Source organism: Halichoeres trimaculatus, unplaced genomic scaffold (genome assembly GCF_033239565.1).
Source record: "Halichoeres trimaculatus isolate MK-OKI-2021-1 unplaced genomic scaffold, fHalTri1.1 fHalTri1_scaffold_4, whole genome shotgun sequence".
NCBI classification, from domain to species: Eukaryota; Metazoa; Chordata; class Actinopteri; order Labriformes; family Labridae; genus Halichoeres; species Halichoeres trimaculatus.
Genome location: NW_027437182.1, coordinates 30,981,533 through 31,124,010, shown reverse-complemented (window position 1 = coordinate 31,124,010; position 142,478 = coordinate 30,981,533). Strand labels below are relative to the sequence as shown.

At 39.5% G+C, this 142,478-nt stretch overlaps 7 protein-coding genes across 11 annotated transcripts in view; 3 read left to right on the top strand and 4 right to left on the bottom strand.

The window, feature by feature from the left end:
• The window catches only part of tmem131 (transmembrane protein 131), a 50,620-nt gene extending 7,887 nt beyond the window's left edge, over window positions 1–42,733 (bottom strand). Inside the window, exons 1-31 of one of the 2 annotated variants that reach the window (XM_074668009.1) lie at window positions 42,439–42,733; window positions 34,275–34,336; window positions 34,036–34,076; window positions 29,029–29,097; window positions 23,922–24,042; window positions 20,312–20,428; window positions 19,818–19,940; window positions 19,402–19,482; window positions 18,592–18,742; window positions 18,455–18,511; window positions 18,291–18,352; window positions 18,097–18,205; window positions 15,847–15,955; window positions 15,600–15,753; window positions 15,347–15,517; window positions 14,666–14,776; window positions 14,365–14,499; window positions 13,571–13,675; window positions 13,393–13,479; window positions 13,093–13,245; window positions 12,933–13,008; window positions 12,729–12,843; window positions 9,852–9,990; window positions 9,647–9,756; window positions 9,491–9,563; window positions 9,187–9,338; window positions 8,957–9,099; window positions 7,183–7,369; window positions 3,005–3,190; window positions 2,748–2,903; window positions 15–439 (exon numbers count right to left, since the gene is read on the bottom strand). In XM_074668009.1, coding sequence (XP_074524110.1) covers window positions 15–439; window positions 2,748–2,903; window positions 3,005–3,190; window positions 7,183–7,369; window positions 8,957–9,099; window positions 9,187–9,338; window positions 9,491–9,563; window positions 9,647–9,756; window positions 9,852–9,990; window positions 12,729–12,843; window positions 12,933–13,008; window positions 13,093–13,245; window positions 13,393–13,479; window positions 13,571–13,675; window positions 14,365–14,499; window positions 14,666–14,776; window positions 15,347–15,517; window positions 15,600–15,753; window positions 15,847–15,955; window positions 18,097–18,205; window positions 18,291–18,352; window positions 18,455–18,511; window positions 18,592–18,742; window positions 19,402–19,482; window positions 19,818–19,940; window positions 20,312–20,428; window positions 23,922–24,042; window positions 29,029–29,097; window positions 34,036–34,076; window positions 34,275–34,336; window positions 42,439–42,592 — 3,934 coding nt within the window. In that variant the 5' untranslated portion in view covers window positions 42,593–42,733. The remainder of the gene's footprint in view (window positions 1–14; window positions 440–2,747; window positions 2,904–3,004; window positions 3,191–7,182; window positions 7,370–8,956; window positions 9,100–9,186; window positions 9,339–9,490; window positions 9,564–9,646; window positions 9,757–9,851; window positions 9,991–12,728; window positions 12,844–12,932; window positions 13,009–13,092; window positions 13,246–13,392; window positions 13,480–13,570; window positions 13,676–14,364; window positions 14,500–14,665; window positions 14,777–15,346; window positions 15,518–15,599; window positions 15,754–15,846; window positions 15,956–18,096; window positions 18,206–18,290; window positions 18,353–18,454; window positions 18,512–18,591; window positions 18,743–19,401; window positions 19,483–19,817; window positions 19,941–20,311; window positions 20,429–23,921; window positions 24,043–29,028; window positions 29,098–34,035; window positions 34,077–34,274; window positions 34,337–42,438) is intronic. The other variant, XM_074668008.1, reaches the window with a different exon arrangement.
• Window positions 42,734–53,374: 10,641 nt separating this feature from the next.
• LOC141789638 (cyclic nucleotide-gated channel cone photoreceptor subunit alpha-like) lies at window positions 53,375–62,734 on the top strand. Of its 2 annotated transcripts, XM_074669164.1 has the most exons (9): window positions 53,375–53,552; window positions 55,671–55,795; window positions 55,984–56,073; window positions 56,872–57,042; window positions 59,881–59,940; window positions 60,399–60,599; window positions 60,703–60,804; window positions 60,898–61,004; window positions 61,105–62,734. In XM_074669164.1, the coding sequence occupies exons 2-9, from the start codon at window positions 55,695–55,697 to the stop codon at window positions 62,499–62,501; spliced, it is 2,229 nt and encodes a 742-aa protein (XP_074525265.1). In that variant the 5' UTR covers window positions 53,375–53,552; window positions 55,671–55,694; the 3' UTR covers window positions 62,502–62,734. The 2 variants fall into 2 exon arrangements, with proteins under 2 accessions (XP_074525265.1, XP_074525264.1); XM_074669163.1 differs by lacking the exons at window positions 59,881–59,940; window positions 60,399–60,599.
• Window positions 62,735–64,364: 1,630 nt separating this feature from the next.
• LOC141789639 (inosine-uridine preferring nucleoside hydrolase) lies at window positions 64,365–71,405 on the bottom strand. Its single transcript, XM_074669165.1, has 6 exons — window positions 71,337–71,405; window positions 69,737–69,925; window positions 68,075–68,257; window positions 67,896–68,007; window positions 67,687–67,823; window positions 64,365–65,105 (listed from the first exon to the last, which is right to left on the bottom strand). The coding sequence occupies exons 2-6, from the start codon at window positions 69,923–69,925 to the stop codon at window positions 64,740–64,742; spliced, it is 987 nt and encodes a 328-aa protein (XP_074525266.1). The 5' UTR covers window positions 71,337–71,405; the 3' UTR covers window positions 64,365–64,739.
• Window positions 71,406–72,307: 902 nt separating this feature from the next.
• On the top strand, window positions 72,308–80,611 carry LOC141789435 (basic immunoglobulin-like variable motif-containing protein). The gene is made up of 10 exons (XM_074668832.1): window positions 72,308–72,524; window positions 74,137–74,686; window positions 76,695–76,824; window positions 76,917–77,012; window positions 77,096–77,200; window positions 77,282–77,376; window positions 77,840–77,972; window positions 79,282–79,365; window positions 79,440–79,536; window positions 79,632–80,611. The coding sequence occupies exons 2-10, from the start codon at window positions 74,200–74,202 to the stop codon at window positions 79,926–79,928; spliced, it is 1,524 nt and encodes a 507-aa protein (XP_074524933.1). The 5' UTR covers window positions 72,308–72,524; window positions 74,137–74,199; the 3' UTR covers window positions 79,929–80,611.
• LOC141789436 (betaine-homocysteine S-methyltransferase) lies at window positions 80,609–85,546 on the bottom strand. Its single transcript, XM_074668833.1, has 8 exons — window positions 85,285–85,546; window positions 84,084–84,151; window positions 83,643–83,815; window positions 83,438–83,541; window positions 82,990–83,151; window positions 82,700–82,905; window positions 80,819–80,898; window positions 80,609–80,742 (listed from the first exon to the last, which is right to left on the bottom strand). The coding sequence occupies exons 1-8, from the start codon at window positions 85,387–85,389 to the stop codon at window positions 80,654–80,656; spliced, it is 987 nt and encodes a 328-aa protein (XP_074524934.1). The 5' UTR covers window positions 85,390–85,546; the 3' UTR covers window positions 80,609–80,653.
• A 448-nt stretch (window positions 85,547–85,994) lies between these two features.
• nme7 (NME/NM23 family member 7) lies at window positions 85,995–120,863 on the top strand. Of its 3 annotated transcripts, none has more exons than XM_074667754.1 (12): window positions 85,995–86,121; window positions 88,741–88,839; window positions 90,281–90,447; window positions 91,079–91,189; window positions 93,291–93,341; window positions 93,535–93,742; window positions 93,850–93,955; window positions 103,083–103,147; window positions 103,661–103,729; window positions 103,941–104,042; window positions 120,049–120,156; window positions 120,702–120,863. In XM_074667754.1, exons 1-12 carry the CDS (start codon window positions 86,110–86,112, stop codon window positions 120,732–120,734), a joined length of 1,131 nt encoding a protein of 376 aa, XP_074523855.1. In that variant the 5' UTR covers window positions 85,995–86,109; the 3' UTR covers window positions 120,735–120,863. The 3 variants fall into 3 exon arrangements, with proteins under 3 accessions (XP_074523855.1, XP_074523854.1, XP_074523856.1); XM_074667753.1 differs by having other exon boundaries at window positions 85,996–86,121; window positions 88,738–88,839; XM_074667755.1 differs by lacking the exon at window positions 85,995–86,121 and adding an exon at window positions 86,366–86,396.
• Window positions 120,777–130,707, bottom strand: atp1b1a (ATPase Na+/K+ transporting subunit beta 1a). Its single transcript, XM_074667756.1, has 6 exons — window positions 130,416–130,707; window positions 125,677–125,805; window positions 124,273–124,428; window positions 123,874–124,058; window positions 122,248–122,331; window positions 120,777–122,147 (listed from the first exon to the last, which is right to left on the bottom strand). Exons 1-6 carry the CDS (start codon window positions 130,507–130,509, stop codon window positions 121,890–121,892), a joined length of 906 nt encoding a protein of 301 aa, XP_074523857.1. The 5' UTR covers window positions 130,510–130,707; the 3' UTR covers window positions 120,777–121,889.
• Between the last annotated feature and the right edge of the window lie 11,771 nt (window positions 130,708–142,478).

The window sequence follows — 142,478 nt, the reverse complement described above, 5'->3', positions numbered from 1 at the left end:
ATAAATGTGTTTACCTTTGTTTTGTATAGACTGAGCGCCCTGCTCCTGAAGATTCTCTACACTGACTGACTCTGGACGGTCGAGGTCGTTGTCCATGGCTCCGATCAGCTTGGCATATTCTGTATCTTCAGAACTGAAGCCCCTGGGGCCTAAACTTTGGCTCTGGAGGTCCAGCTGTTTGGTGCTGCGAGCTTTGCGGTTGGTGAGCTGGCAGGCAGCAGTGGGGCCTTCCTGTCCTGAGGCTGTGCTTCCTTTGCTCAGCTGGGAGGAGGAAGCTTGCATAGATGAGCGGCTGAAGCTGATCCTGGACCTCTTATCCTGGCTGTCTGAGTCGGAGAAAGTGCGGCCATTGCCCTGTCTGCCTCCACCTCGAGCTGCTCCGTTACTGGACGCGTAACTTCCTCTGGAGTTCTGGGCTGAGTCCCCATAATCATTAAACCTAAAAGAGGAAAGAAAAATTAAAGGACGGGACCCATGCTGCATCTGAAGTTTCATTTTCTGTCACCCTGACTGAAAAAGTCTGAATCACTTCACAGTTTTAAAGGGAAGCTTGGTTTTTCTGTTGAAGTCTTCCTCTAAAATTTAAAGAAGTGAAACTCCTGACGGATTCTACGAGGTTTAGTTTCATAGTTTTTTTTTGTAGTTTTCACAACATCACATCAGTGTCTGATACAGAAGACATCATGCTTCAAAGTGAGATTTTTTTTTTAAACAATCTTTCATTTCTTTTCTAGCAAACGCATGTTTGGTCAAACACGTGTCCACTGTATCAGAGAGAATAATTTAGAGTTCTTAAACATGGCTTTAAGGAAATCAAATATTCCTGATGAGATCAAACCACCTCCATGGTTTTTAACTCAAAGCACATCAGCAGATGTTTCATGGGAGAAAAAAGATTCAGATTTCATTAATAAATTACTGGTTGTTATGAAAAACCACAAGTCAACGTTTGATGAAATACATCCACTGATATAAAGAAAAGAAAGTTTCTCCACAGCAATTTTTTTTATTTAATTCGACATATATTGGATGATTCTTTTTAATTTCCTCCAGATCAAAAACACAGTCTTTAAAATGTTAACAGTAATGCTACTCCTCAGTTGTTATAAAAAAAATTCACCAAAATAAAGAAATTTTCACATTATTCCTTATCTGCAGAGGACTTGTGACCTTTGGTCTCTACTTAGATAAACTTCTGATTCTCTTACAACTTTTGGCCACTAGGGGCAGGGTACTGCATGGCTGAGCAATCACTGATCCAGCTGACTGAGGGTGACTCGAACTTCTTAAAAGGCTTGAGGGATAACATCGGATGGTTTGAGCCTCATTTCTTTTTCCTCTCTGACATTAAACTGTTGATCACTAAGTATTGGACTGTAGCACAAAACATATGCCTGTTCGATCTTTTCAGGGTCATTTCAAGATGTTTCTGGTTTGTCTTTAAGCTTAAATCACTTTACTTTTCAAAAAGAAAAGTGAATCCTGACATTTGTCTTTTAACCAGAAAAGTTTCAATTTAGCCAAAAAAGGCCAAAAAAGATAAAATTCATCCGAAATAGTTTGAATTGAGTTTTTTGTTTACTGACAAACTGCTAAAAGTTCAGGACTTAAGGAAATGGTTAAAGTTTTTCACTGAACTTAACAGAGCAGTCATCACAACAGGATGAAAACAGATAATGATTTGGGAATAATTGAAAAAACTTAATTTTATGCCTTTGTTCACTTTTTTTTCATAACGTTTAACCATGAGAGGAAACATTTGTATCTTGGTGAAATCACAAATTCACCTAGCTGACCAGGCAATCAGAGCATGCCTATTGAATCAGGTTTAAAATGCAAAAATGACCGAACAGACAGAGATAAGAGCCAACTAGTGGTTACACAGCCAGACAATGCAAAAACAACAGGCAGCTGGTCAGCCGCAGATCCCTCACCACTGTGGATCATCTTTCTTTGTCTTTTTGTTCAGTCTTTTAAATAGTGGGTTGTTGGAGTTATGGGACAACGACTGAGAAGCTTTTAGATCAGTAAAAGGGAAATCTGGAGCACTGTGTTGATGTTTACCTCCGCCAAGAAGGTTATGTTTTTGGGAGAGTTTTTCTGTCTGTGAACAACATAACTCAAAAAGTAACGAACAGATCTGGATGAAATTTTCAGGTAATGTTCAAAATGTGATAAAGAAGAAGTGATTAAATTTTGGAGGTGATCCGGATCACCGTCAGGATCCAGGACTTTTTTTAAAGGATTTTTAGTCATTGTGAGATAGGGCTGTTTTCACCATATGTGTATATAACTCCAAGATAAATGGTCAGATTGCTTTGTAAAACAACACAAGACAAGGTCACCATAATTTCTGACAGATGTTAAAGTACGATCCAGATCCTGGCAACATTCTGGATACTAAGATCTTGAATATGAAAAATGTACTGGGTCATCCTCATTTTCAACACTGTCAGGAAACAAATTATCATACAAATCTGCAACTAACACCAAACTGTAGCAGACAGTCTGCTGAAAGGGAGTATAACATTAAAGTAGGACTGAAGTGTTGGTGACAATTACAATATGCTTGGTGGAGGTCTGCGCTCTCTGAGTGCTTTTCTAGTTAGCAATGTGATCTACACAGTATGATGTTTAAGAGTTGGGATGACAACATGTACCATTCTGAAACTCAATCTCACCTCTTATACATATACTTCTTTTCTTTGACCTGAGCTAAGACTCTGCCTTTTCCTCGTCACACTTACTTTGAATCACTGTGGATCTGAACGATTTCCCTGAGATTGAACGGTCTCCCAGTCTCTAACGTGGAGTTGGACTCCACTGATACTCGTCTCTTGAAGGGCTCCCATATGCTCTGAGCCTCCAGGTAAGCTGAGGCGATCACCAACAGAAACATGGAGCTGAAGACACAGAAACAAAACAGACATAAATTAATGTAACATTAGTTTTACAAAATGTTGAGGATTTATGTTTGAACGCCTGTTTCAGGAGCAATCATCACCTCATAATGAGCGACACAATGATGTAGAGCTCAAGCTCCCAGCTGGGTCTGGGCAGCGTCTCTGCACATGCGGCTAACATGTGGTAGGGTAAGGATGCGTTCAGGACAAACACAAACTCAGAGCCTCCACATGTCACCAACTTCAGCTCCCGGATCACTCGAGACGAAGTGAAGTCGGGTGTAAACCTGTAAGAAGAGGAAACAAAATGTTGAAAGTCAAACTGCAGCCGCAAAACATCTTTACTCTGCCCTTGAAATCAACCTGTGGGTTGTTGATGAAGCTTCAAAGTCAGACTTATTGATTTAACAAGTGGCTTAAGGACGTGTGTGGGACAGTGGTAGTTCACTTGACCTTCAGGTGAAAAAGCTAACCTGTGACAAAGAATGTGAGGTTGTTTCAAAGCCAGCTGTTCAGACTAAAACAGAAAACTCTGAGCTAAGTAACAAACTCTTTGAGATGAAACATTCCTGAGGTGAGCCATGCTCCAAGAAAGTTCAAAACTGTGTCACATTTTCCTCTTCTATCATTTAAAAACTTGCATGAGTCACAAACTGAAGCAAATAAAGAGGGAGGAGCATCCACCTCAAGTCTTAAAACAAAATCAAGTCCAAGTCCCTGAGGAACTTCAGTTACAGTGATCATTAAATCAGGTGTACGTTTTACTCTGTCAGTTGCACAATCTGCTCTTAAGTAACAGAAGTCATCATGCTGATAGTACTTGAGGAGCTTCTCAGAAAAAAAGTTTAATCAGTGAGGCAGGGTGTGTTTTTTTGATAAATCTGCACGTGTTGATGATAAGACCTCCACTGGTTTTAATCTTCCTTAGGATGATAAGACGTCTGCTCAGGGTGAAGTCAGCTCCTTGACGTTTGATTCACGCATTCATTCTTAGGTCTCAACAGTACAGGCGACTTTTTGATTGTTAGTGTGGCAGTGTTTTTACTGTTTATCATCACAAATATGGACGACACACCTCGTCACACTATGCAAACATGAAACCAAAACACCCACAGTGATAGGCGCTAAAATGTTGCCTTGGAGGAGCATACACAGAAGAGATCGGGCTGTCGGGGTTTCTAAATGACACCACACCCTTTCTGCGAACCAAAACATACATTTAACTCACATCTGTGCTGATCTGAAGCAGAAACCTAAAGCACGTAACTCTTTGTCCAGTATTCATCACTTTCCTCTCAGTGTTCCTTCTCTACTGGCAGATCAGGTAAAGAATGCTGCAGAAGCTGCATTTGTCAAAGTAACATAGGTTTTTCTTACTGAGCTTCCTGCAAGATGCAGACTGATCACACATCAAATCAAACCACAGAAAAGAGTTCAGAGAGTGACAGACTGTGAGGTAAAGTCAAACTGTTGGCTTCATACTGGTAAAAATATGGCCAAAACACAAGTGTCTGTTGGCATGCTAATTCAGCAGGCTAAACAACATAGATTGTTCCATACTGGATCCTGTCCAGCAATACAACCAACAGTGATGAAAAAAACACAAAATGGTTGCGTGCAGAAACACACTTGTTGTCCTCTTGTTTGGTTGCAGTTCGGTTGATAACCCCACTTGTGTGGGAGGATTGATTGAGGTTTCAAAGTAGATATTTTTTTCTCTGACAGGCCTCTGACAGTTCAGGATGTGACTCTCTGAACCTCAAAATCTTTGTGTTGTGGTGACACATCAGAGTATATTCTTTTGCAACAGCAACTGTTTGGTTGGTTGAGGCATACAGGTGCAGCATTTCAAAAAGTCAGCACTATAAATACATACTGCAGTGTCCCACAAAACAGACTTTGAGACTAAGGCTCCATTTGATGTTGCAACGTTTATTAGGGACTAAGCACACGTTACTGTGAGCTGTAACCAACAGCAAAAATAATAAACTTAGCTCTCCATAGCGTCTGAATAAATGTGTCAAAACTGTATGAATAGAAATCAGACAAGAAAATGAACACACTTCTTGCTCTTGAACCCACTACCAAACACAACTTAGACCCATCCAATCAGCTAACCCCATCCCCACACAAGCCAGACACTGGCTGTTGAACTGTGATGCATTAACTCGAGCTGTAAATCTCAATGCTCACTAAAACACATCTTAAAAGTAAAACACATCACCCATATCTAACATCAGCAACCGTCACAATACTTATCAGTCTGTTCTTCATTAAAGCTGCTCTTTTCTTATCAACTTCCTGCTTAAGGCTCTTTAAGAGTGACATTTTCTGAGCTTCAAGAATGTTCAGAAAGCATTTCTCTTACTGCTGTTCTCCTGAACCTACGATGCTGCAATATTTTAGGTAGCAAACTGTCCATCACTGTCAGATGCAATCACCCCTCAGTGGCTTGCTGTAGTACAGGTAATATGAGTCTTTTAACACCGACGAATGCAAAAACAATAACATCATCTAATACTACCTTGAATACAAAATGAGTTTATTTATTTCAACAGAGAATCTTATCCTTAGAGTGTCTGAGAGTCTGCTGAAAAAAAATGTTGACCCTTGGACAAATGTAGTTGATGACCCCTGGTTTAGAATCAATTAATGACGTTTTGGCCAATATGTTTCTATCTGAAGTTGGTAGCTGGATAATAAGCTTTCATCCTAGTCAAGGCTCTAATCAAGTAAAGAAAACTCAGAAAACAAACACTTACACATAGACCAGAGTGATAAGAGCTAATAATGATGACAGGAACTTCATGTCCCAGAAGAGGCAGGCTTCGTGACCTTTACTGCAGCTAGTCAGTAGAGGGGACTAAAAGTTTTGGTTTCTTCCTTTCATATTTTCCAAACAGCCTCTGGTTAGTGTGCACAAATCCAGGATTGTCCAAGCGAAGCTGCTAAATGTAATCCAGCCAAAATGCCAAATACTAAAGAAGGTAAAACAGGTGGCAGCTATTCAGCACAAACATAAGAGGGTCTTGTTTGTCAGCATAAACACAAGGTTCCAATTTGAAGTCATGGGACATTACCCAGTGAGGGTCCGTGGTTCAGGTGGACAGACTGGCCTGCGTCAAACCCTCAACCAGTTCCCCTCCTGACTAACACTGACAGTGCTCTGTTAGATACAGGACACCTTGGTGAGCAGACTACTTACCAGACATCATGCTGTAGTATGAAAATTAATTTACCCCATGGTCATTTGATTTTGAGTAATCGCTGTTTTCAAGTCTGTGTCGATTTAAGGGGGTTAAGTTGAACTTTAGGTGAAAATAAAACCTGAGGGTGCAGGAGAGGCAGCAGAGAGACAGAGAGCCGATTCATCCTCTTACCAAAGGCTTACTCAGCCAGAGAGGCTGAAGAGTATTAATAGAGCTTGTGGCTGATGGGGAGAGAACACACACACTTACACACACATGCAGTGTACTTTTTTCTAACGCAGACCCCAGGCCTCATTAAAGGAACTGTAGAGTTTGCAAATCTTTTCTTCATTGTTTGTTAAAAACAAGAATAAAAGTTTGGGCCTCATTTGAAAAAGAAAAAAAACAACTTTCCGATGAAGAATTCTTAAGTTAGGGTACATCTCCGAATTCAGAATAAGAAAAGTGTGTAGCACCAACATCTTGACTCCCTGTAGTTGCTAATGAAAAGTCCATACCAAAACTGAACTGCAGCTGAAAACCCATTCGCTAACATGTGATATAGTTTAGCCTCTGGGATAGATGTGCAATGATCTGTCAACAACAAATTGACGATGAAATGAGCTGCTAATGAATTTAAATGTTGATAATTGATTGGTTATATCTTTGCATGTGCTTTCCATGCTATAATCAGACACAACATCATTTTCCAGAGCAGAGCTGTGAAAGACAGAGCCATCTCACATATTAAGTATCTCTGCTGAGGGCTGCCTGTGCAAAACCACATCCCAGAAATGAAGGAAGACAGAAAATATCAACATCTCATCTGATGCAACACCTTCATGTCCTTCAGTCTCCAAACACTGAGAGCAGTTTCTCTCTACATCACCTGTGACACCCAACCAAGCAGCCATTTGAGCTGAGATGAGAATCCTGAACTCGTGGGGGTTTACTTCTCTAACACAGGACAGGAAACTGACTCACTTCCTGTCTGAGGACTGAAGTGAAGTCAGGAAGTGTCTGTGGTCTGCTGGTCCAAAAGAGACGCAGTAAAACACTCAAAAAGAGAAACAGCTCGCTGGTGAACTTACAGAATTATGAGGTCTTTTGAAGCGTTTGGCTTCAGTGCAAACTCTTGACAGTTGAGAACTTTAAATCCGTATCCTTCACACGCCTGCCCGTTGATTTCTGCTGATTTGATGGTGATGGGGAGCAGGCCGGTGTTCTCCACTCTGAAGGTCCTCCTCAGGGTGAAGTTTGGCTCCTTGGCTTTAGTCTCTGAAACACACAAGGAGAAGATTTAACACACATTCATTACTTGTTCACCTTTTTGTCAGTTCTAATAGCTTGGTTCAGGTGATATCAGAAATCATTGCAGACAGGTGCAGCCTCGTTACAAACACCTGTGCAGTGGATTGTTTAGCAAACCTAATAAAGCTATGAGCAAGGTGTAAAAATGAGATTTAATTAATAGGTTTATGAGTTTGTTGTCAACTCTATTCACTAATTCACACATTTACTTTGAAAGGGACATATTACGCAAAATCCATTTCCATATGGTTTACTGACAGAAATATGTGTAACTGGCGTGTCTACAACACCGCCTAATATGAAAAAGATCCACCAAATGATTGTCATTTTGGGCTACGCACATCTCTAAATGATGCTTTGAGGTCTGGCAGTTTGTTTGTTCTTGGTAAAGTTACCATGGTAACAGAAAGCTTGGGCTGCAGGTTACTTCCTGAAGGGGCAGGGCAAACTCAAGCTCATTTGCATATTCTGTTCCAGAGAATGAGGCCGAGAAATGCAGTGAAATAGAGCAATTTTCAGCACGAGTTGATGACCTTCTGTTCTTTTAGGGGGAAAAAGGTCACATACATAATTTGGAGACAATTTTTAAATCACTTGAAGTTTTTTTTAAAAGATATAATATTTCATCTTTAAATTTCAGTCTGTATATGTATATGTATATGTATATGTATATGTATATGTATATGTATATGTATATGTATATGTATATGTATGTATAGTACAATTAATGACTGTGCAAAGCTGCTGTAAGCTAGTTGGATATGATATAAGAACAGATATGATCATGATAATCAGTTTTACCTGCAACGTTTGGGCTGAAACTCTTTTATTGTTTGTTTATTTGCAGAATTTCCTTCAAGAACTTTTCGGAGCAGCAGAAGCCTGAACATCTTTCTCCAGTTCTGAATCTCAACTGCTTTATAAGCAACTGGAACAAAAGCGTTCTCATGTTTTTTGGAACATTTTGATGTTGTTATGAAAATTTTTGTCATTTAATGGCAAAACTACCATCTGGTGGTTATCTCACACTTGTAAAAATATTTTAAGATGTGATAAAAGTCTTGTGATCTATTTCAATTCACTATCATCATGAAATGATTATTAAAAAATCACAACTCATCCCAATAACTCATTTGCTATTATGGGTTTAAGATTTCCATCTTCCCTCCAGGGTTTCATTATTATGAAATCATAACAGCATTTCCTGTTTTTATTGAGTCCTGTGTTTGTCTTGAACCGTGCACCTCCCTTTGGGTTTTCTGTCTGTGGGAAGCTGTTGTGTAACATTCTGTTGCATGATAAAGCCTGTTGTGATGGCTGAAGATTGGATCCATAAAAACGTTTAAATGCTTTAACGGTTATAAAATGAAACTTCAGGTGTTGATGCTGCTGTTATTCTCATTGAAGATCAGGAAAAATAAAACAGGAATCTAGATCAAATGTATCATTTGTGATCTAGTGAAAAGAGGAACTATACTGTCAGGATATTATCCAGATAAGACACTGTGGGCGGAAACAGTCACACCAATTTTAACCACAGCGCTGGAAACTCACTGTCTGTGCAGTCTTTCAGCAAAGCCTCAGTCATCTTGAACCTCAGCGAGCTGCCTTGTCCTGGAGGCTTCCCTGCAACTTTCAGACTCTCTGTGGTTCCTCGGCCTTGAAGCAAGATGGTGTCGATCACGGTCAGGTTATTCCTGAAAGCATTCACAATAAAGGTCACATGTTTAGAAGGAAACCATGTTTAAGTGAAGGAGCTGTTGAAGTCTAGGAGCTAACAGTACCTGACTATGAGGAGCGAGGTGACACTGTGGTTGCTGATAGGAGTGAACCTCACGTTGAACGTTTTGACCTCTCCGGGCAGCAGGAGGAGGTTGTACACAAAGGGTCTGGTTGATCCCTCTACGAAGCCCGCACTGCTCTTCATTAAGGACGTCTGCCAAACAGATAGAGAGCCTGTTAGAGACAAACAGCTTCCACATGCTGCTGCAGCTGCACAGTACTGCTTTGAGATTAGTGATGCAGTTATCTGCTGACACACTGATTCTGTGGATTCCTGAATAATGGTGAATAACTCAGAGCACTCACTTGATTTCTATGAACCTGAAACTCCAAGGTGTTTGTGTCGATGTTGATGTTGGACAGATTCCCTAAAGGAAACCTGGAAAACACAATGAAATCCCTGCCTGAGTAAAACAAAGGGACAAAGGAGTAGAGTTGGCTGCAGGTGTGCAGATTTCTCACCTGTCGGCTAACTTTCCAGTAAACACTGAGGGGTTAGGTAAAAGGGCCAGAGGGAGGACCTGGACATACACGAGGACGTCTGCAGGATTCTGCAGAATCACCTCCTCCTCCTGTAGAGATACACAAAGATTTTCGAACATCTATAAACATCTCTGTGTCTGTTTTTTTCCACATAGAAAACAAGAGTCAGATTGTTTGTACTCACAGAGGAGCTGTTTGTGTTGGTCAGGGGGAACGTAATACGCTGCGAGGAGTTGACCAGCGAGGGCCAGGACAAGTGCGCTGTTATTTTAGCCTGAACGTTCTTCTGAAGGTCTGTGTTGACTTCAAAGACCGCCTCAACCCTGTAAAACAGCAAATGTCTTGTGATGGTCTGCAAATAGCTCATTGGTGTTGAATCTAATTTGACAGTGAAATTGAATAACCACAGCTGAAAGAACACTGAATCCTAACTACGAACAAATCTGCTAAAGAGTGAAGAGCAGAGAGTTGAGATGGGTCTTCTCAGGAGGAAACAGAGGCTTTAAAGATGAGAGGAGAAAGTTCCAGATAAGAGATAGTTCCCAATATTAAATTCAAAATTCTGTTTTTGAGATATTATTCTGATAGTCACTTCACTAAATTTGCCATGACATCAAAAAAGTGTCTTTCAAATGAGGACTTGAGATTTGTATCATGTAATATGTTCAGATATTTGAATCATTTGTAAGAGCCTCATCATGTTAGTTTGTAGAGTCTAGGAATAAAATCTGGACACAGTTTAGGAAATACTTTGACGGGTAAAGGTTTGAATCTCAGAAAAGGATCCTAAACATGCTGCTTTTATTTGAGTCTGTCAAGAAAGCTAACAAAAAAAATAATAATTTAATGTAAATTTTAATTCCTATTTGACCTGAAAGGAGACTTTTATTCATTATGACTGTTGTTGTGCACGCCAACTACAAGAGATGTTTTTCTAAAAGGTACATCATTTTTTTAATCAATGAAATCAACAATGCTTGGTGTCAACCTGTTAGCATCTTTAGTTGTTAGCCCCTACTACTTTGCTGTAAGGATTGTGTTTTACGCAACCTGTCCTTCTCTCAAACATTATCCCTCAGGTGTGTGAGTGTTTAGAGCCGTCTCACGGTCACATCATCAGGCTGGAGAGCTCACATACCACTTTGACATCAAGTCAGGTAAAGAGCTAGATCAGAGGTAGTGCCTAATCGGGCCCCGTTTTTTGTGTTTGGACCACTGAGGAACTGACCCTTAACTAAAACAGCTCTAGATGTGCAAAAAACCTTTCACTGAGCTAGAAGAAATAACCGCTTCCATTAGAGCCAAAGGACAGGGTTAGCCCAGTCAAAATCACAGGACTACCAACTCAAAAATGAAATCAAAGTGTTTCTAGACAGGAAGTGTTATGGAGCTGTCGAAAAAAATCCATCATAGGTTTTAATCCTGCAAGTGACAGAGAAAAGATTTTGATTCATAACTGGTTTTAAATGTTAATTTCCATATTTTAAGCCAACAGACACTGGTTTGTTCTCATTATTCCTCTGGTAAATGAAAAATTCTCTACACTTTATCCTGATCAGTTTAAGACTAATCGCAGCCCATGGATTCACTTGCTCATATTATGATCTGCTGATTGTTAATACTCATCCTCCCGTCAGGAGGAGTGTCACCTACTAACCTTTTTCTGTCAATCTTATAAAACCTATACAGAAGTGTTTTGCTGCTACATTTGATAAGGACACTTAAGTCTGATATTCTTCCTCTGTGGATCAACAAATAAAATGTGATGTGTGGTGTTAAGGTAAAAGTACAAAAACTCAGGTACTTTAACATCATTTTAATGTCTGTTGGCATTTAAAAAAGTACAGCCTTAATATCAAATCCAGTTTTCACTTGAATGTTAATGAAAAGATTAATCTTTTTCAAGATCAATGTGTTTATTTATATTTGTAAACTATGCTCATGTTTTCCTAACGCTTTGGAGACATATTAAGTAGTGCTGTCAAGTGATTAAAATAATTAATCAAGTCAATCACGTCTATTCTGTGATCAATCATGCTTAATCATACCTTTCCCTAAGGCTTGATAAAGTCTATAGGTATAATCTATCTATTGAAATACTACAATTGACCTGAATTTGTGTTGAGTTGTGCTGTCAAATGATTAAAATAATAAATCAGATTAATCACAGGGTTGCTGTGGATATTAATCATTTTTTCATTTTGCATGCGCAAACAGACTCAAGAAAGGAGAAAATATTTTTGCACTTCATGTGTTCATTGAACATCTTTAACAAGTCATGTTAACTAAAAAACATGCTTCTTAATGGAGCCTTGTACAATACATCTTGAGAAGCCTTTGTGAAAACTGTGTCCTCCTCAATGATACCAATGGGTCTTGAGTTTGTTGCAATCAACTTTGCAATTGTGTCAATTTGTCTGAAGTAGACTTACTGAGGCCCCGAAGCAGAACAGAAAACTCATTCCTGCAAAGTGTGCTTCATACTTTATGCTGGTCGACCATTCTTTTTTTTATTTACTTATCAATTTTTTGTACTCAAATCTACGTGGACAAACTGCCCAAAATGTGTTGCCAGAAACATTTAAGGGCTTTTGAGTCATTCTGCACAGCAGATGAGTTAATTGGGTTAAAATTTTAATCAGATTAATTGTGATGATGGGATTAATCTGATTAATGCTTTAATTTTGACAGCCTAAATACTAAGTGATGTAAAGATGCTCATCTGCAACTCTTGCCTGTGGAAAGCAAGCTTTTTCTTTGACGGTTCTCAAGTTGAGTCAACTTTAACCAGCACCAGCCTGGGGCTAGCACCAGAGTCTTAAACTTAGAGCACAGACAGACATTCATTGAATCTATTTCATGGCTCATCTTGTCATTTGAAGTCAGGACAGAATGTACCAAGGTTTCACTCCATCCTAAGGTCATAATAGTTACAGATTGCTCACTGCGAAAAAAAAAAAAAAGGTTGAAGTTTGAAATTGGACTAGACAAAGACGGGAACAGAAAAGCCAGAAGAGAATGGCCCCTAAAATGAGCAGAAAGTTCCTGAAACATTTCGTACTTGTGTCCTGACTGCTCCTTCAGCTCTCTCCATCGTCTGAGGAGTTTCTGGTGCAGATCAACGTCAGCGTCCCAGATATCTTCCTGTAACACCAGCCCGTGAGGCTTTGACTCAGCTGTGAAGAAAACGATTGTGTTAAATTTCTGCCTCCTGTTTGTGAGATTTTGATAATTACACTGATTCAAAAATAAAAATAAAACTTACATTTGAGCACAAACGGCAACCCCACATAACAGTGATCACCACACTGCAAGCCGGCGTCAAAATAAATATTTGCCACCTAAAAGAATTAAAAAATAAAGTTAGTGTGGTGCTTTAAGAAGCTGTGTTGTTTCAGTGCACTTTCGGGTGGCAGAGGAGCTACCTTAGATTTACGTCTGGGCTCCAGCTCGTCTTTGTTGTTTCGGAGCCGTTTGTAATAAAAACGTAGATCTTCTGTCAGGGAGCGGATCTGCTGGAGCCTCACTTTCTGTGTGAAAGAGCTCTGTATGCTGAAGCTCTGATGAACTACTTTCCCCTACAGAGAAAAACAAAAAAAATACATATATACAGAAACGTGTCAGGAGCGGTAACACCTCAGGTCATCAACAGGAAAGTACACTCCTCTGCATACAACACTCTGTCTCATTTCAGCAGGTGTGAAACCTCCACACACGACACTCACTGGAAATGAAGGTGGCAGAACGATGTGTTTTGGAGAGCTGTTTAACGTGCCCACTGCGATGAGAGCTTTAACTGGGATGGTTAATATCTGAGGGGAAAAGAAAGCAAACAAATTTAACTCCATTGAACTGAATCCTGATGGTGCATATTTTAAATAACAGCACAGACAGATAGCTTACCTCATAATCTGTGGTGATGTGTACAGCTCCATCATATGTGCCCTCCAACGCCTTCGCAACAAGTGTGACTCTGAATGCTGCGTAATAGCCGGATGCTAATATCACCTTTGAGGAGACAAAAATAAACGTGTTAATTTAAAGGCTGTCAAAATGACGTCTGAGTATTTGAACTCTGGTCTTATGGCTCTGCTCTCAGACATAAAACCAGATTAGTTTTGGAAAATTCATATTTACAGGTGCTACAAAGACTATAATACAGTTCAAGTTCTTTGCTGGACCTCTATCCTTGGAGAGGGGGTTCTGCTTTTATTTTGAAGGCTTCATTCTGTCCTGTACCCCTCTATTAGCTTTAAATGATCAAAACATCCCTATTTTACTCTTACTGATGTTAAAAGCCCTATTTCCAGCATGCAATTTGTGGCATTTCCAGTCTAACTCTGGGACAGATCCTAAAATAAAAGAGAGAAGCTGTCCCACTTTTTGGGACCAAACTCAACTGATCTGATGTTGATCCCAACAGATGGAGTTGCAACACTGCAGATCATTGATTGGTGGAAAAAATCGTCAACCGTTCAAATAAAAAGACTCAAAGAAACTCTGGATTAATTTATCAGGTTGATAACTGACTTTATGAGGCTGCTTATTGATGATCACTTAACTGTACAGGCCTCAAATTAAACATGAGATTAAAGTTTTTTCTAAGTGGCTAAATGAAACATGAAACCGTTAATTCAGAGTCATGATGGTCACATGAAGCAAAAAGCAGCTGCTGAAAGACGTCGTGAAGGTCATACTGTTTTGTGTTGTGAGGCCGAGGTGTTCTGCAGCTCTTTCATTCGACTCAGAGCCACTGTTGTGTTTCCTTTCTCTGTCTTTAGCAGCTCCATGGACAGACTGTCTCCTGTGACCAGCCAGGACTTGATCTCCAGCTAGAGAAGAAAGTGAAGTTCAGTAAGGACAGAGCTCACAAAGCAGCGTAAAATCTGATTGAAAGAGAAGCCAGTGTTCAAAATATAAACAGCAGGCTTAGGAATATCCAGGAAATATGACTTTTACTACAGTATTAACATGCAGCAGTGTACCCTGTGATCTCACCTCTATTGGGTTACTGTTAACCACCACAAATATGATGCTGCTGGTGTCTGTTGCACTGCGAACACCAAAGTCTAGTAGGTTGTCCTTCAGACTGGGTGGCAGGACCAGAGGCTGTTTCACAAAGAGGGAAGAAAGATCACACCACATTACACCTACTCAGTATCATGATATTCATAGTTGCATTTCAAAAGCGGGAGGTTTCATTTTTTGTGGCCAGAGCAGAAAAAAGTTGTTAGACTGCTTTGACTGTTCATGTTAACTATTCATCATAGAACGACTGTGAAGTCTGCAACTGTTGAGAAAGTCTGTGCTGTGTTTCCTAAAGTGAGTGGATACAGCGGTTCATCTATGCAACATTACAACACAAAGCTTCTTCTGAGGTAATTGGTCAGCTGGTTGCAGCACAATGTGACAATGTGAGTCACCCAACCTCAAACAGGAAATCTTAAAACAGAGGAAACTGTGAAATTAAAGGATGAAAGGCTTTTACTCTTAGTGTAAAAACTTTATACTCTTGCTGCTTTACAAGTTGATGCTCTATTTCTTTGTAGCGCAGAACCAAAATAAGTCTGCAGACAGTGAAAGCATCGATTCATTTGCTCTTTGTTTGTGCAGCACCTGCTCTGAGATAAACAGATGGCCTATAAATAAAGTGAAGTTAAGGTGCATTGATTTCTGTACCTCCAGGAAGCCCGTGTAGGCTCTGACCGGCAGGTGAAACTTTGATGCGTTTGTGATGAGCAAGATGTTGCTGTCTATGTGGATGGAGGGTCGAACTGGCCGGAAGAGGAGGGAGAAGACGTATCGTGACTCGTGTGGGGGGATGACGATGGGTGCGCTGAAGTTCTGCCCCTGAAACAGAAACAGTGACGTCAAAATGAGGAACATTTTGTGATCATTAAGACTGCTCACGGATCACTCCGCTGACACTCACACTGAACATGGTTTTGGCCTCTTCTGGCAGCGACACATTGTGTATGCAGATAGCAAAGCTGAAGGCGTTTGTGAGGAAGATGGGTCTGTCCACGGGGTCGACTGGGCTGTCCCTGATGTGGAACAACGTCGCTGTGTGGTCAAAGCCCAGGTAGCTGCAACATGACAGAACAATTGTTTATTGCACCACTCTCCTCTTATATAAAACATTACTCCCCCACTCTCCATGTAGACCCAGAGTCACTCACCCTTCTAAAACCTCTGCCTGGTATGGGATTTCAAGCTTGGAGTAAGTCTTCTCTTTCGCTTTGACTGTTATTTTTCCAGAGAACTGATACGGTCTTCTTGCTTTTGAGGCTGTAATAAAAACACAGATGAAATAGCAGATAAGTGCCCTGAAAACTCATACAGGGCCTCACGGCAGGAAGTTGTGCAACACTTTACTCTACAGGGTGAGAAACCACTAGAGCATAGACATGGCAAAAACTCCTAAAGCTATCATCAATATCAAGAGAACATCAATGTTTATCACAAGAAAAGGAATAAAATATTATCTTTTAGTTTCTTAGGTCTAACTTTCGTCAAAACACGTTCATAAAGTCAGAATAAAGTGAATTCTTAAAGTAGGCTGATGCTCAAAATGCTGTTTTTTGTTGGTGAAGCCTGAGCAGGAAGCTCTGTGGTCAAAATTTTCTAACCGTTTCCCTGTTTGGAGGCTTGTCTCATGATGTTTTTAAATGCTCCATCTCAAACTGCTCAATGATGCAAGAGTGTGTTTCTGTTTCTTAATTCTATCTTTTGCAAACTGTCTCTGCATTATGCAGTGAATTCATAGCAGCGCTGCTGTTTAACCCTGACAAATGACCGTTTTCTTCCCATATTTAAAGAACGATACTATTAAATAAAACTGTGTAAACCTCTTGTCAGAGACTTCTTGTTTGTGTTGATGAGTTGTACATCCCATCACTTTGCTGACCTCATCCTGTGCTTGTCGAGGTAGCATCTTCAGACAAAGACTCTCATCCTGCCAAGTCTAATTTGTCGCTCATGGTGGATATTTCTTGTTGAAAACAAAGACAGGAAGTTTCTTCACCTTGCTGTCATTCATGGGGTCTGACACCTACCCCACTGAACTGGTTTTAGGTTTAAAAGTTACAACATGGAAAGTGCAGATCTTGTTCCTATTGGTCTTCGTTAAATTTTTTGGAGGCATAGAGACATCAGTATGATTTTTCATCCGATTCATAACCAGTTTAAAACTCCTCACAGGAACTTTAAGACAAAAGGAGGCGTATAAAGATCATGGCGTAAGTAAAGGGTAAAAAAATAAAATAAAAATGGCGTCCTAAAGAGTTAACTGCATTAAAATTTCATGGCTGCAAAAAAAGAGCTTGACTGAACGGCAAAAATAATTTCACAAAATAAAAAAATGTTTCATTGATAGAGGAAACATTTCAGTAGACAAAAAAACGGAATGAATATAGTCAGTTGTTGTCCGTGGTCATAAAATGTTTGTGCAGTTTAACTTCAGGGTGGGTTTGTATTTCCTGCACAGCTGCCGCATCGTGTTATCTCTTTAACTTCAACAGGATTCAGAGATTTACTGATGATTTAACTGTCATGATTATTCGAATAACTTTGAGAAGGATTCATCTTTGCATCTTTTTACAGAAATATTATAAAAGTAAAAAACAAACTAAAGTAAAACTTTGTTAAGAAGTGGACTGAAGCTTTGACAGAAAAAAAGAACAGCAGTGTTTCACAACATCAGTAAGCACCTAAAATGATACAGAGGAGTTAAAAACAGTAGTAATCTGACGACAGAAAGAGGAGTCCTGTAGTGCTCAGCCTCATCAGATGTACCCTCTAGGGTCATGTTCCTTCAAGCAGACTTTCTGTTTGTCCTGTTAGTTTAAAGAAGGTCCTGTCTGGCTACACGTGATTTTTGAATCATTATTCTCTGGCTTAACCTCAAGAGCTGACTTACAGTGTTTACCTAAACATAATCTTGCTTCATGTAAGAATAAAAGCCACATTCTGTTATACTGTTGAATATTTTAATGACAAGTAGAAGAACAAAAACTTAAGTGTGTATTCTAGTTTGTACATCAAGTCTTGTTCTTCAGCTATGACTCAATACCTGTTTTTTTTATGAAATTTTATTCATACTTTATGCTGATTGAAAACATCTATTTCAACCACTTATTTACCACCAGTAATCTGAGGGTAGCTGAATGTTGTTTGAGCGTGAGCATCACGGTGGAGCAAACAATCCAAAAGTGAAAATTGCTCGCCAGCATCAAAACACTTTACTTCTTTATCAAGTTAAACTCAGACTTTGGTGATGTGTTGGTCACAAATGCTCAAAGTGCGGCAGAAATAAAATGTGTTTTTTAGAGTGTTTTTCCCTGTCAGAGGGATAAACACTTCTTAGTGAGACAGTTCCCAGCAAAGGACATGACTCTGGCATTAAGTGTGAAATATTTCCACATACTCACCATCAAAGCTAATACTTGCAACTTTGGTATATCTGCTCTCTCCTGCTTTCAACGTGACTGCTTTGAAATCTATTGTGACGGCTTCATTTGATGGCGTTGTTCGCACACTCTGTGGAGCACAGACACATGATGATGTCACATTAAAGGTTGACTCAGCAGTTTGAGGGTTTCAACTGCCTGTGAGGGACACTTACTGTTATTGGAACATCTTTTGTTCCTGAGTTTAAAAGGTGTAGGTTCAGGAGTTTTGGACGATCTGTAACACAAAGAGAAAAAAAAAAAAAGAGTGTGAGCAAAGACGCATTCGAGAGGAAGAAAAAAAACTGCATGATGAAGCTTTTTTTGTAGGACAGGATACCTTGTGACCGCAGTGTACCAAAGTCAAGCATTTCTGTGGAGGAGTAAATACCAGGGGCTGCAGAGGAAACAGAAATGTTAACCAGACAAAAAATACCCCAAACTGATCGAATGAGTGTGAAAGGTTCAGTAGCACACCTGATGTGACCTCCACCTCCACAGGCAGGATGATGAACTGGTCCTCGTTGGGAGCGTTGGTTTTGATTCTGATGAAAGCCGTGTGGTTGTCGACATCTCTTGAGGAGAAGCTGGCTCTCATCACCCCCTTCGTCTCGAATGGAGGGATCTCCTGCAGGGAGGAGGTAAAGATGAGTGAAAGGGACACCGCTATAACTGTGTATCGTTCATTTACATGAGACTTAAAACAAAAACATGAGCCCCTTTCTATTGGGAAATAAAATCCCCAAAAATGCATAAGCTTCAAGCTTCATTTTTTCTTTTTGCTCATCTGTTTCTTTTTTTTTTGTTTTACATATTCCAAAATACATATTTTCCATCAGTCAAACAATCAAAGATATTCAGGAGCTGCACATGTGAATGCATGGTGATGCAGTTTATTTCAAGGATGACACACACAGGACAGATAAAAACAGCCAAGGTTGCAGGAGGAGGATCATTTATAAGACAGCAGCAGGGAACATGTCTGCACATTGGAGAGTTAAACAGATTTAGGACGTTCATGCTGCAAGGGCAGACACCTAAATTGTTCTCCGGTTGCTGGAACAGCAAGGGGCTAAATTGCCTCTGACCAAATCATAATTCAATTAAACTGTTGTTTAGTGACTTCCACTGCTCCTAACATCATGTCCTGCCTTTCCTGTATTGATCTCCTGCCCCTCTCCAGAGGAAATCAGCTGCTGTGAGCGTCATGTGTGAAAGTGAGACTTTGGACAGTCCTGATTATCAGGAGTGTATGTGTGAAAGGAGCCTCTGTGGAAGTAAACTTACCCATAATTTTCCAGTGCCTCCTTGTTGACCTGTGGGTAGCTCTAGATGCAGATCCCCACCACTGGAGTACATCTCCACAACCTGAAAGAGGACAGCGTGAGAAAATAAGACGAGGAAAAGTAACACAAAAATGAACTGATACTTATTTCTCTTGCTTTTTTTAATATGTTGACTTTTTGTAACTAACACAGAATGACTGGGTGGGCTAAAGACAGACAGGCTCATTATAGGTGTCATTAAATTCCTGAAAGCTTCCAAAGGACTGAAAAAATATAAGGTAACAGGTTCTCTCCATCTTAAAAAAAAAACCGAATGCATGCATTTTAGTTAGTCTACCAACATGATTTAGTTGTTCCTGTGCTCGAAAGAGAAAATAATTATATGGAACCATTGGTACAAAGAACACCTTAAATTACCTGCAGTGGTTCACTGTACGGGTTGTGGATGTGTATTAAAGGTGAGAAGCTGCTGTTTACTGGCACTCGAGCCCCAATGAAGGGCCGCAGTCTGTAGGGGTTTGGGATACCGACCCCAAAAACCTTCAAGACAGAAACACAAAGGCAATATTACTCACATTTCTCCATGAACTTATCAGTAAATTTGTGTTTTTTCTTAGATTATTTCTTTGTTGTAACAATGCTACTTAGTAACAAATCTTATACCTTTGTGAAGTCTGTTTATATCACTTTTAAATAGTGTAACATTTGGAAGGAACATAATTTGTGGGATAAGCAGCAAAGCTGAGTGTGTGGGTTGTGTCCATTAAAACTGTTTTCAAATCTTCTCTGCCAATGCCAAACAGATTAAAAGAGTCTTATTATCAAGAAGTCTTGTTACAACCAATAAATAATCCACCAAAACCCAATTATTTTATGTTTCATGCTCAGTTTATGTAATGTTTATGTGTTACCTGGTATGTAAACACTCCATGATGTGATGTGTTAATAAATAAAGTGTTTTCTACATTCCCAACTACTCGAGCGAGAAACACGACGTCAAACGATGTGTTCCCTCCAGGTGGAATTATCTGTTGAGAGAAGATGGGGGAAAAAAAACACAACAAACATGATTTTCAGCGCAGAAAGACACTTTGTCAAAGCCTCTTCAAAGTTGTGAACACATGGACACACAAACAGCTGAGCTAATAAACCTTTAAGACCCCAACGCTCACTTCTACAACCAGTGACCTCAAAGGTTCACCGCAAGGAAAACATTACAGCTACATGCTAGCTTTAGCATTTTGGTGGTGAGGCTTTTTTGGCCCACTGACTTTTCCTGTTTGAAGCGACATAATTTGTACTTTTTTTTTTCGTAACTGGTGAAAAATACAAGTCCCATTTTCTCCTCTACTCAAAGAAAACCCTCTTACCTTTTTAAGTTATCTTCATGACTCAACCGTTTCTCATAAAGCTGAAAAGTTTTGTTTTGTATATCTGACGTTAAAAACATTTTAGTCCTTAAATTTGAAGGGAAATTTGAAGAAAACATAACTCTTCAGAATATTTTAGAACTTCATCTTTAGGAGCAGCTCTTTGATTTTTTAGTTCATTAAACTTCCTCATTTAAAGTTGTCCATGTTTTTTTCTTTTATAGCTTAAGTTAATGTTTGTTTTATGTTACTGTAACAGGACAGAACATATCTTTTTGTGTCTTTGCTGCAGAACGTTCAGAGCGTCCAAACATGCAGATAAAGAGAGGAGCAAAAGAAAACATGAGAGCAACATCTACATGACTGTGAGAAATTCAGCGCTCACCAGAAACAGAGATGAGGATATAAACGGGGTGATGCACTCTAATCCATGCATTAATTATTCACAGAGGCAGTTTTTTTTTATCTGGAAACATCTTCAAACAGGAAACAATAAACAAGCTGTGGCTTTTTTTGAGCTCCATTAGGTTTCAGAAGTGAATATATCCTGCTACACTCAGAAACACTTCACTTCCTCTTTTTTCAAATCTCTCAACAGTTGGGGAAAATCATAGCAGAACAAAAATAAGAGCTTTTACAACAAAATTAAAGCTCAGCTAGTCTTTTCCGTGTTGTTTATCCTGTAAGCTGACTTAAACTCTTTGTTTCACTCTTCTGAGTAAAACATTTGCATCTATTTCAGAGGAGCTCTGTGCTCTTCTTTGACTGACGCAACATCAAGCTTCTTCTTTTGTCAGGGGACTTTTCAGGTCAACAACTTTCAACAACGAGAAGTCTGGCTTCAAAGTTATTTTGGTACACATTTGCATTCACTTTTAAACACCGCTTTAAAGACAAATCACACAGTGCCTGCTACATTAAAGCTAGGATACAGGATATTGAGCGTCAAAGAACATTAACGTTCTGTCTTTCATACAGTTTATATAGTCAGTGTCTCAGGGCGATACATTTTCCAAAATGACACTGTGTTCTCTCTCCTCGGTCAGAGCGTTTATGTTTGAGTGTGCAGTCATGTGCCCACGGCGATAAAACAGGTCTTTCCTGAAGTGATAGTCTCCTCGCGCAGTAAAGAGAAAATGATTTATCTAAGAAGTTGTCAACGTGACACACGGAAAAAGTTTCACATTACAGGTCAGAACAAATCTGTAGATCACACAGGCTCTTTATTCAGTTTACTATATGCGTTACAGAAACAAAAGAAGAGTGTGAGCAGGAGTCTGCTTACACTTAATTTTCACTTTTAGCCTTGAGAAGTAGCAGTGTGCTAAACAGTGGAGGTAGGCTTTATGAAAATGATCTGTAGGCATAAGAAACAGGCATGACTCTGTAGTGGAAGTCTCTCCATGGGCTCAAAATCACGTCCAAAAACCACAGAATCCAAATGCAGGGTAAGGTTGTCCCATACAAAGAGGAAAATAAACATGATTCAGAAACATCAAGGACTTTACTGGACCAAAGACCATTTCAGATGGACTGAGGTGAAGGGCTAAACTGTCCAGTGATAAGTTCAAAATTGACTCTTTTTTGGAAATCATGGACACAGGATCTTGAGCTCTAAAGTGGGAGGGACCATGCAGCACACGGTTCAAAACCCAGTTATAATGATAGCATACTGTACATGCCCACAGCAGTAGTAGCCTTCGCACTTGACTTTCCAGACTAGACTTAAAATATTACAGTAAGAAAATGTCAAAACACCTGCTGTAAAGAGGAGTCAGGCAGCTAAACTGGCCTGCCTGCAGTCCTGACTTCTCAGCCATTGAAAACAAAACAAACTCTGAACTGTGGAGCAGCTGAAATCCTCTGTCAGACCAGAATGACACAACATTTCACTCTCCAAACACCAGAAACCGGCCTCTGTGGTCCCCAAACATTTACTGTGTCGTTGATAAAAAGAGGTGATGCAACTCGATGGTAAACGTGCCACTGTTCAAACTTTTTAGAAGAATGTTGTAGGTATCAAAGATATTTGAAATTAACAAATATACTTATCAGTTTCAATATTTGATAATTTTCTTTGCACTATTTTCTGTTGGGGAATGAATGACCTGCAAACCATTCAAACTTCTTTTTATCCACATTTCACTCAGCATTCAGCCTGTTTTAGGGTTGAGGTGACAGAACAATGATTCATATGTTGCATGGTCTAAAACAAAACTCAGAGTAAAGTCACATGAGGGTATTTGAACCTTAGTCTTCTGACAGTACAGGCTTTTTGTTGTTAAAAAAAAAAAACAATATTCCAGATCTTGAGAAGAAATGATATTACATTGTGACTAAGTTTTTTGAAGACCATGTTTAAAGCTTCCAGAGTGGCAATGTTTGTCTAATGTTGATGTAATCCAACATCCTTTTGGCAATAAAATAAAGATTTCCAGTTTGGATGATCACTTTGCATGTCCTAACTGTTAAAAGTTGGGGTTTAAGATACAAACTCAATGGCTGAGCTCTTAAAGTTTTGGCTTCACTTTCTGGAGCCATAATTCCTGTCCATCTTTTTATTTGGTCAGTGATCAAAACTAACTTGGATCTGTTTGATACCATCAGTGAAAGCCAATCACAGGTAAGCTCAGTTGGACTGTCTCTGAACAGTAGAAACTCAAATATTTGAAAGACATTTTATTATTTACACCACAGCTTCCCACAGTCATCAGCCACTACATGCTGGAAAGGAAGCAAACACTGCTGAGATGACAGATGGAAGATACACAACATTTCTCCTATCCAATAATAAATCATGCTGTTTGATTGTCACTCTAATTTATGACTGTTTGTTTCATCAGGCAGAGTTTTCAAATAATGTTAAACCAAGTGTCTGCAGACAGAGCAGCATCTCAAATAACCAGATTATCTGCATTCTCAAAGTCCTGTCAAACAGTGTTTGGATTTATAGCTCCAGGAAATTTCGCTAGGGAATAATACTGATGCCACTTTATGACCCACAAAGGCAAGAGAGTCCATCAACTGCACCCTGCAAGAAGGGGTCTCACTATTTCAGGGGAATGGTTAAAAATGATCCATTTAAATCAAAGAGCTTTGAGGGGAATGTTTTAGTATGTTAAACAATGCGTTCAGAGTGATAAGTACTTACCCTATTCTGGAAAAATGACGCGTGAAAGTGTGCTGTTGTTGCTGATATTGATATCAAACTAATTTCTTCTGAGCTAGGATTGTGTAAATAAACTTTTTCCATTTTTGGCATCCCAACAGGCCTGTGAAGGAGAAGAGAAGACACTGTAAGAGTAAGTAAACATCAGAAAAGATACAACTGGGACATGAAAGTTGATTCGTTTGTGACTGATTTGGAGGATGACAGAGTATGACAAACAACAATGCTCTAAAAAGTGTCAAAGTGCCAACAAGTTTTGAGAAGAATTCAGCTGTAAAAACAGACAAACTTATGTCACAGAGTTTTAAAGATGAGAAGACAGACAAGAAACCTGAAAATGGGTCAGCGGGTTTGGAGTCGTACAAGTTCCTTTAGAGAAAAAATGGGTGACATAACCCGCCTGTGTCAACATCCAGACAGGTGATTACCTGTGCTCTCTACTCTGGCTCACCATCATCATTTATCATAAAAATATGACACCAGTGGCTTTGCACGTTATATTTAATCAATGATTCATACAGTGCTTTATATTACTGCCAATCAACATTCACAGCGTGACATACACTGCTCTGATTTTCTTCAATCAGGTCACCTGTGGTTTCAGTCATTGTGATAAGGAATGAGAGCAGGCTTTAACAGACTTCAGACTCAAAGAAACTTCATAACAATGTGAAATTATGCAGAGCAGCTTTGACTGCACTGCAGAGGAAAAGGTATTACATGAAACTACTGCGTAGGAATCATAACTTCTCAGCAATCAGTCTACATTTTTTTAAGATGAGGAGCTTCTTTGAAACTTGTCAGGCTAAGTAGCAGCTGACCATTGACCAGAAATGCAAGTAAAGATAAGATAAATGTATTTTTAGTAGCAGGAGTGAGAAGTCTTTGCCCTGGTTGTAGCAAATATTCACATTCTACTCCTCAGAAAGCAGATGCATGAAATGCTGACAGGGTGTGAGAAAAGCTGCGAGAGTAGGAGCTTCACATCTTTTCTGTCAACTTAAAAAAAAATCATTTTAACTTAACACTGCATTGTAAGCCTAATTTGTGCCCTGCACAGCATCACATGCCCACCCAGCTTCCTGCTTTAGGTATTATATAGAAATAAATAAAAATATACAGAAATAATATCCATTACTGTATTTAAAGGCTCTGATTTAAGCTTCATTTCTATTTCTCTCCTTTTGATATATCGCTACAAATTAAAAGTCATAATTTGGGCCTCCTCACAGAAAATGTGAGGAGCAGGGAGGGGCTATGTATAAAATCACTCCCTGTTTACTATATTAGTGCACTATAACAAGGATACATCATTTTGTAGTGCTGACTGAATTCTGGGTGAACATGGTCATAACCTAGTCAATGTATCCCACAATGCATTTTGAAAAGATGTTCACTATGTAAGCAAAATATACCATCATGCATGTGGATCAAACAGAAGAATTGGCTGATTACCAATAACATGACACAAAATTATATACTGTAATTCCATGTTCTCTAATATATAGCATCTACAAAAGAGACCCTGAGACCTGATCCAGGTTTGATGTCAATGGTTTATTGAATCACCCCAAAGAGTAACACATTTAGCTCTCTGTTTAACTATTAGATGAGTGCGTCCCATGACTCTGAGCAGAGAAACACAGGAGCTGTTGGCCACTTAACTGCCCATTGAGGTGATGCATTCACTGGACCTTGTAATTCTCAAATACAAATTGATTTGTGGCACAAATATATGTCTGGTATTCAATTATTATTATCTTTTTAAAGTTACATACATTTATTTATTATATTTGATTACTGTGGAAAAATACTAAGTAAATATTAGTTATCACTGAAGTTTGTGCCGTTTTGCAGCATTTGAATAAAATAATAACTGTAAATCCCCACCCGTTTGTGAGCATTGCAATTTGTGATTTTGTCACTGTCAGCGGCTGGCGAATTAGCAAGTAGTGTCCAAAAATGTTTTAATTTTGCTGAGTGAGTGGACAATGTAGTTGAATACATCTAATTCATAGTGAGTGGGGAGTAAAGAATGAGTGAGTGATTACGACACACCCAGTGAGAATAGACGTGTAGCAAATGGTCGAGGACTAAAGCCTCTGGAAAACCTGCTTAAACATTCTTTGGCATCCCTGCTCCAAAGTCAGACCTTTAAACTAGAGCCCAACTGATCAATCGGGCGGGCCGATCAATCGGGCGGGCCGATCAATCGGGCGGGCCGATCAATCGGGCGGGCCGATCAATCGGGCGGGCCGATCAATCGGGCGGGCCGATTATAGCCTTTCACCAATTAATCAATTTCGGCCAAAATGTAGCAGATTACAAAAATTTTTGCTCCGCTGAGATTCTGTGTGTTAATATAAGGCTACTACACAGCGTCTCACTTCATAATGCCATGCAGGATTAACCTGGGCTTATAAGTTCACAAGTTATTGTCTTCGTTGAAATATTTTTTGAAAATGTTTCAATGTATTTTGTTGTAATTGTATTTATTGCATGTTTTGAAAGCAGCTACATTGTTACTTAAAATCTAGTTTAGGCCAATGCATTAAATGGAAGATTGAACTTTTAAAAAGCAAGTCATAATTTGTGTTCATATACAGTATTTATCCTGTGTATATCATTGAATTTACTTTATTTCAGCCGATATATTGGATATCAGTCGATATATCGGATATCAGCTTCTTTTTTGCCCCCAGTATCGGTATCGGCCCCAAAAATCCCATATTGGTCGGGGTCTACTCTAAACTAAAACTCAGTCTCCAGCCTCAGTTACACATAACCCTGAGAGTGAGTATATTTGTTAGGACAATGCAAAGTTAAACTTAGTTTGGTCTGCATTTAAAGTGCGTTCAACTAATCTTAAATTGAATTTTTAAAGGTTTATCAGATTAAAAATTTTGACCAAGAAGTATCTTTTAAATCAGCATCTAAAGTTCTTCCTAGAGTGCTTCAGAGTTTTCCTGTGAGTATCACCACACTTCGGGATGGAGCTGTTGGAGGGTCATGCATGGCTCTTCAAACACACGTGAGCTGAAGGCAAACATGCCCCTCATCTCATACAGCTCTCCTTTAGAGCTGCTCCTCTGTCTTTGTGTTGATTTATTGGAACCTCTAATCCAATCCTGCCTTTGTATCCAGTCTATTAGAGACAGGGTAAGAACTTCTCAAGGTCTCATTTTCGCGCCCTCCAAGCTTTCACAGCTGATAAGTGGATTGTTTATTGAGGCAGCGGGAAGGGGAGAGGACAGGCTGAGACAGCTGCGTCTCTAGCTGTGAGCTGGTGCAGACAGTGAGCTCCTGAATCACTCTGCTCCCTGGTGAGGTGAGCTCTGCTTGAAGCTGGGTCATACAACTTGGGTGTGCACCCGCCGTCAGGGAGGAATGTGATCTATTTAGTCGGGCCTGGGTGAAGCTGAGCGCTGGCGCTGGCACAGGCCATGAAGAATGTGGTTTTGTTAAGAGCATTGAATCCTTCCTCAGCAGTTTAGTCATTGTTGACAGGCTGGGCTGTGACTCAGAAGTTTGATTTTGCATATTTTAGAGATCTCTGGGACACATGGACAAAAACAGAACCATTTAATAATCACTGGGCCAAAAAAGTGGCCCACAGTGTAACCATAAAAATGGATTAGCCTGGAGGTTCTTGGAACTTGACCATATTTGGGTTCATGGAGTTCCAAGTTTTCCCCAAATATTTTCAACTTCTAAGAATGAAACAAAGTTGTGGTTTGTTTCATGACTATTGATGCAGTTGAACTAAATGGGGAAGTAGTAGACTGCCATCATTGTCTAATTTATTGATTTGTATTAAATTTTGATTATACTTTTATGGTTTAAAGTTAAATTAGACATTTACAGATTTTCCAATGATTATCTGTGCTTTTGTGTCCACTGAATGCATTTCTAGCGCCTGCAGCAACTAATTTCTATCCAGTTCAGCTTTTACGAAAACACTGCAAGAGTTAATGTCACGTCCTCATCTCTGAACAATCAAAGTCAGACATGGGTGGGACAAAGGCAGGGACTAACCACAGTCATATTTTTAAGGGTATAATTAATTGATTGAAAGAAGCTGTTTGTGCTACAACACCGCTTGTATCGTTTTTCCAGTGTTAGTACATTTTCCTTGCGAACTTTACTTAAATAACAGCAAGGACAAAACAGAAAGAGGAATTTAAAACAGGCTAACAGAAGCAGAAGTTATGAGGCTTTTTTGACTTGGTCAAAATAACAAGCGGTGAGAAGTTTGTGGGCCCTGCCAGCTCACAAAACACCAATGAAAAAAATACAGAACTCAGAAAAAAAATACAACTTAAAATAACTTAAATTAGGTTGTGATATTTATTTAATACATCACTCAGTTGACATTTTTTAACAATTTTCATGTGAATATGTGCGACAGTGGTTAAGTCTGTACTTGTTTTTCTTTTTCTTTTTCTTTTTTTTTTTTTTTACTCGCAAACATCAGATTACATCTACATTCAGCTATGTGACCCGTTCACTCTAAGGTAACAATGTAAGCTGGCAGCTTTGAAGGGCGTTAGCGTATGGTGGTGCAACCCGTGACACACAGTTTATCAAAGTTAATCATCACCTCCTATTATAATAATAATGGCAGAGTCTGACTGAGGCACAGGTGTTGAAAGCTTCCAAAAGTTTGAATAGGTTGATGAACGTATTAAAAGGTTAAAGAAATATTTAGGGTAACAACTTTGGAATGTCATCCCTGTTCTTTAGGTTTTTTTTTTTCACTGACCTTAAGTTACTTTTTAGATAGTCAATCAAATATCCTCATCCAGGGATCATTCAAGGTTTGTAAATAAAAACAACAATCCAGTTAGGCTCCTCAGAGTTAAGGGTACAGTCCACTGACACATTTATTGTCTTTGCCAGACACAAAGAAACATTCAGCCACTTTCCTCTGCACTATGACAAATTTCAAAGCATTGTTTTTGTTAAAGTTGTAGTTAATTTCCTTTGTCTTTAACTCAGAAAGAACAAAGAGGGATCCCAAGTGGAGCAAAACAACAGGTAACACAGGAACAACACAGAAAACGAGTGTAGGAATGCATCAAACACTCACTGTTCGTGAAAGTCCAACATTGGAGGTTCGAATCGTATAGGTCGGCAGTTCCCACGGTGCGGGGACGTGCTGTGAGAGACAGGAAAATATGACAGCAGCAGAAACAGCACGACAGGAACAATTGTGTCCATGTTTGTGTGTATTTTAAACAAATTAGAGGCTAAACACACAAACACAGACACCACAGTTAGTGTCCAGGATGTCCATTATGAGGGGCACAGGAGCTCTTCCATCTGCAGTGCTGGGCATAATAATTCCAGGAACAGCCATAGACTCATCAGGCAGGTAAAAAGAAGATGACTCTCTTATTGTCACACTCAGAGTGAGGTGTTCTACCTCCCATGAGGGCAACACCTTCACTCGTCTGCTGTGAGTACACAGGTGTAACTCACCAAACCTGTTGAGCCACAGGTGGATCTTAACAATAGACAAGCCAGTCCCTAAAAGAGAAGCTGCCCTTTTTCTGGTTGGGCTGATCTGCAGCAGAAATATGTAATGAGAGCCTTTATGTAAATCACCTGGAGAGAGATGTTTATCATTTACACAGGTGTGGTGTGTGACAAAGCTTTGACACCTACATGTACAGAATCCCACAAGAGCCAGCGCCATTCTCCTGTTTGTGTCCACTAGAAAAGAAAACTCACTCACTTTTTAATCACTCTAATGTCACCCTGGAGTCAGACAATTTACCAGAGATCAATTTCACCTATTTACTACCAGGCTCGCACATACAGGAGCAGACAATGGCTGCAGCAGTGTAGCAGAGCTGCTACAGCCGGATGGATTTCCATCCCCTGAGGCTGGCAGTAATCCACTCAGAGCCCCGACCAAGCAGTGAGTTCCTCCTGGATAATCTCTCATCTGCAGCCTGTGGACACTTCTCTCATTAATATAACAACTACTGACAAAATTCTTGTGGGATTAAGGATTCGAACGGATCCTGGCTGTGAATTCTGTGTGGTGCCTTCACTCAGAGCTAATGTGTTGAATGTCAGTGGTGTAATTGGAGTCGCTGCAGAGATCATAAGGAGAGCTGCTGCCTCCAGGCCCAAGATCTGCATGTGTCCACTGACATGCTGTGCTCAAGACAAATTCATTTCAACTGAAAATGTGTCAAAGGCTTTTGCTTCCTCTTGAAGGGACTGGCTTTCCTCCCAAAGCTGCAAAAACAAACTCTAAAACCCCCCTTTGTTGAATATTATTTCCTCTTCTTTTACTCTAATGCTTCACACAGACTCAAAGAGAAAAGAGGAAGTTTAACTTTCCAAAAAAAAAAATGAATCAACACATTTGCACAGCAGAGCACCCCTCCCCCAGCGTAAAGGGAGTGGTCATGCTATGCCTGTGCAAGATAACCCTTTTATGGACGAGAACACACAGTACAAACCTTGAAGGCTTGCTGCATGCTGCAGCCAGACAAAACACACACATGTGTGTGAAGTAAGAAAAGGAGGGAGCTGATGTTGTGTGGTCACTACACAAGAACTGAGTGAACCTGGTCACTGAAACCACCCTGTACTTTAATGTTTGTACACGTTGGACACACAGCCTTTTTCAGCACTGAGCCTTATCTTTACACATTTTAGGGTCTTAGTGACTAAATGGAGACCGTTTGAAACTGGTAGTGTCAATTAAATCAAGTCAGTAACCAGAAAAATATGCTAAAGGAAGAAAAAAAAACCCCAATTGCTTGATTTTTAAAGCTAGTAGGATGTTTTCCAGTTTTCTGAAACTCAACTTGAATAGACAGCTACAAAAAAAACAATACTGTTGATATACACTCGCCTTTCTTTTGACAAATTTCAATGATATATTATTTTCTGTGGATGTCATTGTTCTCAATGTATCAATGAACTGATCTGTTTATCTGTTTTGCTTTAACTAGCTTCTACTTGTCATAAATCTCCACGAATTGGCTGATTATGTGCTTGAACTCTTCCTGGTGAGTAAATCTTCAATCGCTGCATACAAAGTATACCTGACAGTATTGTAGCTAGAGTCGCTGCACAAACCACTGAAAGCACCAAGTAGCATAGCATGATTAGCTTTTGGTCCAGATACAAGAAAATGCAAAAACAAAACCATCTACTTGACTGATGTGTTTACTATGAAGAATCGAATGAAAAATTAGATCTGTTGATTTTAAAGTTTTACAGATGTTCAGAGTCACAAGTCTGGGTGGATAGCTCATCATGCTAACTCACTTAATAAAGCTAACCTGGAGGGTTGGATCCAGGTCATGTTACAGCTTACAACAGGCTGAAAAAATGTCGTCCTTCCAGTTATGATTATCTGACTATGATCTCAATAGAAAGTTTTGATCCTCAACCAAGAAATTAAAAAAAAAAAAAATACTATTGAGAAACATCTGAAGCAGCCACCTAGCAAAGTTTCACAGCATCAGTAACATAAACTGTATGCACCACATCACATTACAGAGCCTAAACATTTGACATTATCCCATTTCTTCAATCATATAAAACACAGAGAAGAACATTTCTGGCTTTGAAAGGAAAAGTTTTCATGTTTGGGGTTTGGTCAGCTACTGTGGAGCTCTCTATTGAGCAACCTGAGGACTGTGGTGTGTTTCGTGACTCGGTGAGCGGAATGATTCTGCTAAACTGGAAACATAAAAACCCTCTGGTTTATCCAGCTTTAATGAATCATGGAATGAAGCATTTGCCGTAAGAATAAAAATCAGGATGGATATATTTCACAGAATTTGGCAGAGATTCAAGGGCTTGTGTGACATAAACAACCCCAACAAAGAAATATCAATTCAATAAAATACAGTCCACCTGACGTTTTCCAATTTTTACAATTGTTTTCATGTCTCTATTTTAGTATTAATATTATCTCATTTTTTTCTGTTTATATTATTTCCTCTCATTCAACTTTCTGTCAAGTATTTGAGGTATGTATAAAAATCTGATTCTTGTATTTGGAAAAAAAAATAAGTTTAAAAAAAAAGAAAGAAAACAGCTTTTATCTGTTAAAAACATTCTCTAACAGTAACAAATAAGAATGGATTACCAAAAATTACACTGACTCAGGATTTTTATTTTTAACTGACAGGACTTGCTGACTACAAAGGGCTGGTGCGCTCACACAGCTGTTTTGGGTGGAGGAGGAGGATGACTGTCTCACAGCAACAGGTTTGTGACCTGACGAGGGCCAAAGGTTGAACATTTTGGTTTCATCTGATGCTGAAGTACTCTGTCATGAAGGCTGTTGCATTACATAAACTGCTTTTGCTTCTTCCTTTTACTTTGGTCAATGCGGCCAAACTTCAGACCTCTTTGCACATTCAGCCATCTGTGCAGCTATCTGGCCCCTGAGTAGTTTTTGAGGGTGGGAGAAAAAATTTAAAATCACCATATTGGGATTTTGTTTTTTGACAATATCAAAATCGAGATTCTTTGTCAAAAAATATGTTTTTTTTCTACTTCAAATTCTACATTTCAGTCTTTCTTTGTACACTGGATTGGAATAAAGTTTTCACTTTTCCCCAGCAGAGGGTGAAATGTTTCTCTCTGACTCATCTGATGTGCATTTTATGGAAAAATATGGCTCAGAATATAGTCTGTAGATAATATTATCATCATTTAACTTATTCCCATGGTCTGGTGTTAAATAGGAAACTAAAAATCTCAAAAATCATAAATATAAAAGAATCACAATTCAAATCCTCCAAAAAGGTAATAAAATTCAATTGTGAGAATAGTATATCGTCCCAGCTATAGTGTTTAACACCTGTTGGCTGGGGATTCAATGTAGTTCAAGAACTTAATTTAACACAACTCTGACAGGGTGTGGAGACACACCACTGACTTGACTTGACTGACTTTGCTCAGACTTTCAATTCTCGTTAGAAAAATCAATAAAAGCACACATTATAGATTTTCAGGTCTGTATTAATAGTAGAAAGCTTCCTTTTAAAGTCTGAATCATTTAACAGCAGCTACTGGCAAAATTTCTTCCAACCATTTGTCCGTAAGAGCCCAAACTATGCAAAAACACCACATCTCTGAGATATCGGAACACTTATTCTGTATCCAGAGTCATAGCGTAACTAGTTTTAAAGCTCTTGCACAGTTAGCAAATCTTTCCCCAATCTTTGCCAAGACATGAGAGTCTGATTGATACTAGAAAGCAGACTAGACTTTTTCTGAACCCCACCCTCCTGCAGCTCACACTCACAGCCCTAAAGTGGAGGCGGTGCAGCCTAACAGGGACACTTGTGTTGCTCTGCTGATTGAAGCGCTCCTAAAACACCACAACCATGTGCCGGCCTGTTTGTCTGTCTGCTACCCTCCCAGCCCCAGGCTACAAACTGTCAGAGCCACATTAGCTGCCTCTGCGCTCTGACCCTGCTAAACTCTCATGTTGAGGGAGGGAGAAGGGGTCTGGTTGAGCGCCAGGTGACACCAACACACACTGAGGACTCATGTCACTACCAGCACATGTTTGAGAGCGCTGACGGGGGTCAGGTGTGATCTCTAGAAGAAAAACAGGAAGCTGCTCTTTGCAGCTCTTTCTACAATATATGTCACCAGGCATGTTGGTTAGCTTGTGCCACTTGAAGCGGTTGTTGTCTCATCTTGTAAGCTCTGGCAGCTTGTGATCTTGATGCTCAAGCTTTTATTTGTGGTTGCTAACTGATACTTTGAAGCCACATGCACACGCAATAAAACTCAAGCTCTTTGGCCTCTCTGAGAAAAAGTCTGCTGCTTCATGCAACAACAGCGCCTGATAATGCATTTTCCAATTTGTTAGAGAGGAATTGCAGCGGCATCTTTGTTGTTTTCCACTTTGTTAAAGTCATAGGCACTACAAATGGTTCAACAACTCCTTAGGCTATACCCACTCTTCCTCTTTGTGCAGCACTTCAAAGATGCCTCCCAAAATGAGAACACCAACTCTACAATTACAGCTTTAACTACAAATACATGGTTGTTTGGAGTTCAAAAGGCAGTATAATGAAGAGTAATTGTGAAGTTAACTTACCTTTGTTGATGATATAAACTAAAATCAATGTCAGACTCAGCCTGCAAAGAGAGAAGAAAAATGAGCAGATATTTTAATTTGATTTAAATAAGGATTACATGATTGTGGGGTGAGGGAGCAGGTTATTTGCATCCCAAGTTAATGGTTTTATTTCAACCCTCTGTGCTTGTCTTTTGTGTATTTGTGAGGGAAGTCAAACAAATACTGGGAAAAAAAGATGATAAATCTCTCACACTCACCTGTAAAAGGCCTCCTTCACCAAAATGTAAAACTTCTAGAATTGTGTCTGACTGAATGAAAGCTGTAAGAGACAAAAAAACAGAAGTGTTAGATTTTCACCTTCTCCAAAAAAAGTAATTTCAGCAGAATCCTGAAAATGTTGCACTTTTGAGTTATAGAGGAGGAAACTCCAGCAGCTCTGAGCAGCTCTAAAAATAGCCTCCTCAGGGTAACTCCTCCCAATCCTCCAAAGCCAAAGTCATCCTCCAGCTTTCCACACATCTTCATGACCCACAGGAGTTCACAAGTTATATTACTCTTACAGATAACTCCATGAATGAACTTTAATCTCTTGCACTATCAGAGAAGACACGGGGCAGATCAAACCTGAGATCTGAGCTCATGTTCTGCTCTGCTTGTTGTTTAAGTTTGGCATCTCAAACAGAAGAAGAAGTAAATCTGCAGATTTAAACCTGGCAAACACACCTGTAAAGAACTAAACTTGTATCATCAGTCATACTGGACCTGGCAGTCCAATAAAAAGCTTTTTTTGTCGGTTAACAGCCACACCAAAGTCCTTTAGAAGTCCAAAGCAGCCTTGTTTTAAACCTGTCGGACACACCCTGGCTCTGGCCTACATTTTCCCCATTAAAATGACGTCATCGTATTCTTTCTTAATATATGATTCGACTTTAGGTCAGAGAAATACAGGAAGAAGCTGAGCTGGAGTTAAGGAAGTCTTCATTAAAAAGCCAGACGTACTTTTAAACCTGAGCAGATAATTTGATAAATCTTGATAAAGTGGCTGTGAGCTAAGCACCTGTGGCAGCTCATCTCACAGCTCCTTTCCACATCCTGTGTCATCTCTATTTATGGATTCTTGCATGTAATGTGTTCTTGTTTTCTTCTGAAGTCTATTTACAGAATGACTAAATGACCAATCAAGCAAGAAATGTTGAGAGTAATAGCATGAGTAACTGTAAAAACGAAAGCCTAGCTTCTGTCAGAGGTAACTTGATGGCACTTTGTTCATGTCAAATAGATATCTGAGAGAAAGTGCAGCCAACAAACTGATTCTGACAACTCAATACTGGACACAATCACACTGTTGTTGCTTCAGGAAATTGAAGACCAGTTTTGAGGAAACTGGTGGGAAAAAACGGCGTCCTATTCAGGCTTCTAACACAACAATGAACTAATGAACAGCGGTACCCTGAGGGATTTTATAGATTAACATGATCATAAGACAACATTAGACGACGACTGTCAATTGGTTCAGGACAATGTGTCCCATGCAGTGCTGATGTAGTTGAATTAAGACATTAAAACTTTATCAACGATCCACTTTACCCCCATGAAGTCGGAGTCAACAAGGCGATAACGAGGAGAAAATGTTTGTGGTGGACTGTCTGCTATTTAAAATCCATGATATTTACCCCACTTTGTGTCCAAGCAATGCAAACTGTTCCTGTGATCTGTTAGACACATTCAGTACGACTGTCCAACGTGTTCCTGTCACTGCAGGAGAATTTAATGAACCACTTTAAAAATGCAATACAGTCCTTCCTGTGAGTCCATATCGCTTTCATTTGAAGCTAGAGATTTAAAAAAGGAGCCATAGTGTCCACAGAAAGAGTGTTTTCTTTTACTTTTACTTGAGCACCACTTTTATCTGTGTGTAATGACCTTTCCTTACTCTGTAGACCAGCAGGGACAGCACAGCCGATTTACATTGGGAGAAGAGTCCAGTCTAAATTGTTACACAAAGATATTATTCAAGCTTAAGTGTTAGCAGAGAGAAATGTTGCCGTTACAAAAACTTGGTACAACCCAAGCAGCAACTTCCAGTCTGGGAATATGAGACAATGTTGAAGTGCTAAAATCTGCTGTTTCTCGAGTGTTTGCTTGAGGCTGGCTCTGGAAGTAGCAGAAGTCACAGACACACCAAGCCAAAAAAAGTTGTTTTCAAAGCAGAAATTAACCAATTTACAGCCTGGTTCAAAAAACATCTCCTGTCTGAGTCGCTAATTTTACTACCGGCTCCCACTGTACGGGGGTGAATTTTTTTCTAACACAGCCGTTCAGAGGATATCAGGATCCCGAGCTCCCCCCAATAAGAGGCACAGCTGAGGGTCACGTGACAGCTGGCGCCCTATGGCTGTAGGCGAAGCCCTTGCCACTACCAATATGGCCGCTATGTCCAATGTGCTTCATTTTCCGTTTCAGTAACAGACGGGTGACGTTGGCAAGACTACGTCCATGTTTTATACAGTCTCTGGTACAACCCTGATAACAATTTCTAGACTTTACATGAATCAGTTTAAAGAGATAATGTTTCACAGAATATAGTCCAAAAGACCCTGTGATTTTTGATTAACCTTTTATTGTTGTCAACCCTTTTTTCTTTATTATTTTAAGGGGTGAGGGTGTAATTGTTTGTACATGTGTGATTTTTTTGTTGGTTAAATAGACAACAAATACTGTATGGATATGTCTTAATTGAACTGTAATTAATATGTAAAAGCAATAAAGAGATTGTGGGGGAAAAAAAAGAAAGGGAAAATGTTTCAACTAAAATGTAATTTGGCTCAAACTGGACTAAATTTTTGTTTACTAAAATTCCATAAATAAAATAGGACTAAAACTATAAGCTACATTTTTATCAAAAGACTATGTCTAACAGTTGCCAAAATCAACACTGATCTTGTGTCTGCCGGGTGTTTGTTGAAACTGACTTCCAGGGTAAAATATTTCTTCAGTGTTTTAGTTGAAAGCTCCAGATTTTTCTATGTTTCTGTTGGTTTTCTGAAAGCCTTTACAGTCTTGCCCATGTCGCTGTTCCTCCTGCACTCTCTGTGCAGATGGACACGTCTACACAACATATAGCTCACAGATTTGACCGATAAATATGCAAATCCACACGGTCTTTCCAAATGATCATTCAAATTCTCGGCAGGGAACAACCCCAGTTTGTCTGTTACACAATGTTACAGAAGTGGAAGATCACTGAACATTTCTTTGTATCACTCTTTACAGACTTAAAACAAAACGGTTTATCTTCATTTTCACGTGTCAAAAATGACAAGCTTGTGCTGGGTACCCCAAAATCAACAAGCGTTTTCTCTTGGAATAAGTGTTTGACCTTTTAAAAGTATGAACCTACAAGTTAAATTCACTGCAATCCTCAGCATTTATTATGCTTTCATTATACAGAGAAGCTTCTCACCTGACACCTGTAACCTCCAACAGCCTGAGCCACGAGATCATGTTCTCAGCACAACCTGCAGCTTGGGACGCTAATAAGTTTGACATGTATTGGGCTTGTGCCATTGAGAGCAGAATTTAGATTAAATTTCAACAATATCAATGGGTGCTCATGACAGCAAAGTCTCAACAGCCATGATAAACTCAGGGTGCTAACAGACCAACACATACCGAGAGTAAACGAAACAAGAGTCTGTCATCCACATTTTCACACATTTAAAGCCTCTCGCTGTGCAGTTACACACAACATGTGAGTTCTCTGTAGCTTTATCACTGAATTTAATATATTCATCTAAACTTGTAATTGAAACAATAAAGAATTTTATTCGCCCCAAGTTTTGAGAGAAAACAGCCAAACTAGCACTGTCACTCAGGATAGCTGCTCTGTTCAGTTTGTTCAGTTTGTTTAAATGATGAAGACTGTACTGTTTTGCAGAAGATGAGACTTCTGTGGATAATTTGTTAAAAAAAATTAAAAGCCCAACATTACAAGAAGTTGAGCTTAAATTAGCATCAGCTTGGCTACCCCTCATCCTGTATGCCAAAAAGAGTTTGAAACTGACTGAGTGTTGACCATAAACTGCATTATTTTGTGGTTTTTATGTGTGATTGAAACATCAAGACTTATAAATGGACTAGATTCTTATTTAAAATTAACTTTAAGGTTTCTTTAGGCCTCTAAAAGTACCAGGCCAGACACCAATTCATAGTCGACATCATCAAAAATGTGTGTGCACATTTTGGCAACAGAAGCAGGATTAAGCCCCATCAATTCAGACAAGTTAGCATTCTTTAAAGACTTTAAATTAGAGCTGTAGGCAGAATAAAGTTGTCCAGTTGTTCTGTGGTTAGTTGTCAGAAACAAACCAATATCACAGATTCAACTTCTATCAAGTCTTGACCGTTACAGAGCTACCAGTGTTTTGGAGCAAAAAGTGACAGTGCTAACTTTGACTCTCAGCCAAACGTATCAGTTATCAAGGGCTAATAAGTCACCAGTTAACAGGGTCACACTTTACACTACAACACCAGTGAGGTCAGCAGCTGTTGTTAAATGTGTCTTTTTTATCCAACCTCAGGGAACAAGGTTTGACTGCAAAGAAATAACTTTTACTGCCGATTTTCTAAATCCAGTTTTTACTTAGTGTACTTAATGAAAAAGTTGCTTTTGGGCTGAGGTTCTAACATGAACTCACTATGGAGGAAAATTAACAAATATAATTTAACCTATATATCAAAGAGTGAAAATATAGTATATTATTTAAATTTTAAACAGTACTGTTAGAAATCTTGTAATACAATTCATTAAGTTTCTTATAAATTTGGTGCAGCTCTCTGTCTTAACAGTTTTTTAGCTCCTTCCTTTATTTATTATAACTCAGGTCTCAGATTCAGCAGTCTGTGTGCTCTTTTAGATCTGGGAGGGTTTCTGGGTTATTGACATAAGTTCATGTCTTTATATTTCACAGTCTGGTCAGTGTCAATGGATAATGTGGTAATAAGCATCAAGTGACAGATGTGTGTTGAAACTCTTTTCTGGGGTACATGCTGCATTTCTCCACTGCACCGGCTGTCCATTTGTTGATGTCTCTTTCATTCACTCACAGACCTGTGAGTCATTTACCTCCCGTCAATTGGTGTTTTTAGATTAAAAAAAAGGTTTTTTTGGTGGTTAACACCCTCATGTCACTTGACAGGCCATCATGCTTCGCAGTACTCCTGATGCCAAAATGCATAACTGTTTACAAACCTTAAAATGGTCTATACTTTAAACTGGAAGCTAAATCAATTTATAGATCTTTGTAAACACGTATGTCATTCATTATAAACCTATTTCAATGTTTTTGTACAACCCCCATGTCTAAAAAGAAAAACCTGCCAAACCTCACACAGAAGATCTAATTGCCTGATGGTACACCTCATGGTTTAATTTCCCTTCAGATTTCACAAGCCTATCACAGGCAGCCAACAGTGAAGGTTTTTTTTTTTTTTTTAAACACGGGTAGGTTTCGTTTTTAGAGTAGAGGTCATGTCCTGTTTTTTTCCTGAGTACACACTGAGCAGAATTCAGTTTTCTTACTGTACACCAGTGAAACATGAAAGTCTACATAAAGAGAAGCTGCAGGTAAGTTACATCGAACAGAAGCAAAAACTGAAAGTTTACACAAAGTGAAACTTAACCATCTTCACCGACTTTCACTCTCTCCTCGTTCAGCAATCCAAACAATAAGAACAGAAATAAATAAGGCGTATTTGTAGCAGCAGCAGCGGCAGCTGCCAAACTCTAGAAAGAGGAAGTTGAATCCTTTCTCTACACTAAATCTCACTTCTTCTGGCACAGACCTAAAATCTGTACCGATGGCTTAACAGTGAAGTGCACAACAGTGATGTCATTCAGTCTGATAAGCTTCCAGCCGTGTCTTTAGTTGAAGCATGGCAAAGTGACTTCACAATGCTGGACAACAACCCATGCAATGTTCCTCAATCACTCGAGAGCATTTTTTTAAGATAAATGTCTGAATTGTGGAACCAGTGTAAACAGTTTATCAGCCCCAGACACGTTTCGAAGTTGGCACAGCTTATCTTAGACGTGGTCTGCAGCTGTCCACTCAGAACTGGTAGACTTATCACTGTGACCTGACACGAGCAGTGAGATTTGACAGCTGGACACTTTACTCAGCTGGATAAATAACATGCGGCTGTCATTTGGCCCTGCTGGTGGATCGGTGCCAAGCTGGAATCGACCCAGGGTCAAAATCAAAACCTTCAGACACGTTTACAAATAAAGTCACCTGACTGTTTCAACATGTTGTCCCCCCCCCCCCCCCCCCCCCCCCCCCCCCCCCCGAGTCTGAAACAGGGAAGTCAAGTTAACCATCCAGTGATTACAAAGGTTGATCCAGACTCTTTTTTTCAATCTGGGGTAGACTGATGCTGAAACATGGGCGTTCAAACAAACACAGACCTTCTTTCTTAATGGACTTAAGTAGCACAAAATATCAAATTAAAGTAGTTATAAAAGCAAACCAACTCCTGCATGCCATCAAACTGTCAAAAACATCACACAAATATTTGTTGGATGTTTGATTTCTCTACAACATTCCTGTTTTATACTATAAATGTAAAAAATATCAGATTCTTGGGATTAGATTTTAGTTGGTATTTGATTTTTTTCTACCCAATTTTGGCCAACATCAACAAGCACCTTTAGTTATTGTAAAAGAACACCAAGTCTCTGAGGGACAAGAATTGCCCTGCCAGTCGATTATAAAGCCAATATCTGCCAAATGGTATCACCATGATGATATTGTGCATCTTTACAGTAAATTTTATACAATTTTTAAAATAAATTAGCAACAACAGACCTCTTTACTGTTTTTAAAGAATTACAGCTGCATGTGCATTTTGGTAACCGTAGTACTGCAGAGGACCATGGTTTGTCAAGCTAAGTGAGGGAGTTTACCACCCAAAAACGCATTTTTCACCTAAAAAATCATCACCTTGAGTTATGGTTAACAACTCCCAGCTTCATGAGAAATCAGTGGAAGACATGGAAGTGGACATGCATTCAGGGGAAAAATGTTTTTTTAACAGAAAAAAATAGGGAGGGGTTTAAACACACGACTTAGTTGATTCTTATCACCAAATTATCCATGGACATCTATGGCCTGTGAAATATCAAGATATAAACCTGTGTCAATAAGCCAGAAAACCTCCAAATCTAATGAGCACACACGCCACTTAGTATAAGACTGTGAACATGAATTCTTTTTTCATTAATTGTTATTTAAAGTTGGCTTTATTATTTGTTCTCTATATTAAAGCCCAAGTGTGGAATTTGGTCATAACCTTGGCTCAAAAACAACTTTTTTATTAAGTACACAAAGCAAAAAACTAAAGGTAATCTTACTTATTTACAGTCAAACCTGGCTAAGTGAAGTTGCACACAGAAAAATATCTGATAACTCTTAGCCACAGACATCACTGGTGTTCCAGTGCGACCCTGTTGAATGGTGACTATCAGCCCTTTACACATCCAGCTAAAGCCTGTCAGCTAACATGGTCACTCTAAGCTACAAAATACTGGTTTGTCTGTATTGATTTTAATTCAGTCTGTTGGTATTTGATCGTTTTTGACAACAACTGCAGCACAACCAGACATTTTTATACTGCTTGAAGCTAATCACTGCTTCCATTGCCAATATTAATGTGTATTATTACAACAAAGGCAGTAAAGTGGTCTGTTAAATGCAAAGAAAGCTACTTGCACAATGTTTCAACACAGTCCAAGCATTTGATTTTAACACAAGTCCTGCCTCAACAGGGCAAATAGCCAACCATGATTTAGGAATGTTTGTAAGCAGCTAAATTAGCCAATTAGGTCATGATAGGGGGTTTAGTCACCTCTGGCCACCCCTTTAGCCGACCCCTGACTGACAGTGAAACAGAGTAATCATTTATATGACCAATGTGTCATCTCTGAAGTCAAATACATGACATCAGCTCATGAGAGCCAAAGCCAATTCTAGAAATGGTGCTAACGGCTTTCTCTTTCTGTTTCCGCTTTGTATTATTTGAATATTTAAGTAGGTTTGAGTGTTAGCTGCTTTTAGCCTTATATGGGAGGAATGACAACATGACAACATGCTACAAATGATGCTAATGTTAAAGGTAACGTTACAGGCTACGTGAAGCTAAACGCAGGTAGCTCTTTCATTCTAAACTTAAGCCAATTATTTTACTGTCAAACAGCTTTACTTTAAATTCAGTCGTTGGTAAATAAAGCAGGGTAGCCGTTGGAAAAATATAAATATTAGCAGGTTAGCTGTGTTTAGGTTAGCCCGCAGAGGTAACCTCAACCCCACACTTCGTAGAAATGTCCACGGAAGTTAGCGTTAGCACGCCAGCTAAGTTACAAACCTTGTTTATTGGCCCGCGTCGTGTGAATAAAAGCAATAAATAAAATCCTCAACAAGCCGATACATGGTGTTCTGGATCCTGTGTGGGCTCTTTCTGGACTCGCCATGCTGCAGGTCTGTCTGTTACGATAACAACCGAGCGACTGAGCGGACATGCCCGTGTAAACCTCTGCTGACTCTGTCAATCATAGCCGTGAGGAGAAAACTCCACAGAGCAGAGGATCAGATCAGCTAACTACTGAACAGGACGTTGGCCTCTCTTCTTCTTCTGCTTCTTCTTCTTCGGCTCTTCCTCTTCCTCTTCAGGGTGCCGCGTCACGAGCTGACACGTACAGCGGTGTGCTGCTGCCTGCTGCCGCGGAGTGACATACCACAGGCACAAACATTTACTTTGATGAGGTTTTGTGGTGGTTTTTGTAATATACTTACTTTTACAGTCTAAGAATTAAGTTTTATGCTCAGTAACTTCTATTATGACACAGTGATAACCATGAGTGCCCACTGACGTACCTGCCAACATCAAACATAGGGATATTTTCTGGGGTTTCGGAAAATGGGTTCATTAGGAATCCCTTCCACATATGACTCTTAACAACTGACTAGCAGTGGTGTGCACCAAGGAGGGAGTCAACACATGCAAAAATGTACCTTTGGAAGCCTAAACGCACGCTTAGTGTCCTCATGGGAGTCAAAACATGTGCTAGGCCCTTTTGGGAGGCAAAATTCACACTAAAATTCCTTCTTAGGAGCCAAAATGGGCTTTAGTGCCCATGAATACATGTGGAATTTAAGTGCCGGGAAAGCACTGTATGTACCTTATTTTCCTTTTCACCCTGCTGTGCAAATAGTCGGTTTATGCCAAGTACCATGACTAGTGAATGAAATAAACAAATTTGTACAAAACTATTTTACTTTCTGTGATTCAGTGATGAAATCTAACATTTTATTCTGTAACATTTTAGAAACTACTACTGTTATTAACCACATCATTATGATCACAATGTTGTAATCACCAACATATTTACATGTACCCCTAGCATCTGCCTGATGATCATCACCTTCACTCCCCTTCCTGCACATAATAAAATAGAACTTTTAAACAGCATTACGCACAGTCTGGATGAAAATATCACTTAGTTCCTGAATGTGCATCATATCCCTCTGCTTCTCTAGGGGGGGAAGTAATGATACTGCTAATACAAATATTTGGATTCGTATTGAAGTAAATTATTAAAGTAAAATGTGAAATGATCTGTGTGGAATATTTATAAGCCACTCTTTAAATTACTGAAACTGGCACCATTCTACCAACCTGAAACACTTCAGTGATAAACACACTGTTCCTTCAGAAAAATCAACTATTTAAAGACAAAAAATCTAGGCTCTGTTGTTAGCTATTTAACAGGTGCCTGTCACTTAAATCACGCTGTGCATCCCAGGTGACACTCAGATATCCTGAAGTAGCTCTTTTTATATACTGGGGATAATTAGGGGTATTCCTGATTAAGAAAGGAAAAATAAAAGGGAAATTCAAAATGACACATTTTTTTAACCCCTAACTTAAGCCTTCAATGAAAATTATTAGATTATTCAAAGCTCCTATAGGGACATTTTAGCTAGTTTTAAAAAAAGATTTAATCTAATACTGTTGTCTCTTAGCTATTTTTATTTAGTCATTTTTAACATCTGAAACCATGAATGTGGGTGGATGTCAGACCATGTGACTCAGAGCAATTTTTTAATTTTCACTCTTTTCATGACTTGAATTACCAAAAATTAAACACTTGACTGTTGCAGGGCAACAAGAAGAGGATTTTATCAAGAAACCCTAATTACTCATGGCCTGGACACAATGGGCAAATATTTCTCTGTCCACAGGGAGCAACAAAATCAACACAGATCAAAAGTTTCTCACAGGAGCTTTAACCCTAAAAAATGGTTAATTCAAAAACACTGTTGCTACTGCTGCTACTGTTTATTGTCTACAACTGAAAGTTTGAACTTTATTTCCATCCCATTTTTTTCTTACTTTTTTAAATTTAAATTTTCTGTTTTATAAATGTACAATTGTGTTCTTGTGGATTTACAACTTTGGTTTCGTATTTATTCTCCAGACAGCTTGGTAGGACTTCATTCTCATAACTTTATACAACCTTTATCCTCAAAATCTGGCATGATCTGGTAATTTGACCATTTTGCCAATTTAATGCAGCAGTTTAACCTTCTGTCTTAAAGGAATCAATTCTCCCACCGCTCTGCTGGCAAAGGATTTTGTAACAGGGCTGAGATCATCCTGAAACATGGAAGCCTTCCTGACAACACAGCTGTGTGTTTGTGTGTATTTGTGTGTGTGTGTGTGTGTGTGTGTGTGTGTGTGTGTGTGTGTGTGTGTGTGTGTGTGTGTGTGTGTGTGTGTGTGTGTGTGTGTTTGTGTGTGTGTGTGTGTGTGTGTGTGAGTGTGTGTGTATGTGTGTGTGTGTGTGTGTGTGTGTGTGTGTGTGTGTGTGTGTGTGTGTGTGTGTGTGTTTCCTAAATTATGCCTTTCATCTTGCAGCAACACCCTATCACTCTGTAAAGTCACAAACAGAGTTGTTAGCTCCATATAAATGTATATAGAGAGAAAGTGCAGGAGTCTGTGGCACAGTTTGTTGTGCCTCAAGTGCAAGGCTGCGGTTCGATCCCAGATCCTTAAATCCACATGTCAAAGTGTCTTTTGGTGAGACACTGAACCCTGAACTACTCCCAGTGTAGTGTGTTACTGCATGTGAATGATTCTAATGGGCACTTAGTGTAGCAGCCTCTGCCATCAGTGTGTGAATGTGATGGGAATGGGTGAATGAGATTTGTGGTGTAAAAGCACTTAAAGAGGTCAGGAAGCCCTGTATGAGTGAAAGTCCTTAATTCTCTGTGCCACTTTATGAAATAAGATATAAAAAGAGCACATGATTGGCTTCTTTCCTCAGAAGAAGTCAATTAAAAATCCTGCCCTCTGTAGTAAAACATAAAGTTAGATCATTTAAGCCCATTTTGAAGGTGTTGTGTCAGCCTCATACAAGTTCTTTTGAGAAACTTTGGCTTTGCTTGAGGCATTTAAGGTTTTTGTAATATACAGGTTTAAAAGGAGAAAATTTCAGGAGTTCACAGGATTGCCCCAGAGGACAACCTTCAACTGAGAAACAAGGGAAACTTCAGCAAAATAAAACAGATCAAGGAAATCAAATCAAAGCCATGCCAAATAAAACAGCAGGTGGCAGGTGCAGGAAAATGAAAGTAGGGTAATGGTTAATGTTTGACGTACATGTCACCAGATAAACCCTGATAGCGGAAATTTATGGATTAAAGAGAGAGAAACACTGATAACACAGGAAGAGGGAGGCTATAGCAGAAGGTACGTTGTGTTGTTTTTAAGGACTTTTAAGTTGTCCCTTAAAGCTGATTGGGTTTGATTGCTGCAGTATTAGGACTAATATGAGTGTTTGGCAGTATTAGTACAATTTTAACTATAAAGCAATGTTTTGTTCTTAATGACATCTGCCATCATCAGACTATCTCTGCTCGAAGAAGATAACACAGGAAAAACACAACTTATTTTTTTATCAACAGGAGTGGCAAAGGTTGGCTAACGCCTCTTCACATTATCACCCCAGAACAAAGCTTTTTATAGTTCAGAAAGTCCTGATTATGTTTTTTCTGTAAGCAAAATTGATGCAAAAACAAACAATGAAGATAAAGTTTAAGCTTGTCAAGCTAAAGATTAAACCATGGGAGGGCGGTTCCAGCCCACGCCCCATATTCAGAGGCTATGGTCCTACTTTGTGGTGGTTCCTCTGCAGTGCTTCTACCCCCTCTTCATATTTCTTGTCTCTCTTCAGCTGCCACTTCAAATAAAAGCAAAAATGTAGGAGAAATTACTTCATATTGAAAAGGTCTTACATAACTACAAATAAAACACCTGGAGTAACATCTCAGAAGTAATGGTGGGAAAAGGATCAACTATTTACTTTTCAACTGTAGGAACCAGTGTGTATTTTTGCTCTGGGGTAATTTATTTACCTCTGAAAATGGCTCTGTTTGGACGGCAGTAGTTGTCCAAGAACTGAGGGATGCAGGTCCTGCAAGCTGAACGTTTCTAACTGGTCATTCACTATGTGTTTTTTCATTGGATCCACCATGTTTATAAGACTGCAAATGCATGTTGTGTTTGAGGCATAAGACATGGACTGACAACAAGCTGCAACAAGGCTCTATTGATAGTGCAATGCACAAATGTTTGGTGCAGGGGAGTCCAAACTATTTTTTCCAAGTTATTTCTTTTAGTGATTTCAATAAAAAATCAGTCACTAAACATACAAACAGTTATAAAAAACCATAATAGTGCCATCTTTACAGCCTTATCGACGGTTGCTAGGCGCTACCCAAGTAGCTGCCTGTTGCAGCAGCTCTCTCGTCTTTGTCCGTTTCTTGTAATTTTTTCGTCTCTTTTTCGTCATCTTTGTATTTGGAGTGGATCATTACTTTGTATGATTCATTGTCGGTCACGGACACCAAACTTTTTGTGGCTTCGGCGGTATTTTTTACTACTTTTCTCCTGTGTTTGTCTGGAGATCCTACATGTAACCATGGCTGCATTGTTTACATGCGAAATTAGCTGTTAGCAGCCTGTAGCATGTCAATGCTAACTAGTGTAGGGCTTGATGATTTCCCTCGAGCTGCGGAGGAGGCGGTGAGGACGACGTGCTGGTTCTTGGATGTGAGCTGGGAGGTGACGACGTGGACCTGTCCTTCCATCCATCGTTGTTGGGAACGTGGGATCTCGCTCTGGGGGATGGACGAGCTAGCCGTGCTAACCCAGTGGCATCGTGCTGTTCACGGACGTGGCTGACGGAGCTGACATCGGACGCCGTGACACATCGGAGGAGCTTCGCCTGCTGTGAGCAGACAGGATCCAGGAGACAGAGACTGAACAGACTGCTGGGGAGCTCAGTCCTGGACCCTGTGGAGGTGGAGACTGGCTGGGCTGGAAAGTGGTGGACGAGTGGTGGACGGGATGTCGTCATCTAATTTCTTATGGACATTTTTGCACTTTCTATACTCTTTCTCACTTTTGTTTTCTTAAATGCTGCGGTGACTCCTGAATTTCCCCTCGGGGATAAATAAAGTATTTTCTATTCTATTCTATTCTATTATGAAATCAAACTTCACCTGTCCCTCATGTGTCTCTTGAACCCATGTGATTAGTGGTCAGTATTCTGCAGTGTTGGGCGCTGAGTGAACATCAACAAACTCTGCTTCTGACGAGGGAACATGTTCTCCATTAGGGGGTGATATGGAGAAAATGTGAAACGATTTTTTTTTTTCATGGCAGGATCAGGATCTGGATTTTGTCAGGTTTGTTTTTCATAAACCTGAAAACAGCATTTTTAGCCCAAAACACCTCTGACCACACATTCTGAACTACTGTTTATTTCTATGCACCATTTTTGTCTTCTCTGCACCATTTAATAACTCTTATCTAGTCTTGTGTCCTCTAATGAGTTTTTTAAACTCTGGATGTTTATTAAGCAAACATCATGATGGATATATTCATTTAAAGATGTTAGCTGTAAGAGTTCTTGAAGTTTTAGCAGAATGTACAGAACTTTAGCTTTACATAGGTAGCCTATGCACAGCTTAGTAAGATGTCACTAGATACATTAATTTATTTCATTACCGTAATTAATGTGCCATCAATGTATCATAAGATGAATTTGAAAAATGAACCTTGTCACGACTGGACCCTGGGCCTGACTTTGGACATGCCTGATTTAGAGCAACACATGCTGACATCAGAGAGGAGTTTGTTTACAGCAGAAAGACAAACCACAGTCTGGGTGTAGTTAAGAGTCCAGGTGCAAAACTGGTCTGCTGGCAGGTCTGACTAGTCACTTGTTGAAAAGAAACAAATTCAGTGTACCATAAAACAAAGGACACCCTTCTCTGTTGAGCAGCTACAATTCTTTGTAAGGCAAGACTGGGCCATCAGTACTTACAGAACCCCAGAAATGAGTTTCTTGGTTTGACGTTCCCAACTCATATGTTACAGAACAAACACAACAACAACAAAATTAATTTTTGACATTTGACATGTAATCTGAACACGTTTAACTGAAGTTTTGACATGATTTCAAACCATCAAATGCAGTTTTTATTAACATTTCACACCAAATCCAGCTCTTCTAGAATGAGTAATGAATTTAAAAGAATTCATTGCTGAACTTCCTTTTATTTTTAAGATGGGAGTCAAATGTCAGAATGATAAAACAAAGAACACCGATTGATGAGTAGTGTGCAACCTTCTGCTCACGTGCTGATTTAGTGTCTTCAGAAAAGGAAATTTCCAGCTTCATTTCAACCACCAGAAGGAAAAATCAGATCTTAAACTATCACTGTAATAAAGAGATGAATGTAAACAAAACAAAAGTCATTAAAATTTAGCAAGTGATTATTTTTATGTGCTGACATTTTGACTCATTCATCAGGTATTCCTCATGAAACGATTTGTTTAACCATTCCTTGCCACACCTACAGGGCGCTGACTTATTGTTTGGGTTATTAATTGCACTGGGGATTTTCCAGTCGATGACAGGGCGAAAAGCCTCAATGAGAAAGTAAGATAGCTCAGGATAAGGAAGTCTTCAAGTAGGCCACTGAGAGCAGTTACATGAGCTGCCTGCAGAGGGCAGAGCTGCAGCACGTGAGAAACAGGTGGAGCAGATGAGTTTTGTTTCTCTTAGCTCTTTGTTTTTTACTGTCATACTCATGCAATCATCCAGGCAACAAATCTGTTGGAATCAAGGTGTTTAAAACTTCCCATGCAAACAGCATCAAGTTTTCCAGCAGTTTGAGCTCCACTTGCTCTGACTTTGGACCAGACTTATCTAATAAAAGCAAAAATGTCCAAAATAATAACATAGTTATTGCAGGTGTTGTGCATATTTATGAACTTGCTCATTAAAGACTGGTTAGTTTAGATTTTCATTCTTCTTTGTAGCATTTTTAAGAGGTTTCCCAAGAGCTAATCAAACCCTCCCTTAAACACACGCTGTAAACATGACTTTAAAATCAAGAATGTAAAGAAATACTTGTCCTGTTGACTGATTGCAGGAGGGAACAAAAAGGTACAAGTGTGCTTAATGACAGCCCAGTGAAATCATGGGAGTATTATGAAACAAGCAAAAGAACAAATCAGTGAAGATCTCAGACGTGTGGCGACTGCAGACGGAGACTTTCTGATTTCTTTCATTTCTGGCATGTTTTGTTGGACGTCTCTGCGCAGTCGTCCTTGAGGTTGTTATGGCAGCTGAGCTGACTACGAGTGTTTGGCAGAGGATAAATCATCCTCTCTGATTGGAATAAAACAATGAAGAGGAACAAGTAGTCGTCCTCTGTGTCTGATGAGCAGGGTCCTACTCATCAGCACAAGAGGATTCACAGCGGGGCCGTGGCCACTTAAAGTGAAGCTGGCTGCCAAGACACAGCTGAGGGTCTGATTATCATTAAGTCTAATTTCACATCTCAGGCATGCATGGTACATGTTGTCCTTTTTTTTAAGAAGGAACATTTTTTCCCCTCAAATTATATTACTGCTTTTGTCCTGCTCTAAATCATCCTTTTCTCCTTTTCTTTTCTCAATCACACACCCCTCAGAATTCAGCAACACTCAAAATTAATTGAGGGCCTTTTTGTTTATTATGCATTTTACTGAAAGCAGCTGCACGTTGTGCATCAACTCCTGCAAACCTCCGAATGTATAAGAGTATAATCATTTCAAAGAAAGAAGAAACAAAACACTGCACAAGCATTTTGAAGCTGTTTCCCTCAGCTGAGTTTAAAGGGTTTAGACCAAGTAGGCGTCCCCTTGCAGCATTCTTCTGATTGGAATTCTCAGAGTAAAAGTCATGAAGTTCATTTTGTTCTATTAATTTGATTCCTAAACCAAGAAAGCCACAAGATTAGCTTTAAATTATTAAAATGGCCTCAAAAACTTGAATTATCAGCTTGTGAATAAAGTATGATTAATCATATTAAACTGCTGAAATCCTTTGTTTGAAAGCTTAGTTTTTGTGAAACCAATAACAACTTAACTCTTACTTTTATTAGACAAACATTATGTTTTCAAATGGGAAAGGCAAAGTAAAACTAAAAGCCTTACTGGGGACAGGCTACGCACAGCGCTAGCTATCATCTCTATGAAGAATCAGTTACGACAGGTAGTTTTTAACAGACAGAAGTTGTGGTTGCATTGCCCCACACACATAATCACATAATCTTTCTTGATAAGGGATAAATGAAGTAATATATTATGTACATGCTTAAATGAAATACATTTTAATGTATATGTAATATAACATAATATCAATAATTGGGATAGTTAGCACAGACTGAGGCATCATAATGTTTCACTTCATAGCTGATCCTCCCCTGTGAGGCCCCGCCACCTCCAAACCACCTGAAGGCATAAGGTTAAAAGAGAAATCCCTTGGCAATATACGGAGCTCCACTGCTAATCCCAGCTTAGACCTGGGAACCTATTTCAGCCAGCTAATGCCCCCCTAGGGGACGTGGTCACATAAAGATATGTCACTTGCATGGTACATTTCCCCTTTTTGTGTTAATATTGTGCTTTATTCTTACTCAGCTAAACACCAGCTGATCTAGGCACACTATAGTATTTATTTGGGTTTATTTGGTGACTACTGTCACACATATACTCATTTTTTGATCAATCATCCGTTGAAACTTTTGAATTTGTACAATGTTTTCAACGGAATCTGAAAACATGTGTCTTTTGTGCGCCTGTGGTGATCTGAAACTGCAGGGAATTAGCGCTGTAATAGACTTTAGGATTGTCCTCAGTGCGAGTGGGTTTAGGGCAATCCATTAATAGAAACCGTGTAATACTGGATACACAGAAAAGGTGCTTACATACAGAGTCTATGGACACAGAGGGACAGAAATAACACGTCTCTAAGTTGCCTCTGACATAAATAAAATTCTAAACTTGCTTTAGGGCCATCATGTCAAAGCATTAGTAGGAGCCAAAGTCCTTGTTTAAACCAAGTGTCATAAGTAATACCCAAAGCACTCAGATCTGTGAGCCATGAAGACGTGGAAGACCAAAAACATATTCATGTGAATGCTACTGAGGTAGAAGACCAAAAATAGTAGAACAATCACTCTCGCCTTCTCCAAACCTCATTAGGTTTAGGACTGCCTCCAGGTGCATAGAGCTCTATTGAAAGCCTCTTTACATCTCTGCCAGAAGGCAGAAGGTAATTACTGCATCCTAAACCCTTGCTTCCCAAGTGCACCATGACACAGTGCAACCATTGTCTCCTGTATGCTAGCTTCCCTGTGCATTTCCAAGATAATCAGATAGTACAACCCCCCTTTAGAAATTAGGTAATGAGTTGAAATAGACCTAATGGATCTCTGTTGATCAATTCTAGTCTCCCACTTATCTCAACTAACTTATTGTACAAGCTATAGTTATTAAGTTATTAATGCCTTAACTTGTACAGCATTTAGTTCAACCCTGCTCTCCTTTTGTAGTGTCTCGTATAACCTAAAGTGATTTCAGTAAATGAATGCAGAAAAGATAGATCCGCTAAGACCACAAAACAGATATTCGAGGTATTTTGAAGCACGATTTAACTAGTGAGCTGGTATTTGTGGGATAAGATACTTAATTCAACACCATCAGTGAACCTTAAAAATTTGATTTGATTCTTTCACTAAAAATCCATGTGCCACATTTGTTCAGAAGACCTAATCAAAGCTATCACATTCTAAGGCCATACCAGCCATGCCCAGGCAATACAAAGGCTAAAAGCCAAATGCTAACACAGTCTTGGCTCATTATATTTAAGTCGTTCAAGTTTAGTAATTCTGTGAAGAAGAGGCTAATGAGCAATGAGTTTTGTTCAGTCGTGCTAACTTTTTTAGCTGTCAAATGCTTAAGTAAATCTCCACAAGATACAGATTGTACAATAACTTATATCGCCTAGCTAACTGCTAACACTAGTGAGATATAAAGTTTTATTTTATGTGACTGTGATCTGCCAAGGTACTGTAGTTGAAGATTAGCGTAGAGCTAACTCTGGTACAAGGCATTAAATGGCAATATTTATGTTTACATATTAATTAATTAAATTACACTGTGGCCCACAAGCCACATCTAGCTGAAGCTTTCAAACACTAATCTAATCAGAAAAAAAAAATACTTACATTGCATGATTTGGCAAGGCCTACCATTACCTCAAACTCTACATGCTAACATTGCTTTAACAGTCTAATATTGCAGTGAAAGTGGCCAAAGCATTGATTAAGAGAGTGCTTGTGTTTTGCTGGCTAATGCTAACTTCACTAGAGTAGACAAGCCGTTATGGCTAATGCACAAAAACACTGCCTGAAGAATAAAATTTTTGGCTAAATAATACAATCAAAAGGTTGTAATTTTTTTCATGGTGATGTAGTAAAATAAGACATTTAACAAAATACTGAATGACCCACCACTGGGTGTAATTATTTTTTGTCCTGCTAGATGATAATTATAGGAAGTAAGTTTATGTTATGTTTTGCTTGCTAACTGTATTTTCTATGCTAAAGCAGACGCATAATAGCGTCAAGCTAGCTAACGTAGCTAGCTATAGTATGGTAATAATGCTTTAAAGAAACACTTGGCATCTCAAATATCATAATTTTCACTGTGCAACATTATTTTTAATTTAATGTAGAGCGAAAATGTGTCAGTGTGGCTAGTCTGTCTATGAAGAGCTGTGGACGGTGATGGCAGGTACAGGGATGAGCAGGTCCCCCCTCCTCCTCCTCCGCTCTGGTCTGATCTGATCTGGGACCTGTGAGCTCTCCACACCGTCTTCTTCATCCAGCAGAGCCGCAGGGACTAATGAGCGATATTTTTGGCGACGCTTCGTTCGGACACACGGAAATTGGAAATATTCCCCTGGATTACTGTACAATATTTGTTTTTTGAAGATGGGATTACACAAAAGCAATCACAGGAAAATCTTCTCTTCGGTCGGGTTACAAAAGTCAGTGTGAAGAGGCTTCAAACAGGTGAGTTACCTGCTAAATACGGTTATCCACAGACGTTGCTTGTTACTTAGTCTTCTCATGTGACTGTTTCAAGACAGTATCCTAATTGTTCCCCTAAACGTGTTGTCACTGTTTTATAAAAGTTTTCTGCATTCGTTTTTCTGTTCTGTTTTAACATTTGGACTCTCACTCTCATTCTGTAGCAGCAACATTTCCCCCCAGATGCTTACCTTAACAGTGGACATTTTTAGTTCTTTAACATCACTTGAAAAACAACTCGTCACTGCTAGAATCACTGTTTTTACAACCTTTGCATGTTCAAAGAGGACACACGTTTGTATATCCTGCAGTAAATGAGCCAACATTGTTTGGATATCCCCTTTCAGTACATTAATGCAGCTTTGAAGGCCTGACCAGGCAAAAGACATGATAAAAAATAACACAAGACCAACTTTACATAGCAAATGACCTGAAAAAAATATAAACATCTCACAAAAACTACGAGAAATGATGTACTTCTAAATTAGGTCCTATCTATTCTACATGATCTGCAGGGATTGCAGGCCTACAACTTTATTAAATGTGCTTACATTTTGAGATTTTGATACAACAGTCAGTCAAAGACCAACACGTGAATTTTCAGCTAAAACATGGTTAACTTGCACTCATGTCTTCTACATAATGGGAAAATGGGAAAACAAATCAATGAGTAAAGGAGATGTACCTGTAGAGGTACACAATCTCCATTCTGCAGGGTAGTATTGACACATGGAGAGAGGTGTAATAATACAAAAAAATATAATCAATTTAACTTTTAAGCATTTTTATTTTGTCGCAATTTTTATCATCACATGAAGATGCAGGCTTCTGTCGATCACCGTTACTCCATGTTGGTAGTTGGACATCAGGGCCTTTTATTGCTTTTTGTTGTCATTTATAACTTCCAGTTTATTCCTTTAGTTGGAGATGGCACTGATTTTTCCCCCATGAAGTAGGGGCTAGTGTGTGTTTTGATATTTTTCTTCAAATTTCCCTCAATCTTATGCAGTCTGTGGCTTATGGTTGCACCAAAAAAAGAAATATCAAAGAACATATAATCTTAAGTCCCTTCTAGCCAAATTCAAATCATTACAGATTTGCTGAGTGTCCACAAAAATGATTATGTAACTCAGGTTTGTACAGACAAACTGTTGATTTCACCATTTGTCATCCTTGGAGTGCTCAGCGTCTTGGTGCTTGCCAGTGTGATTTAATTTAGTGGGGGTTGGTTAACTCCCTGGAATTAGCACTAATCTACATGCGTGCACGTGTTACAACCACTGGTGTTCCCCAGAGATCAGTGAGTCAGTATTTACCATGAGCAGGTAAAAAAAACATATAAATATATTTGAATGAATAATCAAAAATAAATAAAAAATCTGGCTTTACATGTTGCGTTATTATAGGAGCAACATGATTGTTTTATAAAGGATATGAGCTCTGTCTCAGTGAAAATATAAGATAGATTTTACACACATTTTCAAGACACGCTACAGGACAATATGGCTGACTTGGCTGTTTCTCCAGACTTTGTCCAACGCTAGAAAGAGTCGTTGTCCTCAGTCTCATACACTTTGGCTTGTGCTTTAAGTGGTGCCCTAATAGAATTAACCTCCTGTACACACAACTGAACATAGCAACCACAGTCTACCTGTAAGCCATAGCTTAGTTATTTTAAAAACCAGCTGAGCGTTCACAGAGGGCACTGATCCTGTTTAGGGTTCAGGACGTAATGAGGGTGTATTTTTAGGTGCTACTCTCAGACAAACTGTGAAAAGTTGCTTTCACTGAACACGTCAACAAAAGCAACAAAAGGGTTTTGATTGGGAGTTTAGCTACTTGGTATTTCATGTTGAATCTGACGTCTGTCCTGTAACACTGCAGCCAGCTTTGGTTTTAACGTCTGTAAAAGACATGTAAATTAACAACAAACAGATGAACACCAAGAAAGGAAAATAAATAAAAAAGAGTAAATTCAATCTGCAAACACATTATTTAATTTGTATGTGCAGAAAAAAGAATAAACTTGTTTTACTCCCACCTCTTTACCTACTTTCTCACAGTATAACAGTGTTATTTTTCTTTATCTGTGTGTTTCAGGCCAGCAGAGCCAAAAACAACAACATGGCAAATATCGGGAGTGAAAAATCCTTTCTTTCAAGACAGCGGTTGTCAAACAGAACGCCTGATGAGGAGCTTGCTGTCATTGAAAATGGAGACAGCAGGTTTGATGTCATTATTAGAATCTTTGGAGTCATGTTATTCTTAAAATATGCACAAGAGCTTTTTGCAACAGTACAACTAACCCATACAGTGTATCAGTGACATCCAGATGTACCTTATACAACGTTGTTGTCATGATCATTTGTGATGTGTCATGTGATGGTCATTTTCCCTCCATATTTTCTTCCAGGACTCACTCTCTTTGTGAAGAAAACACAGAGACAGCACTGTCCTCGGAGTCCCACAGAGACTTATTTACAGGTGCAGGGGCCATGGCCAGGTAAACACTCATAATGCTACTTTTAAGCTCTTAGTTTAAATTGAATTTTAGTATTTCTAATTTTTTTGTGTCCCTTATGTCCCGCTTTGGTCTGGGTGCAGCTATAATGCTATTACTATAGTTGTATTCTATAGTTGTAAACATTATACAGACATGTAAAACAGCATAATGAAAAAGTAAACCAGTGGTTACCAGACTTTTAGCTTGTAAACTTTTTGAAACACATGGTTTTACTTTAATGACTTTATGAAGCCCTAAATGTAAAAAAATGAAAGAAAATGTTCCCAATTAAAAAGTAGGAACCATCATCTTATTGACTGTAATTTGGGTTTAGATGAAGAAACTGACAACACTTGTATACTTTTTTTCTCAGAGTTTATTTTATTACTTTAGTGTGTGTTTATTTGGTCCATTGTTAGTATGTACGAGCTGTTTTTGATAATTGATTCCCAAACTGTGGTAGGTGTAGCATTAATACATTTCAAAAGCCCTCCAAGTTGCCCAAGTCCTTCACTTCAAACACAATAACTGTCATTTAAGGAGACAGACTCACAGACCTCTTAAGATAAGTTGGAAATGAGTGAACCATGCAACATCCATGATGTTATGTTACATACTAGGTGCCTCTGTAATCACCACATTGTTTATGTCTGTGGAAGGGAAAGGTAATTGGAAAATTTGGTTGGCTTTATAGAAGTAGATACACTGAATAGTTTTGTTAGTCTGTTTTACATTAGTTGACCAATAGTCCTAGACGGATGTCACTTTGTTCTGTTTTTCATCTTGCTAACTCTATAGGCTCTCTTACATCTTCTTCATGCTGCGAAACTGGGCATCTCACAGAATAAACCCTGAAACAGAGAGGCACGACTCTTTTCTGGAGCGCTTCAGAGGCCCTGAGCTCAAAGACACGTCCAGTCGAGATAGCAATGCTCACTCTGTGGGCCACGACACAACCCGCAAGAGAAAGTAAGTGGTGTGGTTGTGCTTCTAAAGATAACCAGTGCTACAGAATTTAATAGAAATTAGAAATCACAATGACAATGTTTCTTTCAGGAAAACTTAAACTACTACACAAAAAAAGGAAAAGCTGGCTCCTCAAAGCTTTGCAGAGTCAAACTGAGCAGAAATGAGACAGAAATTATACACCAGCTGAATATTGTGCAACTCCAGGGTCAGGGCTGTGACATATCTGTGAATCAGAATATTCAGCCTTTGAAGAGCCTGAAAGAGCAACATCTCTAAACTTCTGTTTAGAGATATGGAACTTGGAAGGTTTACAGGGGTTTTCAATTTAGGAAATGCATAAAGCTGGAGTGAATTGATATTATTTTTTCAGTATTTTTTGATGCTATAACATTTTTGCTGGTGAAAATAGTCTCCTTCCATTATACTACTTTGTTCACTAACCACAGGCTTGATGAATAGCTCGTCACATTGAAGCACACATAATTTTCTTTCTCTATAGTTCAATAAATGTCAGAGCAAATATTTAAACCCAAGAACAATATTCCCAGCTAGTTAAATAAAATCAAATTGAATGCATTTATGAAACTGCTTAAGGCTCAACAATTATTGACACATAGAAGTGCGCTGTTAAACTTTTCAGAGTTTAGTACCTTGCTGGTAAACTGATACTTGTAATCATTTTTTAGTATTCTTACTGTAAAAAATAAATACAGGTTAAATAAAATTATATTAACATGTAAATGTAAACGTACAGTATTTTACTGTCATAAATTACACCAGTTGTCTTGCATTGACAGTATCTACTGCACTGTAATAACACAGTTCTTTATGTTATTTAAATTTGCAGTGATTAGCTGTAAATGCAATGTAAATAGTAATTTACGAGCAGCAATCAAGCAAATTGACAAGTGTGCAATTGAGAGTAAGACTTAAAAAAAAGAATTGCTAAAAGCAAAGAAAATACGATATTTTAGAAGTAGCATATACACTTGTGCATTTAATTACCCCTGATCAAATAGCAAGACAAACTGAATACGTAAAACTAGAAAAGCACTCAGAGCACAGACCTCCGCCAAGCATATTGTGATTGTCACCAACACTTTAGTCCTACTTTAATGTTATAGTCCCTTTCAGCAGACTGTCTGCTACAATTTGGTGTTAGTTGCAGGTTTGTACGATAATTTGTTTCCTGACAGTGTTGAAAATTATGATGACCCAGCGCATATTTCAAATTCTAGATCTTAGTATCCAGAATATTACCAGGATCTGGATAATACTTTTACATCTGTCAGTAATTATGGTGACCTTGTCTTGTAAAGAATCCTTTAAAAAAATCCTGGATCCAGATGGTGATCTGGACCACCTTCAAAATTTAATTACTTCTTCCTTACCCTATTTTGAGCGTTCCCTGAAAACTTCATCAATATCAGTTTGTAAGTTTTTGATTTATGTTGTTCAAACTCTTCCAAAAACATAACCTCCATGGCGGAGGTAACTAAGAATGAACATTAATGAAATGACTAAACAACAGTCAGTGGTGGTATTATGAAATCGATTAGCTTGTCTTCTCACACATTATTAGAAAAGACAGTTTAAATGTCCCTACCCAAACTACCAGTCTACCACTTGCTAATACCATTAGCTGGCTAATATATTTTCTAAATATTAAAAATGTAAAAAATGCTGAGTTTTATCTTGTACCTAACCACATACTGACAAAAACATGTTAAAGAGGTGTTCGCTTGTCATGCAAATCATATGTATCTTTTTTAGAGTTAAGGACAAATTCAACAAAACACATTTAGATACTGATGAGCTAAAGCCAAGTGTGCCATTAATTTCAGTTTAGCTGCTCACTTTAATACCACGTACTGTTTGATACGTTTGATTAACTGCCATACTTTCAATTAAAGTTCACACAAGCAATAAGTGAGGAAAGGAGAAAGTTACTGTGGGGTACCTGCCAGCTAAAGGTTGAGTATAACCAGGTTAGCTTGATGCTCTGCAAGTGCTGAGCCAAGTGTATTACAAATGTCAGGTTAGCCACTCACTTTGAATTTATGACTGTTGGATAAGTTGAGCTGGAGTTTAGTTAAGTTTTACAAAAACACTGTGACAGGAAGAGAGACTGTAACTGCTGGCTAATGGCTGAGTATTGTCCCAAGGACATGGTTTGCTGGACCATCTACATTCATGAGTTTTACATAGAAAATTGCACATATTTAAAATAAATAAGAGATTATAGCTGCTGGCCAACCACTAACTAATGGTATAGTGTGTTTTGGGGAGTTGGCTTGAGCAGTACACAAGGAGGCCGTTGTACAAATTTAATCACCTACTGTTCAGTATATAAAATAAACAAGAATACTTAAGCATCAAATGAGACGTAACCAATCCAGTTTATATGCAAGCCATCTTAAATCATATATTATGAGATACAGTTACATAACCACCACTAATAAATGTTAAATCACTAGCTAACAGTAACTCACCAGAAGATCTTTCAGAAGACAGGCAGCCCAAGTTCAACATCTGAAATCACTTGTGATTTAATACATTTAAGAAACTTCCCTAAAATTCAGATACAAGCAAGGACTGGACCATCAACAAGATGTACTTGGATGATCAATTTGGTAACTTATTTCATGAAACTTCTTGTGGGTATTTTCTCAAAGTATTTTTTTTTGTTTGAGGGCCAAGGCTGTACAGAAAGATGGATGGAGGGAAACAAAGAGGACAAGATGAGAATTGGAAAGATTATGAGAGCAATAAGAGGGTTGGTGAAGGTGATGTTATTAAAGATCCAAGAAAAGTCTTCTCTCTATTTTCTCTTCATAGTCTTACGAGTAAGTGGCCACTGGCTACATACAACATGAATAACTGCAACAACACAGACGAGTAAGTGTGTACATAGCTGTGTGAGAAAATAGAATAAAATAGAATTAGATACATAGAAAAATTTGTTTACAGGTCTTGTTGACATCTTTAGTACTTTGTGGTGTAGTTATTTTTTGGTAAATAGCATAAATATTCATTAGCTCCTCAGGTTCCTTCTTCCACTTAACGTTAGCTCCCGTTTTAGTTGGATAACACCTCTGACCCTGTGCTTGCTTGAGGGATTGCCTTATCGTCAGAGCGATGGGTTTAGCTCTCACCAGAACGTGTGGAGATTTCTCTTGATGCTGTTGCCCTCTACTGGACAGATGCCCCACCTACAATAGCTCTTCAAACAAACCCCTCAGGCTGTGAAACCTTCATTAGATCCTTCATTTAGAGCGGTAGCCCTCCCAAAACCCCTCATAGATCACCTTGGCCCTTCACTCTACCTCCTTTTAAACTAAACTTGTGGTCCATAGCAAAAAAGACGAGATTAAAAAAGATGATAAAAAGGAGGAGGAGAAGAAAGACGAGAAGAAAGACGAAAAGAAAGACGGGGACAAGAAGGAGGAGGAGAAAAAAGATGAAAAGAAAGATGAGAAAAAGGATGAGAAGAAGGATGAGAAAAAAGATGATAAGAAGGATGATAAGAAAGATGACAAAAAGAAAGAGGAGCCACCGTAAGTACACCTGTAGATCCAGTCCCGTCTGGGGAGAAACTGAATTTAAAACTACAGGTTAAAAATTAAGAAACCGTTGAAACTAATGTTGAGCTGTTTTTAGGAAAGAAATCTGGATTATGGATCCAGCCGCAGACCAGTACTACAGATGGCTGACCATCATCGCCGGCCCAGTGTTTTACAACCTGATGATGATTGTAACTAGGTATCATATTTTTATCCTGCTGGAAAAATTAGTCATCCATGTTGTGATGTGTTCTTAAACTTAAAATCATGTTCTCCTTCTTCCTCCTTCCAGAGCCTGTTTCAATGAACTCCAGGACACATACACAAAGCTCTGGATAGTTCTAGACTACACCTCAGATGTGATCTACTACGGAGACACATTTGTCAGATCAAGAACAGGTCAGACAGTTTGTAAAATATCTAAAGACAGAGGTTGTATCCTCTCATTTGTGGTCAACAGAGTTTTGTCTTTTCCTCATTTCTGTGTTTTTCCTTTTAGGTTACTTGGAACAAGGCCTTCTGGTTAAAGACTCCAAGAAACTGAGAGACAAATACAGAACAACATCTCAGTTTAAATACGACATTATCTCGATGATACCTACTGACCTGCTGTTTCTGAAATTTGGCTATAACAACCCAGAGTTCAGGTTCAACCGTCTTTGCAAAATCTCCAGGCTTTTTGAATTCTTTGAGCGGACTGAGACCAGAACAAGCTTCCCAAACATGTTTCGAATCAGTAACCTCGTACTTTACATCCTCATTATTATCCACTGGAATGCTTGCTTGTTCTTTGCCATTTCAAAAACCATTGGTTTTGGATCTGATACATGGGTGTATCCTAACATCAGCCATCCGGAGCACGGTCGCCTGGCCAGAAAGTACATCTACTCCTTGTATTGGTCCACACTGACTCTCACCACCATTGGGGAGACCCCTCCACCTGTCAGGGATGTAGAGTTCCTCTTTGTGATTTCTGATTTCCTCACTGGTGTGCTCATTTTTGCTAGTATCGTCGGTAACGTCGGTGCCATGATCTCCAACATGAACGCCTCTCGTGCTGAGTTTCAGGCTAAGATTGACTCCATTAAGCAGTACATGCAGTTTCGAAAGGTCACCAAAGACCTGGAGGCCAGAGTCATCAAGTGGTTTGACTACCTGTGGACTGAAAAAAAGACCTGCGATGAGAAGGAGGTTTTAAAGAACCTTCCAGACAAGCTCAGGGCTGAGATCGCTATCAATGTCCATCTGGATACACTGAAAAAGGTGCGTATTTTCCAGGATTGTGAAGCAGGTCTACTGATCGAGTTGGTGCTCAAGCTGCAGCCGCAGGTGTTCAGTCCTGGAGATTACATCTGTAAGAAGGGAGACATTGGCAGGGAGATGTATATCATCAAGGAAGGGAAGCTCGCTGTGGTGGCAGATGATGGCGTCACTCAGTTCGTAGTGCTCAGTGACGGCGCATACTTTGGGGAAATCAGTATTTTGGGAATCAAAGGCAGTAAAGCTGGCAACAGGAGAACGGCTAACATCAGAAGTGTTGGCTACTCCGATCTCTTCGCCCTGTCCAAAGATGACCTGATGGAAGCTCTCACTGAATACCCAGAGGCCAAAAAAGCCCTGGAAGAGAAGGGAAAAGCTATCCTGATGAAAGACAACCTGATCGACGAAGCCGTTGCCAACGCTGGTGCTGATCCCAAAGACTTGGAGGAGAAGATCGTCAAACTGCAGAGCAACCTGGACGACATGCAGACAAAGTTTGCCAAGCTGATGGCGGAGTTGACCTCCAGCCAGACGAGGATGAAGCAGAGAGTTACACAAATGGAGGCCAAAGTGAAATCCATACAACCCCAGGACCTTTCAGAAGTGGTGGCCGACAAGGACAAAAAAGTACAGTAACATAAGAGATACTCGAGGACTTTGAAGGGAATGAAGGAATTTTCATGTAGAATAGCACAGCAACACTTTTTAAAGGCCCATGTTTGTATCTATTTATACGTCTGTTCATTTTATCATCATAATGTGTCAAAACATGTACAGCTAATGCAGCAATGCATACTTTTGTGTGTATATTTTACAGTATTGAAACATTTATGACAGCTTCATGTTGTCATGAACTTCTTCAGTATGTTCATCAGAAGCACTTGTGTATGCAAACACGGCTTTCCAGAGCCTTAGAATAAAGGGGAATGTTTTCTTTCCTGATCAGTATTGATGTTTTGTTTTTTTTATTTCAAATGAAAATACAGCATCAAGCCATCGTTTTGGTACTGTATGTGAATGTATGAAATACACAGTAATGCAGTTTGTTTATAAGTTGTCAGCATACACTATAAGATGTAAATTATGAGCTTACATGTTAATAAATATTAAAATGTTCTTATAACTTATACTGTGTCTGGATTTTCTCTGCTTCTATTCCTGTTCTTTTGAAAACAGCCTTTAGCTACAGACCTGGAATGAGTCTCTGTAAAATTTAACTGCGACCATCCAAAGAAAGCTGCGCGTACTCTAATAATCATCTTGATGTGTGACAGACAGATCAACTTGGTTGCTTTTTTTTCTTCTACAGGTAGGCTCACCTTTAAGGCTCTCAAACATACCCTAGTTTATTCTGGTGTCCCCTCTGAATGGTGTGGAGAGGAACTTCCTGCCAGTACCTCAATATTAGACAAATGAGACCTGAAAAAGAGTGAAAACCAAAAAGAGTGTTTGCCAATATGAAACTGAAAACACAAAGCAGTTCCTGGAAGGGGGCTGTAACAGAATAGGATAGTAGTTTTGATGGCTGTTTGAGGGATAAGAAAGACTTTGAGGGAGCATTCATGTGTGTTCGTAATATCCCTAGCATGCCTTTTATATTGCATAGTTTGCAGTTTATTTGCCTCGCCTCTATTTTTCCGCATTAAAAGGAAACCTCTATCCTGACCAACAGCACCATCAAGTGGACAGATGTAGCCAGTTCCATTTAAAAAAACTGCAGTTGGTCGACTAGTTGAGAAAGTTTATAACTAATTATTGACAAAAGTCAAGTGTTTTTTTATGATCTAAAACAGAAAATAAATGATGAAAATAAAAACAACATAAAAACTGAAAAATAGTTTGAGATAAAAAAAATATAGTTTGTAACTCATTTTGTTTGACCCTGCTACTTGGAATAAAAAAATTTACAAAAAGGAAACTTAGTCCTTTACAAATCACAAACAAAACCCAGGAGAAATAGTACAAAGGCCTGATGACCCTGATAAATCATCAAAAAGGATGAGAACTTTGTAGATTCAAAGACTTTTTAAAGCACATCTAACTTAAACTCAAGTATCTCATGGAATGTAGAGCTATTGTAGAAGTGATTTATATGAAATACATGATAACATTTTGTTGACAAATAACTCTTTTATGGTTTAAGTTTGGTTGTTTTTGTACATTTCATTTTTTATGCACATGTTTTTGAAGTGTAGAGGGTTTTTTCGCATCTTCTTCTAATATTTGTGTAATCTCTCTAATCACTGATCCTGACCAGTTTCAACGGCCAGTTTATGATCAGAAAGTCTGTGTTTAGTGAGTCTCTGTCTCTTTAAGAGCTCTTTAATAACTGTCTTTCTGTTGTTATTAAGCTGTAACACTTTGAGATCTTTTGATGAAAAGGGCTTTCTCAACGAAACATAAAAATGTTTTATTATTTTTATTACTTAATTTGACAAGGAAAAAGCATTTTTTGTAAAGAAAACATACAAACCACATTACCATATGATTTTCTCAATCACAGGGTCAAGAAAATGGAGGGTACTTGCAGAATTGGTCACATAAAAAAAGTGTACCATTGCCAAAATACAGGAGGTGGTCAACCTACCCACTGGCTCATCTTACCCCACTTTCCCACTTAGTAACATCAACTCTGAGCTCATCACAACTGTTTTAAATATATTTATTCTGGGTTTATAAAGTTAATCAGTGAGTTAAGGAATTAACACATAAAACAAAATGGACCATGTGCAGCTGGTCCCTGTGCTGGTCACTCCTGACAGGCAGCAGATGTTAGAGCATAAAAGCATTTTTGAATTTACTAAGATCTGTTGTTGCACAGGTGACCAATCATGGGCTGTAGATGATCTCAGATAACATGTTGTGTCTTACTGATCACTTCTTACATGGTTGTCTTAGAGACATCATTAGTAACTCACCAAACCGTGCAATATCACACTTAGTGAATATGAACACACTGTGTTTTTTCACCAGCCGATTTGTGCGATCCAGTACCAGCATGCCACGAGTGTTTGAACCCTGCAGCTCCACACGAACCGGGCACTCAATTCTTTCTGTGACCACGTGGTCATCAATAAACGCAGACATGGCATAAGCATCGTAAGAGACAAAGCCAGGTCCAAAGTACACATCTCTCTTTGTCACCATGGCCTCTCTGGAGTACGCCCAGCACTGAGATGTGATCATCTTCATAAAGGCTGCAGCAGGTGCATCCTGGTTCATCAACTCTTCAAAGAACTCCTGCACAACAAGGGACATCAATAAAACCAGCTGTAGAGATCAAAAACTATCTGGAGATTCAACTCCATCCGTTTTTGTAAAAGTATAAACAGAAACAGTGTTTAAAATTTGATTTAAAAAGACGCTGCCTTCAATATTATCACTTTGATTGACTCATTATTGCTTTTAATGTCCTCCACAGACAGATTTACTCACTGTGCAGCCTACAGGCTGCTTTGACACACTGATATTAGCATGGCTACAAAGCTAAGCATGCTAGGTGTGTGTAGACCAACCTGGCCCCCTACTGGTCAATGTGTCACTTAAGCCGCGTTTCCACCAAGCAGTCTGGGACGGATTCCTTAAAAACCGAGACAAGCCGTCCAACTTTTTTGGGACCCTTTCTTATGGGTGCCAGACTGAACCAATCCGCTCTCGGGAGGTGGAGCAACACACTGCAGACAGTTGATTGGTCAAAAGAACCGTCACTTACCCCGACAGCGGCTGCATTTCTCCTGGCGGCTCACAGACTTCTCTGAAACGAAGCTTGATTGTTCTTTGTAACAGAGAGTTACATGAAAATCACAGAGAGGACGAAATGCTGTATGTCTTCCATCCGTGCTCTTTGTTTACTGTGTCGCGTTTTCTTCTTTGTTGGATTTAATAGCGGGGTAAGCTGCTACGGCGTTGCGCTATTGTTTACCAGCTGTGGCTTCTGGCATCCGGCTTACATGCTGCCCACCACGAGAGGGCACAGTTTGCTGTGGAAACGCAAATGGGATGAGACTTAACTGTCCCAAACCGTCCCAAACTGTACTGAACTGACCCGTACTGCTTGGTGGAAACGCAGCTTTATTTTATTGCATTTCTCTGTATCTGCAGTGGAGGGCCTTCCTTTTTCTTCCTCACGAACTCACACGATGAGACTTGTGTTCATTGAGGTCTGTTTATTCACTCTTGCTGTGTACACTTGCTGATGGCAGGCCAAGCAGTGTCTGCTGTGGCCTTTTTATTGTTTGCTTGATAGCATGCACCTAATTCTAATTTTTGGGGTATAATTTCTATTTTGACAGGTGCTTAGGCAAGAAATATTTAAAACGGGGGCAACCCAGTTAAAATTAGTGCCAGAGACAACACTTGAGGTCAAGGGTGCTACCAGTGCAAAAATTGCAACTGATGGACACAGGCCCTCATGAAAGTATTCATCAGCTTTGTTTATAATTAATTAATGATTTGTAATTATTTTTGTAAAACATCTCCAGAGAGCGTCAGCACTCACCGGCCACTTTAATAGGCACAACTTGCTAGTATCGGGTTGGACCCCCTTTTGCCTTCAGATCTGCCTTAATCCTTAGTGGCATAGATTCAACAAAGTGCTGTAAACATTCCTCAGAGTTTGGTCCATATTGACATGATAGCATCACACAGTTGCTGCAGATTTGTCGGCTGAACATCCATGATGAGAATCTCCCGTTCCACCACATCCCAAAGGTGCTGTATTGGATTAAGATCTGGGGACTGTGGAGGACATTTGAGGGAACTCATTGTCATGTTGAAGAAAGCAGTCTGAGATGATTCCAGCTTTATGACATGGAGCGTTATCCTGCTGGAAGTAGCCATCAGAAGATGGGTACACTGTGCTCATAAAGGGATGGACATGGTCAGCAACAATACTCAGGTAGGCTGTGGACTTTAAACCATGCTCAGTTGGTACTAAGGGGCCCAAAGTGAGCCAAGAAAATATCCCCCACACCATTACACCACCAGCAGCAGCCTGAACCGTTGATACAAGGCAGGATGGATCCATGCTTTCATGTTGTTGACGCCAAATTCTGACCCTACCATCTGAATGTGGAGCAGAAATCCAGACTCATCAGACCAGGCAACGATTTTCCAATCTTCTATTGTCCAGTTTTGGTGTTGCTGTGTGAATTGTAGCCTCAGTTTCCTGTTCTTAGCTGACAGGAGGGTCACCCGGTGTGGTCTTCTGCTGCTGTAGCCCATCTGCCTCAAGGTTGGACGTGTTGTGTGTTCAGAGATGCTCTTCTGCAGACCTCGGTTGTAACCAGTGGTTATTTGAGTTACTGTTGCCTTTCTATCAGCTCCAACCAGTCTGTCCATTCTCCTCTGACCTCTGGCATCAACAAGACATTTTGGCCCACAGAACTGCTGCTCACTGGATACTTTCTCTTTTTGGGACCATTCTCTGTAAACCCTTGAGATGGTTGTGGGTTAAAATCCCAGTAGATCAGCAGCTTCTGAAATACTCAGACCAGCCCGTCTGGCACCAACAACCATGTCACGTTCAGAGTCCCTTAAATCACCTTTCTTTCCCATTCTGATACTTGGTTTGAACTGCAGTGGATCGTCTTGACCATGTCTACATGCCTAAATGCATTGAGTTGCTGCCATGTGATTGGCTGATTAGAAATTTGCAATAATAAGCAGTTGGACAGGTGTGCCTAAAAAAGTGGTCGATGAGTGTATGTGTTACTGTTTTCAGTTATGTGCTAATGGACATATTCAGTGTGAGATTTACCATTGTGTATCCGCAATATGCTTGTTATCACTTCAAAAATCCAATTAAAAATGAATATCCTACCCATGTGAGTGAGTTTCTGCAGCTGTATTCCAACGATGCGATGTAAGTAGGGCAGAGAAATTCTTCAAGAACCACGTAGGCAGACTCTGGGTCCATGAAAAAGTTGAACTCGGAACACAACGTTGCGTTTCCTATCCCTGCAGAAACAAAGTCAAGTTAAAAGAGACAATATATATTTCCTAAAAGTTAATATTTGTGTATTTGTTTACCTTCCTTATTGCCTCCCATGATGTACAGGTCTTTGAGTTTTTGAGGAAAACTAGGATCCAGTCTGACAGCCAGCGCCAGGTTAGTAAGCGGGCCGATGGCCACCAAAGAGATCTGAGGAGAGCATGTTTGAGCACAGTGCGGCTTCACATTAAAGACACACCACTGAGAAGATTCTCACCTGCTTTTGGTTCTCAGTCACCAGCCTGATCATTGCATCCACTGCATGCTCTCTCTGGATTTTCCTCTCCCACAGTGGGTCTTTGTCTTTCATCACATCTCCAAATCCATCAGTGCCAAAGTGGTCAGTGGGTGAGCTGCCTGCTCCAACCAGAGGACTGCCGGCTCCTCGAAACACAGGTATCTACAGATCAGCAGCAAGAATGGTCACATAGATGCTTTGAATACAAAATACTCAGAGTATAAACATACTATTGATCTCAGAAGAAGACACGTACAGAAAAAGAATGAGCTACAAAGACCAAAAACTGTTTTGAAACCATTTTTTCTACTTCAAATCTGAGCATTATGTCATGGGACCACAGAGGTTTTCCTCTTTTTTTTTAATTTACAAGATCTCAGCTTGAGGGAAAATGTGGTGCAAGCTTCATATTTAGTTGAAAACCCTTACATTGGAAAACCTGTATGAAGCCTGTGAGCCATTTACATTACCAAACTTTTTTGTAAAATGCATAATCTATAGGGTCTAAGTCTGGAGATTGAGTTGTTCAGTCTAAAACTGTCCACTTCTAGTTCCAGATGAACTCCTTTGTTGTTTTGACAGTGTTTTGGGTCACTATCTTGCTGCATGATGAAGGATCTTCTGATCACTTCGGTTGCTTTTTTTTTTCTTCTTTAAACCGGCAAAATAAATGTTTCTGTAGTTCTCTGGGTTCATTTAGCTGCTACCATCATGTGTAACAGCATCACTAAAGATCGCTGAGCCCGTCTCAGAAGAAGCCATAGGAGCCCATGCCCTGACATTATCTCCACCGTGTTCCACGAATGAGCTTGTCTGTTTGGGATCATGAGCAGAACCTTTCCCTCCAAACTCTAGCCTTCTATCACTTGGGTAAAAGATCATATTTGTCTTACCAGTTCATAAAACTCTAACCTAGAATTTTGAGGTGTGTTTCTGTACTTTCTGGCACATTCCAGCCAGGCCTTGTCATTCTTTTGAATAAGTAGTTTGCATCTTCCAGTGTAGCCTCTGTACTTTTGTTCATGAAGTCTTCTGTGAACAGTACATTATGATACCTTCACTCTTGCTTTCTGGAAGTTATTGCAGATGTCACTCAAAGTTGTGGAGTCGTTCTTTACTGCTCTCACAATGTATAATGCTGACAACTGCTATTTTGTTTTTCTCAGAACATTCCTGATGGTTGTGCTAGGTAAGGTCAATATTTGTGTGATGGCTCTGATTCATTTTCTATCTGCTCTCGGCTTCAAAATTGGTTGTTTTCACCCGTAGACAGCTCTCTGGTTTTCATGTTGGAAGCACATCTAACTATTAGAGCAGTCCACAAATCTGAAACTGAGCACAGATTTTCAGCACTGTTTATTGTTTGAATAACTGGTGTTACATAACTGGAACCAAACAAACTTGTTGTCACATATACCAATACTCCTGCTCACATGAAAAATGGGTGCAGTCAAGCAAAAGGTGCCATCTTCAAAGTTGTGTATCAGATCAAGATTTAAATATTAACAAAAACTGAAACATTCATATTTTGGTGTCAAATCCTTTTCACATTTCACAGCGTAAATAAAGGAACTAGCCTCACTGTCCTGATACCTTTGGTAGGGAGTGTACAGGGAATTTATAAAGCTTCTGAAAACTTACCCCTTCACGCTCACAGATGGCAAGCACCCTCAAAACATTCTGACACACATTTTCCACCGCTGCATTCCCGTACACACAGGTGATTCCCACAACCTGAACGTTTGGTGCGGCCAAAGCCATCATTATGGCCTGAGCATCATCAATGCCGCAGTCTGTGTCAATGATCACCTGCTTCTTTTCCATGGCCATCTATGTAACATGAAAAAAATCTCAGTAAAAAGTACAAAACAACTTTTTCTCACAGATAAAAATGTTAATGTGACGCAATTAACATTGTGGCTCATATTTATTTAATACAAATTCTGTAAAACAGAAAAAGTATCAAACTGTAATTTTCACAAGGTCAGCAGAGGTGAGGTCAAGTGATAATTTCCCTTACCACTTATGTATATGTCACATCAACAAACAGAAAGTTGGTGATACTTTTCTCAAACCCGGTCACTGTTACGGATTCAATGACTGATATGTAGACAAGTTTGAGCTCCTTCAGCTGGATTATCAGAGGAGAACCAAGAAAAAACAAACACTAAAGCATGAGTCATTGAACTTTCCATTAACTTTAACCCAGCACCGCTAAAAGGGACGTTGTTGAAGGTTTTTCAATACTTGGCAATGCTAAATTTCACTTGAATGTGTTAGTACTTAGTGAAAGATGATAGATTTATGTTTAGTGCTTGATTTTAGATGCGGTTCTTTTTTGCTTGAGGGTTACTGTGCCAAAGTTTGGCAGCTTGGCATTCTACCTGACATGTACATTATCTGACTTGAATATATTAAATTGAAAAAAAACAAACAAACAAACAAACCCAATATGTCTCAAACTAACTAGATGGCTGTTTTCTGTGACCTCGTCAGTAAAAGACTTCAATAATTTCTAGAGTCTTGGATTTTTTTTATCTGTTAAAGTGTTCATTTAAATTGATGAATAGACCTGCTAAAAAAAGTACATTTTTGGAAAGAAAAAAAAAATACCACGCACACATCTTTGGGATTTTATTCAGGAGATGTGACTTAATTTGGTTTTCAAGCAATTCCTTTTCTTATTTAGTAATACATATGTATTTCAAACATGTTATATAAAATTTTATTGGACTTAAAAGACAGTGTTAAAGTTGTTAAAAATGTATTCTTTATGCTTATAAAGGTTTTACCACTCAAGATAGCAAAAAGAAAAAAAAACAACAACAATGTCTTTAATTCAAGAATAAAACGACACTGAGATGGGAAATAATGCAATATACACATTTTCAAATTCCCCGTATATACTTTACCTAATGTTCAAAGTAAAGAAATGTTCAAAGATATTTTTTCTGGTAGTTTGACCCAGCTACCTGTGGTTTCCCCATAGACCGTACAATTATGGTACGGTTTCCCATATTCTGATTGGTTTGTACGCACACACACACCTTTGACTTATTGGCTTCCATTACGTTTGTTTTTCAGCTTCTCATACGGACACCATAGACAGTTTCTGACAACTTCCTCATTCATTTACATAGCTCAGTTGGAAAACAATGTTTCGTGTTAAGCTGACTCACACAAAAAGTGAGCCCAATTTCAGTATTTTACGATTGAAGTACGCTGTAGTGAGAGCACTTACCCCGTGTCTGCAAAATATACTTCAAACTGGGAATGCGTCGGTCGCGAACGTTCTGGCTCTTAGAACCGACTCTTTAAAGTGCACAACGGGGTCTAGTTCCTGACTGGGAATTTTTTCCCCTCTTCTTTTTTGTTCAAGCCGAACATGACTAGTCAAGATTTGTGGTGTCATGTGTGTGTCCACATGCAGCAGAGAGAGTGGGGTAGGGGCTACAAGCACAGTATGGTGAGCACACAAACAGGAGGGAGATGAGAGAACCTGCACTGCAGATTGAGAAAACACCCCAGAAAGATGAGAAAATTGGTGACAGCAGGTCTTACCAAGGTGATGGCGCAGAGATTGTTCATTGTTGCAACATCTGTCCCCTCAGAAAAGGTCTAAAACAGGACACATTCCTTTTTTGTCTTACAAATTTTAATTAATATCTTGTCATTTTACAGCTAAGCTTGTCTATGTTGTTTTACTGTAAATAGTTACAAGTCTACAAATATTATAGTCAGAGATCGGACCTTTTTATTTAATCAAAATTGTTTTTGTTTGTGTACTTAAAATTCAATCTAGTGGCACTGCTTCTTGCTGAGTTTTTAAGTAAGTCATAAAAATGATAAAAAATTGATTGAATTCTTTTTCTTTACATTAGTAATCCACTTTACACACAATTTTCAAATATTTTTTGGTTTTTAATTAATCTAGGGAACCATTTGTGAGCTGAGATTGCCGGATGTTTTAGTGAGCCGAGCCAAAAGAACCGGCTCTCTTATATGAACCTTAATTCTCATCACTACTTCAAACCGTTCCTGGCGTCGCTCCTGTGATTGGTCAGGGATGTTGAATCAGTCCAGTACGGGTAATAGGCTAAACGAAGATGACACATTTTCATAATTTCAAATTATATATCAAATATTAAACAAAAGTAGATGGGTTGAAGCAGAAAAAAATCTGTCTGCGCTAAACACTTTTTTAGTGTTTTGTATTCCCCTTGTACCATTTTTAACTCCCCTGTTTAGTCCAAAAATGGTACAGTCCGGTCAAGCTGCACAAGGCAGTCTAATAGTGTACAGAGAGCGACGTCTAGTCTGTGTAAATGTTAATATAACTTTCTCTCAAACCAACGTGCATCTTATTTCAATCATTAATGGTTGGTTGGATGCTTTTACAGCCTGCTTTGGCTCCAAGAAACAGCACAAGGTATGACTTACAAACGATAACAGGACAGCTGGGCGTGTTTGCGTTTGCTAACTAAAACACAACACTGAAGGATGTAGCTGTGTGTTCATTTTGACTGCACGCGCAGCACAGGTGAAGTGTTAGTTTATGTTCATGTAGCTCACAGCTAACAGACACACGGTGTTCTGTTTGTGTAATAGGTGACTTATTGTCGGTCAGAGGTAACGACAATGTAGTTGATGTAAGACAGAACAATGTCCTTCCTGGTTCATTCTCAAAAATCAGAGAGATATAGTTTAATGTGAGCAGATATATTAATGTAGGGTCAGAGTCACTGCAGGGGTGTGTCCAAGGCTTCTTGATCAGGGTGGCACCGAGTGAGCACAGGGGTGGCTCCTCTTTCTGCCTGGTTCGCTGATTATTTTGTTATTTTCCTGAGTTTCTGCCATACTTCACCTGTCATAAACATTTGTATTCAAAGGTGCTATAGACTTCTTTCCAACTTGCGTCATCATAAAGATGCATACATTTTGGCAAAGGAAGCAGTGATTAACTCCATGCATTTAGATGATTTAGCACCCTGCAAACTCTGAATTAACTGTAAGCAGCTTAGAAATGTCTGGTTGTTCTGAGGTCAGTTGTCAGAAATGATCCTGTTCCGCAGAGTCAAATACTATCAAGCTCTAACTGTCACAGAGCAACCAGTGTTTTGGATTAAAAATTAACCCTGCTAACTTGGGACTCCAGGTGGACGTGTCAATGATTCTTGGCTAAATGGTTAACAGGGCTGCCATTACACTAAAATACCAGCGACATCTGTGGCTGCAAGTTTTCCATAAACAAGCATCATTTAGCTAGGTTTGACTGTAAACAAATAATATTAACAGAACCCAGTTTTTATTTTGTGTAGTTAATGAAGAAGTTGGTTTGGAGCTGAGGTTACGACCAAATATGACACCTAGGGCTCAATGTTAAGAGTAAACAATAAGTGAATGTTTAAATAAAGACTAACAAGAACGGGCTTCATGTTCACAGTTAAACTACTGTTTAATTAATATTTTAATTAACAATCCTAACAAAACAAAATTAGTATATTCTGGCATATTTGATGCAGTTACCTCTGCACATGTAGTTTTCCGGCTTGTTTGTCATGACCTGGGTCGCATAACCAGTGATCTGTGTGTTGGTCTTTGGTTTTGGAGGGTTTTTGGTTAATTGACACAAGTTTATGTCTTGATATTTCACAGTCTGTAAATGTCCACAGATAATGCAATCATAAGCATAAAGTGGCTTGTGTTCATTAACTCCTTTCTGGTGTATATGCTGGGTTTCCCCACTAAAAACATCCATCCACTGAATATCTGTCCACCTGCTGATGTTTTCCATCCACTCACTGATTTATCATCTGTCAAAGTGATGTTATGGTGAAATGCTTTGTTTTTTGGTGGTTTACCCCCTCACTCAGCTTGACTTCACGTTTTAACACCAAAGGTTGTGTACAGTTTCCACACAGTTGAAGTAGTTAATCATTTTAGCATAATTTGTGCCTTTGACTGGGCAAATAGCTCTGAACTTCATTCTTCCTGTCACATCTTTTCAGAGTTTCTTAAAAAGCATTTTCCTTGTTCCACAGAAGGAGCACCAGTCACTTTAACCTGAGCTGCTTCAGTCATCCATCACACTAAGTGGCCACTCAATGCCTAATACATCAGAGGGTCAAGAAGTAAACCTCCCTGGGCCAGCAGAGCCGTCAGGGCTGCAGAGGCCCACCGATGGAGAGGAGGAACACAGTCTGATGAACGCCCTCGCCCGGGATGCTGTCAGAGTCAGGAGGGCGTCCAGCGCTGAGCTTCACCTGCCATGGACCTGCCCGGTCACACACTCGCGTGAGAAGTTCTACACAGTCTGCTCTGATTATGCTCTTCTCAACCAGGCTGCTTGTGTGTACCGGCCTCCAAACACATCCAGGGACCTGGTCTCTAACAAGCAGGGTGACGGCCCAACACTGCTGAAGACCAAACCCTCAGTAGACTTCAGCATCAGCCAGCCTGGAGGGGCCCATGTGGGGTCAGACGGGGACTGTGACATGATGGAGATGTCGTCCGGAAACACTAAACCAATTTTAGCCTGGGAGATTGATACCACAGACTTCAATGCCGTACTCACAAGAAAACCCAGAACAAGTAAGAGAAACATTTCAGACGCCTGTTTAATGTCTAGTAATGATTTCAGAAAATTGAGTCAGCTCAAATTGGCGCAATAACTGTTCATTGAGGTGGATATCTGTTTACTCTGGGGTGTTTTCCTTGTCAGTAATAATCATAAAAGCAGCCTTTGGTTCTTGTATAGATGTTTGTTAACTGACTTCCTTCCTTTTGATCAGCCTTTCTTTCTAAAATCAGCTCTGATGTGGTTCTGAGATGGGCTTTTAGCCCAACAGCTTCCAAAGGGACAAACTGTCAATCTACATCCCCCATTCCGCAAATTTATGCATTAAAACCAAGTCTTTAAATTATTTGAACAGATCAGTAAAGTTGAAGTCAAAAAGTCTGACCTCCCATTATGTGAATGAACAGATAAATGAGCTACACACCCATAACTGTGTTTAACTAAGGGATAAACCATAGACTATAGAATAAACGAACGTAGTCTCCATGGTGTCCCCTGTCTGTTTTTAAAACAGAGTTTTGAAGCAAATCTTTGTCAGGGGCCATGTTGGAATTGGGGTGGGCTTTGTGCCTCCACACTAACAGCTACAGGCCACCTGCCTTTCAATCTGCTGAGCTGTGCCTCTGATTGGACTCATCATCTCAATATGTTTAAACTGCTGAGTCTGGAAAAAAATAAAAACAACTTCTTGTGCAGTGTGTGCCTTCACAGGAATTACTGATTCAGACAGGAGACTTTTTTTGTGCCAGGCTGTAAACACGTTTATTTCTGCCGTATAGATGTTTTTTTTTTTAGCTTGGTGTGTATCTCCGTGTTTCCACCAAGCAGACCAGCTGATGTTGTACCTCAATCAGTGTATTTAATGGAGGGACTTCCTGCAGAAAATCTCTCTCTGGTCATCTGCAGCACCATGTGCTCATCATTATGAGCTAAGTGAATGATCTGCTGGTTTTTGATTGCAGATTATCATGATCTCGTGATTAAAAACAAACAAGGTGAAAGCAGTTGACAACTATTTCTGAGTGGGTCACCCAGCTGTAGTCTATGAGGAGGATTCACTGTTTTTTTTTTTTACAATGAATAATAAAATAGATAATGTTTATTATAATTTCATTTGTTTTTACCAGCCCCTTGTTTTAATGTGATACAAGTAGGGATGGTACCCCTCATATTTGAAATGATACGGTACTGATGCCTGCTACCTGGCAATCGGTATCGGTACTCAACAACACCAATTTTTGGTACTTTTTGTGATTATGGGGTAAAAATATATCATTTTTTTATAATAAAGTCTCTTTTTTCAATTTAACAGCTGTATTTCAATTTAAAAAGCTGTATGAACCAAACTTATCTTTTAAGTACCTAAACATAGTACTTTTCGATTTACGTGAATTGGTACCTGGTACTTATGACAGAATTTGGTCTGTACCTATAAAAGTACCCACTTTTATAGTACCCACCCCTAGATAGAAGCACTATTTTCTAACTGTAGGACATCTGGACGCTATTTTCTTTTGCCATTAAATGAAAAAAAAACAAATACATATACAAACATTTAAACATAACAGTTGGGGCACTGTGAAATTCAGAACTAGAGAAAAATGCAGACTTGTGCAAAGATAAAAAAGAGTTTTGGGAGGAACTTTTACAGAAAATAAACATATATCATATGTTACTACCCTACCACAACTTTGCACAGTCATCGGATGGATCAATTCTTTCTCTTTGTGTCTACTGGGGAGGCGAGGAACTATTCCAGTAATGGGTGGTTGGTTTCCAGTGACTGTGGAATAGTGTTACCACTTAAATGTCCATCCCTGATAAACAGATTATAACATACACACTTACACTTGAAATGTAATTTTTAAGTGCATAATACAGGTTTAGCCCTTTGTGCTCTGATGTACAAAATATTTAGAAAACTTTGTTCAATCTAGGTGTGACTGTGATCATGAGGAAAAGTATTCAGGATTTTTGAGACACAGAAATGTTTTGATCCTACTTCACTGATGTTGTTTTCAGGCAACATGAAGAAAAGTATGACCAAGAAGATGAAGTCCTCTGACAGGATCAGCCGGAACCTGCAGGACGTCCCGTCCCATGACTCACTGGAGGAGATCAAACAGAGAAAAGTGCTCGACCTCAGGAGATGGTAACGCTTCACTCAGTCAGAGAGAAACACGGATGTGAATAAATCAGACAGAGAGCTGTTGAAGTTTATAACCTGTGTTCGTACACCTTCAGGTACTGCATCAGCCGACCGCAGTATAAGACCTCGTGTGGGATCTCCTCTCTGGTGTCGTGCTGGAATTTCCTCTACAGTACTTTGGGTGCAGGGAGGTGAGCCTCACACAGCCTCAGCTTAGCGTCACGTAAATACACACAAACTGAGACACTAAGTGGGTTTATGTTTCTGTGGTTAGCCTTCCACCCATCTCTCAGGAGGAGGCTCTGCACATTCTGGGCTTTCAGCCGCCTTTTGAAGAAATCAAGTTCGGTCCTTTCACTGGCAATGCAACGCTGATGCGGTAAATAAACCTGTCTTTGAATTACTGTCATCTCTGGAAATGACTCACAGTTCAGTAATTAGAGCACATTTTCTCTTCCAGGTGGTTCAGACAAATCAACGACAACTTCAGAGTGCGAGGCTGCTCCTACATCCTGTACAAACCACACGGAAAACACAAGACAGCAGGAGAGACAGGTGAGCCCCTGAAGGCGCTCTGATACTCTGTCTGCTCTGATATCAGAGCCTGTTGTAACGGTTCAGAGAAGCCACAAAGTATGAGCAGGCAAAGCAGCTGTCCTGTGTTTCAGATGAATACCTGCAGGTCTCTGAAAAATAGACCGTGAAAGGATGTGTGCACAGTTCCTGCCATCACTGCAACACCACACAGACATGACTAAGATACATCAACACAATTCTTCCTGCCTAAAATTAAATCAGTCAGTCCAGAAACCCTTATTTATGACAATTATTGAAGGAAAAGTGGATGTAGAAAAACAGGACTCACAAAAGCAGCGCAGCAGAAATAATGTTCATGACGTTTGACACCACCGATGAGTCACAGCGAGTCAGCTGTCACACTCAGGTAGAGGAACGCAGTGTCTCACTGTGATCCATGTCTCCCTCCAAAGAGATGTGATAACCTGTCAAATCTCCTCAGCTGAAGGAGCGCTGATGAAACTGACTCAGGGGCTGAAGGATGAGTCCATGGCCTACATTTACCACTGCCAGAACCACTACTTCTGCCCAGTGGGCTTTGAAGCTACACCGCTCAAAGCAGCAAAGGCGTACAGGTGGGTCACATCACTCACACAGAAACTGATTATCTTGAAAATTCACTGAGCTGACTGCGAGTTTTTAAAGTTTAACTCAGCTGGTGTTTTTTATGGATATTTAATTTACAAAGGTAAAACAGGGATACATTGAATGTGGAAAGATCACACAAAAAATGTACACAGTGTCCACAGAGTCCACAGTTATTAATTCAGACAGGAAACTGATCCAAAGTTCAGGACCAACAACTTCAAAAGCACAGTCTTCTGTAATTTCGAGCCTGGTACGAGGCACAACAGGAAAACCCTGATCAGAGGACTTCAGAGTCCTGCCTCAGCAGCTCTCTGAAATAACCTGGAGCCTGACCTTTCAAGGCTCTGTTCACAGAAACATGAGTTTGAACTGGATTTTAAAGTTGATTGGAAGCCAGGATTGGTGTGACATGGGACCTTTTTGAGGATTCTGTCTGCAGCATTTTGGACGACTTCTAGGTTCAATATTAACAATGTAGTATCCACAGTTAGGAGGCAACACTGCTCAGTGTTAAAGCTTTAATCATGCTAGAAGTTTGCAGTGGCTTTTTGTATTCAGGCTGATTTTGGGTTCTTCCAATTCTTAATGTTATGGGATACAATGAAGATTATTTTCTGTGTTTTTGAATTATTTTTTGCAGGAATTGGTATTCATGAAGCTCTTTGTTAAGTCTGGAAAATAGCATGTCTGTCAGGATGTGTTTGTGGGTTTTTTTGAGGCATTTTTCTGTTATGACTCATGTTTACGTGTTGATTTAATGGAGTCAGAGTAATCTAAAACTTGTTGAATCAAAATAATTTAGGAAGGAGCGCTTCCTGGATAAATGCAGTCTCAGAAACCTAAAAAAAAAAAAATCAAAGTCATGCTCGGCAGATCAGTTAAAAAACCTTTATTTTAAAGGGAATTGTACCGTGACTCTAAGTCCTGTGTTTCAGGTGAATCAAACTAAATTCTCATCCATTTTTTAAAACAAGTGGAAAAGTTTAAATTAAAATGTCGATGAGACATCTAGCTTCAAAATTTAGTCAGTAAGTGCGGGTTGTTAAGTGTAATTTTTGTCTAATAGATGTTTTTATTTTATCTGTCCTGAATAAAATATCCAGCAGAGGGTGCTCTAAAATTTCTCAAAGCTTGAACTCTCATATTTACCACTGTGCCCATGGTTGTGTTGAGGCCCCAAAGTAACAGAATAAGAGTTTTAAGGATTTGATCGGAAGAATTGAATGAAGTTCATCTCCCTGTGAGTAATTTATGATTCAATTCCTTAAAAGTTTGTCTTTCTTTGTGGTCGTGAAGGGGTGCCTTACCCACAAATGAAATGGAGTATTGGATCCTGATTGGTGAGCCCAGCAGGAAACATCCGTCTATCCACTGTAAAAAGTAAGATCTGAGTCTGTTTAAGATTTGATCACGTTCCAGCCGCGAGCTCTTTTACTTGAAGTGTCTGTTTTTAGGTGGATGGACATCGTGACAGATCTGAACACACAGAATCCAGACTACCTGGACATCCGTCACACAGAGAGGGGCATTCAACGCCGCAAAACCAAAAAGGTTCCCCCGCTCTTGCCTGTTGTTTTAAATAAGCTGATGAAGTTTATCTTTCTGAGTTGAACTTGGACTAATGTGGATGTCTGGTGGGCTCACAGGTGGGAGGTAACCTGCACTGCATCATGGCCTTCCAGAGGGTGAACTGGCAGAAGCTGGGCCCCTGGGCTCTGAACCTGGAGAACCTGCGGCACGACTTCCACCACTCGGGCGCAGAGCGAGCCCACGCCTCGGACGACTCAGACGACAGGACTTCATCGAAGCGTCTCGCCAACCTGGGACGCTCGCACAGCATGGGGAGTCAGAAAGACAGCAGCTGGAAACGTCAGTCCAACATGGCAGAGCACAGACAGAGGAGCTCGCCAGACAGCGACCTGGAGGAGGACAGCACGGACTGAGCAGGTTCTACAGGGTGCACAGAGGGTTGTAGGTTGTTTCTGTTATTTTATCCACCCCTCTGTTTGATAACAAAATGAGGTTAGATGTTTTAAAGACTACAAGATTATTTTAGTCTCATTCTACTTCCTCTCATCACATTTCTTTGTTTTTATCACAAACTCACTGCAGTGATCCTGTTATTGCACATTTAATCACTTAGTGCTGTTTGGGAAACACATGTGCTGTATTTTCTGTTCAAACATGTTGACACACCTCCACGTTACCCTATACAGGTGAGTCGTTGCTCCTGACGTCCAGTGGCTCGTTCAGTTCAGTTCAGTTCAGTGGAATCTCTGTTGTAGTGTCGTGACAGCAGCTCGTCGACCTTCTGTTGTGCTTTGTGAAACCTCCAGTGAGACTGTTACGTAGATGAAGACGTGGAGCTGTACAGAGGTGATGGTGGAAACAGTCAGCGTCACTGGCTGTGAGGAAATATGTATTCAATCCCTGGAAATCAATCAAAACGTGAAACCCGAGAGAGTTGAAGCCTGCATGGTTTATTTTCATGTTTATACTCAGACACACTTTGTTCCCACACCTTCATGGTGTCATCTGTCTTTGACCCGACGCACTCCTCATTTCTGTGATCTGATGTAGTTTTATTTAATTAATTTTACAATAAATTAAGATTTTTTACAAACTCTTTGGACAGACACTTTTCTTTACATCAATCACAGTTACATTCTCAGCTTAGCGGCTTTGCAGACGCGCCGCTTCCAATCAGCTCCTGTCTTAACTCAGCGATGTGAGTGGGACCAATGCGACAGCAACCACCTACAGGAGGAAGAAAAGATCATCACAGCAGGTAGACGACAGAGAGAAAGAGGTAAAAAGAAACAGATCTCCTCACCTATCAAAGCTGCACCCTGCCTCCTCCATGTGCGACTTAGTGCAGGTATTGTTGCTGACCTTTTCTCTGATGTGAGCCACCTTTTTGTATAAGAAAAAGAAAAAGAAAACAGAAATGCCAGAATGAAAACTATTTACAGATTCTCTCAGGTAGTGCTGCTTTAAAAGCTCACTCAAGTGATGGAACAAAAGTGTGAAAGACTTCGGACAGACAGGAAAAGTAGAGTATAGAGAGTGAGAGAAGATTTGCAGTGAAGTGTTGAGGCTGGGAGTCGACAGCTGGCGACAGCTGGGACGACGACTAAAGCCTCTGTATAATCAGGTGTGCTTAAACCGCTAGGCCAGTTCTGATCCTACAAACCACACAAACAGAGTCTGAGAGATCTCAACACTTCACACACACCTGAACCAGACTTAAACAAGGCTCAACCCGTTGCTGGTTTCCTCTTTTGATGACTTTCTTTCTCTATTTCTTTGTCCTTAACCCTGTGTTGCTGAATTTGATACACGAGTTTCAAAGACCTCTATCTCATCAACATACTAAAAAGTTTCCTTAAAAACCTGGATAAATTAAATAAATGTTAAGTCAAACTAAAAGTTTAATGAGAGGTTAAATGACTTAGGAAAATAGCCTTTGAAACTAGCTAAAACAAAGTAGAAAGACCTGAGAGAAAAGTAGCTTTTTTATGTGTTTTTTTTTATTTGGTTAGTTTCAATCAAATGAAAATCATGTGCAGTTATGTAGATAAATAAACAAACAAATGAGGACTTTAAATATTAATGATCACCTCATGCAGTTGACTAGGGGAGAAAGCAAGTATTTGAAATAATAAACCAAAAATAATCATCTTTTGTTATGCACCTGAGGCAGGCGAGGGAAGCGTGTCTGCTAAATAGTGTTCCCCAAAAGATTGAAAAACAATAAAGCGGCGCTGTGCAGGCATCATAAAACTGCAGAAACCAAAGAGGCAGCTGGTAAGAGTCTTGACCTTTCAAACAATCGTAGTTTGGTAGATGTCCTGACAATGCTGGCACGTGCCCCTGCGTCTCTTTGTTCTTGTTTTTTGACTACTCAACATAGTAAAGAAACCTGACAGAATATTAACAGTACGTAAAGGAATCATAAATGAATTAATATTTGATGGTTTTGAGATTATTCCTTCAGTTAAAGGAAAGCAAAGCACAATTTAGTGTTAAACTCAGGATTTCTTAAGATTAAAGGAAACAATTTCAGTTATTTGTAAGCAAAACACAAGTTTAAACTAAAGTTAAACTTGACCATTTTAGATTTATAGGTTTGGCAGGAATGATGATTTTTCTTTCTTTAAAAATGCTTAAACTTCACGCTAACTTTGATGATTTATATGATTTCCTAACTTTTTCTTTTTGTTTTTTCCTTTTTCTAAATGTTTGCTCATGAAATCATCCACATGCTTTTTGTCAGGAAAATCATCCTTCATTTCAAATAAGTTACAGTAAGAATAACTAATAGTTTCTCATTTTTGAAAACAAGTATTTTCTGTATTGAAAGAATGCACATTAACTAAAAACTTCACAAAAAAAGTTGCCAAAACTGCCCAATTTATCAAATGTGATACAAAAAATTAAACATAACAAAACAATATAGCAATATTCTTTGTGTATTTTGTTAAGAGTCAATCTCAGTTCCAAAGAATTAAAATTTTATGGTTGTTTTTGATGGGTCAGGCTTTACAGGGTTGAAGGTGCTGTGAAGACTATCCAAAATCTGTACTGTTTCCTGGGATAAAGACTCAGTTTCCCATGAGCACTTTCACCCACTGTCATAAAGACATGACTCTTACCAAGACGTGGTGATGTGTTGCTCAGTGAGGACTCAAACATTTCTCCTCATCAGACTCACCCCTGCTGTGTGTTCCACTCCTCTCCACTGTTTGGATAAACCACCCAGCTCAGATCCGGGCTCAGCACGGACCCTGCAGAGTCCAGTAGTGGCTCCACCAGCTCTGGAGAGCAGCAGTTCACTCCTACAGCCACCAGCTGAGGGGATCTGTTAGCAACCTGCACCGCTTCAGTGAACAGGCTGCCATCGGAAATACACTTCTCGTCCTGACGGAGTTTTAAACAGACAGACATAATAACTCAACAAGGTTCACACCAAATCTGCAGAGGCTGCGTGTCAGTGACGTTTACCTTACAGGAGAAGGAGAGCCAGGCATCACAGTTTGGAAACTCTCTGAGCAGCTCCACCACTGCCTCCGCCTCTTTGATACTCGGGATTGTCTCAAAGGCGACGAAATCAGCTCCAGCTGCTGTTAAACATTCGACCTGGGACCGGTGCCAGACTTTAAGATCCTTGGAGGACAGAGAGAGGATAAAAAAAGATCCAGATGAACATAAAAGCAGCACTGTCATTTGATGCTGAAGTTACTGTATCCAACCAAGAGAAGAAATGAGTTACACTGCAAAACGTCGAGAGACTTCACTGTCTCAGAAGTTATCATCTTGTTATGAAATGAACTGAGGTAAGTTGTAACACAGAATGCCCAAAAATTAAATTTATTTCATAAGAGGCAGCATTTTTTTTCTTTATCAGAAAGAATGCACAGTCCAACCCCATCCAAGCACCTGGACCTCTTACCTCAACACTCATCTCCTTTGCATAAGCCCCCGTGTACTCTGACCCGTCGTGCAGAAAGGCTCCGTACGGTCCAACAGAGCCGGCCACCAGCGGACGTCTCTGCCCTTCAGAGATAAATCAATGTAGCCACATCATTATTTAAAAGTTTTAATAGCTTGAATGTTTTAATTGCTTAGGGAATATCAAATTAGCCCTTGTTTTCTACCTGCAGAACAACTTTCAGAGATAAACTTCTCTGTGGTCTCTTTGGCGAGTTGAACTCCAGACATGAGCAGTTCTCTGGCACGTTCAGGCGTCACATTCAGGTGATCTTTGAATCCTCTGATACTCGCCTGGTACGTGGCTGTCGTGACAACATCAGCACCACTAAGAAGAAACCTGCAGGAATATCACATTTTTCATGAAACAATTTCTACTCCTCTTTCTGAACATTTCAGAGATACTCTGAGTGATCTAGCCAATAGAAATACTAACAAAGTGAATTGTAGAAACACTCATCACAATACCTCAAAGAAGAGCCTCAAGCTGGTAAACAAAGTCTTCTTGCCTGATCAATTATCTTTATACACAATTTTTTCTTTGTTTATATGGTTGATGTACCACGTTTTGGTATTTGCGGCAAATGAGTTTTCTGAATGAACCTTACCTGTAATGAGCATCTCTTATGGCCTGAGGATTAGTATGCAGGAGCCTCGCACTCCACAAAGGATCTCCCTACAAAAACAAAAACAAAAATAGACATTTTAGTCCTTATCTATAGATCCATGTTTACATCTTTCTGGTAGACAAAAGTGTTTTTTTCTGTTAGCTTCTCAATATGGATTTGGATTGGAGAAGGAAGTGTGCCACCTCAGGAAATGATGCAGTTTTGTAAAATAAGCAGAAAAATACATATTCAGCTCAGGAAACTATATTTTTAAAAATAATTTATCATTCTTCATTTAGTTTTATTTGAAAACCACAAATGAGATGATACTTGTATTAGGGATGCCAAATGTCTGTTTCTAACACTTTAAAATACTTCCATTCCAAAAAGTTCTCCATCCCTGAATTGCAGCGAGTATTTTGGTGTAAAATACTACATTACTAAGATCAGACACCACTACTTCGAGTGATTCATGAGGTGCACCAGAGTGACAAAGGCTGGGAGAGTTTGTTGCACCAGATTGTTGAATTTGATGTAATGTAATCACTTCTCTGCTAATTAAAATGAATGGATAAATGGCATAAAAGATGACAGAGATCAACCAACCACATAGCATGTACTTTGACTTTTAAAGGCTTCTTCATCACACAACAGCTCATGACATTATTTAAGGTCTTATTGTCATTTCTCTGATAGGCTACTCAACACAGTCATGTACTAAGAGCAAAAGAGCCCCCCTCTGTTAGCCCTATAGGATGGCTGAGGTACATGACAAGGAGAAAATGACTCAGCTTTTCTTATGTACAGCTGCATAACTATAAGAATATTTGTGTACATTGTCTTCAAGACAGTAGAAGAGCCTTAAACTAATGCACATAGACCTAAAATGATTTAAGACAAGGTTAATTTTGCACATTTATTAACAATAGTTAGGTTGCATTCCCAAAACACACCTTGATTATATAGTGTATATAGATAATTGCATGTAACATTGAGATATTTTGAGTGTGATTTAATGCACATAAAAGGCACGAAATTGCCAATCAGACGTTTAAGTAACAGAATAATGTCGTTAAAAGATGAAGTTAGGAAGTATATCCTGTTTATGAAATCATGATTAGACAAGAAAATGTGCTTTACATGGAATGCAGACCTTTGTTCATGCAATGACTGTATTTTAACATGTGTTTTAATGTCTTGCCTGTAAGTGTATTCCCTGCGCCTCTAGTTCAGTTGCAAGTCCCCCATCCAGGATTAAAGGTCCATCATCATGCATGTACTTCTTGAGACGACGAGAGGAAGACATGGAAGAAAACTGTTAATAAAGGACACTAAAATGTTATTCAATCCTTTTTTTACATTAAAAAAGAAGGAGGTGAAACTCTTGAACGTCTTTCGAGAGTTTACAATATCAAACGCCGGCAGCACTAAACACAGCAGTGCTGCTTTCTCCAGACTTGTTTTTCCGGGTGACAGAAAAAAGTTCATGTGCTGCGTTTGATGTCCCTCGAATTTGTGAACATCAAAAGTCATGTTACCATATGACCACCACTAGATGGCAGAGTAGTAACACATAGTAAGAGTGCAGCTAGTGGACACAGTCATTCAAAGAGCAATACAAGTAGAGACACAGACACCCTAAATAAGTTCATTGAACTACATTAAACATATATTAGTATAGCAAGGTCTTATAATTTTCTCTCCTGAAATACAGAATTGGCTACCACAACATAGCCAGCGATATGTAACATTTTAATGATAGATCTGTTAATATTCATTTGGAAACATGTATATCATTACAACTTGCCTCTTATTCGTATGAATAATTAATACCACGTAAGTTGTCAGTTTTTATTAAAGTAATATACTACCTCTACTCTAATACTGGTGACAGCCATTGTTTGGTGAACGTACCCTGAACGCATCTTGACTTGTCACTATAGTTACTATAGCAACGCAACACAGCCCGGGACAGCTAACGTTTGCTAGCTGAAAACAGTATCACGGACATGTAAACGTTATAAATATGTCTAAAATGGTAAGTCGGATATCTCTGATATTTTAAAACGACCTGAAAACACATTTCATTTCCAACAAACTCAGCACCGTTCACGAAAATATTGAAATGCGGCAACGGCTAACTGTTTGCTAACGGATTGTATAGCTAACACATGTTAGCACGTAGCAAACGGAGATGGATTGAATGAAGTTATCTGATAAACTCGGGCATTTTGGGATATAAAGAAAAAGTGCGGGGCAACTAAAGACGTGCTTTACAACAACCATCCAGCAACAGCTTACAAATAATCAAATGTGAGTACTGGCAGGCCGAGACGACCCTGAATTTAGCACCTAGCAGCTCCTGTAACTGTCACGAAGACGGTTGTGGGAACAAGATTATTATTCAAAACCACAATGCTTAGAGTTCTCATATCTAGACTACATCTCCCCAAAGGCCACGCGGCTTTTAAAACACACCAAGATTTGTAAAGCCTCTGGACTGTTCTTGAAAATGCAGAAAACGGTAATTGAATTGTTCTTTTTCTGTCTGAAAACATCATTACACCACATTAGACCAAGTCCTGATCCAGACCCACAAAACTTAGACTTGTCACAACTGGTTTACTTTATCCAAAAGTTATACAGACTCTTATAAACCCAGTTGCAGCTATCTGAAAACTTCATTGGTAGAAATGCAGAAAATGGCAATATAACTGTTTTTTTTTCTCTCTAGAGACCACATTAAACCTGGTCCTGATCCAGACTCACAGTACTTGGACTTTTCCCACATCTATGGCTTATGCCAACCTAGAAGTATACAGACTCAGTTGCAGATATCTTAAACCTGTAATAATTTGTAAAAATGCAGAAAATTGTGAGTTAACTTTTTTCACCACTACTGCAACTTTATTTAGACATTTTTTCTACATCAGACCAGGTTCTGATTCAGTCTTACTTGATTTTAAACTAACACACACATTTCAACACAAACCAAACCTGTATGCAAAAAGATTTGCATGTGCATGCATGTTGCAGCATTGCCTGTACTTTAAAAACAGTCATCTCCAGCCAAGAGATTAAGACAACAGGTTTCTTTAGAGAATGAATCAACAGTTAGCAGCACCTGTTCTGTTTTAGTGCCCCAAGCCATTGGCCCCAATCACTATAAATGTTAGTGTATAAGCTAACCTATAAGAGATAAATTATTAAAATGGTTTCCAATATGTTTAAATACTGGTGAATGAATTGAGTGTCTAAAGACCATTACATCTACAAATAAACACATGATATAGTAGTCTGCCTTGTATTTTTAGAGCAGGATATAGAAGCAGTTAATGTTTTTGCAAGTCAGGGTCACATGGGCTGCAGTTTTTTCAGAGTAACAATGGGCAGGAGAGGAGGGAACGTGTTGGACATTTTGTTCTTTAAAGAGACAAACTTCTGCACACCAAGGTCAGGCTGGAGGCCCCCCTGTACAATGATGTTCAAACAATTGTTTACATTCATTCATTTAGTTATATACACGAGGAATATGAATCATAATAAAAAAGATTTTGGGTAGAAACCTGAAATGCCCTGTAAGAAATTCTAACCCTAAAGACATATAAATGTTCACAGAACCAGCAAAACAACCCAGATGAATCAGAGCTGGAAAAGAGGAATCACCTGAATTCATCCCTATTCATTGCTCTTTTAAAGCTCTTATCCTTTTCATCTGAAATATGAAAACAATCAGATCCCATGAATTCATTCCAGATCATGAGTCTTTTTTTATTACAAGGACAACTTACTCATTCTCTATTGCAATAAACAGACTGCTTCTTTGTCATTAAGTAATCTGTTATATATTATTCTGAGAAGTAATTTTATCATCCACCAATAACGTATCTCTGAAAGAGTTCTCCCCACGTACGATACTGCAGGCGTAATGATGTTGATCAGAATTAATGTACCGTTTCGGTGAGATAATTGAGTCTGTTTTTGGCTTTGTCTGTGAAACATCATGCATGGAGGCTGTGGGCATAAGCAGTGTTACTGGGTTCAGCTTTCACACCTGCTGAGTGATGTTTCTGGGACTTGTTGCCTTTTCTAAATGACAATATCTTTGTTTAATACTGTGTCATAAACCACCCATTCTTTCACTTTGTACCAAAAATATTTCTCTTAGTCTGAGTGTAGGTGTTTCTTTTTCATGATACATATCTCTCCAGTCATTTCTAAGCATCATTGTACAACAGTGAGTCATTCTTGTACCAGTTTCTTGCTCTTGATTTTTTTCGGCTGCTTGTGTGTGCATTTGTTGGAACAGTAATACCATGACATAACTGATTTACGCAGAAAAAGTAAGCTTTGATAGTAGTTTTTGTTTTTACTCGCATATTCTAACCACACCCTGCTCTGCACTAAAGCATGCTTTAAAATGAGGACAGGAGTCCAAACAACCTTAAGGAGGGATGCTGTGTGTCTGTTTCTTTTTGTTGTGAAACTACTGCAACATAATTTACACTTAAACTAAAACATTTCACCCTTAAGAATAAATGTGTCTGCATGAAAGGGTTATAAATTTTCCCAGTATCATCTTGTGACGCACTGCACAGCTTTATTTTACGATTCCAGTTCTGTATCAGTCTGATTGATCTGTTTCTTTTATGAGGAGGATCGCTTTGCCTTTCTTACTGAGTGGTATGACCCCACTGCTGCTCTCCTGCGGCGCTACCAACTGTTCTACTACCCCAAAGATGGCTCAGTGGAAATGGTAGGCATTCACTTTTTCTTTTAGAGGTTTTGAAAATGTTTTGACACTGAAGAAGGACGTAACCACATAGTGGTTACGTCCTTCTTCAGTGTTTTGTGGATTACATCTCTTTATTTTATTTATGAAGGATGTTATCGTAAAGTTTCAATTTGTGTGTCGTATGTTTTCATTTTTCTTTCCAATAATTTACATGATATGCTTGTAAAAATGTTTGTTTTTAGCCTGGACCCCCGGAAGTAGTGATATTCGATACCACCAATTTTCTTCCTGATCCAATACTGAGTAAAATTCAGGCTGGTATTGGCGATAATGATCCGATACCGGTACTTTGTGTTATTACATGTAATGTGTCTGGTTATCTAAAAAAAGAAAAAAAAGTAGTGCATTTCCAATCAAACCACTAAATTGAAGTTTGCCAATAGGATATTTAATCAAGTAAATAAAAGCCACAATAATTGCAGAAGTTTGCCAATACCTACATTTTTAATTATTTATTCAACTGTTAAAGCAAATTAGACAGGTTGTGAATTATTATAAGTATTTTTTATAGATTAAATTATATTTTTTATTCATGTTTTATAGTATATATTTTTCTTAACTTACTATGACTGTTTTATTGCAATTGTGTGTGATTTATTGACAAATGGTGTTTGTTATCCACTTTAAACAAACCTAAATCTTTAGAGAGATTTCCCTGAATTAAACTAGGCTTTTTTTTGCCTATGTGAAATTATCTCCTTGATCCACATGTATGTATTACTCCAAACAAACTCATCCAGATTTGTACTGAAGAGTGTATTGATTTCATTACTTATTTCACAATCATATCTATTTTTTTGAACAACTCCAACAGCAACAGTGCTCTACATATTTCACGAACAGTGTCTTGGCTGTTTGTGGCGCTAAAATAGCTCCACACACGACTTCTTTTGCATGCTGCCAGTCTGTCCTGTACAAACTGCAGACAATAGGCTGAGACCGGGAGAGTAAGTGACAGACTGAACAGCATGCAGGTGCAGGCGGAAGAAAAAGTAGTTCCCACTGAACGGCGTATCATTCAGATACATTCTCAACAGTTTGGTTACTTCAATTACCTCAGATGACAGAAGTATCAAAAGTATCGATATTTTGATTTGAGAATCAATTTTAGAGCACAGAGAGAAGGAATCGGAAGTATTGATATTTTAGTATCGATCCACACATCACTACCAGGAAGACTAGCTGTGCTGCAGGTTACAGCTAATGGGGATCCAAATTAAATAAACAAATAAACACTTTTTATTATTAAACATGAGAAGGCTGAGTTGCTTCTGTTCAAACTTCAAAAACATATTAACCTTAGAGGTTTTTAGCGAAATCTGGAGCACAGCTTTTGTGATGTGTTTGTATGTTTTTGCAGTTATCAGATTTTCTACCATCATGTCTTTTTTCTCGTTTGCAGTTTGACGTGAAAAACCAGCGAATATTTTTAAGAAGGACCAAATACGAGCACCTCAACCCAGAGGACCTTTTCGTTGGGAACCGAGTGAACGTGTTCTCACGGCAGCTGAATCTGATCGACTACGGAGATCAGTACACAGCAAACAAACTGGGCAGCAAAAAAGAGAGGTAGCTTCATTGAAGCTGTGTGAAAAGTGTGTGAGCTGAAAGGATGTCTGCTGTGATGACTCATTTAATTGGACAATTATATGAGATAATAAAATGCCCTGCCAAAGTGTCACTGTTCAAACTGTATTACATACTCAGGGATTTAGCCAAAATATTATGTATCTCTATCAAGTAAACAATGATGTTAATGAGGTCATATTTTTGAAATATGCGCTGTATTTGGCTAAAGCAGGCATACCTTTGTTGTTACTCTGTGTGGCAGAGAGAATCAGCTTTCTGTCCATCAAACGCAGACATTAAAAAACCTCAGCCCTCAGTCTTTACAGCCTTTAATCGTCTCCAGGAGATGAAACACAAGTTAAACTTTTTTGAGGTGGTTCTTCTGTATCCTTGTCTGGTTACACTCATTTTATTTGTTGTATAAAAGCTTAGTTTTCGCTCTCTGTGAAGCTTCTTGGACAGTTTATGTTGTTTTAAATTCCCTTTGGAAATATAGCTGACCCCTCTGTATCTGAAGTGTTCATTACGTTAAGTGTCTCTGTAATACTCTCAGGTCTTGGCAAGTTGCCTCTGACTACCTAACGTATCAGACTCGATCAGTTTCTAAATTTATCTCTCTCCGTGTCTACAGAACCCTCGCCTTAATAAAGCCAGGTGTCGTGACCAAGATCGGAGACATCATCGAATCAATCTACTCCTCCAACCTGATTGTGACCAAAGCCAAAATGACAAAGCTCACATGGTAAGGTCACAGCCTTCCCATCATGCTGTGAGTCGCTCTGTGCTGTTATATCAGACAAATTCTTGTCAGAGGAGAAGACGCAGGCAGTTTGGTGCCAGTTTTCCTCATAATAACAGATGGATGACTCTGTTTTCTCTCACACACATTGAGGACATATGGCATACCGAGCGGCAAAGTGGCAGACAGGCTTGGCATTTAATTAACGGGTTTATCAGGTGCTCATTCATCCTGCAGTTTTATTATCACGCCTGTCTCAGTCGCAGACACAGCACAGAGCAGAGACTTGATGTTAACACATTGCTGATAATGTTTGACTTGACAGAATTTGACTTATCAGTCCAGAAATCTTTGCTCATTATGACCAAAACAGCCACTTAAGAACAACTACACAGTAAAGCTTCTTCCACCGCAAAATCATGCCAGGTATTGAAGGATTTTTCAGGGAGTTGCTATTTCTTCCTCCTTTCAGTTCCTTTTAGAGGAAATATAGTGTTTTCAAGGTTTTCTTGTTTTTTGTTATTTCTGTCTCACTGTTATCTGAAATGTGCTTCATGAATACGCATGGCCTTCCTGTTCCATCACAAATTTTCTTGCTCTGTCAGAAGTAAAAAGGTTGTTCTGCAAAGCTAGAGTACACTTTTATTAAAGAGGCTTTTTCATTATCAAGCTAGCCTTAAATTAGTGAGATTTAAGCATATAGTATGGTATAAGAAAGCTGTCAAAAAATACGTATGCATAATTAATTATTCATATTTCTAATGTCAACAATTTCTCTGTCAATAATGTTTTTGCACAAAAATCTGCTGTCATATACGTAAGTCGTAAAATTTGGTTCAGGTTACAAGTGATTTTATACGAGAGCAAAGTTTTATGCTTACAACTCACTTTCCTACGACTATGAACGCTTCCCTGTGAATACAAATCCAAGCTTATGGGTACAAATCGAAAAGTGCTCATATAACTTTGCACTTAAAACAACTGTAACCTGAACGAAAATTTTACAACTAACGTTCATGACAACAATTTTTTTTTCGTGAAAACATAATTGACACAGAAATTGTCTAAATTACAAATATGAATCATTGATTATGCACATGCCTTTTTTGACAGCTTTCTTACACCATGTACAGCGAGTCCTACACATGAGTTAAACAAACAGTTGACAATATCTGCTGAAAGCCCTGGCTCTCAAAGCTCCTGTGAGGGGATTTTTGGGGGCAGTAGGTTAAAACTCCTGCTGATGCCTCTCTATTACCCGCAAAATCATTGCCAACAAGATTACTGATTTCGTATGTGTTTTTAATGCTGTAGCCACTGCGGCAGGGTAGGTGTCAGACAAAGACATGAACAGCACAACACCAAACAGCCTTTGTTTACAGTTTCAATGATAAAGATTCACAGTGAGTGGTGAATCTGACTGTTAAAGATGGCGGGAGTCATCCTACACAGGCACATCAGCAAAGAGGTAAGAGTTCCTGCTGTTTCCACAGGGGGGCGCCAAATCAAAGTCGGCCAAAGGTTCTTCACAGGAGCTTTAAAACACAACTGAGCCTCACTGATGCAAAGTACGGACTTTACCAGATCTTTTTATGTTGGCTGTGAACCACTTGTGTCCTGATGTCACTTTTTGAAAGCTTTTGCACTTAGCTGAACTAGAAAAACAATAACACTTAGCCCCAAACTCATCCAGCTGCTGTTTTCTGCTTTAACATTCTGTAAGAACTGATTAAATATCTGCGCAAATCTGAAAACATCCAAACCTACATCGTTTTTTTCTAGATCCAACTTGATTTATCATATTTGATAACAGACTTTGAAATAAATATGCAGTTGTAAAAAGAATCTGGTAAAATGACTTCTATTGTTTCCCCATGAAACAATCAGGAAACATAAACTATTATTGTATGCAAATTATATCTTAACTCAAACCTCAGGATGTTTTTTCCAAACTGTTAATTTTATATTAAGTGATCTATCTCAGCTCCGCAGAGCGCTGACTGTTATAAATCTTCTTGTAAGTAGTTTAGTACACGGTGTTCTTGTGTCATACCTGAGATAATTTGGCCACTCATTAACTTCATGCTCTGTGGTTTTCTTACAGGAGCCAAGCGGCAGACTTTTATGCAGAACATCAGTCGAAGCCGATCTTTAAGTGAGTGTGTGTCAATGATTTACCAGCTGAGAGACAGCAAAGCACATTTCTGGTACCCAGCCTCTCTCATTAACAGAGCCCTGTGCATAATGACATTGTGGTGACATTTGATGATAAGTAACTCAGCTGGCCTACTGCTGGTAGGAGTTCCACATATATGGGGGAGTTACTCCAGCTTTGCTCCATTTTGCAGCAACCTGCTGCAGTTTGTGTCCTCGGGCCCTGTGGTTGCCATGGAGCTGGTGGGTGATGAGGCCATGTCTATCTGGAGGAGGCTCCTGGGACCTGCAGACTCCGCTGTGGCACGGAAGGAGGCGCCGCAGAGTGTCCGTGCCCAGTTTGGAACAGATGGCATCAAGAATGTTGGACACGGCTCAGACTCAGTTGCTGCAGCAGCTCGAGTAAGAATATGAAGCTTGTCTGGAAGCTCATTCATGTTCCCCAGTACACCGTACTCCTCATTCATGAAGGGATCCTCAACAATAAAATGATTCTCTGTTTGTTTCAGGAGCTGGAGTTCTTTTTCCCATCCACTATTGGACACGGTCCATCAAACACAGCCATCTTCACAGACTGCACATGCTGCATCATAAAGCCTCACGCCGTATCAGAGGGTAGGTACAGAAACCTGTTTATTACAGACATGTATAAGGTCAGTTCATCTGGGATGACTTCAAAGTTTTAGCTGCCCTATGGGCTTCCTCTATATATGTATATACATGAGATTGTCAAAGATGTTTTTCTTAAGGACATAAAATGCAGAAAACATCTGCTGTGACTTGAATTTAGTATCATCAAAAAGTTTGTCCAGCAGAGCGCTCACCAACTTCAGAGTCAACTAACTTTCATTACTTCTCCTGCACATCTTTCAGATTGAATTGAATAAACATAGAATGATGTTTTTTTTAATCCTGCTGTCATAGTGATAAGTGAATGTTATCCTTTCGTAAATTAGTCTTGGCATCAGTCTCACAAACACCATATTTGTAGAGATATCTGGTCTTTGTTTACCATCTGTTGATTCAGTTATAAATGAGGCAGTCACACAGATCTGTTTAATTGTGTCTTCACCCTTGCCTGTTAATGTGTTTGTGTCACATGGAGGCACAACATGGTTACCAAATGTGGCTTTGGGTTTTTCCAAATCCCTGCGCTGATCCCTCTTCGTGGAGCATGCCTCCAGAGCTCTGACCTGTGAAATGTGAAATTCTCTGGACAGAGCTGGAGGCACAGAGGCGGTTGTTGACTGAAGAGAGACTTGTACTGGTTGTTCTGGACAGATAAGACCAAACTGCTCACTGGGATAAACAAAAGTACCATAGTCCTCTATAATCACTCCTTATTGCAGTTTTTATTCCTCCTAAATTTCCTTTTATCTGATTCAGAGCAGGTCTGTGTTTGGTTTCTCTTGACGTCCTCGCGCTGTGTTTTCCCTCTTCATTTATTAAGATGTAGCAAGTCGTAAAGTTTTGACCCTCTGACTTTCTCTGCTGAACATTTTAATGTGTTTGTTTTCTGGTTTGAGACAAGACATCTGCAAACTGAAGGACAGTCCCTCCAGCCTCAGATGCACTTTGGAGTTCTCAATCAAAGCCTTAAGTACAGTATTTTGTCTAAAGACATTTAAGTCCACACAGAAAAGTGGATTTGAGTTGTTAGATCCCCATCCTGGTCGACAGGTTGAGTGTAACAACTTGTCAAGTAAGTTAACCCTTTCCTGAAGCACAAATAAACAAACAATTAAAATTTATTCAAACAGCACCTTAAAAAACATAGTTTTAAAAATGCTACGAAAACAAAACAAAAAATACATCAAAACAAAGCAAGAACCCCAAGACACAGATTAAACAAAACCTTACCCCAAAATCCCAAAACAGAGAACAATAACATAAAGGAGAACCCTTATAATTAAAACCCAGGCCACATATTGTTCCAATACTGGGACCCAGAACAGCAAAGACTGAGACCAGGAGGACTGAGAAGGTTTGAAATTTTAAGAAGACAGCATGTTGAAACAGGAAGATGACATAAAAGTGAAATTATTAACATAAATGAAAACAGTTAATAGAAGCATTCAAAAGTTTTAAAAATTAAAGCAATGAAAATAGAGAGTTAATAAAACGTAAATAAAAAGGATAAGATGTTAATACAGTAAATAGATAAATTAAAACTTCACAAATAAAGAACTCAGAACAGACAATTGAATAAAAGAACTTTTAAGGAAATTACAATTATGAAAATGATCTAATAAAAGTTGACAAAAAAAATCACATACAGCCAGATCTATAAAGATGGGTTTAGACAAGAGTTTTAAAAAATGAAACTGAATCTGTAAATCTTATCTCCTCGAGCAGGTTGTTCTAAAGTCGAGGGACCCTGAGAGAAAAGGCTGTAGCTTTACTGAATATTATTCTCTTGACAGTACAGAAATATTAAATTTAAAACTATTGCTAAAAAGTTGCAACTGAGACCATAAACTCTTGAGAAATATTTTCACAGAAGTTAGAAATCAAATAAGATGTAGTGATGGGCGGCTGCAGTCTTATCAAACTTCAGGGAGATGTCTTTGTGATTGTGTCTAAAATCACTCAAAGCTTTGACATTTCAAACACAGCTAACACAGTGCCTTTCTGTGTCATCTAAAGCACCAACACATCTGTTTGGTTTTGAAGAAGTGTATTTTCACTTTTTTTTTAGTTGAATAACCTTGTGTTGTCACAAAACCCAAACATTGTTTTCTCCTGAAGGAATAAAACATGGATGAATGTTTTCGGTGCAGATTTCCATTTACTTTTAGAGCCAAATTTCTTGACTCATGTCTAATATTCATGATGACTCATATAGTCACAGTGTGTTGAAGTGAAGTTGTTGCTGAGAAAGGAATGATGTACATAGTGAACAAGTGGCTGAGCAAACTCAAGTCTGAAGTCCCTGACACGCAGCAGAGGGCTGCTGTACGTCTCTGTGTGTGGCTCAAACACAGCTTCACTCTGCTGCGTGCTCTGCTTTAACTCAGCCTTATTCAAAACCTCTTTCTTACATAACCTCATGGCCTCCTCTCATATTTCAACAAACCAAATAAGCTGAATAAACATTGTGGGCTGAGATCATATTTGATTGAGTAATTCTTTCTGCCAGTTTTCTTTTTTTCAGAGGGAATGTCATAAATGAAGCAGCCCAGCTTAAATAAGTCTGTTATTGTTCTTTACAAACGATTAGCCTTACCTTTTTGATCAGGACATTTGACCTGTTAAAATAAAATCCATAAAGCTTGTATGAAAGGAAGGTGTGTCAGGACCCTGGGTTTGTGCACGCTGCTTTCCTCTATAACTTTCAACCACACCTTTATGAAATGAAGCCACCATTAATGTTGTTTCAGGAGCTACACGTGCTTTCCTGCTGCAACAAGTTAAGTTTCTGCCGTGAGAATGCTCCATGAGAGAGGACCCATTAAACCCGCGGTGGTTTGGGCATGTTTTGATTTGCCGCAGGGCAAACTTGTGCAACCTTTGGACTCAGTCAGGTGCAGAAAAAAAATCCTCCAAAACATCTAGACAATTTTATGAATGTTGTTTTCTGCCAGTTATGATTTTCATTCATTTTCAACAGCATGCAGTAGGCGAGCTTAGAGTTGAAGATCTTTGTGTCTTTTCACTTTTGTCTCAGTAAGCCTTCAACAAAGGACCGTAACTTTCTGCTTGTTGACTCACACAGCTTCTTTCTATTTGGTCCGCTCTACTTTTATTTTACTATCAATGTAAAATAAGTGTTGTAACATTTCCACTGAAGGCCATATCTGAGTTTTCGTGACCGTACAAAATCAGCCCACAGCTCTCTCTGAGCTCACCCCGCTCTGAGAGCTTTATACGCATTTACATGCAACATTTATCAGTTTGAGCTGGCCGTGCTGTTCAGAGGTGAGAGAAATATAAGTTAACCTTAGTTTGGCTGGATTATGATTCAGGATTCTGTGCAGATTCTTAGAAACATTGCAGCCATTTCTGAAGACCAGTTGCTTCCTGATTTTGTAGATGTTCCTTCTGCCACAACTGTTTATTGTGTATTCTCTATGTACACAAATTGAAATACATTTTCCTGAAAGATGCAAATGTTAATGCTTTGCTCAAACTGCACAGAGGGTAAATAGAATTTGTAATGAACACACTTTTCACATTGCACCTTTCTACAAAGCTGCGGCACAAAGAAAACAAGAATAGAAACACTGACAATGAAATTAGGAAACGATGCAGGCAAGTAAAGGCAAGAGAGAATAGAGTAGCAAGATTAACTTACTTAAAAAGGTATTTTATGTTCCAAGCTTCAGGCTGAGTCATTGTGACTATTAAGTCATTATAATCATTATGTCATTTTGGTATATTTAACAGGGACTGTGGGGTCAATTCAGATCTAGTCGGCACAGTACATCGATTTTTGACAGGCTTTATATTTTGCTCAGATCTCATGCAGGTTAAGTCAGGTTTGTGTGTGCATTAATAGGTTCCAAGAGAATTAATATCACGCATCACACTTCTTTTCCAGCATCAAAAAATGCTTTCAGAGGATGGAAAGAGATCTGAGTTATTGTACACAACTAAAACTAGTTACCCTTTTCTGCTCATGAGAGAGTACTTTCAGGGTAAATTCTACTTACTCGTAACTCTGGGATGTGGTGTAAAGTGGGGTTGAAAAGTAACATGCAACCCCATGGTTATTAGTTACATGTAGAAATATAAGTAGGTGGCTACTCAAACCTCTGCAAACATGAAGACTTAGAGATCCATCCATTAAATGACTGTTTCAAGTTGTTGGAGATATGTGAGTTACATATGACATACATGTGGACGTGATCCATGTATATTTTTTTGTAGAGTTTACTCCCAGAACTCTGGGATACATGTTCAACTCTGAATCTCATAGTGTTCCTTGCCTTTCATGCCTTTAATGAGACAGGAGAGGACAGTGCATAGAGCACTTTTTTCTAACTTGAACTTGAAAAAAGAATAGCTTTCAGGTACCCTGGAACCACTGTCAGGTGGTTTTATAACATCACAACATGGGGCTAAGAAAACAGTTAAAAAGACATTATTTAAATCAAGATAATAGTCACATGATTTTTTCATTCTTTATTATGAAACAATCATTCTAAAATTACACCTCATCCTTATTGATTATGTTGAAGTTATGTTACGCATCTTTCTCTCCTGTTACTTTGACTTCCTCCCACAGTCCAAAAACAGGCTCTCCAGGTTGATCAGTTGCTCTGACTTGCTTGTAAGTGTGTGAGTGAGTCTCTGTCTCAAGGAGTTAGCAGACGACCTGTTCACAATGTCCCTGCCTTGCGCCCAAGGACAGCTGGGACAATGAGGAAAGCAGTAAAAGTGACAGATGGGTACTTTAATAAGCTAATTGTTTTAGTATGATAAACAGGAGACCATAAATGTGTGAGCAGGTTTTTAGATGCAACACCAATCCAGGGTGAAGTTGTCGAATATTTTAACTACATGTTTTTTCAGTATTGCTCTTTGTAGATGTTTCCTCTGCACTTGAGTCATGGCCGGCTGTGTTTTGTTGTAAATTATTCAGTTTGCAGGATGTCTCATGCTGGTGGAATTCAGGTTGTTGTTGGAAACCCGCCTCACTTTTGCTGGACTCAGACTTTACTTCTGTAGAAGTGTTCATCTGATGAGATCTTGACTGGGGAAGGACAGATCTGTAAATGTATTTCCAGTTTCCCTGAAGTCTTTCCTGCTGAGATTTCAGCACCAACATATGTCTCCCTCCCTCTGCTACATGTTAGTCTAACTTACTCTCAGGTGGTAGACATCAGCCAATTTTAACTTTTTATTGTTACCCAGTGACAGATAATGATACCTCTACATTGCTTCCTTAAGGAAATACTTTAATAAAGGTTAAAAAAAAGGTTTAAAAAATCTGAAAAACTTAACTATACCAAAGGGGCTTTCTGACCAGAAGTTCCTGAAACATTTAGTTCCTGGAACTGCTTTTCTGGAAACAAAATGTTTCCCAGGTCCTATTGTAGTCTGTGATCCACTTGGGGAGGAAGCCCCAGGAAGATTATACAAATTAGATCATTGACGTATAGAGTAGCAACAGAATCACAGAAGTACTACACTGCCAGTCCAGTGGGTGGCAGTAACAAACGATGAAAATGAAGGCCATGGCAGTTTGACGTCATTGGAGTGACACTGCAGTTGGCCTGTGAGAATGGATGAGGGTCAGCTCGCGCTGTGACCGTACTTTATTGCATTACTAATGGATCAACTCGATCAACCTTGGAAGGAGAAAAGTGTGATTGAATTAAATCAGTTCCTCCCCCCAGCATTGTATGATGTATAACTCTCTTTGGTGTTACTTTAACTACCAGAGAGTCCTGGTTGAACACAGCTGTACTGTCTACAGTATAACTGCAAAGTTACGACAATGATGCACAAACAGGACTTAAATCTGACTTCAGATATTAAAGCTGTAAATAGATCAAAGTCTTACCAAACAAAGTTGACTTTGAGTAAAGTTAGGGAGCTAAACAAATGATGTGTTTTATGTCCTCAACACCCACACTGTGAACTGTTGGTCACAAGTTTCAGGGGTTTTGTGTGTCTTGCTCTAAGGCATACATCTGCCACAGTGAGTTTATTTTAAGTCTCTTTCTCACTGAATCAAGCAACAAACTCAAAAAGGTTGAGTATGGATTGAACAAGAAGAGCAAGTCTGTCTATATTTTCAGTTTTCTGCTTCTGACTTTGGGGGTCTGAATCTGCACTGGTTGAGGGTCACAGACTGCTTTAATTTCAGCTCTGTCACTGTTTTAATGTGACAGCAAATTATTTTCCTCCAGATGTGAGGGGAAACCTTCAGTCTGAGCTATAAATAGATGTTTGAGGGGTCTGAGCCTGAACTGGAAACATCAGTCAGTCCACGGCTGGCTATGATTCCACTGAGGATCATGTATGATGCCAGATTACGCTGCAGCTACGTGTTCAGCTCACAGCCAATCACAGACATGACGAAGGACGTTGTGACTGAAAATGTGCTCAGACATGACTGGAATAGAGAAGCTTCTGTTGCCAGGCACCCAGAATAGGATCACCTAGCAACAGCACCAGCTGCTTTTGGGAGCAGTGTTGAGTGCGCACCTATCCGAGGCAGACTGCTGCTTGGGGAGGTCACAGAGGACTCAGGAGGTGGTTACTTACCTCATGCACATTCAACCAAACTGTGACTGATGGTGAACACGAGTGAGAGACAAAATCATCATCACATGCTGTAGCACCAAGTGTGAAGTGAAGTACGCCATTTCCCACAGCAGCATTTCATATAAAGGGGGAATGTGTAGCAGGAGAATCCCGCCTGGCGAGTACACGACGGGCTACTTTTTATCAGGATGGTAGAGTGAGATTAAAAGACTGGCGCCCTCTTTCAATTACGTGTGTCTGCAGTGGTCTGACCTTCACTGTCACTGTGCACCTTCGTCACTGTGGCTCTACCATTTCCACAGTAATGTATGACCCCAGTGACAGGCGGCGCAGCTCTGTATCTCCCCCTCTGAAGTGTTGATTGTGTGGACCAAAATAATGTCTCCTCCTCTCCTCTCATAGACGGGACATTTGTAAGACAATCTCTGCGTTCCTTGGTCCAAGGAGACGCTTCAATCTGAGGTTATTGTAACATGTGATAGCATTTATTATGAGCCTGTAATACCAAAAGTGATTTATTATTAATAAGACTTATGACATTAATTTGAGCATGTGACCCCTACAAACTAAATTATCTGGTTATAACCAAAAGGGAGTTTATTAAAGCACCTGGAGCTATAGTTTGACTGATAGACTAGTTTGATATCATTACTGGGCTGTGTGCTGCCTAGTGCTTGTACACTGGGTTGAATGTACACCTGTCCTAATACATGTTCATATATATTAATTATAAAACTCAGTAAACTGTTAATTAAAGAGTAAACATCTATATAAAGAGGTTATTCAGTTTGCCACCAGTTCACTATACACACCCAAAACACTGATGGGGTTGCGAAATATTTTCCCAAATCTAAAAGTATTTATAGTTGTTTGTTTCATGGAAAAATTGTATGAATGTACACAAAAATCATTGACTGTATAAAGAGTGGACGACGTGGCTCCACCATTTCCCATTGTACGGTTTTGAAGCCAAAATACCCCCGTCACAGGCGCCACCATTGGTAGCAGTTGTGCAGCCAGAGACTGTGAGGGATTCTGGGAGAATCTGAGTGGAACCAGATGACAAAAAAAACGACATTTTTTTTCTTTTGAGAGTCTGATCACTTCTTGACTCTACCTCCCGACATATTTCACAATCCCCCCCAAAAAATCACGAAAACGGCATCTATCAATCATCGTTAAAGGTGACGTAAAACCTTGTTTTTAAACTCTTAACCCTCCTATCGTCCTAAAATAGTACTCACACATTTTACCCTTGGGGTCAATCTGACCCCAGAGATATTAGCCCCCAGAAAATGATTTACAGAAAATAGTTGACCAAGTTTTTGTGCCAGGAACTTTGTTTATTTGTTGAATGCATAAATAAAACAAATGAAAACAAAACTTTAAAAAAAAATTTTTTTTAAATAGAACTTCAATACAAGGCAGCCAAATATCTTCAAATCACCACAAAAATCAGACTTGAGAAACATTTCTATGAGGTACATTGATGTTTTGAAGTTTGACCACAGCCCATCTGGAATGACTGGAGAGCCGAATTTTTTTACCTATACTGCAGCGAGCCACCAGGAGGGGCAGTTTTTGTGGCGACCTCACTTCGTGCCGAGCAAGATGACGTCCATATTTTTACAGTCTAACAAAAATAGAGGTTCAGTTTTATATAAAACCATTCAAAAAGAAAATGTTAAATTTGTTTTTCACTTTTTTCTTTTGCTGCAGCAAGACCCCTGAGCTGACTAAACCAGGGTAATGACTGTATCATTGGTGGCAGATTAATTTCGAAAACACATCAATATGCACTCATAGGTAGTCTCATTCCCTACTGATCAGCTGAATTAAACTTCTTAGGCCTTATTTTGTTGTTTTGTCTGATTTAGGATTGGCATATTGGTGTTTTCTCATGGCAGGGGGTCACCAGTCCCTGGCTTTGCTATTTTGGGGGATCACAGGCTGAAAAGTTTGGGAACTGCTGTGTTATCCCAAGCATTATTCAGCTCCTCAGGCTGCTGTCATGTTTGTGATAAATAACTGTTATTATTTTCCCACTTTCAAAACCAGCTTGAGACAAACTCCTGTGTTACCACTGCTCTTCACAGTACAGGAGTAGGAAATGAAATAGAGTCAGAATAATAGAATAAGGAATAAAATAAAATGAAATAAAATTAAATAAGTGCAAGGTATCAACAATGGGTTATATACAAGATAAAGCAATATTTACATTATGAACATAACAAGATGAAATGTGTTAAATCTGATTGACTGACACTGTTGTCACTCCTCCTAATGCATCAGGTACTATGACAATAGTCTCACAGACTTGTTAGTATCTACGTTGTCAGCTGTTGCAGAAGCGTATAAGAAAAGTTTTTCTGGGTCATGAAATCCTGATTGGGTGGATAAACCTGGATTATCCTCCTTAAAAATCAATACTGTTTCTCAAAAATATCATACCCTCCACCTTGAAGGTCATTCTGCTTTCTCAGCTCAAAAAGTCTGACAGATATAAACAACTTTGATGTGTTCACAGGTCTGACCGGTAAGATCCTGAACTCCATATCTGCAGCTGGATTTGAAATCTCTGCCCTTCAGATGGTAACATTTTACTGTTTTTTTCACACTCATAGGAAAGCTTAAATAGATGACATCATATTTTTTTACTATCCTTTATTGAACGGTATATGTGAATCAGTGCGCTCATGTAACCATATGCTGTGTATCTTTACTTGTGTCGCCAATATGTGCACTTTATCGATTCACTCTAATCCAATCTGACCTCATATAGCAGCGCCACAGCCACAGCCACAGACAGTGACCCCTTACTATCCATTTGTTTTGCCCCATGAGATGTGCATTCTGCGTAGTAGGGCAAAATCAATCAATGAGGATTCATCACTGAAACCACATGCTGAGTATTGTTCATTAAAGGGGGGAGAGTGTGTGCATGTGAGCTCTCCATGCACTGTCTTTGTTCAGTGATGTTTTTCAAATCCTGTAGCCTACAGTTTTTCTGTAATTTAAAGCAAAAATAATAAATGTCCCACCATATTCCTTTGTTGTTTTTTTATGGAATCCTTGTTTTTCATTAATAAAATGTATTTTTCCCAGTTCAACGTTGACCGGGCCAATGCAGAAGAGTTCTTTGAAGTTTACAAAGGTGTTGTCACAGAGTATCCTGTGAGTATAAACACTACACTGTTTTGCCATCATAGCAAACACCCTCATCTAAGCTCTGTGAGCTGCTACTTTAGAGGATAAAAACATAAACACAAAGTGATCTTTCTCAAAGAGCTAGAAAAGTGTCAGAATCTCACAGATTATGCTGATAACCAAGTGTAAAGAGATGAACTGTGGCAGATTACTGTGATCAGCTTAACTCTTCTTGCAGAACATGGTGACCGAGCTGTGTTCTGGACCCTGCATGGTTCTGGAGATACATGGTACTGACACACCGAAAACATTCAGGGAGTTTTGTGGACCTGCAGATCCGGTGAGTCATATAGCACAAGATATTTTGTTTCTCTGTTTGCACAGAATATTAAAGATGCTATGAGGAGGAACTGTTTTAACTGCACTCCCTCTCCACCTTGTGGCCCGGAGTCTCCGCACACTGTCGTAAATTACTTTTTAGTGAGGCGTGTGCTTGTTTCGGAATTAAATGAAGATTGGAACGAAACAAATTTTCTTTGTTCAAGACGACTTTTTACTGGATACAACGCGCTGAGGTAAGGTATTTATCAGTATAGTTACGTTAGCGCTACGGTTCAAAACATGACATCAAGCAAATGTTGTAGTAGCCAGCTACATGTAGTGCTATTGGCAGTCTGGTGCTCTGATGTATCTGTAGGTTAATATGACAACAAATAAACACTGTTAGTTTGTAAGTAGTTTAGTAGCTGTCTATATTTACTGCAGCTGGCATTCAGTGCTATAATACAAGTCCATGATGTGTAATTCCTGGTTAGCTATGTCCTGCCAGTCATCTACCAAGCAGAGCTAACGTAACCTCACTCTTCATTTTATTGACAGACTCTCAAGTTTGAACAGACCACTGCAGAATAACTGCTGACTGTGGGTTGGAGTGAACATTATCACTAACAGTTTAGCCTGTGTTTTAGCCTTTAGCCTGTGCGCTATCACTCTCCTATTTAGCTTTCTTCTGCTCTTCTGTCCTTTTTCTGTCTGACAGTTAGGCTCTGGTGTCCACCATCACTACAAAATTAATCATAGAAATTGTTTTCGGCAGAGAAACACACTGACCTCTATGTTTTATCCCCCCACTCAACTAAACTTCATCAGGCGGTGTGGTGTTGTCATAGAGACCTAGACGTGCCCTAAATCAATCCGACCTGATCGGGAAGCTACAAAGTAGCATTTCAAAATAACCTGTAACCTGTAATATTGGCGCTGATAATCTCATTTTTAAGTTTGGATTACAATAAGGCATATATCTAGAAGAGAGACTTTTGCAAGATCACTTTAAAACTCATCACAGCCCCTTTAATCACTCAAAAGCCTTCCGAGGACAACAAAAAACATGGTTGATGTGAAAAGAAATCAGCACATCACCTGCAAATGATTATTCATCAATTGTTTCCCTGCTTAAAAATACTTACAACACTGAAACACTTTCTCCAGTTATACGAAACGGTTATGTTTTGAAAGAGGTGGCTGAAACTTGTGTAGACTAATAATTCAGCTCCACAGTAACTCCTCTTTTTAAGGAGGCTATAATTGGAAGTTTTTCTTTTAATCTGTTTATGGTAACTTGTAAGTTATTATGTGGGAACATTAACAGCTCAGGGAGGCTGAGTAGATGCTTCCTTGGACAGTGGCTAACAGGGGACCAAAATAAAGTAATAAATCACATCTAACAGCAATTTAAATTAGGATAGATAAACAGACAAATACCCAGTAAAACACTTCCGGAGAATTAAGCACAACATAAATCAGAATGGCATGACATAAAACAACATGATAGGAAATGGTGTGATGTGTGATATGGTGTGATGTCATATGGTAATGCATGATGTAATATGGTACGGTAGGGTACATTACTATATGATTCGTTGCAATGCAGTATGTTCCAATGAGATTCGTTACAATATGTTATGATACATCCAATAAATAGGATTTGTTACAATACCAGATGATACAGTAAAACACAATATATGACCACAATGCTACAGTATGATAGATACAACAGGATATGATACAGTATAGCATGATGTTCTGCAAACATGTCAGACATGTTACAATATGGATCGATACGGCTTGATACAATAAGCTATGGTAAGATATGATGAGGTACAACGCACAACTGTTTAGAACTTGTGTACCAAATACATCAAGCTTCCTCTAAAGACGTATTAAAAAAAAAAAAAAAAAGCAGCAGGCAGAAAAGCACAGACCCTTCCAAACATCATTAAAAACAGTATTCAAACTCTGATTGAGGTAGACACCATCAAATAAATACCAGATGGCTTAGACCAAAACATGTGACATCAGTTGCAAGACACGAGTTACATGTAATGCAGAAAGGGCTCGGAGAGAGATCTGGTTTTGTTTTTTTAACATTATGAAGTGTTTTTGAGTTGAAGAGATTCCTGTCCTGGAGTTCTCTAAACGCAGCACGTTTGGAGCTTTGTGTGAATGTAGAGCCAGTGCAGCAGGTTTTGCAGCACTCTCCCTGTCTTGTTTGTTACCTACGTAAACCTCCAGAGTTGAGTTTTTATGATGTGAGCTAAGTCTGGGATCCATCTGCTGAGTGAGAAGTCATTAAACTTGGCAGCTTGAAGCTGGGGGAATGAAGAGCCACATATTTGAAAAATGAACTGACCTCAAGTTCTGATTGGTTCAGCACACACACAAAATAGTAAATCACTCCTGTTGGTTTAAGACAATACTAAATCAGGTGACATAAACTCAGGATGGCCCAGACAATATTGTTTTAGCCGTGCGATAGTGTACACTGTAAAGAGTTTGTGGCTTATGTGATTAGATAAGAGTAAACCCATGAAACAAACCTGTGTGTGTGTGGCCTCTGTGTGTGTATGTGTGTGTACATGTGTTTGTGAGAGACATGGGTGCTATGGAACCAGTGCTGCAGGGCTTAGCTGGTGCGTGATGTGAAATCTAATCACTGTTTGCTCACCATAAAAATGAGGAACTACAGGACTGCACAGAGACACTGGTTTAACCATCGTTTATGACTCAGCCCAGAATCTTTTAAAACACACTTTAGCCTTTTCGTTTTGGCTTATTTTTCCACAACTATGCCTTGTTTTGTATTTCGTTCTGTCAACATGTCACTGACTTTGCGACCACAGAGCAGGAAAAGGGGTTAGTTAATTGGCTAATGATTTCCAGGTCACATGACACGCCACAACTGCTCAGTGACGCCAAAATAATTAAGCCTCACCAACCTCCCTTTGTCATTTCATTATTTCTCCTCTTAAGATCAGCCCCCAGTTTGATTTATTACACTAACAGATAAATTACAGAAAAGACCCAGAGTGCTGTTTATGACCTAATGTCCTCTAATAATCTACATGTTATTGATTCTTTGTAATTAAATCAATGTTGAGGCCTTTTTTGGTAAAACCCTCTTTATATGCAAAGACACAGACTGCAAACACAACAGAAAGACGCTGAGACACTTTTCACCGTCACTTATCTCAGGCTGGGATTAACAGCAGAAATTAGTGTCATACCAAACAGTGAAAAGGAATTTGTACTGGTCTATATTCTGTATAGTTCTTATTTTTAATAGATCTGGTTGCTTTATATGGCAGGAATTCAGGGCTATGTTTTCTTTAAGAACATGAGTTAATAATAGTGAAGTAAGTAAAAGTGAAAATGTGAAAAAACGAACAAGACGACCTCTGATTTTTTCCTTCAGTAACACAGATATTAAGTTTACATAAAGGAGACTAGCTAGAGGCTGAGAAAACGTGCCATGGGGTTATTGAAGCCTGTGACAAATACGGTTTAATCACTGAATTAATTGGTTTACATAGTTCAGTCTTCCTAGTATTGTGTTTTTCTTGTGTGTGTAAAGATAGCATCAGTAGCATTTGTGCTAATATATGCTATGTAATATATCAGTGGTTGTTTTTCTTTAAGGTGCAGTATGCGCTTCTTTATTTTTTGCAAACTAATATTAAAACAAAAAAAGAGAAACAGATTCAAAGCATGGTAACAGCATGGGAGGCTTCTGAAGTGTTGGTAGTGTATATTGTCCTCTTAAGACCCAGCGTCTACATATGTGGACATTATATTTCTGCCTCTTAGACCTATGATACTTCATTTTTTAAACTTAAACCTATTAGCTGCATTTAGGGACACAGCCCATAACATCTTTTGGTGAAACCACAACATTACACCCATTTTAGGGAAAAAAAACAGTGTATTTAGGTTCAATGACACTAAAAACAAACAACTAATAGAGAAATGATAACACAAATAATCAACTTATTAAGTCTTACTTATCCCAGATATTAAGGTGAATTAAAAATTGCATACCAGAGAAAAGCTCAGGTCTTAAGAGGTTAAGTAGAGCTCCTTCAGAAGTATCAGAGGGACAAAATTAAGCACAGTGTCACCTCTTTAAAGACCTTTGTAAGTCTTTATAAGTGATGTTTAAAGAGTTTAAGTGACCCTTTTTGGGCTTTTATGCCTGTAATGGAATATGAGATGGCAGTGGGTAGAGCAGGAAACAGGGCGAGAGTGGGGAAGGACGTGGGAAAGAGGCCACAGGCTGGATTTGAACCTGGGCTGCCCGCACTAGGAGCGGAGCGTGACCTAGACCACAAGGCCATCTGCCTTTCTGAGTGGTCTAACTTTTATACACTTTTCCCTTCATTATCCCCAATTCAGAATGAGATTATCAGCACCCAAATTGGTCACTTCTAATCAATGTTTCTTAGCTTCCAACGCAAATCGATTTACTACATGTAGACTGAAAGTCCCAATAATAACACATGCCTAACTGACAAAGCTTTATGTTACACATCACTGACACGTCTCAGAGAACTGGGCTGTGAATAACACTAAACACTCTCCCTTCTGGACACTGAACTACAATCTGAGTCTACACAGTTTGATTGTTTTCACGTTTCTAATCATAGATCTAGGTAACTAAAAATAAACACATTCATAGAAAAACACTACAGATTATCGGTAGTTTTCCATGCGCCTTTAAGGGAATTATACATGCAAGTCTAATGCAAATGGGAGCAACATGATTTATCTCGAACTTCTGACTGACACTTAAGTCAAATCATACTTTTGAAATGGAATAAGTTCAAAAACAGGAACAAACCCCTCCAATTATTTATTTCTTTTATCCATAATTCTAGAAACTCTCGACTCATTCTTACTGGATTAAAAGAATTTGTCAGTCTAAAAAAATTTGATCTAATATCAAAATATTAATCAAAAGATTTACTTTCCTCTTTTTAAATCTCAAGATTTTTGCTTCTTAAAGCTCCTTAGCTACTGGAAGTCTCCTCCTGCTGCTGCAATCTTTTGTCATTAGCTTTTTCGTCCATCAGAGTCTCTGTGACCTCCTCGATTGCTTCAGGTCTCACTGACTGAGCAGGAGGTCAAACAGTTTCATCTCCCCCCTGACCTCAGACTCACCTCAGTGTTGTCTGAGCGATCACAGCACCACCCCACACCTCTGCACGGTGCACTCATTTGATACTTGAGATAAATAAAAAGTCACAGCTGTAGTAAAACATCAAAGAATGAAATGTTAGATAAGTCTGTGTGTCAGAGAGTTGTTGATAGGTTCACAGAAAGTGTGTATGTGTGTGTGTGTGTGTCAGTGTTACATTGTTCTGCTGGGTATCAGAGTACAGTACATTTTGTTGTCAGATGTACAGTGTTAAGAAATTCCAGACGTCACTATCAGCTGGTCAAAGTGGACACAGGGAGGTCAGACTGTATGAAGAGGTCAGAGTGCCTATTAATAGTTAAAGCCCAGTTATTTGTGATGAGGAGAGGAGATTGATTTATTCCAGCTGACTGCAGACTAATCCATAAACAACACAGGTTTGTGTGTGTAAACACATGACTACAGCAGGATTAAGTGACTTCCAACACTCTTAATCATATTAGACACTTTGGACTCCTTTAGCTAGGCGTCGTATTTCTGTCCAGCATCCTCATGCGTTCACAGCCTGCGCCCTCAGCTTCCACACATTTCTCTCTCTCAGTCATGAGATTGAGCTCTGTCTCGTGACGTGTCCTGATATCAGAGTGGACACACGCAGCGGCCAGTCCTGACCACCCACAGCCTTTGTTCTCTGCTCTGATACAGTGTTTTATGATCTCTCAAGCTCTCCCACATCAACAGCTCTGGATACTTTTAATCTAAGATCTTATTGAAAATGTATTAAATTTCCATTTTGAAGCCTTCATGCAGACATTTTACAGGCAGCTGTACAGTTACAGAGAGCATGAAAGAGATGCAGTGAGTTATGTTTGCTACAAATGAAACATGACTTGACACGTTATTGTTGACATATGCATTTCTTTTTGTGCATTTTAAGCTTTATTAGAAAGAAGAGTTTAAGCCAAAAAAAAAATATCGAGAATAGAAACCAAATACCCCTACAGCTACGTCTGTACATGAGGTAATGTTCTCTAACCTCTAAGCTAAACCAGCGCCCCTTTAAACCCAGTTCCTCTGTAAATCCTGCTTTTCTTCACACAGTTATGTTGTTCATGTTCAAAGCTGGATGACTTTACATTCTGTTACGCTAGTAAGTTCTGTTAGCTGTAGTTAAAATAAAAAACATAGGCATGACATATAGTAAAGAATTCAAGGGCAAAACTGATCATTAAAAGTTATACAGGCTAAAAAATAGATGGTTTACTTACAGAAGTGCCAATAGAAATATCAGAATATGAGGCTTGTAAGTTCCTTCTTATGCACTGACAGCTTTCCCAGTTGATTCTTTGAAGTAAAAATACATTGTATTTAATTATGTTAACAACCATAAACAACCATAAGAACTGTGGAACAATATTAGTTATATGGAGCTATTATTGTAGCAAAATAATTGTGTGTGTGTAAAGGCATCCACAAATATGTGAGCGCTTGTGAGTCAATCCAAAAATGCGTTGATCCACAAATGTGTTAACAGATTTGGAAATGTGTAGAATGATTCGCAAATTATATCAAGTCTTAAATGGCTGAAAAGTCAAAATGTTTTTCTACAGGACCTGAAAATATGCCCAAATAATTGGTTACAACTGAGGTGCAAACAAGGCGTTATTTGCAAACCAGTCTACAGGTTTGTGGATTTGTGCAAGTATTTGTGGATTTTTGCACACATTTGTGGATCAGTTTACGCATTTGTGGATGCATTCACACGCACAAATAATTTGTTACAATAATAGTTCCATTTAGTTACTTCAATCAAAAAGTAAATGAATTGTTATCTGATTTGTTGTGATTTAAAGGTAACACAAGACTTACGTGAGAAATGTGACTTCCTTTTTGCTTCAATCCTCTTGTCCATGTTCCCTTCTGCCTGCCTCAGCTCTGTTTAGCTAAACAGTCCCTCGAAAAGGGGCCAGTCTTATCGTCAGAGGGCCTGTTAGTCAGAGGGTCCACTAGTCGGAAAATTTGAGGCCCATTAGCCAGTAAGCATATTTTTCAGAAAATTATTCTGAACTAAATCAAAACTAATTTTCAGACTTAAGCCGCGTTTTCAGTGCAGTGTTGTTGCTCCACCTTACGAGAGCGGATCGGTTCAGTCTGGCGCCCGTATGAAAGAGTCCCAAAAAGTGGGACGGCTCATCTCGGTAATTGGGGGATCTGTCCCAGGATAAGTCAGTGGAAACGCCACAAAATGTGCGCCGTACCGAGATAAACCTAACTGCTCTGCTTGGTGGAAACACGGCTTAAGTGAATTGAAGAGAGGGTGGGTGAGAATTAGGGTGAAGGAAAGTTCCTACTATTGTTGCATGTAAAAGTAAAAAGCTCTGAGGTTGTGTCATGAACAGGGCATGTGAACAGCATGTTTTAGTGGACATTCAGAGTAACTCTTTATAAACACCACATGTCCTCTAAAAGACTTTTGGGAAATGCTGAGATGATTTGTTTTCAGCATCTTTTTGTGGAGATGTTTACAGTGGCTTCAGCTTCACTGTCCTTCTGTGGTTAGCCAGAGATTTGCTTCAAGGCCTCTTGTCTATTTACAAGCATCCTGCCTGACCTGAACACAAACCAGCTGGTTAAAGAGCAGTGCTGTAATCAGTCCCAGTATGTTTGGGCATATTCACACAGGAATACATGTCAGCACTTCAAACAGCCCAGTACTTATGTCTTTCTTTATAACCAGTGTCTATTAATGTCGTCTTTGGGGTGAAGGTTAAAACAGAAGTACTCAGGAAACAGCCATCATCATGTTAAACTGCTCAGTCTCACATTGAGGGCAGAAAATTCTCAGACTGGGGGTTTCAGGGAAGCAGGAGGATTTTACAGACATTTTCAACTTGTCGCCATTTTCTCTGAAGAGTTTTGAGGTGGAATAGAAAACCTCTTCAGTTTGATGTGTGGAATTCAAAACTCATTTCAACAATGCTCAAACACAGGTTTGACATTGTAACACCTCCACTCCTCATAGCCCCTGTAAACACTTCCCCTTTAAATCAGCAGCCCAATAAATCAGCGTCGCCCTCCCCCCTGCTACACATCAGCAGTGTGTGGCGGTCACAACATACTGTGTAGCCTCACTTTGTCTTAAAATAGAATATGAGTGGAGGAGAAGATCAAACAGGTCCGAGCGTCCTGTTACACAAGGCTGAGGCACTCTCCGTGCATCATGTGGGTTAAAAATACGCTCCTCCTATTGATTCCTGACCCGTCTGTGTAATGCCTTTGTCGAGAAAGATATCAGCTGTCCCAGGTGGCTATAAAGCTAAGTTTAGTTCACTGGCCAGAAATGTGACTGGATTACCTGAAGAACATGTGTTGAAGAGATGTTAAAGTTTCTTTTTCAGAGAGTTCAAAAACACTCCCATTTAGATTCTTCATACCTGTGAGACGACGCCTGGTAAAGCTCCCTTTGGCTCTTATCTTGTTATCTTTATTGCAGTGAGGATGAAAGGCCATGTGTAACACACAGTAGTGGTGGTTTTAGATGCAGTAGTAAAACAATAAAAAAGTACATCTTTCAAAATCAACTAATATGAAGTTAAAACTTTCATTAAGGATGGTTAGTTATTGAGTAAAAATAAGAGACTTGAGCTCAGATTTTCTCGTCTAGCCCCTGAGTTAGTGAAGGGTAAACAGGAACCTTGAACCTTGATAGAGAAAATAACTGCTGAAGTCTTATATAAGGCTGCTGTTCGAGGTCTTTGTGTTTGACATCTGTGCGATCAATAACAAGGCTCAACAGGGCATTTATACTGAGAAAGCCTCTTGCGTCCATGTAGTTTTTTTTTCCTTATTTAGAAGGGAAAAAAAAGTAAAGTCTCAGACTTTAAGAAATACTTGTGCTCTCAGAGGTAACACGTTTGCTCAAGTATTGAAGCCCATTCATTCCTGCACAGGTGTTAAAGCGCCTGTGAGGAACTTTTGGATTGTGCTAGTTTCAGCGCCCCCTGTGGACAGTGCTTTTTGCTCATCTCAGTGTATACTTATGTGAGTTGTTGATGTTGTTGTTTTTACATCAAATCTCATATTTCTGTTTAAAAGCAGCTTTTGATGGATCTTAGTCATGGAAAAGTGTAAACAAGTCCCCTCTGTAACAGCCCCCAGTCAGCAAAAATATAACTCTCATCACTTCTCTAATTTTATTCTGTTAACGTAAGGTAAATGATTTCTTTGTTGCAACAATGCTTCTTGGAAACAAACTTTTTACCGTTGTAAAGCCTTTACTTCACTTTTACATGGAGCCACATTTGTAAGGAACATTTATTCATAGGTTGAGCAGCAGAGCTGAGTCCTTGGGTTGGGCCAATGAAAGTTTTGCTAATTCTTCTGTGCCGATGCGAAACAGCTTATTCTGCTGTTTTCACTGATTTATGGCAATTAGGGATGGGTACCTTTCATGTTTGAAACGATACGGTGCCAATGCCTGGTACCTGGCAATCAGTATTGGTACTCAACAGTACTAATTTTTGGTACTTATTGTGTTTATATGGTAAAAAGTATTAATTTGTTTAAAAATAAAATATATATTTTTTCAATTTAACATATTTATCCTTAAATATATAACCTTCCAATGCTGTGTTCATTTCTAGCATGGAAAATCTCCCACTCTTCCACTCCCTCACTGTCACAAGGATGCGTTTAGGTACCTAAACATGGTACCTTTTGATTTTACGTGAATCTAGACAGATTTAGACAGAATTCAGTCGATACCTATAAAGTACCTAATTCGGTACCCACCCCTATTGACAATGCAGAATACAATCATCCAATCCACCTGACAACGCCAACCTAGAGTCAAAGGCAGAACAAGCTGACCTCCTTTGTTTTTGATTTATTCCTGCTTTCTACTGTTGTTTATATTAATTTGATTTTATTCCTGTCAGATGTTTTTACTCTTATTTTATGCACCTATTTGTGGCACTTTGAGGTTAGATTTAAATGTAAAGTGCATTATAAATAAAGTGTAGTATTATTATAACAACAAAATAATTCTAACCCTGCTTTTGTGATGTGTTGCACATCGGGCATCTTTGACATTGAAAATAAATAAGAAAAGCTTTTCCCTCAGTGTGACGTCAAGGTCAGACACCAACCCCCAGCTCTCAGCAGCATCAGGAGTGAAAAATTACACAGGGAAATTGTCAGCCTTGTTTCTGGTGGTCTTATTTGTCATAAAGAGGAACCAGGATTGAATCAGTCAGTGTCATAACCAGTTAAAACCTCCTCACAGGAGTTTTAAAATTCAAAGTCGAAGCCGTTTTTGTGTCTCACGGAAATTTGTTTGTTTGTTTTTCATCAAACACGGTTAACGATAGTGTTTCAAAAAGCTTTCAGTTTTTACTTTCTGAGTGTGTAAATGTGTGTGCAGGATGATATTCAGAGTAGGTTTAGCTCCCTCTAACACAGTCTATTATATGTTGAGCCTGAGGGATAGACTGAAGGTGTTCCTTTAAAATGAGAAGAAAAAAATCAAATCTAGCCTGACCCACTTTCTTCAGCCGGACGGGTCTGGATGGTCAGCGATGCATGAAGGACCAGACGTGAGACTTTTTGATTTCTGGACGGTCATGTTACCAGCAGGTCACTGTGCCCCGGCCTTCACCGTGCACAGAATCCAAACTCTCATTACGGGAACATGAGCGCAGCACACAGTGGGCCTCATTAAAATCAAATTCAGCTCTGACAGCAGGTCACTCATGGGTAACTAATGCACTTATAGAGAGCAAAGAAATCTTTTATCCTCCTCTAATTTCCTCTCTGCCATCTTTGGCCTCAGTTTCATGAAGCACGAGACACAAACAACAGGCTGCTGCCTGCCGTCGGCCATTTTGTACCTGCTGCTGAAATTAGCTCATGGTCATTAGACCTCATACTGAAAATGAGAGTATGTCATGACTGAGCAGCCATTCTCAGAGTCCTCTAGTCGTTTTTCTTGTCCTCTCTTTTTTTTTTTCTGACTGATACAATCAGTCTGTGTTTACACTTATACTAATTATCCAGACGAAAACACTTTAACTACCTGTACAGTTTTTCTGTGCTTCAGAGCTGCACAGGACTCCAGAGATAAGATCTTTGACTGCACATCTGGTTAGCCAAACAGTGTGACCTCAGAGGGCCAAACAGTTTCAACCATCATCAGTGATAATGACTCTTTAGTGGCCTGATAAGGAAAAGCTCCAGTGAATAAAAAAAAAAAAATAGTCTGAGCAGGCCTTCGTCAGCAGGAGGTAACTTCTCTGGAAGCAGAGCTCAGATCGTCTGTAGTCTGCACAGAGCAATGTCAGTAACCGCAGTGTCATTGTTATTACAGTATGAGCCGTCGCTGTAAACACATTGCAAAACTCTGAATTTATTTAAATCAGTATGAACAAATATTTCATAGAAACCAACACCACTCTTTGACTCAGCAGTTTGGCTGGAGGCCTGAGTATGGTTTTCATGCTTTCACTCCATTTTGATGCAGATGAAGCTCAAACTTTGGTGCCAGTTTCAAGATTAAAGAACAAAAACTGTTGTGGGATTTATTTTGGATTCAGAAGGCCCCCTGTTACAAACTCATATATTATCTAAAATATCTAAAAAAAAAAATGGCCTCAAACTGAGTAAACGCTAACTTTATAATGTTTATTGTACATTTCTGATTATTGTAATACTTCTTGTATTGTGTAAATCCACTAACATGCTCACCACAATAGCACTTTAACATTCAGCTTGAATCTTACCGTGATCATAAGAATGTAAACATGATAACTTCAGAAACACACAGCACAGCTAAAACTCAGATCTGGAAGTTTTCAGTCCTAAACCAAAGTTTTGACAAATGAAGGGATTGACTTCTTGTCTTTGTCTCAACATGTGGAGGATAATCTAAGTGTTAGCTTGGGACCTGCTTTGTTTAGATTACAGGTAAAAAAAAATCTAATCAGGATTTAAACATAAATGTGTTATACAAAAAAGTGAAGGTGTATAATGGGTAGGTGACTGTTTACATTTTACATATTGTAGAATCTGTATTATTTGTCTTTTGAAGATACTGTAGATTCACTGTAGTGTATAGAATACAAACTATTTTTCAGGTCTCATGTCTCAGGTAGAAAGGTTTAAACTCCAGAGTGAAGACTTGATCTGCTTTTAACAGAGTCCACAATTTGCAGTTTGTGTGCAGCTGTGAAGCTCCTCATCATCCCATCTGTTAGCTCTGTCCTGTTGGCTTAGATCAGAGGTTCTCAAACTTTTTTACACCATGGCCCCTTTTCGAGATGGACATTTTTCCAAGGATCGTCTCATTGTCATAACAATAATTAGTATAGTATAAATACAATTTGATAATTAACTTTGCATTATTTTGCAACAATAGAATTAGGCTACATTTATCCTGTCCAATTTGTTGATTTTGTAAACTTTGAGAAAATGTTGACCCAAAGGCAGTGGTGTGCATAGAGTGTGTATAGAGGGTGGTCGAACCCCTTGTGGGGGTCAGGAACAACGCATGTTGTAAGCCTTTTTTTCTTCTTTTCACCCCTTTCCTTGAAAAAGTCTTTGCCACTGCGCCAAAGTGTTTTTTGTTTTGAGGTTTCTGTTTTTCATTCGCACTATGAATTGATAAACACCTCAGGATCATGTGAGGATTGAGCTCATGGCACAAAACTGTGTTGTTTGTTGATATACTTTTTTTATGTGATAAAGCGCACTTTTACAATCAATTCTAAATTATTCCCCAAGCTATGGTTCACAGACCCCTGGGGGTCCTGGGACCCCACTTTGAGAAACACTGGCTTTGATACACTAGTTGATCTCTGTAGAGGTTGCATTTATAGTTCACAGATCCACCACATAAACTTCTGTCTGTTCCACTGAGACGCTGGTGGCTTTCGTTCACTGGTCATTTGTTTTTTTTACGCTGAGGAATCTTTTCAGTCACATCAGTGGTAGTGGTTCAGTTTATTGTTCCTGTGGAGGAAATCAAGTTGCAGTAGAAATCAAACAAGACATTTAAACGTGCTGTACAGACATCGCTGGGACATGACATAGCAGGACAAATCATACATAAAAACCAACTTCAAACACTGATTTATATGATAAGAAAGGAGGAGGTGTCACCAGACCAGCTGGGTAGCTAATGACTTAAACGCTCATCTGATGGCCTGTGGAACAAATGACATTTTAGTTCTGTTTTTTACAGAGTTTACGGTAATATTACCTTTAAATGGAACGCATTGGCTTGTTTACAACATCAGAGGCCAAGCACTAAATATTCTTGGCATGTGCGTGATTGCTTGGTGAGAAATGCTGCAAGCTAATATCAATATCAATGTCTAATTAAGATCCTCAGTCTGTCTGTTCATAACAGCCCCCGAGGCTCATGATTAAGCAAGTTAGTGAGAGTTCCTTCAGCAGAAAATGCACCAATCAAACAAAAGAAAGAAGATGAGATAGAAAAAAATATTTTAATCAGTCATTAGTTTATCCAACAATGCAGGTGATAATTAAGGATTTAAATCCTTTGTTTAATAAAACTTCAACATAAATTCGCTTAAATGTGGCGCATTCAATCAACCGTGCATGTTAATAATATCTGGTACACATGTAATGTTGAATACACTTGAACTCATCAGGATATTTATCTTTACTGAAGTCAAGAAAAGGTTTAAATTCTCAGAGCTGAACTTCTGGAAGAGATTCAAAATGAAAATACACAAAGTTCCCTTTGAGTGATCTAAAGTTTCCACAATCCTTCAAACTATCAACGATTGTTTTTCTGTCTCGGCCAACCGTGCACATTGTGTCGTACGGTCATTTGAAGCAGGAGACTTGTTTCCCCGCGGTTTTTGTTTCAAAGACAATGAGTCTGTTGGAGAAGGTTTGGTTGGTTGACGGCCTTGAAAACGTGTTCCTGTCTTTTGTGTTTCGCTCTCATAAACCAGTGGAGGAGAAAGAAGTTGTTATAGAAAATGTTTTCCTGCTGCTAAACAGAAAATGTCAGACTAAACAAACCCGAGGAGGTGTTCTGAAAACCTGATTGTACCTTGTTGTTGTTGATTCTTTGATCAAGAGAAGCTGATGGTTTTAGATTCAGTGATGAAATAATGCCATTGCGCCTGAACAAGATCAAATTAAATAAAAATCTTTAAAGATCACTTCCATAAGACTCTGTTTCTGCCCTTACATCAAAGAAATATCAGATACTACACATCCTGGAGTGTTTGTAATGCTGCAGAGTTGAGAATCATCCCTCTGAGGTAATTTCTCTTTGCCCCTCCCCTGATGGAGACCCTGTGGGAGGCTTACATTTCCTCCAGGAACCAAAGGGCAAGGAAGCCCAGCGGTGACCTTGGGAGTGTCTGATGTGTGAAGAAAAAAAAAGAGAGAGACAGACACTCTCATGATAGAAAAAAACTCCCTGTAAAAAAAAAACCTGAAAAGAAGAAGTTTGAGTCTCTGAGTCAATGGTTGTTGAGCAGGGGTGAGGAAATACAAGGCAGAAATTTCACAAGACTCATCCTTCATGTATGAATATTCATCATCAGCTACAGCATGTAAATATGTTGTTCTGGGATTCAGCTAGACAGTTAACCTAAGTTTATTTCTTTATTTCATCATGAACTTTTTTAGTTCTCTAAATAATGAATCTATGTCTTTATTTAGAGACTTAATATGTGGTCTGGAAATAGTCTCACTTCTTTGTTTTGGCCGGTGATTTCTAAATGCTTTTACTCAGTCTCTGTGATCAGGTTGAGCTAAAATCCATTTATGTCACATAGATCATAAGTTGGAAACAAGCTCTGTCTTTTTTCTTGAAGAAAATAGGTTGACCCTGGAGCTGGACTGTCAAAAGAAAAAGGAGGTCAGAGTGGAAGAAAGCTGAACAGGAGACTGATAGAGCGCAAGCTAAAACACGGGTTAATCTGTTTGTGATAATGTTGATCCAACCCACAGTCAGCAGTTATTCTGCAGTGGTCTGTTCAAACTTGAGAGTCTATCAATAAAATGAAGAGTGAGGTTACGTTAGTTCTGCTTGGTGAGGTTGGAGTTGGTAGATGAGCTCTGGTAGGACAGAACCAGGATTCACTAACGTTACACGTTACAGATACGTCTCTGAGCACCGGGCTGTGAGGAACACTGAACAGATAGTCTCCTCACCTTCTGAACACGAAACTATAGACTGAGTTTACAAAGTTTGATTGTTTTCACCTTTCAAACAACAGCTCAACATAACAAATAGATACATTCCCATGTCGCTTTGCATTCTGGGAAAAGTTGTCTTGAACAAAGAAAAGTAGAGTTAAAAAAGTAGATCTGCTCTCCATTCATTTACTTCCAAACAAACACATGTCTTGGCAAGGGTCACAGTGAGTGATGGTGCTCATGGGAAATAGAGTCTTTTGGGAGTTATTGAATTAAATATTTCAACATGGAAAGTTTGATTATTGTTGCTGATTGTCTTGTTTGCCTTCTGTCTATTCCATAACATACTGAAAAACTTCTCACGAGAGCTTTTAAAATGTTTAGTGTTAGAGCTTCAATCTGGTTTGAACTTGGAAATGTTAGAATATAAGAACCTATTGCAGAGAGCTTATTCCATTGTTAACATTTCTCTGACTGGAATTTAAATATTAAGACATATTAAAGTCTCCCAGCAGCCCTCAGTGACCGAGGAAGGTTGCTGAGTGTCAGTCACTTCCCTTACACAGTCACATGTTCTCGTGCTGTGTAATCACTTTGCCTCAGTGACACACAACAGAACAGGATGTTCAGTTTCTCACAGCGCTCAGAATTGGGGACGGAGAGTGTTTGATGTTAAGATGTTTTTTTCAATCCACAGGAGATCGCCCGGCACCTCCGTCCAGACACTCTGCGTGCTCTGTATGGCAAAGATAAAGTGAAGAACGCGGTCCACTGTACTGACCTCCCTGAAGATGGTGTTCTGGAGGTGGGTGCTGCATGTCACTCACACACTGTTCCCTCCATGTTGGTCAAACACACCCACAGTAAATCATCTGTGTGACTCCTCTTATCCTACATAGGTTTCCTCATTGTCCTCCTCTCTCTGCATAAATAACCGCCTTCCACTCAGCCAAGAACAAAACCCCCGACTCTGTGAAGCCGGGGCTTTAGTCGAGTCTCATGACTGCGCTCTGTGGGCCGAGGCAAACCTTAGCTCACACTGGGTTTTCAGGAGAACAAGAAGGGCAGAGGAATTTGAAACAAAACCATTGTTTCCCAGGGAGTGGGTCTGACCCATCGAGCGTCATTGTTCAGGAAAACTCCTGATCTGTTGGCTGGACAAATGGCTCCTTGTTAAACATTAGCCTGTGACTGACTGAGCTGCCATTTTCCCAAGACTGGGACACAGGGGCTGATAAAGGGCTTGTGCTGAGAGAATTTACACTGTGAGCTAAAACAATGCCATTCTTCTGAAATCAGAGAGGACTGTCAAACACTTTGATGTGAATCAAACTCACTTCTCCTCCACAGGTGCAGTACTTCTTCAAGATTCTGGACGGGTGAATGAAGGAAAGGGAGAAAAGATGTTGCTGCACACACAAAGACTTCACAGTTGTCTCATGTTTCTGTTTATTGTTTCAGCCTTATGCAGATTAAATAAAGTGACAAGAGCAGACTCCTGACAAGTGTTTTGATCTTTAACATTGAATTAAGTATTTTTCACACCAACTAAACATCTTATTACACGGGATACTGCATTGCTTCTGATATTCTCTAACTCTTTTTGACCAGCGACTTTGGTATTGGATTCATTACATTAAACTTTGAAAAAAAAATGTACAACTGCATAAATATAAAATTCTTCCACCATGAAAATGGCTAAAACATTCAATAGTAAGTAGCATCACATCATGTGATGTCTCCAGCACAAACAGATTTCAAAGCACTGAGTTGCCACTGTTTCCATGGAGGTGACTGTCCTCTAGGCTGGACCCACAAAGCTCTACACTATGAGTTAAGAATGAACAGATGTATCAAACAGAAATGTCATTAAAACCAAATCCTACAGCTAAAGGTGAGCAACAAAGGAAAGGTGAACGGATGAATCCTTCCGCAACTTGAACAAAGAAACACGCAGAAGTAGAAGAAGAAAAGAACGATTCCATGGAGCGCAGTCATTTACTCAAACATGGGCCTTAAAGGTTCAGAGTACCATGCTAGTATTTCAGTTAGTCGTAGCACATTAACACACACTCCACGCTCTCACATAGAGTAACACACACCTGCACACAGACACACACACACCTTGGACCACTAAAGCTGACATAAGACAGGAGAGGTTACAACAGGACTCGACTACAGCACTGGACACTCCAAAAATATATAGAGACCACATTAGGATGAAGTATTCTGGGGACAGAAACACAGCTCGCTACACGTCAGTAGTGGAATTGCAGTTTACAGTAATAGATGAACACATCCCATGGCTCAAGGAATATTTTCATGTACAGTAGAATAAATATTTGCTATTGCTACTCTTGTATTTTACATTCTAACCCTTGACAAACACACAGAAAAGCTAGTGTAAAGCACACAGATTAAGTGTAGGTCCTGTATATTATGAATGTTCAAAGACTAGTGGTGTTTATCTGAACTCTTTTATTTCTCTCTACATTTGATTTGTGTCAAAATGAAGAGTAGTGCGCGTCACGGCTGAGGTCACGATTTGATAGTGAACTTAATGTCAAAGCGTCCCTGGTAGCGGTCTTTCTCGCTGTACTTGATGTTTGCTCCGTAAGCTTTGCACTCGACGCGGAGCTCCTCGTCCAAGGTGAGGTTGGTGAACTGGATGGCGACCAGAGGCTGCAGGTACTGAGGCTGGAGCAGCTTGCCGTAGTAGGGGTAGTACTGGAGGGGGAAGCCTTCGTTCATGCCAAAGTACTTGATCTCACCAATCTTGTCTGCATCCTCGTCTCTCTGCACAAAAAAGTGGAATCAGGTTAAAATCCAACACTGATACCTCAGGAAAGATGAGACGGTGTGACGTGTTTTGAAACAAGCGTGACTGAACACTCACCTTATGTTTGCAGTGGATGGGGATGAGGTTGGGCTGTAGCTTTCCCAGCAGAGCATCTGGGATTGACTGATTGCTGGAGGGGGCCTGGAAAGAGACGGAGAGAGGATGAGAATAATCCAGTCACAGTTTGGGACATTAATGACTTCATGTTGCGTTAAAGTGTCTCTGTTGTGGTGCTGGTGTCTTCATGAGGCCAGAGCTGGTTAAAATTGTCATTCTCTCATGTGGAAGTTATGACTGTCTCATTCTAACAGGATGTTTGCTTATGAACTCCAGCAGATCAGACTCTGGCTTCGTCCTTGTTGCTGTAGTTGGTCTGTTACGGCTCTGACATGTTGCCATTGCGAGGCAGGATCATCACTCAGTGAAACAGCGTAGCCTCCAGTGTGTTGAAACCCCATACCTCTTGTGTTTCTGCTGTGATGCAATCTGAAGTCACACTGGGATGACCAGTTTAAAAAAAAAAATCACGATTCCCTGGGACACCTTTGTGTTTCATGTTACTGAATCTCCTGCAGCCAACCAGAGTTGTATGTTTAGCCAGAGTAATGTTGAACTCGGATCAATATGTATGTTCCTTTGACTCATAATACTTTCAGACTATTCAGCACTTTGAACAGAGGATTTTACGTTACTATCTGCTAATGTAGCAGTGAGTTTCCAGCCTGCAGCAGAGACAACATGCTTTGTTAATCCCTGAAGAGAAATTCAATATTATTCACTCAGTTTCTGAACAGAGGCCAGAAACACACACGTGCACATCCCTCAGATCATGCACTGAAGAAGACTCAGGGTGAGGGGGCGTTACAGGAATAAAGCAGTTGGAGTTTAATGCCTTGCTTGAGGGACTTGTAAATAAACTGGCATCTCTCCAGGAACTAGTCCCAGCTCCCATACTTTGGTCCATACAGAGACTTGAACTGGTGGCCCTTCAGTCGGGTCCCCACAGACTGAGAAACTGCTGCTGAGATGAGATGCAGACAGCAGAGACTGTGCTGCCTTTAAGTGATATCAAACCTGAAGTTATCAACTGTTTCATGATCAATTCATCAGTTTATTTTTGTTTCAGGTCAAAAATCCATTTTTTTCTTGAGCTGATAGTGACATAAACGCAGGGACTTTTTATATTTCCATGAAACGAGCAGCTAACCTTTCGTTGATAGAAGCTTGAACGGCTGGAAATGTGACATTTCTGCTGGCAAACACATCTCCCCCCGCTGACTTACAGCAGATCTACGGTCTTAAAGGTACAAACTTTGTTTTCTACTTTTCTTGCTGCTTGGCTGGTTCAAGTCGTCTGTGTTGGTTTTGTGCCGCTCATTTTTACGAGGCAGTATCTCTATTGTTATAACCCAATAAATCAAACAGAAGGATCGCTCCTGATTGATGATCCCGACTGATTTATCATCATATCATTGAGCAACAAAGATTACCGTTGGTCTACAATGTGTCCAGACATGCTGAATTCCCCATGCTTGTTGGCATTAGCCCTTAGTTAATGTCCTTCTCTCAAAGCTGTGAGCTTGACAAGTCTATGACCACATCTAAGAGTTTGAGAAGTGTGCTGTTATCAGTGTGAGCACTAAAATAACAAGCTGTAATGTCATAAATGAGCAGTAAACCTACCTTTGGTCTGTAGTTGACGATCCTGTTGAGTTTGACAATGATGCAAGGCTTCCCGTCTTTGAAACCGAATGAGGGGTCAGGGTCCCCTGAGCAGCTGCCGAGCAGAGTGCGGCTGAAGCGGCACGCTTTCCTCTGTCCCTGTTCACTCTCCAGAGGGCCACGGTCCTTGTATGACTGAGGAGAGTCTGCAAACCGAACAGAAAGGACGCATTACACCATTAGATGATGCTGAAGACATTAACATCAGATGGTGTTTACATAAAATCAGAAGGAGTCAGCACTTTCAGAATGTAACTTTAAATGTTCAATGAATACAACTAAACAATGTGAAATGTTTCCAGTTAAGTAGTCGTCAGGGATCGTCCAGAGAGTGGCCAAGAGTGTGATAGTGTAACTTACCTCCACAGTTTTCAAACTTTGCCTGATCCAGCTGATTTTCGTCTGTATATGGCTTGAGGAATTCTGACATGCTTTTCACATACTTGGAATAGGACCCCTCATCAGACTTAGAGAAGGATATTTCAGATTTCTCAGAGCGAGGGGTGTGTGATAGACCTGAAAACACAAAGCGTACTGTTAGGGAAACACTGGTTCAGACTCAGGCTGTAAGTGCAGAAACAGCTCTGTGCTTGTGTAGAGGAAAGTCTGAGTGAAGCAGCTCTGAACATCATGTGATCTGTTCTCTCTTCTATTATCTGAAGGCAACACACAATGTAGGGTCCTGGGGATTTCCTCTGATGGTCTCTGTCAGCTCTTTATAGCTGTAATTTTCCACAGACGTAGAGCTCAGGGCCTGAGTGAGGCGTGGCATGAAGAGAGTGAGATGGGTATGAGGAGTGAAAAGGAAACATGACATTTTATGAACCTTTTCTCGGCCTCGCTGCTGAATCTGTTTAATCCTGGCAGTGCTTATGAGCAACACTCGAGGCATTTGTCCTACAGGGACAGAGAGGTAGCATGCCGTCATTTGAATTTCAGTGGTGGCTTGTGAAAGTTAACCAATCCCCTGCCCCCACCCGTGCACTCTCACGTGTGTCTCTCTCACAATGGAAACTTTTAGCCCCAGAGTGAGAGGCGGGCTCCAGCTCAGAAAAAAAACATGTAACTACTCCCTGCTTCCTTTATCTCACCACTACTGGAAACTCACTTCAGCTCAAAGCGCTGCACACTTCTTCCTCTCGCCTGGCTCACTCTCTGATTGTACACAGTCGTGGACGTCTGACAGAAAGACAGGCGGCCAACCCGTCTACATGAAGCCGTCGTTTACAATAGCTGCTAAAAATACCGCCAAGGCTAGAGAGCATGTGCTGTGCAAACAAGTACTGGCACAACAAGATGAGGTTAGGCCGCCGTCTCACAGCGGTGCAGGAAATTTCACAACACTGGCAGTGTGACCGTGGCACTGTTTGATGTTTTCACCAGATTATAGATTAGAATTTTTCCCACTGGAACAAGCTTAGAGGCCTCTGCGCTGAGACAAACATCCATATTTATTCCTGTGTATGTAAACACGCCGGCTGTGACACATCCACACAGCATGTTTGGAGCACGGTGTAAAAGCTACTACAACAGCCCGCGCCAAGCCTGAGGGGGGAAACATTGACTGGCTCAGAGGAGTGAAGGACAAAATGGCTGAACCTATCTAAGGTCAGAAAGACTTCTGATAGAGAGGCGGCTCTGAGGCACACCCCAACAGTCAGTTTAAACACACGCTGAACCAACACTGCACAACATGAAGGCTAAACTCCCTCCACCAAACAGAAAAAGAAGAAGAAGAAGAAGAAGAGAAAGAGGTTCATTTACCTGGAGGGGCGACTCTGTCCTGATAGGTGGGCTTGTAGTTGCTCAATGTGAGCAGCAGAGCCTGAATGGTCCCCACGAAAATCCCAGCCAAGCAGCCGTAGAAAATCACGTAGAACAAGAGGATTTTAACTGCAGGGAGAGACAGAGAGGTGGCACATTTAGAGAGATTAAAGAATTAATCAACCACCAGATTGATAATTAACGGTTTCAGTTGTTTATGAAGAGAAGCGTGAAGTAGTTTTGGGCTAAGCTCCTTAAACACTACAGCTTTGTATCACTTTGACATGAACCATCATAGGATTTAGAACAAAAAGATTTCACATTTAGTAATAAATGAATAAAGACTGGAAACTCAGTGACTTGTTTGAGTCTTCAGTTTGTTCCAACTCTAATGGAAAAACACCAGGAGGAGAAATCATTTCTTGCCCACATTCAGAGATCTGCTTCCACACTGTGATCCTTTTCTTTTCTCATCGTGGAAGCCATTTTACTACAATCATGAGATTTTTTTTTTCCAACTAATTTGAAATTTACTCTAATTATGCAACAGCAGGAGGGAAGGTTGCTGGTTACAGTTCAGCAGCATGAGTCACTGGTGATTCCAGGCCCTTCCCCCGCTGAGTGGTCACTTCCTACAGGTTCCTCATGAAATCTGTGTCCCCCTGCAAGCTCAGGGTGGTTTCACTCTGTCCCCCAGAAACTGCAGATCTGCACAACTTGTTTCCCTACTTCCAGGCCAGTTGGGCCAGAAAGAGACAAAACAGAACTTTAATGTTCTGCTTTTATCTTGCTAAGCATCTGAGTATGTAAACTACAACTCTGAGTTTATTAAGAGGCGATTTAGACGATTGTTGCTCCAGAAACATCATGATCAACAAGTTAAGCTCATATGATAAGCAGCTCAACAAGACCTTTTTATCAAGATGTTTTATCATTCAAACATATTGGTGAATGAATTTATGAAAGATTTCCAAATTCTGCCTTTTTTCTTCTTTTAAAGTCCAACAGGGCTCAAATTCTTTAATTCAAAGAAAAAGTCACAGACTAAATCTTCCTCCTGAACTACAAATTCTTTCATATCCTTTTTTTTAAATGTTTCTGTGTGTGGTGATGATCTGTCTTCTTTTCCGACAAACAGCAGAAGCCATCTTCTTGCATCACACTGCATCTGATTTCCTGGTTCCTGAAAACCAAACACTCTCAAAGCCAGCTCATTCACACCACCCGAGCACCCATTCCTGGTGTGTTTGCTGTCGCTGTGGCACCTTCCCAAAACGTCTCCAAGCTGCCAGTTGCACGTCCAAAACAGCCGCAGTGAAACCAGTTAGGCCAGTTACTAACAGGTTCAACCCCACGCTGCCTTATCTCCTGCAACAGACTATAGAGAGAGCAGTCTGCAGGAGATTCAGCCTGCCCATCCCTGTTCCTTGTGTAACTCTGATACCGGGAGGTTTTGCATGTTAAACACAAAGAGGAGAGTTTTAGCACAAACCTCACAGGCTGATGTCTACGTGTGAAGCATGAAGTACCACTGTCTGACACAGGTATGAGCACAAGCATGGGCGTCTGAAGGTATTTTCCTGAATAAAAGTCATAAACACGACAGAAACATTTGAATAGATGTGTAATCTGATCCCTGAACGGGCTGCGAACCGACGTGTTACCAGGCAAGCTTTTCTCTAGTGAGCCTCCATGACACATCTTAGGGATGCACCTGTTGAGGGACTGAAGCTGGACACTCCAGCTCAGATTACAATCCTGCTGTGATTTTCTTAGATGATCATTCTATAAAAAATAATAATAATGTAACCTGAGCGCTTGGAACCGGGGAGTGAGATTTGTAAGAAATGAAAAATGCATGCATTTTCTCATGGATGTCAGTCTTTCTTGACGCTTGGCACTGTTGGCCCTTGTTGGCCTTTTGTGGCCCTGTGACTTTTCATTCAAGTGTTAACATTTCTTAGCTGCCAAAAGGCCTGACAGAGCCTGAGAGGGCAGCTTAAAAACTCTAAATACACAGCTCATTATAATCATTTATAGGAGAGAGGGGGCATTAATGTCTCTGAGTGCACGCCGCTGATGTAAATACTCTGCCCGGCTTCTGTAGCCAGAGAAATGCCAGATCCTGACAACTGTTGCCCAGAAATGTAAATAGCTCAGAGACCGGCCTGCTGCTGGTGAAAGGCAGAGTTTGAATGGAGGGAGAAGAGAGATAGAGAGAGGAGAGCACCTCCCCCACCAGACTGCTGCAGCATGTTGTGAGGGGCCGTCACACATTCACACCTCACTGATGTCTCTCCACTTCCCTGACGTTTGTATCGAGGCTTTAGTCGACGCTTTAAACCAGCTCTGCGGTACTTTTTTTCTGACACATTTAACTCATGCTTCAAACGCAGACACACAGTAAAAACTGAAGCTCCACATTTCCTGTGACACATCATGAGAGCAGTGGTTCAGCTCAAACGCCTTCCTGTTGTTATAAATGAATGTTATGTGGCGCGTAGCGTGGTGAGGAAGGGAGGGTTTCTCCGACAGCCTACCTGTTGCTCTCTTTTAGTTAGTGCGACATCACTGAGCCTCACCACGGAGAGACACAGGACGCATGAGAGGTGCTTGATTACAAACCTAACTGCATCACTTCACTTAGACATGCTGTTAAAAACACACACATCTAGAAGTAGATGGTAAAATGCCACTGCTACTTGAAACTAGCTGTGATGGCGACATTACAGTGATTTTCAGTCGGCTTATAAGCCTTTTTTGAATTAATAGCCCATTCAAGCTTTTGTTAATCTTTTCAGGAATGAGCACTTTAATCTGGCACTGGAAAACTGACCGATGTCTCCTTTCTTTCAGTGGAAAATTAAAAAAAAACTGGGTGGATGGAGAGAAAAAGAGGGGCGGCCCATGAGACATGTGAGTCGTGATGTGCTCTCAGCACCATGTTGTGTCTGCTGGCCGAACCCGGCACGCAGGAGGAGAAAAGGATGACATTTCTCATTTGTAAAAAGGTTTAGTGAGTTTAAAGGGTTCAGTGTAATGGAGTCCAGTTATCCAATCAAACCACACATCCACCGATGGCCGCATTAGGCGAATAGTCCCCGTCTTAGAGTATCGGAAACAGAGGTAAAACGATTAGATCCATTAATCTTAGGTTTGTAGAGCAGATCCAGGTCTGGGCTCATTCACAAGCAGGGGTGTGTCTGGACTTTTTTGTACTGGGGGGCCCAGCTCATGGGGGGGTAGTGTGAATGCACAAAAACACATAAATATCCTGTGTTTGCTTATGTCTAGCCCTATTACTCCTACATTTTAATATTAGAGCATTACTTAGATGTTAAACTTTCAATGGTGTCATAACAAGACTCTAATAACACTAAAACCAGTTGTTGTCCTCGAGTGATACTTGAATGTAACATTTTAAAACTACACTCATAAATGTGGGCTATTTAGTGTTTAAGACTTTGCAAGAAACTTCTAAAGGACTCATTCCTCTCCACATATCTGTTTTTGTGTCCTATGAGCTGCCACATTGAGTAGAGGTATAGAATTGAATAAGACAGAAATGTATCATTATCAGCAGAAAATAGCTTAAAAAGTTCACCATAAGTATCAGCTGGAATAAAAGATTCTGTCAAAATGTTGTTGATGAAGTGAGACATGAATCATACAAATGCCTTTGCAACTTTTATTTGACATTGGTTTTGACAGGTCCTGTCTTTTTGAAGTGTTGGACATGAAAAAGAATAAATCAATCACTCATTATTTATTGCAGAATCAAATGTCTTAATTTATTTCTACGTAATAACAGGAGTTCGAATGTCACAACATGCTACTTTAAATGCTTTGTTAAAAAAAGGATAAATCTACAAACTGCCTGTTTTGATACAGTTTACATAGGTTAGTTGATTTCTACATAAAACCAGAAGAACAAGACTAAGAGATTTCAAGGGGGGCCATGCCTCCCCTGGGCACCCTCCTGGACTCCACCATGTTCCCATGAGTCTGGGATTAGCCATTCAGGTAATTAGTGAGAGGAATAAAATGTCTTCTTGTTTTTCTACGAAGCCTGATTCCAGAAAAAAACTGTGGTTAGAAATTATTCTTTGGTATTTGGTGTGTCAGTGGAAAGTCGTGGCCCACCACACACTGTCCTTCAGGGTGACCTTTTCATAAAGGACGTTTATTAATGAATGTCTCAATATGGGCTACGCCTTGGATAATCATTCCCTAGTTCTTTGCATCAACCGTGGACTAAAAGGCGGATTTAACATCGAGAATGAGAGTTAACGGTCGCAGCAAATGCACAAGGGTGGAAAAAATCGTTGTAGAGCAAGTTAATTGATTCTTATGAATGTATAATAAGTCTTTTTAAACTAAATAAGACCTGTAGCACGCCCAAGCTTCTATCATCAAGAAATAAGCCGCTGTTCTTTTAAATAAACGAGCTGATTCTGATTAAGAGACCAACTTCTAACGTTACACTCAGCCTCCATTGAAAAAACGAAGTCACGACGCAGCACACTGAGCTCTAACAGGTGCTGTTTGTAACGTACAGTCAGGAAATGAGAAAGAAAAAGGGAGAAAAATCTCCACAAAGACTGTTTCCTCCCTTTCAGCTTAACGTGATCACTTTAATTAGATTAATTAACATTATACCGTCGTGTTTCAGCAGGAGCCACCGTGTTAGTTCAGTCAAATAAAGGGGAAGGAGCACATTGAAAGATTTAAGTACTTACACCAACTGCCGCCTGTTCGTCCTAGAAACTCCTTCTTCTCTGAATTCCAAACAAATGTCCTCCATCCGCCGTCACTGTCTTTATTTCCAGACATATTAACTCCCGGTAAAATCCCCCTGTTCGATTTATCTGATTTACTCGGTTTTGTGTCGGTGAAGCTTTAGCTGTTAACTGTCCCTCACAGGAAAAGCGAAAGGACAGTCTCGTACCCGACTCCACCAATTGTACCACACACAATTTATCTCTCAGGGAAACCGGCTCCGCCCGCTAACTCCCGTCATAAGTTACCCCCCGAAGAGGAAGGGCTCCGGCGAACAAATCACAACCATCCGCTGCGTTTTGCGTAAGAGGAAAACGAAGGGGGGCTACAGGCTAACAGGCTAATGAACATGCATCCATACAGAGAGGAGAGGGACCAACGGACGACGTTCAACAGTTGCCTCTTACGTTTTATACGACTTTGGTGCCATGGCAACAACTGTCTTCTACATCCCTACCATGAAATGTCGACAACAAAACTTAAATATTTCACAAGTTATAACTTATTGATAAAAAACAGCATCAATTTCTCCAAGTCATGTATGTAATAAAGTGTGTGACAAAAAGTGGATGAGCTAATTGTCCTCTTAAAGGTACTTCCACAGACTGTGTAAAGCTTCACCTGTGCTAACAGCCTAGCTAGCAACCCAGTACCCCAGCCTGTGAACTTTAAAAGGTCAAATAAAATTAATTTAAATTCTGCTATAGGCCTCCTGGATGTCAACGTTTTGGGGTGTTTACATTTCTTTGTGTAACTACTAAGTAGAAACTTAATCTTAAGTCAGTTCCTCAGTTTCTGTTTCAGTCACAAAATGCTGCTCTTGATGTAATGCTTCAAACCAAACCAGGAAGCGAATAAAAAAAAATATCCAAAATATTCAGTGTTACATTTGATTCAGATCCACCATCTCTTTCAATCATCAGTGTCAACTGGGAGAATGACCTGGTAACCAATATCTCTGAAGATCATCAGTGAAGAAATATTAACTTGTCATCTATCTGAGTGAGGCATGGCCTCATACAGTTTAAGATCATACACCACCTTTATAAGTCTGAGGTCAAAGTTTACAGATTTTTACCTGATACCAGCCCAAAGTGTGACAGATATAAGCGAGCCCCTGCCGGTTTTTAACACACACACACATCACACATTCTGTTCAAGCCTACCATGATACCAGTCTGACCAGCTGACCAGTATGATGCTAGGCGTGAACATGACCATAATGTGTGTGGAAAAAAAGGGGGCTTGCTTATATCTGTCACATAGCCTACTCAGTCCTTCTGGCAAGGCATCTCAATCTTTCAAAGTGGAAGATCATACCTCAACTTCTGGTTGGTGGATCTGCAAGGTCATGAATTACTTTAAAACATACTTCTCTGTTAGCTGGTGCCCTTTCAAATAACTAAATAGATAGTGATTAATGTTTTGAAAATATATTTGAATTCTTAACACTCTTTTTCTTTTACCTGTCCTGTGTCTAAGCATTAATGTTCTTCTTGTCTGGTTTCCCAACTTGTTTTTGTAGATGTGTTACCTATGTTGTTTTTGGCCTTTGTATGAAAAATTCAATGAACATACAATGGCAAAAAAGTTCATTTTCCAGTTAGTGATTTTTTCTGCTAGGGTCCAAAAACAACAATGGTACTTAAGCATTTTAAAAAATATATATATATATATAAAAAATCTAAAAATTTTAAACTTAGTTTTCACGAAAAATTGTATCAGAAATAAAGATTGAATATTTAATAGAGAAATGGAAAATGATACTAAATTCAAACAGGAGAAGATTCACGAGATGAAAAATAGCAAATAAACCCAATGTTTATGCCAGCTTTTGCAGGGGTGTTATCAGTTGGCATAAAATCTGGCTGCACACCTCTTAACAATGACTTGATATTTGTCTTGTCAGAGACAGTACTTAAACTAAATAAGTTCTGGACCTCAACAAGTCACTGTGTGGTAACTTGATAAAATTCATGTTTTACTCTGAGACAAAGTAAAGAGATATCTCCATAGTAAAGTGAAATGCTTTGCCTTCTCAAGTATCTGTTTCTGTGATTTATCAAAAAAAGAATTAATTTGCAAGTGCAACAAAAAGTTACAACAGACATCCTCATGCAGTATTTATGTTTGAGAAATGAAAGTTGTTGATGAAAGATTAAAAGAGTCGGAGAAGGAGTCAACCTCACTTCTAAAATCTCAGCCTTTTGAACCATTCCTCATGTATTTGCTTTAAAAAACACTCAGCATGCTTAAGTTTCATTTGCTGTAATAAATGGTACATATTCAGTTGCAAAAGACACTGGATTAAGTGCAGTCTGGTATTCTGGCTCAGTGTCACTTGGTCATGAGTCAGAAAATGATGACACTGAGTGCTGAGAAGACTGAGGATGACTCCATCATTGCACACAGATGAGGTACTTACCACTGCAGCCTGTGTTTATTGATGAACCTTTCACCTTGCATAAGATTCATATTCTCACACAGGATGAAACTGAGGTGAGAAACACTGGTGTCCATTTTTCAGTTCTCAGAGGAAAGTCATGAATCCATGTTAATGAGTGGGAAGTGGTCCTGGAAAGTTACTTCAAGTGTTTTGCAGGCAGAGAACGGTATATGCTGCTCTGCTGACTGTATTAAACTGTAACAATATCAGCTAGTCACAGGCTGTGAAAGCGCTAATCATCCTTCTGCAGCTTTTATTTTAAAGTTTAGGACTCAAAAGTTATGGAGGAAATGAGAAAGTTAGAAACACTGAGTCACTGATAACGGACAAATGGCACAATGTTATTACACTGTAGGCATTTAATACCACATGAAGTTACAAAACGAAACGGCCTATATTGTGCGCAATGTTTATGTGGCACATAAATGTAATAAATGCTTGCAACTCCTCAAGTTCATAAGAAGTTATGTAAGTCTATATTTATGCATACTGCTGAAGAAACAGCAACAGTCTCTGTTATCTAAAGTATATGGAAGTACCAGCTGTCACTGTGCACACTAATGCACAATGAGGCAAAAACATTGCCTTCAAATTACTGTCATAGCTCTTTTTCAGTAACAAAAGGCAGACATTTTAGTCGAAGTTATGGAACAGAGGCTCAAAAAATAGGATTTAAGGCAGATTGTCTTGAATAACACAAAAAGCCTCTGGTCTAAATTCCTCTTTCATTCTATAATGGGGTGCATTTCCAAATGGAAAACAAAAAACTTGTTTCTTTCATCTGAGTTATCAGTATTCAGGTCTTCCTGAGCGCTACGGCCAGTGCTATGTGCTGGTCTGTTTTCACACCATTTTAAGTAAACAATGTAATACACTCCTTTGCTGGAGCATTGATTCTGCAGTGATAACATAGCAGTCCGCTGTTTGCATAGATCAAGGGTTTGCCAAGATTACCAGGAGGTGCAGCATTCTGAGACAGGTTGTGGACTGGACCTGGAATGTGGTCAGTGAGCTGGACTTGAGCTCATCGACAATAGTGTGTCTATGCATGTGGGCCGGAGGGAGGATGGCCTCCTGGACTGGCTCTTTGACAGCACGGTGGACACATACCGAAGCTAAGCAAAACACCTCAGCGCAAAACAATCTCCTCCAGCCAGATAAGGAAGAAATGCAGAAAAAGGGCTTTATTTTTTCAGGGAGTAGCTTTGACTGTTTCCTGAGAAAAACAGCCGCAGCAGCAGTGGGCCACATTTCCATCTAAAGTCAACGCCTCACTTCCAGTTTGCGGGATGTGTACAGCTGCAAAAAAAAAAAGTTAAATATATGCAAATAGTTTCTGGTTTATCATCAACATGATGGGGTCATTTCTGCCCCTATTATGTAGAAAGCACAAGAAATGCTGATGGAGAAAGGAAAATTACTTTTCACAAAGGCTGCAGCTTAATGTCCTTACTTTTCATTTCCACAATACCAAGCATAATGTGGAGACAAAATAGACCCTTTAGTGTGGGTCAGACACTCTCTGACATCCAATGGCACAGTTCTAGGAAACACTAGGAGTCCTGTAGGGTCACTATTCACAAGACCATGACTGGTATCTTTGAGGGATTATTTCCCCTGTTGGAAAAGTATAAAAAAAAGAACAGAGGAAAAATCACAAGTAGATTTTGGCTAGAGCTGCCCATCTGTGTGCTGAAAGTTACAATATTTACAGTTATTTAGGCTGTGAGGTTATCAAGTTAAGCATTCTGGTAAGTTCCTTCGCTCTTAATTTATATCGAAGCTAGTTCACCAGCTCAGACTTTCTCCTTTACTAAAAGGACAGTTAAATGTGATGCAGCGTCATTCTGATGGGTTAAGATCAGTTAGGACACAGTGGCAGCATGAAATGTGTGTGCTGTAATGGAGACTTCATTTACTGGTTTTTGACAATGCTGCCCTTCTTTAAATGTCACTGACCTAAACTGTAAGAAGATATTCATTGTGTTTTGAAGTGACCAGAAACAGACTGAGCAGAGACAGCTGGAACTGTGTTTTATGAGCACTTTCCATCAAACGATAAAGATAAAGAAGCATATACCGTGAGCCTGTAAAACTGTAGTCATCAGTGATTACTGCAACAAGGACTTTTTTATTTGAGTTGGTTTCTATTTATAAACACACCCCCAACATATTTCAGCTCATAAAGTTAATACGAGCAGTTTGTGGGTAAACATTAGCCTGTGTACACTTCCAGCAGAGGAGGTGGTGTTAGTCTAGGATCTGTTTTAATTGGACTGCCTCGCCACCTGCTGGCTCAGAGTCTTCGCACACTGTTGCAAATTAATTTTAGTGAGGCGTGTGTTTGTTTTGGAATTAAATAGAGATCAGATGGAAACATTTTTTTTTAAAGACAACTTTTTACTGGATACAGTGCGCTGAGGTAAGGTATTAATCAGTACAGTTACATAGCTCTGCAGTTTGAAATGTGACATCAATCAAACGTTGTAGTAGCCGGCTATGGGTAGCGCTATTGGCAGCCCGGTGCTCCACGTATCTGTAGGCTAACATGACAACAAGTAAACACTGTCGGTTTGTAGTTTAGTAGCCGTATACATTTAGCACAGCTGACAGTCCGGTGCTCTAAGACATGTCTGTAATGTGTCACGTTAGTGAATCCTGGTCATGTCCTGCCAGTCATCTACCAAGCAGAGCTAACATAACCTCACTCTTCATTTTATTGATAGACTCTCAAGTTTGAACAGACCACTGCAGAATAACAGCTAACTGTGGGATGGAATCAACATTATCAGCTTACTAAACCTCATCAGCTGGTGTGGTGTTGTCATGGAGACTTGCACGTGCTGTTAATCAATCCTGTCCTGCTCAACCCGACTGGGAAGCTAAGAAGTAGCATTTCGTAATAACCTGTAAACTGTAATATTGGTGCTGATAATCTAATTTTAAAGTGTGGATTATGATCAGGCATATATCTAGAAGAGAGACTTTTGTAAGATCACTTAGAAACTCCTTACAGCCCCTTTAATAAGCCTGCATTAATACCAACACAGATCCATTTCAGATTTTAGAAAATACATTCATTTCCCCACAAACTGTTCGCGTATCAACTCATCACCTTTATTTAAGAGGCAACGTTTATACTCCATTAAACAAGAACAAACTCACTTGAAAATTTGGGGTTTAAGATGCAATTGACATACATTTTCTGTCCACAGGTGCAACCAATAAACCAGTACAAAATGTACTTAGAGAGTTCAATTTTGTCACTGTGCTTGACCCAGAAGATGGTGCATGAAGGAGCAGGCTACCACTTTGCAGTGCACAGCATGCTGCCTACACAACCAAGCAGACCAGGCTAGCGGTGTAATTTCCTCCTCATCAGGTCATACACATGCATATCAAGGAAATGGGGGTATATAATCAAGTTCACATTCCTTGTTGAGCGAAGACAAGTGTGACTTACAAGTGACCAGGGGAAGAGTGAGGCTATGCTAGGCAGAGGTCAACAACCCTGCAGGTATTTAGCAGGATAGCATAAACAGATAACAGAAAGATCCACTCAGCTGTGTGGAAACTGCACATTGCTAAATACAATGAAGGTCTTTAATCAGGAACATAGTTGTACCGTTTTCCTCTGAGAGGCCACTAAAAATTGAGTGACTTATTTTGAATTTCACAGTCATTCAGTCTTTATCCTCACAGCTCCAATCATTAGACTATACTCTTAGTTATACATATGATATACTAACACTTTGCTGTAACTGTTCTTGAGTACTTTTTAAAGTTTTTTTTTTTTGCTTTTCATGCCTTTAATGATAGAGGAGAGGGCAGTGGATAGAATAGGAAAGGAGGTGAGAGTGGGGTTGCAACATGCTGATGCTAGGCCATCTGCGCCCCCTTGGGCATTTTCAACCTCTAAACTATATTTTTATTTTATTACCCTCTGTTTTTGCTGTTTAGTTAAGCTTTCTGATATAATTGCATTATCTAACTTGACTCTTAAATATTTTTCTGCTCTTTGTCATGATGTTTTTAACCAAGTGGCAAACTCTAGACGTGAGTAATGTAGCATATGTGGGAGTGCTGAAAACTGCATTTTTTTTTTAAAGATTCTGTTCGGGGCTGGAGGCAGAGAGACCAGAGACCACCACCAGATCACATCAAACCAAAAATGATGATTTTTACTTTACATATCACGTCTCTCGAAGCTATTCAATTTATAAGTTTTGTCTGCATAAAAACAAGGCTGACTTGACTGATAGGTGAACACCCTTTAACTGTCCGCAAAGAGGCTAAAAGCCCATCTCTGTGCTTCATCCCATCTCAAAGCTTGTTTCAGTTCAGGATTTCCAGTTTGGCCACCGCCAAAAACTCTGCATCAGGAACAAATGGCTGACCTCATGGAGACTGCATTCCTATGTTTTACAGTCCAAGCCCTAGTATGGAGCACTTTGTATTACCTTGTTGCTGAAAAGTGTAACTTAAAATTAATTTACTAGCCTTTTCTCATACAGTGGTAATAAGTCAGTGTGTAATGAATTTATAATTAATAAGTAACACAGATGTGCAACATGTATCTCTTCTTCTAGGCTTCACTTTAAAACTCAAGAAAAAAAAGGAATTTGCTGAAGTTACATAAAGTTGTTCTCTATTGAAACTTCTACAAAAAATGACCGGCAGACCTTTGCTATTATAACTGTACTCTACTTCTGATTGGACAAATGGCCAATAGATGATCAATCAGATTTCCGGAGGTGGAGGCACCTCTTGGGAACACCCACGTGCCTCTGTGTTGAAAGATGCCTGTTTATGTTTATGAAGCTAACATAGAAAATAATAGATTTTGTAAAAACAAAAAACAAAAAATGGTAAAGAAAACAATAAAGAAACCATGGTTATAACATCGTCTTTAGAGAACTCTCACTTGAAAAGGAATTTAAACAAGCAGGTGAATGTGTTATTTGTTCTCTCTCTGCTTTGTTACATGTTGTTTTTTTGAGCTTTTCAATCTACTTTCAAGAAAAGAGAAAGATTGAACATCAGCTGCCTGGAGCGTAGGTGTGTGAAAGCTATTTTTTTTGATTGAGCTTTGATTTCTGAGAAAGAAGTATCAGAAAATTTTAGACATGCCATTCAATACTTGTCTGCGCTTTGAGAGAAACCCAACAGAAACTAATGGCTTTCTGTTCAGAGCTGTGTTCGTGTATGGCAGTCTTCAAAAAGTCTGAAAATGTTGGCCTTGATTGAAAGAGCTCTGGCTCTCAGGGTAACAAAAGACCTTTCAAACGCCTCATGATGATTAAAGCCATAAAAGTATTAAAACCTCGCAATAAAGAAAATGCTAATAATGTGACAATCTGAAAAGAAGTTTCCAGTAAGTTTGTCTTAAATGGAAGAACACTAATTTTGTACCCACTGACCGAGGCTGGCGCTAACACTTCCCATGCTGCATTCACATACAAGCATCTCTTTGTTAGCAGCCGTGACACACCTCATGCTTTTGGTTTTGCCTGGAAAAGTTGATGAGAGTTTCTTTTTTTGTTAAGGCTTATTCCAAGAGGCTTCTCCACGTCCTTTTCTTTTTAACTCTCTGAACACCACATGGCACCTCTGAGTCCAGATGGTTTGACCTTTACATGTGTTTATCAGCCCTCTGTCAGCAGGCAGTCCTTCCCTTTAAGCTGTGTCACAGGTGAATAAGCAGACCTTAGCAAGACATCACACTGTGCACAGAATTATCAACAAGACACAGTTAGTTTTCAACAATACTCAAGAACTGATCAGAACTCAGCATTTTCACCTGCAGGCAGAATTTATCCAATATTGATGGACCTCAAAACCAAAAAAAAAAAGGAGGAAAATTTAGAATTATCCGCTGCAACATGAACCAGAAGATCAGGGAACATTCACCCTGAGGCACAGAGATTCATCCTCTACATACTCTACATACAGCGCAAAATGTGCGTCTGCTAAAAAACAAAACAGATGATGCAACAACAAAAAAATAACTTTTCTTGTTTAGGGGCGGAGCTCAGTGCACTTTAAATAATGCCTTTCAGACATTCAGTTGCAGAGAGAGGAGGCCCAGCAGGAAGTAAGCCATATTTGGTGTGGTGCGTGCAGATAGACAGCGTGCCCTGCGGCATGAATGGGGGAGTAGTTGTCTGACTTAGATGGTAAAATCAATAAAGTGCACGTCACATTATTTTCCACAGAGTGACCACAGCAAAGGTTCACCCTCCCCTAGAAATATTAACTCTGCTTTAGTGTCTGTGTTAACAGAAATACTGAAATTGATACAATCCAGCTCCATCATATTTCCTCTTTTCTCTGCTGTTTTTTTTTTAACAGTAATTTGGAAAGATGACATAAGCCTTCCTGAGACAGATTATTAATTGATGCTGTCTTTTTCAATGGGCTTAATTAAGTTTTGCATTTATAACCAGGCTAAATGAAGTTGTCCGTTTGCAGTTTTTCTGTGACACCAAACAAGTGGCCAAGAGATTGGAAGGACACAGAGTCGTCATGTTTCAGCTTCATTTGATGAATATTTTGTTTAGTCATGATACTTGCCTCCACACTAGTATGGAGATAGCAGATTGTTAGCCCAGCTTGGCTCAACAGAAAGACTAGAGGCAGGGCTAAATTTGTTTGCCTGTTTCAAACTGATGAAAGAAATCCATCCATTATTAATTTCATAACCTGAAGAGAGGCTCTGGAATGATCAGTTTGGAAAATCACATTTCCCCCCCCTCCATTCTTCCTGAATTTAAAAACAGCTTTTTAAGTCCATAATTTATTTGATTTAGAAATAAAATGAATGAAATGAAACCCAACTTATGATCTTGACCTTATTATATTAAATGCAGGAATGCTGCACTATTCAAAATTTCAACCCCATGATGTTATTTGAGGACAAAAGACTTTACTTCTTTAATGATATTTTTCACAATTTTCCGTTTTGTTGCCTGTCCAGATGTTGCCAAATATAGCTCCATTCACAATAAAGGTTTACCCATTAATGATACAAAACTCTGTTTACCACAGCTGTTGGCTTGATATAACTCAGAGTTCATGAAATTAGACCTGATTTCAGAGTCAATTCTATTGATTTTTCCTATAGCAATAACTATGGTTGTATGATTTAGAAAAAAAACAACGATCAGTTGTCTTTTTGCGTTAATTCTATACGACAGGAAATTACTGTACGACAAACAATATATGTTATGATATCTGTCTATTATATAATTTGTGGCTCAAAGTTTATTCTTGTCTAATAAGTCTTAAAAAACTTCTCTCTTGATTTAGATTCATCCCTCTACCATCAGGGCGAATATTGTTTTGTACCTTGTGATCTCCTTTGTGGCGTTAATATTTCTATAATACTGACCAGTAGTTTCTCATTTTATATTTAGCTTAAGGTCAGTCATGCCAAAATGTTAGCATTATGGCTATATTGATCGTAGCTGAAGTTAAAAAAAACAAAACTGTCTTACTTACTTTAAAAACTTTTCTGTGTCCATTGGGATATCTGACCTCTCTTGACTGCTGTTTTGGCTGTACTCTGTCGTGCTGTGGTGTTTGCATTCCTGCTGTCCCGTTTGCCTTTGTTTTTCGTTGGTGTGGTTGCATTGTTTTGAAAGAGCTTTTGATTTGCAGATTGTCTGACACCTACAGGCCACTGTACCTCTAAAACATGACAAAAAAGCAAAAATATATGGCAACATTATCCAGTGGTCATATCAGTACGTTTTGAAGTAAACAAACAAGTATGAAGAGGTTCATTTTAACTGTGACCCATGGACTTTAGACTTTTTTGTTGGTCTTTATGTTTTACCCAATTTTGACTCCTGAATCCAAAATACATCCAAAGAGCAGGGTTGTTCAAAATGATGTGAAAACATGACCACTTCATGCTCACTTTACTTTTGAAGTGCACACATCATGAGAGAGAAAACTGGTTGTATACATCAAATAAAATCCTAATTCTCTGCATCAGAATTCTCTTATGCGACAACCACACATTTGCAGTCATTTTTGCAGTTTTGGTAAGAATCACCTTGAGCACTGGTAGTGCAGTACCTTTGTTAACATGCAGCTCAGTGTTTGTCTGTTTTCACTGACCCAGTTCTGCACACAGTGAAGAAATGATTGTGTGTGGGTGTGTAATTCTGCAACAGAAAGATTTTGTAATTGAACCAGAATGAGCAGGATTTCTTACAGGTTACAGAACATGCAGGTTCAAATTAAACAGGAGCAACACGACTCTGTTTCTAATGGTGAAAAAAAAAACATGCTTTGCTAGTTTTAATGACCTGCTGTGGCCTAATCATAAAGTACATGTTTACATGCATCAAAACTGACATTGGATGGGGTTCACGTTTGAAGCTGTAGCACTGCAGAGTTTTGATCTGAAGGAAGTGGAGCTGAGCCTGAGGAGGAGAATTAATAAAGCGATTAGTGAAAAAGCCTCTGTGGTTTAATTCTTTTCACAGTCATTTGAATCACATCAGGGCCTGAAAAACAATACAGCATTAGCAGATTCAGTGTCACTTAGCATATTCTCCACTCCACTGTGTGATTTATTATCACTCTCCTCTCTGCTGCAGATTAGATTACAGACGCCTGGCTTGTTTGTAGAGATATCCCCCTCAATTAGAGACGGCAGTTAATTGTAGAATACCAGAAACAGGATACTCAACATACCCTTATTAGAAATCACTTATTCCAATAAACAAGCCCTTTTGGAGCACAGTGAGCACAGAAGTCAAGTCAGTTACTGTTCTCTGAATTCACCAAGAAGATGTGTGATTGTCAGATGACAGCTGATGCTTTCTGAACAGTTACATAGCAGAAACAGCTCTTTTGATGCTGAAGTCACACGTCTACTTCATGCTGTGACTTTTGGCTGCTCGATGGTAAGCCTAGATTTGTGAAACTACAATCAGATTTCTTGTCTTGTTTCTTATTTCTTGTGTTTCTTCATTTCCTGCTGTTTGTTTGCCTTAAGAAAGTCATTGTTGGTCGAATGTTGGTGCAAAGATGGGGCGATTTAAAGGGCTGCAGACAGGATTTTCATCTTGAGACTGGGGATGAAGAATGAAAGTTGACACTAACCTCCCACACACAGAAACTCTGCAGCAGCGCTAGGACAATGTTCCACCATAATTACAACTTAGTACCTATATGTTGCAACCTGCAACAGTGTAATATAACTGTTTTTTTTTTCATTTCTCTTACCAGGGGCTCCACATATACACACTCATTTCTTTGAATTAGGCAATTATACAATGAGGCTAATGATAGAACCTTCAAAAACAAACTGTCCTTGGTCATGCAGAATTGATGTTACATTTGCAGCAGTTTCATATTCTCTAATGTTTGATGAAATGTGCCCTTCTCATGTGAACCAGTCATTATGTTTACATGCAGTTTCAGAAATCAGACTATGAGCTTCGTCTGTGCAAGATCAGACTACAGATGCAGATAAACAGCTTAGTTGGACCAGGGGCGTCACTAGGATTTAGGGACAGGGGGGGCTTCAGCCCCAGGAGATGCAAATGATCATATGTGTAAC

Excerpts from the sequence above, each read along its gene's own strand:
- LOC141789638 (XM_074669164.1), top strand. The coding sequence starts at position 55,695 with ATGGCAAATATCGGGAGTGAAAAATCCTTTCTTTCAAGACAGCGGTTG. Across the intron at positions 57,043-59,880 it reads GACACAACCCGCAAGAGAAA|TCTTACGAGTAAGTGGCCAC; the intron begins GTAAGTGGTGTG and ends TTCTCTTCATAG. Across the intron at positions 61,005-61,104 it reads ATTTGTCAGATCAAGAACAG|GTTACTTGGAACAAGGCCTT; the intron begins GTCAGACAGTTT and ends TTTTCCTTTTAG.
- LOC141789639 (XM_074669165.1), bottom strand. The coding sequence starts at position 69,925 with ATGGCCATGGAAAAGAAGCAGGTGATCATTGACACAGACTGCGGCATT. Across the intron at positions 68,258-69,736 it reads CCATCTGTGAGCGTGAAGGG|ATACCTGTGTTTCGAGGAGC; the intron begins GTAAGTTTTCAG and ends GCTGATCTGTAG. Across the intron at positions 65,106-67,686 it reads GCAGAAACTCACTCACATGG|GAGTTCTTTGAAGAGTTGAT; the intron begins GTAGGATATTCA and ends CTTGTTGTGCAG.
- LOC141789435 (XM_074668832.1), top strand. The coding sequence starts at position 74,200 with ATGCCTAATACATCAGAGGGTCAAGAAGTAAACCTCCCTGGGCCAGCA. Across the intron at positions 77,973-79,281 it reads AAAGCAGCAAAGGCGTACAG|GGGTGCCTTACCCACAAATG; the intron begins GTGGGTCACATC and ends GTGGTCGTGAAG. Across the intron at positions 79,366-79,439 it reads CCGTCTATCCACTGTAAAAA|GTGGATGGACATCGTGACAG; the intron begins GTAAGATCTGAG and ends GTCTGTTTTTAG.
- LOC141789436 (XM_074668833.1), bottom strand. The coding sequence starts at position 85,389 with ATGTCTTCCTCTCGTCGTCTCAAGAAGTACATGCATGATGATGGACCT. Across the intron at positions 84,152-85,284 it reads CGCAGGGAATACACTTACAG|GGAGATCCTTTGTGGAGTGC; the intron begins GCAAGACATTAA and ends TTGTTTTTGTAG. Across the intron at positions 83,542-83,642 it reads CTCTGAAAGTTGTTCTGCAG|GGCAGAGACGTCCGCTGGTG; the intron begins GTAGAAAACAAG and ends TTATCTCTGAAG.
- nme7 (XM_074667753.1), top strand. Across the intron at positions 90,448-91,078 it reads CTGGGCAGCAAAAAAGAGAG|AACCCTCGCCTTAATAAAGC; the intron begins GTAGCTTCATTG and ends CCGTGTCTACAG. Across the intron at positions 93,956-103,082 it reads GCCTCACGCCGTATCAGAGG|GTCTGACCGGTAAGATCCTG; the intron begins GTAGGTACAGAA and ends ATGTGTTCACAG.
- atp1b1a (XM_074667756.1), bottom strand. The coding sequence starts at position 130,509 with ATGTCTGGAAATAAAGACAGTGACGGCGGATGGAGGACATTTGTTTGG. Across the intron at positions 124,429-125,676 it reads GGACAGAGTCGCCCCTCCAG|GTCTATCACACACCCCTCGC; the intron begins GTAAATGAACCT and ends TTGTGTTTTCAG. Across the intron at positions 122,148-122,247 it reads CCATCCACTGCAAACATAAG|AGAGACGAGGATGCAGACAA; the intron begins GTGAGTGTTCAG and ends TTTTTTGTGCAG.